This window comes from Necator americanus, chromosome III (genome assembly GCF_031761385.1).
Source record: "Necator americanus strain Aroian chromosome III, whole genome shotgun sequence".
Taxonomy (NCBI): domain Eukaryota; kingdom Metazoa; phylum Nematoda; class Chromadorea; order Rhabditida; family Ancylostomatidae; genus Necator; species Necator americanus.
The window spans coordinates 12,692,782-12,834,257 of NC_087373.1; the positions used below are offsets into that span (position 1 = coordinate 12,692,782).

At 41.0% G+C, this 141,476-nt stretch overlaps 22 protein-coding genes across 30 annotated transcripts; 11 read left to right on the forward strand and 11 right to left on the reverse strand.

The window, feature by feature from the left end:
* Positions 1-5,919: 5,919 nt before the first annotated feature.
* RB195_009390 (uncharacterized protein) lies at positions 5,920-15,412 on the forward strand (the record flags this gene model as incomplete). 2 transcript variants are annotated; one of them, XM_064189929.1, is made up of 14 exons in its annotated part: positions 5,920-5,967; positions 6,072-6,184; positions 6,276-6,372; positions 9,701-9,847; positions 9,942-10,082; positions 12,522-12,671; positions 12,931-13,005; positions 13,088-13,189; positions 13,250-13,348; positions 14,254-14,352; positions 14,708-14,863; positions 14,946-15,122; positions 15,192-15,306; positions 15,408-15,412. In XM_064189929.1, the coding sequence occupies 14 exons, from the start codon at positions 5,920-5,922 to the stop codon at positions 15,410-15,412; spliced, it is 1,524 nt and encodes a 507-aa protein (XP_064047512.1). The 2 variants fall into 2 exon arrangements, with proteins under 2 accessions (XP_064047512.1, XP_064047513.1); XM_064189930.1 differs by lacking the exon at positions 15,408-15,412 and having other exon boundaries at positions 15,192-15,326.
* A 670-nt stretch (positions 15,413-16,082) lies between these two features.
* On the reverse strand, positions 16,083-18,689 carry RB195_009391 (uncharacterized protein; the record flags this gene model as incomplete). Its single annotated transcript, XM_064189931.1, has 1 exon — positions 16,083-18,689. One exon carries the CDS (start codon positions 18,687-18,689, stop codon positions 16,083-16,085), a length of 2,607 nt encoding a protein of 868 aa, XP_064047514.1.
* Positions 18,690-18,955: 266 nt separating this feature from the next.
* On the reverse strand, positions 18,956-20,077 carry RB195_009392 (uncharacterized protein; the record flags this gene model as incomplete). The annotated part of the gene is made up of 1 exon (XM_064189932.1): positions 18,956-20,077. The coding sequence occupies one exon, from the start codon at positions 20,075-20,077 to the stop codon at positions 18,956-18,958; it is 1,122 nt and encodes a 373-aa protein (XP_064047515.1).
* Positions 20,078-21,691: 1,614 nt separating this feature from the next.
* On the forward strand, positions 21,692-24,018 carry RB195_009393 (uncharacterized protein; the record flags this gene model as incomplete). Of its 2 annotated transcripts, XM_064189934.1 has the most annotated exons (5): positions 21,692-21,767; positions 23,211-23,301; positions 23,361-23,448; positions 23,510-23,590; positions 24,016-24,018. In XM_064189934.1, 5 exons carry the CDS (start codon positions 21,692-21,694, stop codon positions 24,016-24,018), a joined length of 339 nt encoding a protein of 112 aa, XP_064047516.1. The 2 variants fall into 2 exon arrangements, with proteins under 2 accessions (XP_064047516.1, XP_064047517.1); XM_064189933.1 differs by lacking the exon at positions 24,016-24,018 and having other exon boundaries at positions 23,510-23,647.
* An 8-nt stretch (positions 24,019-24,026) lies between these two features.
* Positions 24,027-27,882, forward strand: RB195_009394 (uncharacterized protein; the record flags this gene model as incomplete). Of its 2 annotated transcripts, XM_064189936.1 has the most annotated exons (4): positions 24,027-24,087; positions 24,141-24,258; positions 25,861-25,915; positions 27,763-27,882. In XM_064189936.1, 4 exons carry the CDS (start codon positions 24,027-24,029, stop codon positions 27,880-27,882), a joined length of 354 nt encoding a protein of 117 aa, XP_064047518.1. The 2 variants fall into 2 exon arrangements, with proteins under 2 accessions (XP_064047518.1, XP_064047519.1); XM_064189935.1 differs by lacking the exons at positions 25,861-25,915; positions 27,763-27,882 and adding an exon at positions 24,907-25,057.
* Positions 27,883-30,940: 3,058 nt separating this feature from the next.
* On the reverse strand, positions 30,941-31,321 carry RB195_009395 (uncharacterized protein; the record flags this gene model as incomplete). Its single annotated transcript, XM_064189937.1, has 1 exon — positions 30,941-31,321. The coding sequence occupies one exon, from the start codon at positions 31,319-31,321 to the stop codon at positions 30,941-30,943; it is 381 nt and encodes a 126-aa protein (XP_064047520.1).
* Positions 31,322-31,650: 329 nt separating this feature from the next.
* Positions 31,651-31,971, reverse strand: RB195_009396 (uncharacterized protein; the record flags this gene model as incomplete). Its single annotated transcript, XM_064189938.1, has 1 exon — positions 31,651-31,971. One exon carries the CDS (start codon positions 31,969-31,971, stop codon positions 31,651-31,653), a length of 321 nt encoding a protein of 106 aa, XP_064047522.1.
* Positions 31,651-32,219, reverse strand: RB195_009397 (uncharacterized protein; the record flags this gene model as incomplete). Its single annotated transcript, XM_064189939.1, has 2 exons — positions 31,651-32,024; positions 32,120-32,219. The coding sequence occupies 2 exons, from the start codon at positions 32,217-32,219 to the stop codon at positions 31,651-31,653; spliced, it is 474 nt and encodes a 157-aa protein (XP_064047521.1).
* Positions 32,220-42,883: 10,664 nt separating this feature from the next.
* RB195_009398 (uncharacterized protein) lies at positions 42,884-47,943 on the reverse strand (the record flags this gene model as incomplete). Of its 2 annotated transcripts, XM_064189940.1 has the most annotated exons (7): positions 42,884-43,072; positions 46,811-46,990; positions 47,051-47,123; positions 47,153-47,214; positions 47,268-47,295; positions 47,352-47,387; positions 47,939-47,943. In XM_064189940.1, 7 exons carry the CDS (start codon positions 47,941-47,943, stop codon positions 42,884-42,886), a joined length of 573 nt encoding a protein of 190 aa, XP_064047523.1. The 2 variants fall into 2 exon arrangements, with proteins under 2 accessions (XP_064047523.1, XP_013305608.2); XM_013450154.2 differs by lacking the exons at positions 47,352-47,387; positions 47,939-47,943 and having other exon boundaries at positions 47,051-47,269.
* A 91-nt stretch (positions 47,944-48,034) lies between these two features.
* Positions 48,035-48,247, reverse strand: RB195_009399 (uncharacterized protein; the record flags this gene model as incomplete). Its single annotated transcript, XM_064189941.1, has 1 exon — positions 48,035-48,247. One exon carries the CDS (start codon positions 48,245-48,247, stop codon positions 48,035-48,037), a length of 213 nt encoding a protein of 70 aa, XP_064047524.1.
* A 6,115-nt stretch (positions 48,248-54,362) lies between these two features.
* RB195_009400 (uncharacterized protein) lies at positions 54,363-54,641 on the forward strand (the record flags this gene model as incomplete). The annotated part of the gene is made up of 1 exon (XM_064189942.1): positions 54,363-54,641. The coding sequence occupies one exon, from the start codon at positions 54,363-54,365 to the stop codon at positions 54,639-54,641; it is 279 nt and encodes a 92-aa protein (XP_064047525.1).
* A 1,784-nt stretch (positions 54,642-56,425) lies between these two features.
* On the forward strand, positions 56,426-56,992 carry RB195_009401 (uncharacterized protein; the record flags this gene model as incomplete). Its single annotated transcript, XM_064189943.1, has 1 exon — positions 56,426-56,992. One exon carries the CDS (start codon positions 56,426-56,428, stop codon positions 56,990-56,992), a length of 567 nt encoding a protein of 188 aa, XP_064047526.1.
* A 326-nt stretch (positions 56,993-57,318) lies between these two features.
* RB195_009402 (uncharacterized protein) lies at positions 57,319-61,501 on the forward strand (the record flags this gene model as incomplete). Of its 2 annotated transcripts, XM_064189945.1 has the most annotated exons (5): positions 57,319-57,393; positions 57,541-57,678; positions 59,688-60,725; positions 60,819-60,913; positions 61,027-61,501. In XM_064189945.1, the coding sequence occupies 5 exons, from the start codon at positions 57,319-57,321 to the stop codon at positions 61,499-61,501; spliced, it is 1,821 nt and encodes a 606-aa protein (XP_064047527.1). The 2 variants fall into 2 exon arrangements, with proteins under 2 accessions (XP_064047527.1, XP_064047528.1); XM_064189944.1 differs by lacking the exons at positions 57,319-57,393; positions 57,541-57,678 and having other exon boundaries at positions 59,580-61,118.
* RB195_009403 (uncharacterized protein) lies at positions 61,145-61,501 on the forward strand (the record flags this gene model as incomplete). The annotated part of the gene is made up of 1 exon (XM_064189946.1): positions 61,145-61,501. The coding sequence occupies one exon, from the start codon at positions 61,145-61,147 to the stop codon at positions 61,499-61,501; it is 357 nt and encodes a 118-aa protein (XP_064047529.1).
* A 546-nt stretch (positions 61,502-62,047) lies between these two features.
* Positions 62,048-62,425, forward strand: RB195_009404 (uncharacterized protein; the record flags this gene model as incomplete). Its single annotated transcript, XM_064189947.1, has 1 exon — positions 62,048-62,425. The coding sequence occupies one exon, from the start codon at positions 62,048-62,050 to the stop codon at positions 62,423-62,425; it is 378 nt and encodes a 125-aa protein (XP_064047530.1).
* Positions 62,426-63,111: 686 nt separating this feature from the next.
* Positions 63,112-64,791, forward strand: RB195_009405 (uncharacterized protein; the record flags this gene model as incomplete). Its single annotated transcript, XM_064189948.1, has 1 exon — positions 63,112-64,791. The coding sequence occupies one exon, from the start codon at positions 63,112-63,114 to the stop codon at positions 64,789-64,791; it is 1,680 nt and encodes a 559-aa protein (XP_064047531.1).
* Positions 64,792-65,803: 1,012 nt separating this feature from the next.
* On the forward strand, positions 65,804-66,706 carry RB195_009406 (uncharacterized protein; the record flags this gene model as incomplete). The annotated part of the gene is made up of 1 exon (XM_013453569.2): positions 65,804-66,706. The coding sequence occupies one exon, from the start codon at positions 65,804-65,806 to the stop codon at positions 66,704-66,706; it is 903 nt and encodes a 300-aa protein (XP_013309023.2).
* Positions 66,707-73,823: 7,117 nt separating this feature from the next.
* On the reverse strand, positions 73,824-74,168 carry RB195_009407 (uncharacterized protein; the record flags this gene model as incomplete). Its single annotated transcript, XM_064189949.1, has 1 exon — positions 73,824-74,168. The coding sequence occupies one exon, from the start codon at positions 74,166-74,168 to the stop codon at positions 73,824-73,826; it is 345 nt and encodes a 114-aa protein (XP_064047532.1).
* Positions 74,169-74,833: 665 nt separating this feature from the next.
* Positions 74,834-77,140, reverse strand: RB195_009408 (uncharacterized protein; the record flags this gene model as incomplete). 2 transcript variants are annotated; one of them, XM_064189951.1, is made up of 4 exons in its annotated part: positions 74,834-75,019; positions 75,117-75,183; positions 75,475-75,617; positions 76,997-77,140. In XM_064189951.1, 4 exons carry the CDS (start codon positions 77,138-77,140, stop codon positions 74,834-74,836), a joined length of 540 nt encoding a protein of 179 aa, XP_064047533.1. The 2 variants fall into 2 exon arrangements, with proteins under 2 accessions (XP_064047533.1, XP_064047534.1); XM_064189950.1 differs by lacking the exon at positions 76,997-77,140 and adding an exon at positions 75,672-75,719.
* A 1,276-nt stretch (positions 77,141-78,416) lies between these two features.
* Positions 78,417-84,810, reverse strand: RB195_009409 (uncharacterized protein; the record flags this gene model as incomplete). 2 transcript variants are annotated; one of them, XM_064189953.1, is made up of 10 exons in its annotated part: positions 78,417-78,542; positions 78,703-78,851; positions 78,943-79,045; positions 80,728-80,838; positions 80,932-81,054; positions 81,117-81,260; positions 81,324-81,406; positions 84,328-84,434; positions 84,503-84,627; positions 84,706-84,810. In XM_064189953.1, 10 exons carry the CDS (start codon positions 84,808-84,810, stop codon positions 78,417-78,419), a joined length of 1,176 nt encoding a protein of 391 aa, XP_064047535.1. The 2 variants fall into 2 exon arrangements, with proteins under 2 accessions (XP_064047535.1, XP_064047536.1); XM_064189952.1 differs by having other exon boundaries at positions 78,934-79,045.
* Positions 84,811-97,849: 13,039 nt separating this feature from the next.
* On the reverse strand, positions 97,850-99,222 carry RB195_009410 (uncharacterized protein; the record flags this gene model as incomplete). Its single annotated transcript, XM_013451591.2, has 6 exons — positions 97,850-97,936; positions 98,004-98,080; positions 98,587-98,682; positions 98,758-98,883; positions 98,967-99,060; positions 99,202-99,222. The coding sequence occupies 6 exons, from the start codon at positions 99,220-99,222 to the stop codon at positions 97,850-97,852; spliced, it is 501 nt and encodes a 166-aa protein (XP_013307045.2).
* Positions 99,223-103,267: 4,045 nt separating this feature from the next.
* On the forward strand, positions 103,268-138,552 carry RB195_009411 (uncharacterized protein; the record flags this gene model as incomplete). 2 transcript variants are annotated; one of them, XM_064189955.1, is made up of 10 exons in its annotated part: positions 103,268-103,283; positions 126,148-126,377; positions 132,691-132,780; positions 132,865-132,924; positions 132,982-133,167; positions 135,329-135,484; positions 135,542-135,586; positions 135,656-135,676; positions 136,026-136,097; positions 138,421-138,552. In XM_064189955.1, the coding sequence occupies 10 exons, from the start codon at positions 103,268-103,270 to the stop codon at positions 138,550-138,552; spliced, it is 1,008 nt and encodes a 335-aa protein (XP_064047537.1). The 2 variants fall into 2 exon arrangements, with proteins under 2 accessions (XP_064047537.1, XP_064047538.1); XM_064189954.1 differs by lacking the exon at positions 103,268-103,283 and adding an exon at positions 120,706-120,802.
* Between the last annotated feature and the right edge of the window lie 2,924 nt (positions 138,553-141,476).

Genomic DNA, 141,476 nt, shown 5'->3' on the forward strand with positions numbered 1-141,476 from the left:
TGCAGTCGCGTAAGCAGGTGCGCTCAAAGTGGTGCGGTAAAGCGTAGCGATTAGAATCGAGGGAGAACTCTTACTAGCATCTTGATGGCCGCAGTTTGTGATGATCCCACCTCGATTCCAGTCATTATCTGCACCGCCCCGCTTCATGTACAGCTGCTTGTGCAGCGCTATCGAGCTTCATGTCGTTTTGACCCAACCATATCAATTTATTAGCCTCGTAATGAAAAAAGACCCATTTGACTTAGAACTCTGAATGCAGAGTTCAATGGGTATACCGGCGCGACTAAACCGTGTCTGGAAACCACATGGACGAAACATTTCATCGTCTATCTTCTGAAGCCATGGATGGAACCACTGTTGTCATGACGCTATTCAGATTGCATCTTCATGAAAAAGAGCACTGAAAAAGGATAACAAACTTTTTTTGCACTGACTAGATCATTGATGTGTTGTTATTAACGGACAGGAGGAACTGTTTGGCGGAGTTATTTTATTCCACAGTAAAGTAAGCGAGGTGCAAGATAGTCAATACCGCTGCTAACTGGTGCATGCGTTCTTTTTTTGTATGATGATCAATAAGTTGCTGCAACTAATTTGGCTAACCGTAACCGTCACTGTTATGTTCAAACGGTAAATGTCGCGAATCAACGGGTCGAATTTGATAGACAAGATTCGATTACAAGTGCAGAAAGTTTGTGAATAAATGGGATGTATTTCCACCGAGAAGTTAGTGATTAGAGTCTTTAATTAATGAGGCGAGGAGAATATGATGTTCATAGAAGAGCTTGAGATAGAATTATCGAATAAGACTTTTCCATCGAAAAGAGTTTCCCATCTCTTTGTGTCCTTCTGTCGTACGTCCATTATTTCAAAAAGTGGACTTAAGGGCATCACCCCACGCAGGGTGAATCTGGGCTTGAACGGGTTTCAGGCGGGTTATGCCTATACGGGGTCGCAGATTGTGGGGAAAAGGGTGATTCCGTCCATTTCTTTCTAATTGCTGTAAAAAACGGCACGGAAGATGTGCACAAGGCTGGCGCGCTCCAATACAACCCTTTGTAGACAACAGCGCCCCGGAACGCTGAAAGCCTCATCTTCCGGGAGGTTTTTACGACGCTTAGGAAGAAATGAGCGGTATCTCATCCGCTTCTGCAATCTACGACCCGTATAGTCCTTGACCATCGGAAATCCGTATCACGTCAGATTCGTGGGGTGATGCCCTTAATATATTCTTTGCAGCAAGCGATTGATATACTAACTAAGTAAAAAAGTAGCAAAACGTCCCTGGAATCGACCTCTGAGGTCGTAGGTGGACCGTGAGTGACGGAGAATATTTTTAAGTTGGTGTTTTTAAAAAATTTGTGATGATGCGAGTAATAGAATATGTCCATTGGACAGCAGTCACTATTGCCTCTTTTGCCGCTACAATTCGTGCATAACGGATATGTTGTAGAAAACTTAAAGACAGCATACCACGAATCTGAGGTGGTACGGATCTCAGATAGAGTATTCGTATACGGGATCGTAGATTATGGAGAGGGGGGTGATTCCATCCATTCCCTCCTAATTGCCGTAAAAAATGGCCCGGATGATGTGGCGCGTGTACAAGGCTGGCGCGCTCCAATCGAACTCCTTGTAGAAAATAGCGGGCCAGAACGCCCGAAGCCGTGACCACCTCTCTCTCCATAATCTACGATCCCGTATACGAATACTCCACCTGAAATCCGCACCACCTCGATTCGTGGGGTGATGCCTTTGACGCATTTGTGCGGGAAGAGATGGCACACAACGTTTGTATATACATTTTTGCTGAGGCCTAAAAATTCGAACGGAATATACATTGCATTCGGTTGAGTGCGTTTTAATAAGTATCCAGATAAGGTCGAAGTAGGGCATTTCAAAAAAGCTTTTTGTTCGACTTTAGTCCGTTGGTGAAGGGCAGCATATCACGATTTTGACGTGATAGTGAAACACAGCGAAAGTCTGGAGTTCTTGTTGTAGATTACGGAAACTAGCGTGGTTCCGCTCACCTTCCCGTAATCGTCGCTAAAAACCCGCGTGGAACAACGTTCTTTCCTATGAATGTTGCAGCGCGTCACCTTTGTGCAGGCGCCGCATCCAGGAACGAGTAATCGAAGATTAATGAGATCTCCCACCAGACTATCCAAGTAAAACCACTAAATGGGTTGCTAGGGAAGGGAGGGTGGACCTGAACATGTACATAAGAGCGCGTTTTAACGGATTTTCGTAGGAATCAATTAATTATTAGTTCTATTATTTATATTATTAATTATTTATTAATTAATTAGACGCTTTTTTTACGAGGGCTAACGAAAGGTGAGTGGAACCATGCTGGTCTCCGTTATGTACAACCCGAAGTCCAGGTTTCCGATGTGGTGTCCGCACCACCTCAAAATCGTGATATCCTTCATTGATGGTACATGAGGCAAACTGATAATTCTTTTTGGAAAATGAAGACAGAAAATACATATTTTTATGAACGCCCAAAGGAAATTCTGTTTGTTTTTGGTTTTCTGCATTAACCTTGCATGAGAACCAAGCAGTTTTTAGTTGTTTCTTGCGCTGTTCATCTAAGAGGAACATAAAATATGAAGGATTGCAACTTAATTAGTGATTCGATAAATGTATAGGTTTAATGGATAGGTTATATGCTATAGATATGTAGTAGCATTAGTCGCGTTTAATGATCTCGCAGTTTAGGAATAGTCAAATGATTGTGTATATGGCCTTTATTGTGCTCTAACAAATATCTGCACAAAAAACTACAGATTTTTTAGTTGCTTAACGTCCAAAGTTCGAACGAAATATTTACGTATAAGGACAGTGAAATGATAATGTTTTCTCGTGTTTTGTTCTTAAACAACCAGTTTCGGAACACTTCCTGGCTTTTCTTGCAATGTCTGTGAAGTATCGAATCAAAAACATTACTCAAACGAGCTTTGGTGGAACTGACACTGTCCATTTTTGTCGGAGAAATTGTTGCATTCGTTCAACTTCTAATAAAAACACTATGGAGTTAGAACTTAAAAGTGTTTATATGATGTATACATTGATAATGACGGAATATAAAATAACACAATAATACAATCGACTATAATTTAAAATGCTTAAATGGGAAAGTTTATGAGACGAAAAAAAATTGTAGTAGTTAGATGAAATGCTCGCGGAAAGTGTCTATACTGGGGTTTTTCCGTTTTTAGATGGTCCTCGCAATCTTTTTGTTATACTTTCTAAGTTTTCGTTTGGTGAAATTGTTCTCATTTCGCCCCTCACAACCTGAACGGTGGTTCCGATTTAGGAGTAGATCACTCAAATTTACAGATCATTAATTTTTATCTGTTTCCTCAGGAGAGCTTAAAAGACTATCTTTTGAGCAATCCTGTCAGTGTCATGCTCCAAGCAGCGAAACATTTTAGAATAATTAATAATTACACTTATGAATTTCGTTTTCTGAGGTACTGTCAATCAAATAAGGCACAAAGTGTCAACGAATCGTCCATATCGTTCGCAGCCAGTGCTCTTTTCATGCACCCAGAATATTGAATGTGTCTCAATCGTTGTTCATTAGTTCTTTCGTCGCTTTTTTAAGAATCGCTTACGATTTCAAGTCCTTAGCGTTGTACCTTTTTTTGAAAATTCCATCATGATGTTTTTAAGAAATGTGTAGATGCATTATTAAATACTTTTCTTCTTATTTTACGCTCTCTTCGATTGACACATTGTGATCCGTGGCAGTCACTCGTTGCTGATCGCCAACCTCTCGCGTGACATCCAGTCGGCTGTCTTGCTATTGTAGCTTTTCCTGTTTGCTCCTTTTACTGGACAAGGCAATTACACTTAGAGGAGTGGTGCTCTCCAATTTACTGACCCTCATTCCTATACTTGCACCGGTGTAAAAAGTCCCCCCGTTAAATAGAGGTGAAAAAAAAATTTCATGACTCCACGAACATTAGGCCTTGCCCCGGAACGTGAACCGTATCACATTATTTACCAGTTTTCTACCGTTCCATAATCCGATCAATCAGCAGAGGCCTGAAAAGCAAGAGGACAACATACAGGATGTTGAGGCATGGGTAAAACGGGGAGTCTAATTACTTGATTTGTGGGAAGTGTTCGCGTTTTCTCTGCTGTGAATTTACGTGGGAACCTTCCATGGCAGTGAGGTTCGCAACGCAAAATGTTTGAACGACAGCAAAAGAACACCACCATCCAAATTTTTCGTCACGGTTATTCTTAAGCAGTTCACATTACATGACGAACGATCACACAAGTGATTCAATTTACTTGAAAGTCAGCTTCCTCTGATTCGGTCGATTCTTCTATGATGAAGAATCGACCGAATCAGAGGAATGTTTAGTAACGCTGACTAAGCTTTATTTTCTCCTGAGGAATTCAGTAGGAGAGAAATTGTGTTATAAGAAAATTCTGAAAGAAATTTATGTGCACTTGGCTTGTTTGGCCGGTCGCATCGTCCATGACTTCGCAGGATGTAGCTGTCCTCCTTCTTTTCTGGTCTCCTGATTGATGGGATTACACAGAGTAAAAAGAGCACGTAAACGAAATGATACGATTCATGGTTTAGCGCAAACCTCCGCAATAAAATTTTCATAAAATTCTTCCTTAAAATAACTCATTAGGGCGAGTTTTGCGCAGTCAGTAAGAGTTTCGGCTGTGATTGCACGATCGATCGATGGTTCGAATAACCGCCCTAGTACCAACCAAGCCTTCCCTCTCTCAGAGGTCGATAAATTGGTACCAGACTTGTTTGGGAGGATAATAACACTGACTTGACACATAAGCTAACCCCCTTCCTAAATCACTGTATAGCCCAGACATGCGTTCGTAAACTTCAAGCGATTCTAAATTGAAGTGAATGTGGTAGCGCGTCCCAAACGGATTGACTAACGCCAGATGCTTTATCCTTTATCCTTCAGTTGTCCGTAGTGGTTGTTCTTTTTTTTTTGCACAACAGTACAAGGGACTTGTGAAACACTTTAACTAGCCCAAAATTTAGTGGTATTTATTATTATTGTTATTATTATTACATATATTCCCGTAAACTCTTGCTTCGACGTTCTAGTAGAACTTTATGGAGCTTTGTAGGCTTGACCCCCATGTTAAATGTACAGTGCTGAGAGATGGTAGTGATTTAAACGTTTCTCGGGAGGAAACCCAACGAAGGCAGACATTGGAGAAATGGATTTAAGTAATTCATGTGTGAAATTTTACCAATATTGCTAAAAGAAACGAGCTAAAGAAGAGTGATTCACATCTCTTCATACACCATTTTTTAATCGTTGTATGCCATGAAAATCAGTATAAAAAATCCTGGTAATCCGAAGTTTTCTGGGGCGGAATAAATGGAAAGGATGGCTCCGTCTGCCGTCGTATCACAACAGAAGGACAGGATTTTAAGTTTTGAGTGCTTCGCACCACGGGAACAGATTGTTTTTTTTTAATTCGTAAATGGGTAACTAATGAGAACCAGAGTTCTAACAATGTCATATATGTAATTTCTAGTAACGTGTAAGGGATGTCTTTTTCCCGTTCCGTGTTTTATCATAGGCCGCTACTCCTGGCTTCGAATTAGGGACCATTACTTCTTACGCTTATCTCTTAGAATTTCTATTCGTTTTGGCAGAATATTAAAGTGAATTTGTTGTCCGGAGAATCGCATTGTTACCACTTTTTTCTTTGCATTGAATAGCACACCTAATGACGAACGAAATGAATAAGTAAATTTCTTTCAAACGTGTACGAAATACCCATGGATAATCGCTTCATTTTCTCCTTTTTCTTAACGTTTGACCTCGATGTCTATCTCACCTATATCCCTTCTCATGAAAACCCTATTTCTCAGTTTTTCAGGCTCTCGATGGGAGAGCAGTAAGCCGCTGAATGGGTATCCATAATCTACTCCCGTTTGTGAAGAACGCTTGCCGCCAGGTATGCGCGGTGTATGATAAGTGGCTGTGACGCGCTCTGCGGATATCTAGATTATAATGAGTAGCTGTGAACTGATTTCTTGCGATAGTTCGCAGTATTTCCAGGGAAATGTCGGTGAATTCGCTGGATGTTCTGTTGCTGTCGATGTCAGCTGTCTTTTGCATCGAGGATTGTTTGGATGTATGGAAAGTGTAGCACAAGGAAAGAAAACTAATTTGTTGGTTATTTGCGGGTCATCTCTCTTTCACTGTCGTACCTATCCCATTCTCCTGTCGTCCTATTACCGCGAGGTTTTTTTTTTGTTACAGTTACATCCATTATGTGAGCAAACACATAAAAGCCCTGTTGGACGTTGGTTGCCACGTTATCATGGTGTTTGACGGTCGCCCTCTTCCAGCGAAGAAGGTACGGTTTCTTGAACTGTTTGATTTCCCTTCGAGAACTCTCCCAGAAGATTAACGTTTTTTCACATTTGCCATTTGGAAACAGCACCAAATTCCTCACAGTTTCTCCTCTGTCGTTTCACATCTCCAAAAGGCGCTAGGTATGGTTTTCAGTAGGTTATGAAGGTCAGAGATGTGCTAAACAAATTCAGCTAAAACTACATGCGTTGCTTTGCCCTTTACGTAATTTTGATGGCCTCAGCATTTGATGCCTTTTGATAGTCGATTACTTCCTCATTATCATCCTTTCCTGTTTAAATGGAATTATATTTTTGTTGTTTGGAGATCAAATATTGTTTGAGCTGTTTGTAGTGCAAAAACTAATTTTTGACTTGGGAGGCTTCCGTCATTTATTGCGGTATGTCAAGAAGGAAAGGTCAGAAGGAAAGTTGGCGAAAACGTATTGCAACGAAATGAAGTCATGCACTAAATTCCTTAGAATACGCGAAAAGCTCCCTGTACCTATTCTCTTGGCAAAGTCCTCTTCCATTAGTTTTATTGTTGGTTTTGCTCCTAACCTTATCGCACTCCTCTAACACTTTCTTTTTTGTGTAACTCTTCCATTCTCTTAAATGTAATTGTGCATGATTAGCGCTTGTTGTAGTTCGTAGGGGTAGTGAACTCCCAGAATGCATCCTAGAAAAGTGCCAACTATATACAGTTACACAAAAAGAGGGCAGAAATCCTTTTCCTCTAAACTAAAACGTTTGAGGAAATCACTTGGAATCAGAAAGAAAGAACTATTGAACTAGCGAAAAAAAACATTTTTTCAGTCAGGGAGAATGTTAATCATGTAGAATTGCACCAAAAGAAGGACCTAAGTTGAACTCCTAACTCCAAACTAAGATCTTAGAGGCACTTTAGGACCAAAATAAACGTCGATGCTAGTGCAAAGGAGAAAGGGCTATGCTGAGATCGAATAATCCTATTCATGCACATTAATTTAAAAAATAATGAGAAACTGTAAAACCAACAAGAAAAGAGGGTCGGGGCTTTTTTTTAGAGAGAGTTGAGTGCACGTGCTCACCAAGAACACATGGTGTCACCTGATACATCATGTTTCACTCAGACTGTAGTTATTTATTTATATTGGTCTCCATCGTGGAATTATAGAAATATCGGTTCACGAGCGACACACATACAATGTGACGAATGATGAGTTAATGAATGCCAAAATTTTGTATTTAAAATAATGTCTTTGAGGTACCAGTTGACAACAGGACCACCATAGGTGCAATAGGGCGGAGCTAGATCCTCTCCAGGTGAAGGGGTCTGGCTGATGGGGGGCAGCTTAAGGGCATCACCCCACGAATCTGAGGTGGTACGGATTTCAGGTGGAGTATTCGTATACGGGATAGTAGATTATGGAGAGATAGGTGATTCCATCCATTTCTTCCTAATTGCCGTAAAAAACGGCCCGGAGGATGCGGCTTCGAGCGTTCCGGGGCGCTATTTTCCACAACGATTTCGATTGGAGCGGAACGCTCGAAGCCGCATCTTCTGGGCCGTTTTTTACGGCAATTAGGAAGAAATGGACGGAATCACCTATCTCTCCATAATCTACTATCCCGTATACGAATACTCCACCTGAAATCCGTACCACCTCAGATTCGTGGGGTGATGCTTTTAAGTGATGAGGGTCCCTCCGCCAACCGTGCAAAAGTGCAGGGGTCCCTTCTTCAACTGTCCGAAACTGAAGGGGTTAGACCGCCGGCTCCGACTGTTGCATGGATGGGGAGCACATTTTTCACTTGCGTTGTTACAAAATAATGAGTAGATCGCAAGCCCAGGAATCCACCGTATCATCAACTTTGTACGTTGCTTAGAACTCCTCCATAATTGTGGATCCTTAGTCTATGAACATCCTTTGGTGAACTAACATCTCTTCAGTCTTTCTACATTACGAAAACTTCACAACTTTGTTGATGATAATGATCCAACACATTTAAGTCTTTTTGAGGAGTGCTCTTCATGGATATATGGTATTCTAACGCAAAACCAAGACTTTCTTTTGCGAAATTCCGGTACGGACGGTGCAAACAAATATATTTCAGTCTTTAGATGAATTTCAACTAATTTAAAGTTTGATACACTTTATCTTTTTGGTAGACGCTGAATTTTGTAGAAAGCACTAATTCTTGTCACTATATTGAGGACTCCAGCATGTCAGCACAGTTCAGAATAGGATTTGCAAAGGTCATGTCACTTTAGCTTCGAAAAAAAGGCCGAATTTCCCTTTGTGATCACCTTCTCCTCCATATTGCAGCGGACTGAAAAGATTGCGGTACTTAAGGGCAAAGATCGTCTGCAGTGGGAAGCAAGACCTCTCTGATTCTGACAGTTGATGCACAATTCACAGAAGATGGCTTTTATTCCTGAAGGCTATGCTGCTTGCGATCATTAGCGACTACACTTCAATCCCCTTTGGACAAACTTTCCTTTAATTTAATGAGGAATCAATAATGCAAACGCGTCTGTTTTCACCCATTTAGAAAAATTGAGAGAAATAGCGGACGAAATAACAGAAAAAATGTGCTCATAATTAAAGCAGACATTGTAATTTTTTTAGAAAAACAAAAAAGTCACGCTCAGCTAACAAAAATCATCGTCATTTCACTTTTGGGTAAAAACCACAGTAAACAATATGTTTTGCAAAACGTAAGGTCCCGGGGAGATTTGAACTCCCGTCGCAGGATTCAGAGTCCTGAGTGCTAACCGCTACACCACGGGACCATGGTTGCCGTTCTTAACCAATTCTATTTGATTTGCACAACGTTTTCATTTGAGAACTAAAGAAAAGATATGATAACATTGATAACATAGATATTTTGGAATGTTTGCAAAATCCCAAGTCGGAGGGAGAGGAAGAGGTTAATTTCTGAGGGGTTCAGAGTTTCGAGTGTAAGCAACTTTACGAGGTCGTTATGATGATGTAGAGCGAGGTGGGATCTCCTTTATTTCACTGTTTTCAGAATTTCTGTGAATTTTCATCCCATATCTGAACGAGCTAAAAGATTCTTCGAATAGGTAGATTGCAGGGTGCCACACTAGAATTTGAGATACCCATTTACTTTTGATGTTGTGTGGTCTGGTACCCAGGAATTCAGTCCTTAAATTTCTGAGAGTACATCATTGGTGGACTATTTGACCTCACAGCATCTATCGTTACTACTCTGTCAGTTAATAGCTCTCACATAATTTTTTCTTCACATCAGTTTCTCTTTAGAAAATTCATGCTGAGAATGGAAAAGGTGAACAGTGTTGTCAGTTTCTCATAAAAGTCATGTCAGAACACCAACGATGAGCGACGCCAAAGACGAGCTGACAATGTCAAAGCTGCAGAGCTGCTGCTTTCAGAAGGAAAAGTAAGCGAAGCGGCGGACAAGTTCAGAAGAGCGACGTCAATCACGTCAGAAATAGTTGAAAGTACTATAGAAGTTAGTAATTTTTCCACCTAACTCTAAGACTTTTCTTGCTTCTTTGCTTTTTGCTTCTTCTTTTTGTAAGTATCTTGGAAACGTTTATTTACAGCACTTCCGTACCTATAAAAATGTGGACATCTTGGTCTCACCATATGAATCGGATGCGCAACTTGCATTCCTAGTAAACGAGGGCTTCGCAGACGTGGTAATCACTGAAGACTCAGATCTGATTGCATTCGGATGCGAAAAGGTTTGTAGACTTTTCTCTTTGCTACTTTTCGCTTTTTAGCTTATTTTCATATCAGAAACAAGGTGTTGTTTGTATTTCAATGGTATGGCTATATAGTTTCAGTCAAAATCATAGGAACTCTATTTTTTGGTGAAGCGAGCTTTAAATTTATGCAAATTGCAATGCAAATTGTTTTAAGTGACAGTAGTTAAATTTTTTCGATTGGATTCTTTGATGGAACCTTTTTAGTCAGGTTTTTTAAATTTTTTTTTATTTTTTTAGTCAGATTAATCCTAAAAACCCTCAGAATAATTTCTCAGATTAAATATACATTCTACTTTCTTATATAAAAGGTGGAAAACACTTGTATTGAATTGATACGGCCTGCAAGTTTGTGATTATAGTTTCACGTGTCAGCGTCTTTAAAAAAACACCCTTCAAAAACGCTCCGAAAAATTTTCTTTTTTCACAAATCACCAAATAGATTCCACAATGAAGAATTGAACCAATCAATTCAGAAGTCAAACTTGACCGATCAAAATTTGTGTGCAGTGGAACTCTCTCTCTTATTTGTCTGGAAAGCCACTTGCTCGTTTCTCTTCCGATTCTTTTAGAAATGGAGAGTGATAGCTAAAAATTGAATCCATTGAGTGCTAGCTTTTTGTCGTACGCTTAACTGAACTGAATTATGTATCTCTGCAAAGAAAAGCACTGTACTAAAAACTGTACTCGCAAGGCAGGAAAACTGCTAGAAAAAACAGTGCATATTGCACAGTGCGTCTGCTAAATAGAGACTTGATGGCATGTGAACGCAATTGTCCCAATTTAATGACGTAAGATTTATATTTGAAATTCCACAATAATTCTTCGACTGGTAGTATCGCCCGCACGGGACAGACAGGAACCAGTTTTACGTCTGATGTCCTAGGATTCATTTTTACAGTCCGTTCAAAAGGTTTTGATTTATGAGGCAACATCGGGTTAGCGGTCATATTCAAGTCGACGAGAAAACTGTGAGAATATCACTGCAATGCAGATATCGGGGAATCTGCAGTCCGAAGGCGGGGTCAACAGATTGACGCGCAGCGCACGCATCTTTTTTTCAGATCTTTCGTTAGAAAGTAGCACAAAGATGCGAATTTTTGACTGGACTGTGCGTAATATAGGCTTCATAGAGTGTGTTGGAAGAGCGTTATCTCATGACTTCTTTTTGACATCGTTTTTTCCTCGGAACGGAAGTAGATAGATTTTCCAGAACACATTCACTTTGAACTTTATCTACTATTATATATAGGCGACATTTATTTGCCAGATGCGAATTTTGATGTGCGTTCAAGGACTACACTGAAGGATCACTCAGGATCATCAAGGAGTGTGCTACTGTATGTATGCACCTCTCTCACATGGTCTGCTGTGGTTTCGCTCACTCATATTAGTCCTGCTCCGTACATCCTTTAGGCAGAATACCGAAAAAAAGCGTTTAAAGGCATCACTCCTCGAATTTGAGGTGGTACGGATTTCAGGTGGAGTATTCGTATACGGCATAGTAGATTATGGGGAGGAAAGAGATTCCGTCCATTTCTTCCTAATTGCCGTAAAAAACGGCCCGGAAGATACGGCTTCCGGGCGTTCTGGCGCCCTACTTTCTACAGGGAGTTCGACTGGAGCGCGCCAGCCTTGTGCGGCGCCGCATCTTCTGGGCCGTTTTTTTTTACGGCAATTGGGAAGAAATGGACGGAATCACCCTCCTCTCCATAATCTACTATCCCTTATTAGAATACTTCACCTGAAATCTGCACCACCTCAGATTTGTGGGGTGATGCCTTTAAACTGAACTTATTAAACATGGATTAAACGAGGATACCTAACAACATGTTCAACACTGCTGAAATTGTCGATGATGACGAAAAGGCAAGATGAAGAAGACTGAAAATTTCCAGCGGTAGTGGTCGAACTTCTCCTTTCACAAGCTATAGAATTGAAAGGAACTTGTCCTTTAGAGGTAATCGGCGACGCTGGTGACGACCATGCAGAGCTGGCTTCTGGCAGCTATCGATTCTGTTGTCATTTTTGATCTTACCACATAGAGTACATAGAATACGTCAAAATCCTGCCTGTGAGAATATACGAAAGTGCCTATTGCGGAATTTATGTGTTATGTTTTTTATATTACATCGTATTATATTATACTATACTTATTCATATTATATTTATATCCTATAATCTTACTAACGTTGAGAACTTGCCACCTGGGCTTCTCAAACACGTACCATACATCACAATTGCTACACATGCCAAAAAAACTCAAATTTTTTGAATTTTTGAAGACTCTTTGTAAACATCTCTGATTTCGTTGTTAAACATTTTATGGACACGAGTTGCTTTCTAATTCTCAGTGCTTATGCGAAATGATTCAATTTAGAGGATGCAACGAGGCCACACACATCCACTTTTTTTTAGATTGCATTCAAATGGAGTTGGGAGACCGGAGAGTGTACGATATACGAGAAAAAGGAGCTGCCACGTTGTTTTTCTGGAGCTATGAGTTCGCAATTTGATTTCACGAAATTTCGAAGGATTTGTATTCTCTCTGGTTGCGATTATCTTCAGGTCTGTGTTTTTGCATTGCTATTACGGAGTTTTTTTTTCCTCAATAGGAACGAAGATAAAACCGATAAATTACTAGTTTTTGATTTTAAAAAAATCGCTTTTTCGCTTTTTTTGTTCGTTCAGGAACTGCTAAATTGTATAGTACATATAGTGTAGTATACATAGTACATCTGATTATCGCAGACTTCTCTAGAAATCCTGCAAAGCATTCACTACACCAAATATTACGAATAACTTTAACAAGCACCAACAATTTTAGGCGGGTTTACCTGGCATCGGGTTGAACAAAGCACTTTCATTTTTCTCAAAAACCTCACGTACGGATCTCAGAACGGTTAGTGATATGCTATGGGTCGGCGAATACGATGAAAAAACAAATCAGCAAATAATCTGATAGATAATTTTTTTAATTTCAGCTACTACCTCGTATTCCAAACTACCTTAACATGTCTAAACTAACGGTTTCAAAAGAATTTATTGAAGAATTTATTCGAGCAGAGAACACTTTCATGTATCAGGTATGACTTTTGCCCTCTTTGAAAATTACCGTTGAAAATTGATTATCGAACGACTTCAAGGTGATTTTTGATCCAAGACAACGCTGTCAGCGTCCTCTAACACCATATCCATGTCCTCAGAAGGAAAAATCACTTGATGAGAATGATGATGATGATGATGTGAGTCCTCGTTTTATGTATTTTCGGTTAGTTGTGACTGCAGATCTCGAACATATTATTTATATTAGAACCAACGGTTACAGTAGGGTGATATGTTAGTGCGATACGTGTCACCGTGATGCGTTGGGTACTCTGTGGAGGTGCGCTCCGGTCATGTCGTTGGATATGACATCGACGGGCTTCTTCCTTTTCTAGCATTTTGTTAGTTTCTCGTGCAACTGCGTATTACTAACACTTCTTCGCAGCCTCAGCAAATGATATACGCTAGTTTTATCTGTTTTTGTTTTGATTTATCTGTATCTTGTTTTTGTTTCGCTTCTAAAGCTCTGAGTCGACATCGTGTAGATGCTGGACTCTTGCCTTCTTTAGTGCATTTACGTTTACTCCAGTTACAGTGGAAGTAAAATAGGTACTCATGTACAATTCAGCAAGAAGATGTCAGAAACTCAACGCAGTTGAGATGTCCTGACAAAATGATAGGTATGTCTTAGCGGGAACGGATTTCCATACGACTGGGACTACAAAGAACGCTGGGCATGCAAGACTACATGAAGAAACGGGGGAGAAGTAGGGAAAAAATCTAGACGAATAGATGAACTGAAATATTAAGAAATGTGAGAGGAGGGGAGGAGAGAAGAGAGGTGACTTGAGACCTTACGACGCAGTGAAGAAACAATAAAGCTTTGCTTGCTACAGGTACATAATCATAGCTGTGCGTAATTAACCGACAAATAGCGAAAGAACTCACTATGGGAGGAAAAAAAAGACTCCGAAAGCCCTCCAAAAGCTCGTCAAATCGCGCAATTGTTCGGACTGCGCCTCCGATGAGAACGTAGTGCGTCACGCTAGACCAACAAATTCGTTGTCGCTTGTATTCCCTATCCTACAACATTTCAAAATTGCAGTTCGTTCGGCCTAACAAAGGAAAAAATTCATCCGATTACTCGTATGCTGGCGAAGTGCTGTCATCTAACCTAGCAGTGAGATTAGCCCTTGGCAATCAGGTGGGCGAAGTTTACGGGGAAAAATTGTTTCAATTCGAATTTAGAAAACGTGGTCATTATGATATGAATAGATATGTGTTCATCTCTTTCGCTTCTCTTTTTCTGTGATTTCTATTACCACTGAGAAAATCATTAACAAATTGACTTCGAAATGCGTACCGCGCTTTTGAAACGATTACAGTCCGAAGGAGCAATTACTAGAATTTTGGGATTTTGCTTCTTAACTCGAGAACCGCAACAATTTTTTATTCAGTTCACAGTGGTATTATATGTTTTATGTGGATTCATAGTCATTTTGCTGAAAACTATGTGGTGAATGAATAAGTTAACTTTCTTCTCGAATTTCTGCATTCAGATAGAGAATTCTGTGATTGCGGACAAGTTCTTTTTGCCCTCACCAATACCTGAGTGGTCGGTTTGGTGCGACAAGTATGAGAGTTGCGGCAAGCAGAAACGACGTCTGGAGGAGGAACACAAGAGAGAAGAAAAAAAGTGCGGCTCAGCTTTTAGAGTACGTTCTTCTAGGACTTGAATTAGTTTTATCGAACTCTATTTTTTCAATTTTTTTCAAATTTGTTTTTTTTTGTGTTCAGTTTGATTCCCCATCCAAAAAGAGAGCAAAACTGGACGTCACTATTGATTTAATCGACCTAGAGCAGGAAGACGATCTGAAAAGTCTCCAATCCTCGTCACCAGGAGAGATCGTGCAACCGCCGGATTTACGATGTGACGTTTCAAGCAAGGAGAAACAAGGGAACTTGCGAAATCTTGTTGGTTCCATTGGTCGCAAACTCCTATTTATTTATTGTTGAAATCATATTTGTTGTATGTTATTTTAGGCAACTCGTCCAAAGTCGCTCAAGAATGAAGCTGATCCTACCTGGACAGTTGACGCAATGATGAAAATGTATGGTTCGGAAGAGAATTCATCAATTGCGAATGCTGCTGCAGCGAGTGAGTTCAGAGTCTTGTGAAGATGAAAACGACTGGAAATCCTTGTCAAAATTCTTCTAACTCCACCTCTCACTGAAACTTGAGTGGATCAAGTGGTTCAGATTGATTAGTTTACCACACGGAGCAACCATTCACATCCACAAAGCTCGTGATAAGGATCCCACTACTCGTAGGAGTGTAAAGGTTTATTTCGTTCCGATAAACTGATGAGGCAGATGTTTCCGACTTACTTGATTTCTTGATTTGGATAGGTTTCCTGCGTGCTCGGCGTGAGTCTGCGGTGGTTCAGTTGTTCGTTAGATGCCACGTGAATAAGCCTCAAACTTGGGTAATTAAACCTTTATTTATCACGTACAATATACACCAATATCAGAGTAAGGCACGTTACATGACAAATGTAAAATAACAGACGTGATATAATAATGCACAAACAGAAATGCATAAAATACAAGCATCACAAAAAGGGAGGTAAAAATATGTAAGCACACGTGGGAGGGAGGCAAGAGAAAAGGAGATGCTTTAGGCGAATGCTCGACTATGCTCTGAGCAATAAACACAGTTGGACTGTTTATATACGGTCCAACCTCTTTGTCTGCCCTCGGCGCTGTGTTGCTCTCCCAATCTGATTGTGCTCGAATAGTTTTTGCACACCAGATGCGCCTGCTGCGCGAGAGTGCAACTCTCATTCATTGCCTGTTATTCAAATGCTCTTTGTTTGAGCATACCCACCGAGCGTAAACATATTTTTCTTACTTCTTCATTTTTATGATCTATGGTCACGTTTGTGACACTCCCCCCCCCCCCCAGTGTTGTGAATTCGAGGGCCCTGGTTGACGGTTTTGGTGGTTCCTGAGCGTCTGCAGCTCTTCCCTCACCTTTTCCAGCTCTTTACGGCGCTTGTTTATCGTCTCTGGCAGGGCACACAAGGCCTTGTTATGGTGCGTACTGCCGCAATACATGCATGCCTTGCCCTTGCTCCAGCAATGCTCCGTGTCATGACGGCTGTCGAGACATAAGACACACCGTGCTCTTCTCGATCTCGTGTCCACAGTTGCATACTCTGGATAGCTGTCTGAGTAATGTTCTCCCCTGGCCAAACAGAATGAGCATGTTAGGAAGCGTTCTTCTGATCTCATGTAGTTAAGACGTCTAATTTTCCTTTCTGGTACTTCCCTATTGTATCTGAGGAACTCCTCGATCCTGGCTCTTCGTTCATCTAGTTGCTCGCTCCGCTCCTTCTCTGCATGCTCCTTTTTTTGCCGAAAGCTTTTTCTGGTATAGGTTGAAGCCCTTTCGCTTGTATCCTTCGTCAGGTTTAGGTTTTTTGACAACTGTTTTTTGTAGTGAGAATGGAGGTGTACCTGCTGGTGATTTCTTATGAGTATGCTATGCGCTTCGAATATGTCGGTAGCCGTGAGCTCTTGATCCTCTGCTTGTCGAACTAGGAAGGGTAAAGAATCTCGGAGCCTTTCCTGCAACGGGCTTTTTAGACGAGTTGTAATCCTTCTCAGAAATTTTATCACGTAGGCTAAGATCCTCAGCGGCTTGGTTTTAGTATTATACCTTGTCAGATCAAGAATTTCTTCGACTTTGTCAGTATTTGCATGCGTTTTTATAACATTCGCTTCTGCATTCAGTAGAATATCGTCATTTTGTAATTCCGGATCTTTAACAAGGGAAAAGAGGGTGGATGTAAACCCGTCATTGAGAATTTTCTCAAGATAATAACCATCCCACCACATATGAGACACGAATTCATGATTGGAAGCTCCCCGTGTTCCAATGTCGGCAGGATTCCATTTCGTGTCGATGTAGCCAAATTTCACTCCGACTTCCATACGCTTTAGTGACTGTACGATGTCGCGTATCTCGCATGTCTCGCGTATACGATTTTTGACGTAAGGTCCTGTTTTAGGATGATCAAGAGAACCTTTCAGCCAATTTAAGACGATTTCCGAGTCGGTTAGGAAAATGACGTTGTTTATGCTTATTGAGGATTTTAAGCTTAGGAAAGTATTGAGAGTAAGTCGTGCTCCAATGGTTATGGCATTTATTTCGAGTTTCGGTACGGTGGTTGGTCGATTACTGTCCGCAACCTTAGACTTAGCCATAAGAAAGCTGGATTCCCTTTGGCTAGTGAGATAGGTACATGCTGTCATAGCAATTCCACTAGCGTCGGAATAGGTTACCAGTGTATAAAGTGCGGAGTTGTCGACTGTGACCTTTCGTGGCACCTTTTTGTGGAAGTTGGATATTTTCATTGTAATGAGCTTCCACTGACGTCTGTGTTCTTCGTTGAGTGGTTCATCCCAATCATACTGCTCCTTCCAAAGAATTTGTTGGAAACGTTTTGCTTTGACAAGGAGTGGTATGAACCATCCTAGTGGGTCATAGATGGATTGATGTGGAAGATAGTGCTTCATCTTCCCAACTGTGTCCTTGTTCTCGTCCACTTCTTCGAGGATCTTTGCAGCAATTTGATCTTGAAAGATGATGTGATATTGCTGAAGAATATGTGGCTCTTGTTGATATTTGCGAAGCACGCTTCGCAGTCGGTGGAGCGCTAATACTTTGTTGTCTGGAAGATATTCATGATCTTCCTTAAAAGGAAGTCGAACAACATAACCAGCATTTCGCCTGGCTATAGTGTTGTTGAAGTTTTCGAGCACTTGTGCATTTATGTTAGCTTTTTCTTCCTTCTCAGGACCGCAGAACTCCTTTTCTACATCATGAGATTGAATGTTCCAGTGACGCTCCCATGGATCTTCACAGTCGTGAGATTCCATGTAATGTATTGTGAAGTGAAGTTCATTTCCATGCTGCATTTTATCACTCATACGTTGTCCAGAAATCATATATCCTAGACGTGTAGGTACGAGGATGAGCCCAGACGGCAGAGTGGAATGTGCTGCTTGAAAGTTGATAAAGCTCCAGAGTTGATCGCAGCCAATTAGTATTTCTGGAGGTTTGGCGTTTGTCTCGCATGGACTGCTGAGTTTTATTTGTTGTTGATGAATGAATTGTAGGTCTTCTTTCCCTAACTTTCCTTGCGGGAAGCCCTTCGTAAGGTTGTCGTGAGTGTATACGCGAAGTTTGTATTGCTTTCCTTCCGAGTCCCATACACTCAGACATGTTTTGGTGCACTGGATTTCCTTTGTGGTTTTTGCTGCAAAGGTTTGTAGTTTCATAGTAACAGAGCCTTGGCTAGGTAATTCAAGTTCCTTAGCAAGCTTAGCATCAATGAAACTTCGATCTGCCCCCGTATCTAAGAGTATCCGAAGCGTTATGAGCTCTTGTGTCCTTGGATGTAGCGCCTTCAAGGCTCCTGTCAAAAGGAATATCTTCCCTTGTCGGGTTTTGTTGGAGGTATCCTCAACTCTCATTACTGTGAGATTGGGTATTGAGCCCTCCGTAACGCGTGCGCTTTGCTTCTCGCACCTTGTGAAGTTCTGCCGTACATATAACGGCTTCTTCTTTTCTTCCTTTTTTACATTTGAAACAGGACCTTGTTGAGGCGGCTTGACTGGTGCTGTCTTGAAGCACGTAGACGTATGATGCTTTTTTTTCGCAATTTATACAGCCTTTGCTTTTGCAATCGGCATAAATATGGGACTTTGATCCGCACCCAATGCCGCGGTTTGTCTTTTTTTTAATATTCCAGTCGTGCTTTAGGTGCCGCGATTTTCGTGCATCTTGTGGACCAATGTTTTTTGCTATCGCAATAGAAACAAAAGGGAGACCGCTCTTTGATTTGGAACTCCGGTTCCTTTGTAGTTTTGCTTGGAAGTTGTGAACGTTCTATCCTCTTTGGCAATTGCAGTTCAATTTCTTCTTCGCGTTTTATGACAATGTCAATTGTTGTCATCAATTTCTTTAATGTCCAGGTCTCTCCTTGGGGCAGAGAGACCTTTTCTTTAAGTGTGCTGCGTTGAATCCTTTCTGTGAATTTAGAAAGGATTTTTGATAGCAGCCATGGACTATCGAGAGGTTCGCCTTTGCTTTCGAGTTGTGCGGTAATTGCCGACAGTCGTTCATGCAGTTTTCGCTGGTCCCTTAATTGTGGGCTCCTAGCACTCCAATGCTCTAGCTGTCGATGCAGTCCAGTGATTATATTTTGGACGTTGGCGTATCTCTCCTTCAAATGCTGTACTGCTAGCGGGTAGTTTTCTGAAGTGATTTGAAAACGAGCTATTGATTCACGGGCTTCTCCTTTTAATGCTCTCACAAGATAGTTGAATTTTTGCAAATTTGAGAGCGGTAGAGAATGCACCGTAGCGTTGAATAGCTCCCAGAAGCTATCCCATTGCCAGCTTTTGCCGTTGAACTCCGGTATTGGTATCCTCGGCAGCTCTATCTTGGCTGCAGGAACTTCTGGTGGAGGATGAGATCCAGTATATGTTGAAAATGTAAGGTTATGAGAGGCTAGGCTAGCCTTGGTCATTTCCAACTTAAGAAGCATATCAGTAGTACTGGCGATGAGTTCCTCTGCGTTAGTAATATATTCGGACACTTTATCGTCTTCTTCCTTGGTGAGGGGTTCCGATATTTTGTCCACCGTGTCCGTGAATGCGTATAGGGCTCCTTCAAAGGTTGTTTGAAGGGTTTTTATCTCCACTATAGCATTCTGGACTTGCTTTAGTGCTGCATTACATGCTTCCCTATCCTGAAGATTGACGTCGCATCCCAATTCTGCTTGCTTTGCCAAAAGTTGCGTTAGGGAATTGGAATGCCTAGTCAGAACTCTCTTTCTTGTTTTGAGAGATGTCGCCATTTTATCTTGGCTTGGTCAGGTTGGAATATAATTTGTGAACTGATGATGTTCAACAATTTTATTTAAGTGGTTTCGAGGATAAGAGAATGCTTTGTATGCAAGAGGAATAGTTTCCCAAGTTCGAAGAGGCGATAATGATGAATGCAAACGCAACGTTATATGAGCATGCAATAATATTGTGATGCTCACCTCTTTTTCGATGTTTTGTGGTAGATTTGTTGCTGTTGGCGCGGTCGTTCGTATTGCCGATGCACCAGTTGAGTCAGCGGTGGTTCAGTTGTTCGTTAGATGCCACGTGAATAAGCCTTAAACTTGGGTAATTTAACCTTTATTTATCACGTACAATATACACCAATATCAGAGTAAGGCACGTTACATGGCAAATGTAAAATAACAGACGTGATATAATAATGCACAAACAGAAATGCATAAAATACAAGCATCACAAAAAGGAAGGTAGAAATATGTAAGCACACGTGGGAGGAAGAGAAAAGGAGGTGCTTTAGGCGAATGCTCGACTATGCTCTGAGCAATAAACACAGTTGGACTGTTTATATACGGTCCAACCTCTTTGTCTGCCCTCGGCGCTGTGTTGCTCTCCCAATCTGATTGTGCTCGAATAGTTTTTGCACACCAGATGCGCCTGCTGCGCGAGAGTGCAACTCTCATTCATTGCCTGTTATTCAAATGCTCTTTTGTTTGAGCATACCCACCGAGCGTAAACATATTTTTCTTACTTCTTCATTTTCATGATCTATGGTCACGTTTGTGACATGGCGTAAGAACTACTGTTATTGGAAAAACCCAAAATGGTGGTGTTCATGTTGGCGGTTCCAATAGCTATGGTGTTAAACCATAGCTATTGGAATCGCCAACATGGACTTCTATATGAATTGTTACAATTACACACAAATGACTTAATGGCATCACCAAACGAATCTGAGATGGTACGGATTTCACGTGGGCAATGCCTATACGGGGTCGTAGATTATGGAGAGCAGGGTGATTCCGTCCATGTCTTTCTAATTGCCGTAAAAACCGACAAGGAAGATACGGCTTCGAGTGTTTCGGTTTAGAGCGGGCCAGCCTTGTGCACGTGCAGCATCTTCCGGACTGTTTTTTACGGCAATTAGGAAGAGATGGACGGAATCACCCTCCTCCCCATCTACGAGCCCCTGTAGGCATTCTCCACTTGAAATCCGTACCAACTCAGATTCGTGGGTTGATCCCTTTAATTCATTTACAGAGCGGATCCGTCCGTTTCGTCCTAACGCTGTTTATCCGCATCTTCTACGAGATGAGTCGTCCTTGAACATACTTCAGCCACCCTGTTCGATCTTCCGCTAAACCCTGCATAGAATCCACCATGAGAATCCACCATCCATGAGCTGCTTCAAAAACTTGATGTTGACCGTCGCCGAATTTTTTTTCACAACTTCTTTCATTACTTCCGTCTGAAACTTTCTCTTTCATGCACGCAAACACTTCCGGTTTGGGTTTGGGGGCATAGCCCAGATAACAGAGCTGAATCTTTTCTTATCTAATCACCCTCATTCTTGTGGAGCATCTCGAAGAGATCCACATCTGCTTACATTTATCAGGGCGGAGACTGCAATGGACGTCTGCTGGTTGGGTATACATCAGCTTGTTGAGTTCAACGTAAAAGTTCGTTACAAAAGGCGTGTTTGTGGTAGTCTTAAGCAGTTTCTGTGGATGCGTGAACGCTTGCGATCCAGAGATTGAATCCTTTTCGACAACGCAGTCTTCCAAGGGCACTTCTTAACGACGTTGAGCCAAATTCCTCCGTCACATTATCGTAGTCGTTCCTCACCGCTATCACGCGGCCTGCTACTTTCTTTTCATCAGCATCGTCGCAGTAGATGGTGTAGCTTTCGATGCTGGTGAAAAGATGCCGTATGGTGTATGTTTCCTGCATTGCAACAAGCGGTACATGTATGTGGATATCGCATTAGTCTGCACAAGGCGGCTTACTGAATATCACTCGACTGGAACGAGCAATTAATGTTACGAAACGGGTGTGTGTTGCCGAAAATTTCATGTTTGGATTACGATTTTTGTTATAGATTTTGACTTTACCTATTAGAGCACTTAGGTTAAAAACAGCATACCAGGAATCTGACGCGGTGAGGGAATCCGCAAGGAAAGCTAGAGATGGGGTTGTAGATTGCGCGATCTGAGGTGGTTCTGTGGAAAACTCTTCCGGTCGAAGACTAATGACATCTCTTCGGCGGTCCATTCAAGTAAAACGAACGAAGAGGCTGCTGAAGGGATCGGAACGTGTATATAGGGGAGCGTTCTAACTTATCTTGTAGGAATCAAAGCGGTTCTCTCGCCATTTTTACTACGACTATGGACGAAGTGAGCGAAACCAGAACGGATCCCACAATCTATAACAGCATCTATAGCATTTCTCGCATATTTCCTTACACGTCAGATTGCCTTTAAAGGCATCACCCCACGAATCTGAGATGGTACGGATTTCAGATGGGGTATTTGAATACGGGATCGTAGATTAAGGAGAGAGGGGTGATTCCGTCCATTTCTTCCTAATTTGCCGTAAGAAGAAGAAGATACGGCTTCGAGCGTTCCGGCGCGCTATTTTCTACGAGTTCGGTTGCGCCAGCCGTGTGCACACGCCGAATCTTCCGGGTGGTTTTTTACGCCAATAGCAAGAAATGGACGGAATGACCCACCTCTTCATAATCTACGATCCCGCATACGAGTGCTCCACCTGAAATCCGTACCATCTCAGATTCTTGGGGTGATGCCTTTAATTCACAGTTGCTCTATCCTTGACACGTTCCTATTACAATGGCCCATCCCAAAACCAACCAGAATCCCAGATGTCAGGTGTTGTGATGAAAAAAAGACGACATTGTTGTAGCTGATTTGTTCAAACTCTTCATCTCTCCCTTACCTGTCCCTCATTCCACCATGTGCAAATCAATTCAAATCAGCACATATACATAAAATTCAAAAAAAAAAAGAAAAACTCAGAGCGACTTACTATTGAAGTCGAGTAAAATGTTTCAGTAAGTCAGTCTAGGAACACCATCAACCCATTTCACCTTCAACGTACTTTGCCTTTATGGATACATTCCCCATTTTCCAGGCACCACCTCAAGTTCCGTACTTACAGCGACATCTCTTTCAACATCAACATTTTCTACAACCGTTGGGCGGAGCGCATACTTTGTAAGAAGGTATGTGAAGCTGTTGTGAACACTTTCAGTTTATCTATTTCTAATGAAAAAGTATTAAGGAGCGCTAGTTGTGCTAATCCATTCCGAAAGCCAGTAATCAAAGCAACGTCCGAAACATTGAAATCTGATTCTAAAGAAGAGCCGGAGGTTCAGTATTGATATTTCAAGATTCTGAGGTACTTTAACAGCTCAAACAGCTTGTATTCAGGAAACACCAAAGGATGGAAGGAAGACACGCGATGATGAGGATGACATAAAGTCTGTTGGAGTCACATTGATCAAAAAAGCAGTAGGTTGCAGGCCATCCGGTCTACGAACTTCTCGAATCGATTTGACCAATTTTTGAACTAATTAAGAAGGAGGATATAGGCGATAATTCACTTTCTTTGTCTGTATAATAGAACCAAAACGAGATTGAGGTCAAGCATATCTGGAAATAAACTACTTGTAATCACATTCTCATTCTGTGTGGTTTGGGTTGCACGACCAGGTGTCTTACATGAGGAGTTCAGGACCCAGGATTTCATGTCCGATAGCTACCGAGGCTAATTCGAGAACACAAATATGAATCGTCCAGAAAAAAATAGATTAAAATAAATAGCCGGAAGTCACTAGAAATTGTTAAGTGAAGTGAAGAAGAAGCGTTGATGAAGAGGCTTCTTCCAATTCATCCAAAAATCTTCAAGAACAGTACTAATAGGGCTATTATTTCAGTGAACTTAAGGATGGAGTGTCAGGAAATTGATCAAATTGTTTGGATCTTCAAGAGAATAGATGGAAGCAAAGGTGTAGTTTCCAGACACAAACGTAATCATGAACAATTCCTCCACGTGATCTAGAGAAAGACGTGTTCGCCATGTTCGCCACCTACGTTGCACCGGTGACCCAAACGATGCAGCATATCACGCGTAGTCGAATGACAGCAGACCGTAACGCCTCTAGGATTGACCAGTTGGGGTAACTTCTGCTGTTTATTTGAATCATACTAATTGGATCGCGGATCCTGGACGACAGCCAAGTTTTTATCCGCAAACTGAATTTGCGGATAGAAATTTGTCTATCCTATTCTCCTTTAGTTTTTACTATAGTACTGACGAAAATAATCATGGTTCCAAAAAAACTATCATATGCAGAACTTTTCCTCTTCTCCTCTCTGACTAATTATGATATTAGCATTTCCGGGATCTTACCTTTAACAAGAATCATCTTTTGGCGTCAGTAAATCCTTGGTCAAAGAGGTCATCAGGATCGAGCTTTACATAGAAGAATTTTTGTCTTACGCACTAGGATTTCTATCCGCAAACTGAATTTGTGGTCTTACTATCGCTCTCATACCAAAACGTCACCTTCATCACTGCGACTGGTTTGTCACCTCACATAAGACGACCAGTAACGGTAACTGACTGCACTGGCGCACTGCTACGCAGAAGTATACGACGACGGTCAACAGAAGTTAAATAGGATTTTTAATGAAGGAAAAAGAAATAAAAGAAAAGAAATAAAGAAATAAATAATAAAGAAATAGAAGTCGCATTGAATCTAATAAATTAACAACAGCTTACTGATCACTTAATATCCAAGGATCTTTTTTAAATAATAGTTAAGATATGATAAGACACTGCATATGACGGGTGCAGCGCAGTCGGTAGGAGGTTTCGCCGTGGCCGCACAATTAACCGAAGGTTCGAATCCACCAACCAGACCCTTCAGCTCTCTGTGGTTGGAGCCAGACTTGTCTAAGAGAATAATGACTTGATTCATCGGCTTGCCTCCGCAAATCAATAGCAATCGTAGAGTTGCACGCGCGTTTAAATCAATAAATCAATCATCGCGTTCAATTCAAATGAATCTCAATCGGTTCTCAAATAAGTATAGGCGCATCCTCATAGGGATTGATCGACGAGGTCGCGCTAGCTGAGATGAGAATCTAGCACAAGAAATAAGTGCCGTGATCACAACTGTGCTAATTGATTAAGGACCACTCTTTAGTATCCGGAAAGATTTTTCAAAACGTCGCTGATACAAAAATATCTAACGCCTTAGCAGTGTAGAGAAAAACCTAAAGACGACTATCCTACTGCGACATTCAAAATATTCTGAGAGGTTTTTGAACGAGTATTATCTTTTTTCCCCAAGATACATGCGTTCTCGCTTTCTGGCAGCAATATGTGGAATGGAACTCCGATACCTGAAACGTCACACACGCTTGGCATCTTTCTTTACTCATGGATATATTTTGCGGTGAATTATAGAATGACATTTCCATGGACTGTGTTCCATCGGAGTATTCGGAGTATGAGTTGAGATTACTTCTCAGGTACTCTTACTCTCATTGGCACGCTAAATCGTCCGGAAAATTATGCTAAAAAACTTTTTCTTTTCCTCCCGTTGGAGGTGGGCCGATCCCTGCAGCAGTGCAACGCTGGGCCGACCCGTGACGAGGTGCGAGCAAGCCCACGACCTCGTCCGGTTCCAAAAATCAAATAACCTTAACGAGACTCATTCGAATCTCTATCGAAGGTTAATTCGATAAGAACAGAAACTAAACTTTGATCTTAGCCAAAAGGCCGAGAAGCGATACCGCCAGGTGTCGATACCTGCTGCCGCTCGCCTGGTGAGTCGTACCTTCTGCGGGCAACGCAGCGCGATGCGAGATAGATCGCGTAGGAAACGCAGACACACGTAAGAAATCGCAAAATATGCTCTTCAAATCCTCAGGTCAACATATTGGGATAGTATTCTTTACAGATAGAAAAACTAGAAGTTTATATAAGCGGGATAAACGTACAGTAGAATTCCTCTGACTCGTCACTACTCAAGGCATTTTTGAAATGGAAGCGACCTTCGATGAACTGTTGATACATGCGAAATTTTAACTTCCAAGTTTATTGCGCGGATTTCGTACCAATACTTTCCCAACCCTGGGTGTATTTTCAGACCTGCGCGTGCGTTTTTTCAAGATTTCTTACGTCTGTCTGCGTTTCCTACGCGACCTATCTCGCATCGCGCTGCGTTGCCCGCAGAAGGTACGACTCACAAGGCGAGCGGCACCTGGTATCGACACCTGGCGGTATCGCTTCTCGGCCTTTTGGCTAAGATCAAAGTTTAGTTTCTGTTCTTATCGAATTAACCTTCGATAGAGATTCGAATGAGTCTCGTTAAGGTTATTTGATTTTTGGGACCGGATGAGGTCGTGGGCTTGCTCGCACCTCGTCACGGGTCGGCCCAGCGTTGCACTGCTGCTGGGATCGGCCCACCTCCAACGGGAGGAGAAAGAACAAAATCTATTGATTAGATAGAACTAGGAACAGCAATTCCATTTCCTTCAGGGTACAAAGACTCTAAATTGAGATGTTGCATGTCACGGAAGCTTTCTGATTGATTGTGCTAAGGTTTCTGAGAGCTGAATACTATTTTTTTAATCAAGAAAATCCATATGTCCGACTCTTGACACGGAAGCTTTCTGATTGATTGTGCCAATAATTGGCTAATAGTATAGTTTACAGCCTATTTTTGTGGTGATCATCATGGTTCCATACCTTACAAACTTTTTTCAGACGGTAAATGCAAGGGTTTTTATTAACAGAACTGACCGGGTGAAAAATATATAAATATATAATAAAATAGATTGGATAATAGAAAATTCAGAAATAAGTGGATGATAAGCCCTCACTGTAAGCCAGCCATGTGCTGCGGAAGTTCCTATGAGTTCTGAACGTCAGCGAGGAAAAGATGAATGGAAAGAAATCAGGGCGAAAACGAAATGAAGAGTGATCCAGTTGCGTAAGGGGTGCAGCGGTAGCGGATAGAACCTAGGACGGGGGAGGAAGTTGGTCCTGCTAACACCATACCTCGCTGGAGTTCGCGATGACCCGAACTCCAAGCCCTATTTCCCCGTACCGCTTCGAGCGCAGACGCTTACTCATCTGCACCGTGCTTCTCGTTTTGACTCGACAGTAGGTTACCTTTGCTTGCCATTTTCGATTGCACTCTGATCAAATTGTTTTCGGATTCAAACACTTCTTTATAGAAGGAAAACTCAAGGAACTTTCAATCTACTGGAAATCCTCGAAAGGTCTCCATCTGAGATTACTTGCGCAGATTTAGATTTTCACCTCCCCACCAGAATTCACAGAAAGCGTGTTGTCGTCTCAAACCAAAGAAATGAAGAGTGAATGAATAGATTCTTCAAGAATTTGTGTTTTCCAGAGATTAACTGAGATTTGAGTACAAAGTTGAAGCGGAAAATTGTAAGTGAGAAATAACTACAGGTATGAAAATAATAACAACGCAATTAAAAACAAATTAAACATGGTAACGAACTAATTTCGAGGACTCGATCCGCTCGTTATCGGTCGATCTCATGTCGTAAATTTGACATAAGAATTTTCATGATTAAAAAAATTAGTATTCGGCTTTCAGAAACGTAAAAATCAGACAGCTTTCAGAATCTCAATTTAGAGTCTGGGCACCCATTGGATAGCTGTTCCTAGTTCTATCCAAGCATTAGATTTTGTTCTTTCTCCTCCCGTTGGAGGTGGGCCGATCCCAGCAGCAGTGCAACGCTGGGCCGACCCGTGACGAGGTGCGAGCAAGCCCACGACCTCATCCGGTCCCAAAAATCAAATAACCTTAACGAGACTCATTCGAATCTCTATCGAAGGTTAATTCGATAAGAACAGAAACTAAACTTTGATCTTAGCCAAAAGGCCGAGAAGCGATACTGGAAGGTGTCGATACCAGGTGCCGCTCGCCTTGTGAGTCGTACCTTCTGCGGGCAACGCAGCGCGATGCGAGATAGGTCGCGTAGGAAACGCAGACAGACGTAAGAAATCTTGAAAAAAGACGCGTTTCAGATCTGAAAATACAACATAGGGTTGGGAAAGTATTGGTTACAGATATCCGCGCAATAAACTTGGAAGTTAAAATTTCGCATGTATCAACAGTTCATCGAAGGTCGCTTCCATTTCAAAAATGAGAGGCCTTGAGTAGTGAAATGGAAGCGACCTTCGATGAACTGTTGATCCCTTGCCTATAATTTTAACTTCTAGTTTTTCCATCTGTGTACGGATTACGTACCCCAATATGTTGACTTGAGGACCCTGAGGAGCATATTTTTCCAGACCTAGGCGTATTTTCAGACCTCGTGTTTTTTCAAGATTTCTTACGTGTGTCTGCGTTTCCTACGCGACCTATCTCGCATCGCGCTGCGTTGCCCGCAGAAGGTACGACTCACCAGGCGAGCGGCACCTGGTATCGACACCTGCCAGTATCGCTTCTCGGCCTTTTGGCTAAGATCAAAGTTTAGTTTCTGTTCTTATCGAATTAACCTTCGATAGAGATTCGAATGAGTCTCGTTAAGGTTATTTGATTTTTGGGACCGGATGAGGTCGTGGGCTTGCTCGCACCTCGTCACGGGTCGGCCCAGCGTTGCACTGCTGCTGGGATCGGCCCACCTCCAACGGGAGGAGAAAGTACAAAATCTATTGATTGGATAGAACTAGGAACAGCAATTCCATTTCCTTCAGGGTACCCAGACTCTAAATTGAGATGCTGCATGTCACGGAAGCTTTCTGATTGATTGTGCTAAGGTTCCTGAGAGCTGAATACTATTTTTTTTAATCAAGAAAATTCATATGTTCGATTCTTGACATGTGGTTCCCTCAACTGAATTCGTTACCATGTTTTATTTGTTTTCATTAGCGTTGTTATTATTTTTATAGATGTAGTTATTTCTCACTTACAATTTCCCGCTTCATCCTTGTACTCATATCTCACTAAGTCTCTCGAAAACTGAAATTCTTGAAGATTTCTTCTCTGTTTATTCACTCATCATTTCTTAGGTTTGAAACGAAAACACTCTTTCTGTGAAATCTAAATCTGTGCAAGTGATCTTAGACGGAGACCTCTGCAAGATTTTCAATAGATTGAAAGTTCCTTGAGTTTTCCTTCTAAAAAAGAGTGTTTGAGTCCAAAAACATGTCGCAATGCTTGTGAACAGCGATGTTGAGTAAAAAAAGAGGCTTCGGTTTTTTTTTTTGGTAGCAGATTAGTCGTCACTCCTAGAAACATATAACATCGAATACAGCAGCGAATGTAGTAGAAAAAAGGAAAATCTGTCTACAAGTGATGACTAAAGGGTCCGTTTCTTAGCACACCACGGCTGCCACACACGAGACGTGAGCCAAGTGTCATCCGCCCTTTATCATTCGTAACCTGCTGTACCGCAATTCGATGCCCGGCCTTTTCGCAGAAAAATAGAAAATAAGAAATAATAGTATAAAAATACAAAATAAACAAATAAAAGTAGAAGAATAGAAATAGAAATACAAGAAAAACCATATGAAAAAGCTCCCAGAAACCAGTGTTGAAGGTTTTAAATTGAGAATCTGTGGGCGGTGTACCACGAAAGTGACATAATTCGGGAACTTGTTGGAAAATATAAAGTTTGAGGTTTAGATTACAAATGTTATCGTGGCTGCGCTCAATTCTCCTCAACATCCTGAAAAAAAACGGTGTCTGTTCCCACAAGATGCTCCACGCTTGTGCACGCGCCACATCCACGAGCGGGTGGTCGAAAGATAATGAGCTTTCCTCAACAGCCCATTCAAGTGAAATCAATGAAAAGGCTGCTGAGTGGACCGAAACTTGTGCATAGAATAGCGTTCTAACGTAGGGACAAACGTCGGATAAACTGTTGAAAAACCGACGGTGAGTGACTGACGGGCACTGTCGCTCGCTCTTATGTTGTTCTCAAAATGAAATTTTGAGAACAATTTATATATCATGGGATTCTCCTCATTCGGAGCTCTCCAAAAGCTGTCATGTAGTTGAGAAGGCAGCAAAATGCCATAGAAAGTAAAATTCCCCTTGGTCACCTTGATCATCATGACTCCCGTTGATCTTCGAACTGGTCAAGCGGGCGCCAGTAATTCTTCCATTTGTCCCAATCGCGTGCTAGAGTTGCTCAGTGGTTCCTCCTTTCGCGTGGGATACGAAGAGCATCATATTTTTCTTTCAAGGACTTCGTGAAGAAATCTGACCATCGGGTCGGTGGTCTTCCTGTAGTGCGCCTAATATCGCGGGGAACCCAGTCGCTCACAGCTCTGGTCCAACGGTGGTCAAAGTGCACCTTATTTTACTTTCCTTGGCAAACGCGGCGACGTTTCTAATCTTGGATCGCTAACGTAGGAGAGAACTTCCAATTCCGTCCCTCACCTGCGTGAAGCGGGATACTCCTAGCGTCACTCTCTCAACTGCGTGTTCAATGACGCTCACCGCGTTTTCTTCCTGCTTGCGAAATGCCCAGATTACCGAAGCATAAGTCAAAGCAAGAAGTATGGGAGAAGTGAGCACGGAGCCGGGTGTTCCTGGTCTTCTTCACTACATCCTCGATGCTCTTATACGCTCCCCAAATCGCTCGTCTCCTCCTGTCCAGTTCGAGGGCCAGTTCGTTCTTCATGTTCAATTTGCGACCCAGATAAACGTAGCTGGTGCAATCGCATATGTTCGTTCCGTTGAGCGTGAATGGGGCATAAGAGACCCAGCCGTTACGTACTTCGGGCGGGAGAGCCTATGGAATGACATGTCCGTCTTCCCTCAGATGGTGAGAAAAAACGTGGCATGGCTGTGGATGAAATCAGAGTAGAAGTCGTAAATGATTTTTTCCGTTCCCCTTCTCAATGGTTGTTCCCTTCGGGTTCCGGAGAGCAGTCATCCTTGTCTTGCAACTGGCGAAGACTCGACGTGCATAGCGGATGCTTTTACCCGCCTCTGCAACTTCAACCAGCACTTCTGCTCTTCTCTCTTTAAGGTCTTTCTTTATGGCCTCTCTGCAAAGTCTTGCGAGCTTGGACGTGAGTCCTTGGTTCCCTGCGGCTCGTGCTGCTCCACGCTGGCGTATCAGCTCAAGAGTTTCAAGAAACAGGCGTCTCTTGGTGGTCTTAAAACTCTCAGCCTTCTTCGTGCAGTCGTGAAGGTGTTCAACGAGTCGGTCATATTCCTCGTGGATGTTGTCCATTGCGGGATCTTCCCAAAAGCCGGCTAGCGCAGCGAAGAGATCCCAGTTGATGAAAGTTCTGGGATTTCTCTCTCTGAGCTTGGCGGCTTTCTCTGCTCTCCGTGTGAAAGAAATCTTCCTCGAAGAAGGCGATAGTCCGTTCAGATATAAAACTTTGGTACAACAGCAACATCCATCAAGTAAAACCTTTTACTGACGATGATGTGGTCTATTTCATTATGGTGGAGGTTTTTTTTTTTCAAAAACAAAAAACAAACCATCCACCGGGTGACTCCCACGTCCAACGTAGAGAGAAGGGCTTCTGGAATTGCGGGTTCCCATGAATGGTCTTAGCCGTCAGCGGAACTCGGAGAGCCTCTCCCCTGTTCATTCCATTGTAGGCCGTGGATCCCGATGTAAAGTTCCTCAGGAGTTCTTCTTAGGCCAAGTTTAGCGTTGAAATCGCCAATTATGACCTTGTAGAAGGCATGATCTTCTCGGTAGAACTTCTCCAGGTCCATATAGAAAGCTTCGGTTTCTTCTTCATCGTAGCTTGATGTTGGAGCGTAAGCGACGAAGATAGTCAAAGCTGGTGTTGGACCACACCTTCTCATCCGCAGAAGTCCGATTCGGATCGTAAGTTGTTCAAAAGAGTCGATGTTCTTTGCCATATTCGTGTTGACGAGGACGCCAACTCCACCAAAACCTCTACTGTCGCATGTTCCTAAGAACAGTTCTTCTTCAGTTTCATATACGGCGTCGAGAGGATGACGTCGTCTCGTCTCGGTCAGTCCAACGACGTATTCTTAATCTTAATACTTCTAATCTTAATCTTCTTAATCTTCCTGGTTTGCATCATCAGATCTTCGATGGCCGCTTCCGATGCGAGCGTAAGTGCGTTATAAGTACAGATCGTCATCCTGGTAATTTTCTGTTTCCGCAGCCTATATGACTCCTGCAACCCCGTCCTTCCTGGCGCTACCGTACCAGGCTTTCCTCCGGAATCAGAAGATTCTTTTCTCTTTTCTGTTGCTGTGACATGCAAAAAATTTTAAAAACCCATGGGCAGGTTGCAAGCCTCTAGTCCCATGGGTTTTTGAGAGAACATCCGTTCTCCCGGAATGGGCATGAAGAGCTTATTTGTTGGAGGCGACTCCAAACCGCCTCCCTTGCACCTCCCAGTCACTTGATTGCAGGCTTTTGGCCGGACCGACGTGCGGGATACGCTAGTATTATGAGCCGATCCTGGCACAGCAGAAACAGGGAGTCTATCCCCTGAATCCACCCGCGTCTCTGGGCAAGCACAAGGTTGCTTATGGTCTGCGATTAGCCCCCTATACGCCACCTGGAGACTGGCAACGTAGCCTCGCTACTAACCGCTTGTGATCCCTCTAATGAGTTAGTTCCGTGGAAACAAAAATTCCTTAAAAAGCAATAGTTGTAACCTCACATAGCCAAAGGGCATAGTAGAGAAAGTGTCCAAGAACTGAATCTTTCATGTTCCATCAGAGCGTTAGAAAAAAATGTTGAAGGCAATCACCTGAAATTGTTGAATTATTATTTCCTTCCCATTTGTACGATTTTCGATTATGGTTCGGCCTAATTTTGAACGCTTGTTACAAGGACACACGTTATCAAATAGCAGATGAAACTACGATTAAGCAGAACCATATCTGACTTCTGTAAAATTTCTGTTGCTTGTGGACAGACGAGCTCCGTTCGTGCAATAGAGCAGCACAAACTTCGTAAGGTCCATTTTTTACCACCCCTCCCCTCCTCTCCCTCCTCATACCGTTTCTCTACTCGGCATCTCCGTTACTCACCAGAACAGATTTCAAAGTGAAGAAACTCAAGTGAAACCGTTAAAACACATAAACAGTGCACCTCAATTTATAAAGCTCTGTTTTTTTCTGGAAAGGATTTTCGTACTCTCTTATAGCAGCGTCTTTTCATAACTCTCTTTCGCAACGAAGAAGATGGAACTTTCGGGCTAACTTGATGCAGCAATTTCAACACTAGACTAATTAATTTATGAAGAAAAAATAAGTTTGCCATAGCACCTTGAGTTCACCGATGTCGTTTCCAGCGCGATTCGAGGCTCTTTGTTTACTGCGAGAATTCTCACGGCCCGACTATATTAGCACCTGAGCTAGGGCTGTCCTATTGAACCTATTGGCAATTACTGGTGTAGCGTTAGAAGGACAACACGACGTGGACGACGAAGATTTTTGATTAAAATGACCTCTGAACTAGTCTTTTCCGAATAATTCAGAACTAATTAAAGATTAAGAATAATCGAATTTACTTTACGAAGAAGAAGTGATGAATGTTGTTGATTGATATGACCGCTCCAGTTCAGCTCAGTTCCGTCAGGTGATGCAATGAGATTAGAAGTGTCCTGTTCTTTTTTTGTGTTGTAAATGCAACCACTGTCCACTCAGCAGCCTATTCATTGGTTCCACTTGAATGGGCTGTTGAGAAAAGCTCATTATCTTTCGACCGCCTGCTCGTGGATGTGGCGCGTGCACAAGCGTTGAGCATCTTGTGGGAACAGACACCGTTTTTTTCAGGATGTTGAGGGGAATTGAGCGCAGCCACGATAACATTTGTAATCTAAACCCCAAACTTTATATTTTCCAACAAGTTCCCGAATTATGTCACTTTCGTGGTACACCGCCCACAGATTCTCAATTTAAAACCTTCAACACTGGTTTCTGGGAGCTTTTTCATGTGGTTTTTCTTGTATTTCTATTTCCATTCTTCTACTTTTATTTTATTCATATTTTATTTGTTTATTTCGTATTTTTATATTATTATTTTTTATTTTCTATTTTTCTGCGGAAAGGCTGGGCATCGAATTGCGGTACGGCAGGTTACGAATGATAAAGGGCGGATGACACTTGGCTCACGTCTCGTGTGTGGCAGCCGTGGTGTGCTAAGAAACGGACCTTTTAATCATCACTTGTAGACAGATTTTCCTTTTTTCTACTACATTCGCTGCTGTATTCGATGTTATATGTTTCTAGGAGTGACGACTAATCTGCTACCAAAAAAAAAAAAACGAAGCCTCCTTTTTTACTCAACATCGCTGTTCACAAGCATTGCGACATGTTTTTGGACTCAACACTCTTTTTTAGAAGGAAAACTCAAGGAACTTTCAATCTATTGAAAAGCTTGCAGAGGTCTCCGTCTAAGATCACTTGCGCAGATTTAGATTTCACAGAAAGAGTGTTTTCGTTTCAAACCTAAGAAATGATGAGTGAATAAACAGAGAAGAAATCTTCAAGAATTTCAGTTTTCGAGAGACTTAGTGAGATATGAGTACAAGGATGAAGCGGGAAATTGTAAGTGAGAAATAACTACATCTATAAAAATAATAACAACGCTAATGAAAACAAATAAAACATGGTAACGAATTCAGTTGAGGGAACCACATGTCAAGAATCGAACATATGAATTTTCTTGATTAAAAAAAATAGTATTCAGCTCTCAGGAACCTTAGCACAATCAATCAGAAAGCTTCCGTGACATGCAGCATCTCAATTTAGAGTCTGGGTACCCTGAAGGAAATGGAATTGCTGTTCCTAGTTCTATCCAATCAATAGATTTTGTTCTTTCTCCTCCCGTTGGAGGTGGGCCGATCCCAGCAGCAGTGCAACGCTGGGCCGACCCGTGACGAGGTGCGAGCAAGCCCACGACCTCATCCGGTCCCAAAAATCAAATAACCTTAACGAGACTCATTCGAATCTCTATCGAAGGTTAATTCGATAAGAACAGAAACTAAACTTTGATCTTAGCCAAAAGGCCGAGAAGCGATACTGGCAGGTGTCGATACCAGGTGCCGCTCGCCTGGTGAGTCGTACCTTCTGCGGGCAACGCAGCGCGATGCGAGATAGGTCGCGTAGGAAACGCAGACACACGTAAGAAATCTTGAAAAAACACGAGCGCAGGTCTGAAAATACACCTAGAATTGGAAAAGTATATTTTTGTGGCTGGTCCACCAATTTATAGTCGCTGGTAAATTAGAAAATAGATGCTTTTCGGTAGCTTTCAGAAATCAAATTAATTCAAATAGCTAGGCCTCGTCAATACGAATCGATTGATGAACCAAGTTACCAAGAAAAATAAATGAAAACTGTAATAATATGTGAAAAGAACATGTTTTCGATTTCGTTGTCATTTATTTGAAACTTGACGCAAAACTGATGGGTTTAACTAAAGTAAAAAATAGTAACATAATTGCTCGGTGCGAATGAGCCGCTTAGTGCTTCTATGGAAGAAGTAAACTTTTAACGAGAGCCATAATTCCTCTAAAGAACGTAACCAATCCATACAACATGAGCGGTCCTGCTTAGTAGCCTTTTCAGTCTATTTCCAACCATGACATGATCCTATTCTCCCTCGCTGGAGAGCAACATGTGGAGATGGAATTGCGATGCCCCAAACATCACGCGCACGTCTGACATCTTTCGCTGCTCCAGTGGAAAAAGTGAACGTGATAACACGCTTTCATATTGTGGTGAATTATCGTCACAAACAGATGACAATGCAGTGCTTCTGTGAAAATTTTTCTCGGAACTAGAATGCCGAATAATGCTCACATAACAATTCACCCCGAAAAACGTTGAGCTGTTGCTGCGCGAATTCGAGACCACTGCTCAGAGCTTTCTAGAAGATGCCTTGCGTTGAGCGGGTGTCTCTAGAGCTATACAATGTTTTTTATTTTTCCTCCGGCTGGAGGTGGGCCGATCCCAGCAGCAGTGCAACGCTGGGCCGACCCGTGACGAGGTGCGAGCAAGCCCACGACCTCATCCGGTCCCAAAAATCAAATAACCTTAACGAGACTCATTCGAATCTCTATCGAAGGTTAATTCGATAAGAACAGAAACTAAACTTTGATCTTAGCCAAAAGGCCGAGAAGCGATACTGGCAGGTGTCGATACCAGGTCGCTCGGCTCGGGTGAGTCGTACCTTCTGCGGGCAACGCAGCGCGATGCGAGATAGGTCGCGTAGGAAACGCAGACACACGTAAGAAATCTTGAAAAAACACGAGCGCAGGTCTGAAAATACACCTAGAATTGGAAAAATATGCTCCTCAAGTACTCAAGTCAACATATTGGGGTAGTAATCTATACAGATGGAAAAACTAGAAGTATATATGAGAGGGATAGACGATCAATACAACTCTTCTGACTCCTCACTACTCAAGGCATCTCATTTTTGAAATGGAAGCGACCTTCGATGAACTGTTGATACATGCGAAATTTCAACTTCCAAGTTTATTGCGCGGATTTCGTACCAATACTTTCCCATCCCTGGGTGTATTTTCAGACCTGCGCGTGCGTCTTTTCAACATTTCTTACGTCTGTCTGCGTTTCCTACGCGACCTATCTCGCATCAACAAGCGGGCTTTGCCCGCAGAAGGTACGACTCACAAGGCGAGCGGCACCTGGTATCGACACCTTGCGGTATCGCTTCTCGGCCTTTTGGCTAAGATCAAAGTTTAGTTTCTGTTCTTATCGAATTAACCTTCGATAGAGATTCGAATGAGTCTCGTTAAGGTTATTTGATTTTTGGGACCGGATGAGGTCGTGGGCTTGCTCGCACCTCGTCACGGGTCGGCCCAGCGTTGCACTGCTGCTGGGATCGGCCCACCTCCAACGGGAGGAGAAAGAACAAAATCTAATGCTTAAATAGAACTAGGAACAGCTATCCAATGGGTGCCCAGACTCTAAATTGAGATTCTGAAAGCTGTCTGATTTTTAGGTTTCTGAAAGCCGAATACTAATTTTTTTAATCATGAAAGTTCTTATGTCAAATTTACGACATGTGAGATCGACCAATAACGAGCGGATCGAGTCCTCGAAATTAGTTCGTTACCATGTTTAATTTGTTTTTAATTGCGTTGTTATTATTTTCATACCTGTAGTTATTTCTCACTTACAATTTTCCGCTTCAACTTTGTACTCAAATCTCAGTTAATCTCTGGAAAACACAAATTCTTGAAGAATCTATTCATTCACTCTTCATTTCTTTGGTTTGAGACGACAACACGCTTTCTGTGAATTCTGGTGGGGAGGTGAAAATCTAAATCTGCGCAAGTAATCTCAGATGGAGACCTTTCGAGGATTTCCAGTAGATTGAAAGTTCCTTGAGTTTTCCTTCTATAAAGAAGTGTTTGAATCCGAAAACAATTTGATCAGAGTGCAATCGAAAATGGCAAGCAAAGGTAACCTACTGTCGAGTCAAAACGAGAAGCACGGTGCAGATGAGTAAGCGTCTGCGCTCGAAGCGGTACGGGGAAATAGGGCTTGGAGTTCGGGTCATCGCGAACTCCAGCGAGGTATGGTGTTAGCAGGACCAACTTCCTCCCCCCGTCCTAGGTTCTATCCGCTACCGCTGCACCCCTTACGCAACTGGATCACTCTTCATTTCGTTTTCGCCCTGATTTCTTTCCATTCATCTTTTCCTCGCTGACGTTCAGAACTCATAGGAACTTCCGCAGCTGGCTTACCGTGAGAGCCAGCTGCGGAAGTTCGTATGAGTGGCCAGCCTAAACAAAAATATACGATGCTCACGTTGTGTTGTCCTTCCAACGCTACAGCAGCAGTTGCCTATGGCTTCAATAGGCCTGCCCCACCTGAGGTGCGAAAATAGCCGGGCCGTGAGAATTCTCGCAGTAAACGAAGAGCCTCGAATCATTCTTTGAACGATATCGACGAACTCGAGATGCTATTCGAGACAAACCCAATTTTTTCCTCAAATTAATCAGTATTTTGCTCGAACAGTTACATCAAGTTAGACCGAAAGTTCCATCTTCTTCCTTGCGAAAGAAAGTTATGAAAAGATTTTGCTACACGAGGGCAAGGAAATCATTCCGGAGAAAAACAGCCTTATAAATTGAGGTGCACTTAGTGTTTCATAAGTTCCGCCTGAGTTCCCTGAATTTAAACTCTGTTCTTGTAAGTAGCGAAGGTGCAAAGTAGAGAAAAAGTAAGAATAGAGGATTAAAAAATCAGAATTTACAAAGTTTGTGCTGCTCTAGACACGAACGGAGCTTGTTTGTCCATAAACAAAAAAGATTTTACAGAAGTCAGATATGGTTCTGCTTAATCGTAGATTCACCTGCTATTTGATAACGTGTGTCCTTGTAACAAGCGTTCAAAATTAGGCCGAACCATAATCGAAAATCGTACAAATGGGAAGGAAATAATAATTCAACAATTTCAGGTGATTGCCTTCAACATTTTTTTCTAACGCTCTGATGGAACATGAAAGATTCAGTTCTTGGACACTTTCTCTACTATAACCGTAAGTTATGTGAAGTTACAATTTTTGCATTTTGGGAAACTTTGCTTTCGATAGGATTTTGCTGGCTTCTCAATTACATTGTAGTTTTCGGAGAGTTCCCAATGAGGAGAATTCAATGATATATAAATTGTTCTGAAAGTTCCATTTTTCGACGAGATGGCCAAGCGACGATGGCCGTCGGTTTTTCAATGTTCATGCATAGTATTGTAGAGGATCCAATCAGACGTAGCGTGGAAACCTGGTGGAAAACATGGAGTTCAGGGAAAAGACTAGGAAAATGAGTGTGGGCTCGCTCAGTTCCTCCTAACCGTTCTGAAAAACGGGGTGGGAAACGTTTATAGCTAAGTTTCCGAGGTACGTTAGAACGCCTCACTCTTGTACACGTTCCGGTTCCCTTAGCAGCCTATTCATTGGTTTTGCTTGAATGGGCTGTTGAGGAGACCACATTCGACCGACTTTGAGTGCAGCCACGGTCGTACTCGTAATCTTAACACCGAGCTCTATATTTGCCCATAGGTTTTCCAACTACTGGTTCCATGATACGCTGCTTTTAGATATTCATTTAAGACCTTCAACACTGGTTTCTAGAAGCATTTCATATAGTTTTTATTGTATTTCTATTTATTTCATGTATTTAATATTTTCATTTTTTTATTTTTATTTTCTATTTCTCAATTATCTATGTGCCTGGTCCAATAATTTGATGTGATTAAGAGAATAAGTTTCGACTACACGACTACACTACACGACTACATCACCAATCACAGCGAGCGAATAAATCTTCCGGAATTTTCCGGAGGTTTTTAAAGTTCAGATTTATTTCAGTATCTGGATCTCGTCATTACTAATACTAGGAGTATTCAGCGATCACAAAAGCCTTATTGAGTACACACGTAGTTACGTAGTTACGTACTTGGCTCACGTCTCGTTTATGGCAGCCGTGGTGGTGCTAAGAAACGGACCCTTTAATCATCACTTGTAGACAGATTTTTCCTTTCTTTCTCTACTACATTCGCTGTATTGAAAATTATATGTTCTATAGAGTGACCGCGGGCGGGTGAAGCGTTGTTGCTTAGAAGTCCGTTGTAGCCACATGGTCGGTGGCTCCAAACCGCACTAGGGCAAACCAAACTTTGCATTCTTCAGGTATTATGTTATATTATACTTTGCGTTCTTCAAATGTGGATAGATTGGTGCCAGAATTGTCTGGGAGGATAAAAACACTGACCTGACTATCGGCTGGCCCCCACAAGTCATTGTATAGGCCCGTTCCAGAACCTCAACGATTACGAATAACAGTAAAACGCGTTAGCGCATCCCAAATGGATTGATACGTCAGTGACTTCACCATTTTTTTACTGTCATGGAGTGACCACTAGTCTGCTACCCATGAAGGAGGAAGCCTCTTTTTCACTCAACATCGTAGCCCTTGAGTGCGTGCCTCAATGCAAGATCCATTAAGCGCAAAGAAGGTGCGCCTTGAGAAAAAAAAAACTCGGAAATCTCATTAATGTGGTATCCGTTGGATGAAGAGTAACGCTATGTTTGTAAGGGAATCAGGATCATTCTCCTCATGCTTCTTTGACAATCTTCATATTTTATTTTAGTAGGTAATAAAAATTTCAATTGTTTGATAAAAAAAAATCTACAAGTAAGAAAGAGGTCTAAGGAGCAACATTCTGTTGCATGTTTCCGAAACTAAGCTAGACGTTAGAGCAAAATGCTCTGAACTAGTATCGCAGAGGCAAATCTCTGGTTTGTTTTAAAATTATTTTTGGCGTGGAATTCGATGGTAAGCCGATCTTCCGGTCCACTTCCGATCAAATGATAAACAATCCGATAAACATAAACACTCTGATAGATACGCGACCCCCCTTGTACCGTATCTTTGACGGACCTAGAGTAGATCTCTGCGCTACAGGACCTATTCCTAACTTCGACCTCTGGCTGGAAGCCAGCAGCCGACTGTGCTGCAGTGATGCAGTCGAAGCTATCGAAGACTAGTTCTAGTCTGCACGTGACCACTTGCACGACGTTGTAGCATGAATCAAAAGATTTTGACCGGACTGTAGGTGAATGGTGAGTGAAGGGGGGGGGGGGGCACCCTGTGGCCCCCTTATTTCACGAAGTAAATAATAAAATCAGTCGCGGCCCTAAGACCTAGGCATTAGCTTTAGAGGATCTATGAAATGTAAGCTAAACTTACTAAAAGAAAAAAGTAAGTTAGAAAGAAAAGAAAAGAAATAAGTGCGCCACTGAGTGGCTCTCAACTACATTCTTCTCGGGCTTTGTTTTGTCGGAAAACTTGTACAAGGCTTCTTTTCGCAATCCCCAGCAAAGACACTTCTTCAGATTTCGGAAGCCTGGTATATGATGAATGATAATAAACCGGCAAAGGCGAGCTCCTCGCAACAAACAACGCCAGCATGGTGTTTGCAACTTTTCTGCTTTCTGCCTTTCAGAGCTCGTAGAGCATCGAATTTTCATTTTTTCCAGATTCATGTGCAAAGACAGAAACGGAACACTCATTAAAGGCATCACTCCACGAATCTGAGGTGGTACGGATTTCAGGTGGAGAGTTCCTATACGGGGTCGTAGATTATGGAGAGGCGTGTGATTCCGTCCATTTCTTCCTTATTCCCATGAAAAAAAAACGGCCCGGAAGATGCGGCGCATGCACAGGGCTGGCGCGCTCCAATCGAACTCGTTGTAGAAAAAAGCGCGGCGGAACGCTCGAATTCGTATCTTCCAGACCATTTTTTACGGCAATTAGCAAGAAATAGACGGAATCACCCTCCTCTCCGTAATCTACGACTCTGTATAGGCATAAACCACCTGAAACTCGCACCTTCCCAGATTCGTGAGCTGATGCCTTTAAAGAAAGGTAGGAGAACCTTAGATAGACATAAAACATAAAGTATGACTTTGGAAATATTTTGGAGAAAACTGTTACTGGTCCATAACTAATGAATGGTAAGTGATTGTATGGTGGTGGATGCTACTGCCTCCTCTGTACCAACTTTTTACTGCTGCCATTACATCCAGAAGTTTCCGTTCCCCCGTGCCACCCTGTACGTTGAATTTTACTTCCAGTGCCGAGATACACCTTTCAAAATAACGGGAACGTTTTCTGTTTGATTTATGCAGTGCTCTTTTTCTTATGTGTATTTTTCGAATCAGCACTTCTTGATGACTTACGGTAAGAACATGCGAAAACAAACATTCACGAAAACTGGTTAGAAGCCTGTCTTCAAGTATGATGTCCTAGGCGAGACGTTCTGTGCTATTGTTCGTCAGCTTATTGGATGTTTGCTGATCTGATTGATTCTACTGCGGTTGCAATGGAAGATTTAGACGGCAAAGGAATGTCAGCAGTGTTGAAATTTTGATAAAAAGTTGAAGATCCTCAAAAAAATAAGTCTTCTGTTTGTAGTGTAAATACAAGCGATGCGACAACCTGATACAAAAAACAAATACGTAGCCTCAAAGGATGGATCCCTGCTATATGACTGTAGTTACATACAACGAAATAAATTTAGAGCTTACATAGTTCTGCACAGTCGGATTTCTCGATTCTAAAAAAAAAACTAAAATAGAAAAATAAAAGAATTACAGGCTGGTTGATTTTTTATGAAAGTCCGTAACGCTCCAAAAATAGCTTCCCGTAGTTCCGAATAGTTGGGAAGGCTATGTAACGTATGAACATATGGGACTGTTCCATGTAAATGTACAAAATAAATTTATTTCTCCATAAAATTCAAGGTTTGTAAAATTTGTCACAAAAGTTTTTTTCTAAAAAATGAAGAACCATCGACAGAGAAGTTCTCGACTTTTTTTTCCAAATATAGAAGCACAGAGATAAAAAGGATGAAGTCACTGGCGTATCAATCCACTTGGGATGCGCCAACGCGTTTTACTGGAATTCGTGATCGTTGAGGTTTTTGGAACGTGTAACTGGCTATACAATGACTTGTGGGGGCCAACCGATGATCAAGTCAGTGTTTTTATCCTCCCAGACCAGTCTGGTACCAATTTATCGACCCCGGAGGGATGAAATGCTTGGTTTGCACTAGGGCGATTTCGAACCCTCGACCGTGTGGCTGCAGCAAAGAGTCTGATTATTTAATTCAATTTATTAGTTACTGTAGCGTGAACAGAGTTATCGAGAGTATAAAAATAAATACGAAGAGCAATAACCGAGATCGTTCATTATACAGAACGGAAAAGAAGGAAAACGGTAAAGAACAACGGTAAGTTGTGTTGTTGTGCCCATTAGACGAGACGGACAACCCCACAAGCGACACGTGAGCCCGAATTCCCGGTAGTATTACTCGTCGGTGCGCCTCCTCTTCCCAAATCGTCAACATCAGAATGAATGACGAAAGCTCGACCGACAGCACCGTTTGATCCAGTTAATTGAAGCACTCTATCGGTGATGTCAATGTCAGAAACTCCATCTGCCTGAAAGGAAAAAAAAATTGGTCACAACTTGCTGGTCACCAGTTTTTTCTCATTCAATATTCCTGTTTTTTTCAGTGCTTCATGAAAAAAAAACAAGACAATAAGAATTTGTCCCATACAAATCTTCCTTCCTCAAATAACCGGTTATCGTTATAGGTATCGGAGTTGTTATACGAGTTCCGATACCAGTTTCTATCAGATCGTGTTGTGATTAAAGTTGTTCATAGTCGCGGAACTAAATGATAGATCAGTTTCAGCTAGTCAAGATGAACGTAATTATCCCGTATGGGTGTTGCTTCATCGCATTTCTCGTAGGCGCCATGGTTTTGCTACGAAGTAATGGATTTGTGGAAAATATGTAGAGTGCCACTGGTTTTCACATGGATGAAATGGAGCAAGTATTCTGGATTTGTACAAAAAGGCAAAAAAAGACGATTCGGAAAGAAATAGCATCTGTATGCCATGAAAAATCCGAACGCTGCATCATGTCCCGGAGATCAAACCGGAGGATGCCATGACAACGTTCGTTTCTGCATAGCTGCCGCTACCATCCAGTCGTACAAGATCGAAAATGTGGGACGTTTTGGGGACATGTTAAATTGTATAGCATATAACATTTTGCGGCGGAAAAGTGGCATATTTTCTTCTGAAATCCTTCGAAAGCAAGTAGTCCCGCTGTCAAATGCTGTTAACTTTGAGAAGAATTAGAAATAGGTGAACAGTTCAGGACTGACTGATTTCCTGCGATAAACTTAACTAGGTGAGGGATATGGTTTGTCTCGTACACCAGAAATTATGACGATGCAGATGTATTGTCGCATATTTTCGAAGATGGGAATATGGATGTTCTATAGATTGTGAAAAGCGGTTCAGTGATAAATTTACTGGAAACAATTGTGCTAGCATATTAGGTATATCGTCAAAATCTGGGATCTTTAAAGGGTCAGTAGTTTCGAAACCCAATTTTAAGTCTCCAATTCTCATTTGAAAGAAAGACTGGATGCAAAAGAGTACCCAGGTCGCGCTCTACGGAGTTTTCTCAAATATAAGGTGAAATTTCTGTGTCGAATGCGCTGCAAGTAATAGGAACGGCTTTCCGCCCACTTTTTCTTGCGATTTGTTCAGCGTTTCGGAAAGGTTCACCAGCGCGATTCTTCAGGACAAAAAGTAATATTAATAGTAGTATGTCTACGTGTAAAGGACGCCTATTAGGTCCTATCGCAGGTCTGCAGGTTCGTGGTGGCCCTGTTTGTACCAAATGTGGTCAAGCATTCAGGTATACGCTCTGGACTCGTAGGTGTTTTATAACTTGTACAACTATATGAAGGAGTTTACCCTGACATTTCAAAAAAGAAGTGTTGTCCAGTACACAGCCACGGCCCAGCTCAAACGCGTCGAATACCTTGGGAGAGCGTGGAATCTTCGGTGATAACTCCCCGTTTCGTTACGCTGACATTGTCGGCCTGAGCTACTCGGGTCACCTGGCATCGTTAGGCGATTCACGCGACGCCAATACTCGCAGGATATGAAACTGTGATGAATGCATGGATTCTGTGCGAGCTCTTGCTCTGTAGATCGAGAAGGTTGGACAGAGCTGTGTTTAAAGGCATTACCCCACGAATCTGGAGTGGTACGGATTTCCGGTGGAGTATTCGTATACGGGGTCGTAGATTATGGGGAGGAGGCTGATTCCGTTTATTTCTTCCTAATTGCCCTAGAAAAGATACGGCTTCGAGCGTTCCGGCGCACTATTTTCTACAAGGAGTTTGACTGGAGCGCGGCAGCCCTGTGCACGCGCGCATCTTCCGGGCCGCTTTTTTTACGGCAATTAGGAAGAAATGGACGGAATCACACACCTCTTCATAATCTACTATCCCGTATACGAATAATCCACCTGAAATCCGCACCACCTCAGATTCGTGGTATGCTGTCTTTAAGGGCGACACCCTTCGGAGAAGAAGATGCGGGAGCCGTAATTTATACGAGCATACGAGTTATTCACCATATTTGCCCGCCGATGAAGCCAACTGAGTCATGTGTCTACCTTTACCTCACATTTCTCATTTGAATCCGTTTCGAGGAAGGCAATGACACTGATTACTGCACTACTACTCTAATTTCCCTTCGTTTGCTGGACGACCTATTAGGACATCTGCTTTCTGATTTCTCCACTTATATTTGTATGAATTAGGGATTTAAAATTCTTCTGCTAGATTCTTTCTGCAAACCATTCGCAAGCACTCTGTTTAGCAGAAAAAATCTCAAGTTGCACTTGTGAATTAGCTCTTTGTACCTAGTGAGAAACCGGTTCCAGATGTTAGAAATGTTCCTCCTTCACTTCCCTGTCGCGCTTAGTGTGGAGTCATTGCAACAGCATGGAAGTAGAGGTCATTTTCAATTATTGAAAAAAATCTCGCAGGAACATCTATTGTCAAGGATTCCGAACGAAAAACGGAGAGAAAAGTGCATTTCCGACTTTGCTTGACTTTGCTCTCTCTCCGAAGTTTTTTTGCTACGTATTGTAAACGTATGCAGTGGTTCATGTAAATGTAGATGAGACGGCAAGTACCTATAAAGATGTTTTAGAAAGAAGATCCAGAGATGAGTCCGAAATTTGGAGAGATGATGGACAGACTTCGCTGATCCTTCTTGATGTGTGTAGCAATCCGAGGATGGATGATTTTGATTAAACGCCTTCTATGACGTTTTCAGTAGACGCTCCGTTTAAATAGGACTAACTTGGAGTGCCTTATAAATAAAAGATCGCAAACATAGGCGATTAACTGCTGTTATCAGCTGGCATCGATAAAGGAAGTAGATCACACAAACATGTTCACGAAGCATTGAGAAGTCTCAACTAGAACAGTTTGACCTTAAGTTCTAGATATTTTCGAAGTTTCTTTTGTAAGTCAAGTTGATCAGCCCCGGATTAAATATTTCATCCAGGCTCCTTGAGTGGGCACTTAGCTCAATTAATTGATGATGTCGCTTGCTTAACCCTGAGCTGTGCATTCTCGCCCAGCAAAACTTGTTCGACGTAATTTTTTACGAGAAAGGAAGTAGTGGAGTTTTTTTTTAAAAAGGGATTCAATGGAAGGATGTGCAGAAAAAACAAAATAGGATGCAGATGTCATCTGAATGTCATGTTCTACGTTTCGTTAAACTAGAGAAGCATTCTTGAAGAAGTTTGTGACCTTAAATAAGAGAAATTTCGTGATTTCTAACGAAAGAAATAAAAAACCGGACTATTACTCATTTGAAATCATTGCCAACTACATCAGATTTTCTATGTGCAGGGAAAAGTGAGGATGACAAGAACACCTTTGTTCATTTGAATGATATAAGGTGAAAGAAACGTAGAACTAATTGGGGACAGATCGTAAGGATTTCGATCAGCAGAACAAGAACATCTAGCACAGAACTAGAACATCTAACATCAGATAGAAAAAGTATATTATTGCAAAGTTTTCTGAAGTTTACAACGACAAGACAAAGACTTTCGAAATCCCGACATTAACTTGAAAAGATTTATTTCTTGATTTATTTCGTTGAATAATATTCATAAGATTAATCGTATTTTCTACTATATTTCTATTATATTTTCTATTATATTTACTCATTTTCTCAAAGAATTCAAGAATTCAAGAGGATTTTTTTTTTTCGTCTCGAGAAAAGCAAGACCTTAGTAACAAGTAAGTTGTAAGATGAGCACTCTATGCAATACCGTAGCGTACTTACTCCAGCGGCAATATTCCCAAGATCGCCCACATGTCGAATAGCGTCGGTTGGTCCACCGTGCACCATATTGGTGGGATTAAAGTGAGCGCCAGCAGCTAAACATCCGTTACCGAGATCTCCACTCTCGTGAACATGTGTGCCGTGAAGTCCTGGTGACAGACCTCTGACCCTGCCCCTGATCTGAAATGTGCAACCTGTTATTAGACCAACCAATCTCCGATTTCACAAAAAAAAACTGACCATAAGTACACCGTTCCTCTGCGTAAAATGGACGACTCCTATTCTTTCGGTAGGGGTCTGACCCGGCACTGCTCTGAGTATAACAGCACGACCTCTGATTACTCTTTCAGGAGTTCTGGGACAACTAAGTGACGAATGAATAACAGCGTAGAGTAGTAGAGTTGCTGAAATCATCTTGCCGTATGCGCAAGAGTTTGAGGAAGATCTAGCCACCAACATGCTTAGCCTCTAAAGACGGAGGAGGACTGATTGTCAGTCGTTAATTCAGCAGATAGTCTCTCTCCGCAGCTTCTCGTATCACGCCAGCCACGCCCACAATGAGAGAACATAGACAAAGCTGAACATTAGTTCCGAGGAGACGTGGATATAAAAATCAGCACTGATGAAATAATGGTATGGCGGAAAGGGAGTTCTGGGAGAGGGGATGGCCACCCCAAAAGAGCTCTGATCGCTGCCTTAGCAGGTTTCTTGAGGTATGAGCCATTAAGCAAGGTTGGTTTATTTAGTAACTATGTTAAACCAGTTTGAAAGTTGGTTCAGACATTCAGTGGTGTTTGCTTCGCTCGTCTTCACTGATCAATGAAAATTAATAGTAGTGGCATTATCTGCGAAATTAGAATTGCGCCTTTCTAAAAACGCTTTCTTATTTTTTTTTATAAATTTAGGCAAAAGATTTCATAGTTTTTAATTGATTTCCTTGATCTGTAGCCAAGATTGGTATTGATCGCCTTTATTAAACAACGGCTAACGTTTCGGCGTTACCGCCTTCGTCAGAGCCTGAAAAGTTCAAAGCCATTAGCGATTTATCCCCTCAAGCGCCTCATCACCCTACCGAAAGCATCCAAACGGTAGGCAAACTCAAACAGCAACACATTGGCTAGTACTTACCTCATTAGCTAGACTTGTTAACGCAGCAGACCATGACGTACCACAACTACGAGTCACAAGGGTTTTTATATAGGGACCTCACGGCCCGCCCGTAGATCAAAATACGCATAGGTCTTGATATACGGATAACTCGTTTGTGATAGCAATGCACTCATCTTTCTTGTTCATTTTTGGACTTTTGGTGGTTATCCAAAAGGCCTCTAGCGTTCTGCGTGCTGTGATCTCGTACTCGTAGGATAATATACTAACATGCCGAGATTCAAAGACAGTCGAACATGGGCAATACTCAGATTTCATAGTATTTTCCATTCTTTCCAAACGCGTCAGTTCTATATTTGGAAAACATTTGAACATCGGCTTAGGACACTCTTTCGATACCAATATAATATATTGTAGTGGACATAACTTGAATGTATTTTTTGAAATATGGGTTTTTCTCCTATTTTTATCCAACAGTTATCAAAGAACGAGATGTTAACATGAAGGGACCTCAGCAACATCGCACTGATAGAGATAAATCCAACATCAGCACACGAAGTTACTGCGCGATATACCACACCACAGCACACCAGTCACACCAGCCAATGGGCCCACTTCACCCTTTTTTGTGCTTCCTAGCACCGGCGCATCAATTCGACGGGACCGTGGGACCTGTATCCCTCTCTTTTTAGAATTTTGTGACACACAGACAAAGACACACACATGCACACACACCTACTAAGCGCGTTATAATATACCAGTCTGAATGTCCGGCTAAAGCCGGACTTCAGACTTTCGGTGGTTTTAGCTTCGCTCCCCTTCACTGATCAATGAAAGTTAATAGTAGTAGTGTTTTCTGTAAAATTAGATTTTTTTAAACAACGCTTTCCTTCTCTTCTTTATATTGTAAATTAAGGCGAAAGATTACGGAGCTTTCCTTCTAAACGCATCATTTCTACATTTGGAGAATATTCAACCATCAGCGACAAACAGTCCTTCGATTGCCAAATTAATGTAGATACTATTTGAAAGCATTACTCGAAGTATGGGTATTCCTCCTGATTTTCCCCAATAGTTATCATAGAATGATGTTTTAACATAAAATGACGTGAAAGAAATCAACCTACTGATAAAGATAACGTTCCACGTCAGATCACGTAAACATCTTGCTACTATTTAAGCAGCTGTTTGCATGAGTGTTTCCACTTTCTGAGAACGACATGCTACAAAATTGAGGCGAACAAAGAAGGAAATATGCACACGGAGCAGTCATGACGGTGAAGGGCAAAGCGCCCAGTGGTCACGGCTTTGAAACGGCTGCAACTATTTATCTTTTACGTCATGCATCCTGAGTTATTGCGCACCAATGACCGGGTCCACCGACGCCGTTGGACCCGCCGCACCCTCTTCCATAGGTATCTGGCGCCGGTGGACCCGTCGCACCCCCTTCTATTGGTATCTGGCGCCGAAGGACCCGTCGCACCCCCTTATATAGGTATCTGGCACCTGCGGACCCGTCGCACCACCTTCTATAGGTATCTGGCGCCGGTGGACCCGTTGCACCCCCTTCTATAGATGTCTGGAGCCAGTGGACCCGTCACACCCCATTTTATAGCTTTCTAGCGTCGAGGCACCAACTCGACGCCGGTGGACCCGTCCCACCCCCTCCCCCCTTTTTTTTTTGAATTTCGTGACTGACACACACACGTGACAGAATGATCATGAGCATGATAGCATGACTACTCCTACTGAATAGTTGTAATTCTTGTCGAAATCCGTTGTAAATCGTTTTGAAATCGATATGGAAACAACCTTAGTTCCTACGAGGTGCGCCACCGTTCAGATTCTCTCAATAAGCTATTCATTAGCTTTACTTGAATAGGCTGCTGAGTAGATTTCGTTGATTTTCGACCGCTCATATCGTGTGTGCGTCGCGCACACAATTAAAGTGCGTTTACATGTACTTGGAAAGAATAAATACCGTTCCTACACGATGTTTTTCAGAATGATCAGGGAGAACTGAGCAGGATTACGCTCGTATTCTACACAACAATCTCTATGTTTGCCCGTCGAGACTTCAATATCGTCAGTCTCGTGATCCCTTTATGCAAAGAAGGAAAACTAATTTGTTGGTCCCTTTAACCAACAAATTAGTTTTCCTTCTTTGCATTACACTTTCCCTACATCCGAGCAGCGCTCCATGCAAAAGACGCCTAAGATCAACTGCACAAATCCGGACCTTGTAAGCATATCTGCAGAATACGCCGCAGCCATCTATCATAACGTTCATTTCACTATACTATACCATCATATAATAGTTGGGTTCATGCGTTTCTCAAAAACAGGAGTAGAACATGGATGGTCATCCGTATTGTTTTTCCTCCGAGACCAGAAAAAGAGAAGAACAACTTTTTATTTGAAAAAAAGCGAATGTAAGTGAGACAAATATGGAAGCAAAACCTTCAGAAAAATGAGAAAATGAACCGATTGAACACAGTTAATTAGTGGGCATTGAACAGAAACTTTAAACTTCACTTATCTATTTCACACACACACTGAAACATGACATACAATGCAGAAAAAAGGTAATAGCGTTCCTCATCAGATATAAAGTCCTGACGATGTTCTCTTTACGAGGTAGAAATTCTACGAGAAGTGTTAATTCCAATTTTCAAGTTGTAACTAACGACCCATAATGAGGACACGAAGTGAAGAAAAGTTATCTCAAATACGTTACTAAAAATTAAATGGATTTGTTAGAACTTTGATTCTCACTAGTACCCACTGAATAGAAGTGAAGACAATGCTTCATTCCTACTATTCGACTAAATCCCACAAAGAAGGCGTGATCAAACGCGAAGTCCTGAAAAATAACAATCCTCTTCCGTGGAGTGATGTATTCAGGACTCTGAGTTCTGTACTTTGGTTGAGATGCAATGAGAAGCACAGGCATCTCTTCCCTTTATTCCGCTCCGGAAAATCTGTCGGGTTATCATCAATTTTCTGTTAATAATCACATCAATCAAAAACACCAGGAAAACGGGAGGACAGCATGCATGGATGATGCGACCGGCCAAACAAGACCAAGAACACAAGAATTCCGCCGACAATTTTTTATGAGATAATTTTTTCTCTCTCAAATCCCTGAGGAGAAGATAGCCCTTAGCCAATTTCTAGCACCACTAGAGCCTGTCTGGCAAAGCTTTTATCATGCAAGCGATGAATAGTAAATATTTCAGTCCATCGAATGCGAACGAGCGGAATTTCGTATAAGCTGAATCTTTTGTTCGTTATAAAATGTATGCGACTACTTGGGAAAAATCTTAGCCAATACCTTGGATGATTTGAATTTTGCCGGGATTCGTAAGATTCGGGAGTCTCACTAGTAAAAAGCGTTCGGAAGAGTTAATGCACAGTGGCGACAACGCGAAACACATCCCATTACTAAAGAAATTAAACGCTTCATTTCATCAGATGAAGCAACTCTATGCGTACTAGTGATGGGGTGAAAGCCAATACAGAGGATCTCTTTGCTCCGCTAAATGTCAAAACTGCCCCTTCTGCTAAACTGAGGACGTTGGGTTGACTTGCATCCAAGTTTGTACAGAATATTTCAAGGTCTCGCTGTCAGTTTCAAAAGCTACGCGTTGAATCACGCATTTAAAAAAGAATTATGCATACCCCAGAATAAAACGATCATCTGCATCAGCGATGCTCCCGTTGTTCATCAGTTGCTCGAACGAGCACCAGTAATACTTCCATTTGTCTCGATCGTGCACAAACGTTGCCCAATAGCTTCTCTTCTTGCGAAGGATTCGAAGAACATCGTATCTTTTTTCGAAGGACTTCATGAAAAGGGTCGGCGGTAAGGTAAGGAGTGTGTTAACTATTGTTTTAAAAACGAATTGATGAATTGTTTGACAAATTCTGGTTGCACGCATGCTGAAGAGTCTTCCTCGCATCAGAAAACAGTCTCAGCGGCACGAGGTGAGGCAAGTTTACGGAAGCGAAAGTGTCTTCAGTCGAAGAAAGGAAGGGATTTGTAAACTGTCCTACGTTTACTGTTCAAGACACAAAAACTAGTTCCGTGTTTACACTGTTGAAAACTACATATGCAGTTCAGTTAACGATAATTTCCTCTGAAAGGAGATTATTTCTTCTCTACTTCGGTACAAGCACCACCTATAAACAGTGTGACAGGAAACTTCAACAAATAAACATACAGAAGTGTGTAGTTCGGATCTGTGAGCACAAATCGCGTCTGGTAACGCACAAATTCGCTTTCTAATCCAGAAAATCGTGAGGAAATGAGAACAAGAACCAGAAAAATCGCTAGCAGTTTTCCACGCTTAGGCAACCATCTCATAACATTTTGATTTTACGGTACCTTAAATAGAATTGTAAAAGGCTTGCACCACGGTAGCCGAAACCTTTGCTGCCCATAAAATTAGTTATTCATAGGAAAAATGATTTACAAGACATTTCCAAAAGAAGGAGAATATTTAGGTTCTTTATTCCTCTTCGTCGAGTCTACAACAGTATTTCATTTCGAGGAGACTTCCATCGGCGAACCATCTCATTGAAACAAACAAATACAATCTTCCTAAAATGTAGATGTGATGAATTTCTCCTTTCTAACCACTTTGCTGGGCGGGATAGCAAGTACTGACAGTTAAATTGCAGTGGCTATGCTTTAAAATAATTTTGAAACACCTCGGGTTGTGGTGAAGGCAACATTTTAGTTCCTGAGCATAAAATCCATTACATCAATGTCGATCTTTGGTGTTTAGGTGAAATAAATATGACACAAGATAAAAAAGTTGGTCCCAAAGCTAATCCTTATGAACCGAAACGAATCGGGAAGGTTTTTGCTTTTCATATGCTATTGTTGGGAACCCTAGCAAACGAGTAGACTGAATGAATGAGTGATGAACGATTTCTAGCAATTAGAGCAACTCAACTTCATGCGTTTAAAAATAACAATAATTTTATAATGAATAATAAAGAGCTGGGTGGAATAATAAAGTGTTTCTGCGTTAGCACCGCTACATCCTGAAACTAACCGTTTCTTTGCGAACATGATTGCGCTGAACATCGGGACGTTCAGGTGTGATGGACGCTTTCACAAAAACTTTCACAAAGACACAAATTAAACTTTAAATCTAAATTTTTTTTTTGATTTCTGTATTTCGCATGATTTTTTTTTTTTGATTTTCAAAAACAAGAACGAATGGACGTTAATCTAAAAATTCAAAAATCTAAAAATCAAAAGTGGTATCAAAAATCGTAAGCTTAAATTTTCTCATGTTGAAATTGAATGAAAATGTATAAAATATATTGAAAGTCGTGGAGAATAATTTTGTTCCAGGAGGCAAACAACTTCGATTTCACTAATCACCGGCAATGGATTCGAAACGGTCAAACAAACCAGAAAAGTTTCATGCGCAGGTTTCGAATCAATAGCTAACTCAATTTTATGCACCTCAACTTAATATTTCGTTTCTGAAAAAGAAGAAACGAAATTATAGGTGCCATATCTGGTGGTCACCCTTCTGTGTGTTTTATTGTATAATGGGTCTGCTGCTTTATCAGACGATGGTATGTGTCCTTTTCATTCCTTCCTTCATATCTCATTTTGAAAGAAATACAATTAAGAATGCGCTAATTATAACGAACTCCGGAATCCTTTCAATTACGCGACTTTTGTCGAAAACTACGCTGTCAAAGCAATGTTTGGCTTTGAAAATGCAGTGTCCAACAATTTCTTCGCGAGCAAACTAAACAACAAATAAGACTTTAACCTATTACTTACTTTAGTTTATTCAAAAATCTCTTAAGAGCTTTGTTTAAAATTTTGATTGAGAACACCAACTCGCTGAACGGATTGGAACAGATCTGTCCAGCTAGTGAGACCGAAGGTTTCTTTAGTGACGGATCTCCCTCACTAGAGGGATGACAGCCGGTTAGTCGCGAGGCTACGTGGCGAGTCCCTGGGTGGCGGATAGGGGGCTAATCGCGGACCAAAAGCGACCTTGTGCTTGCCCAGAGACGCGGGTGGATTCAGGGGATAGACTCCCTGTTTCTGCTGTGCCAGGATCGGCTCATAATACTAGCGTATCCCGCACGTCGGTTCGGCCAAAAGCCTGCAATCAAGTGACTGGGAGGTGCAAGGGAGGCGGTTTGGAGTCGCCTCCAACAAATAAGCTCCACATGTCCACTCCGGGAGAACGAAAGTTCTCCCAGAAATTCATGGGACTAGAAGCTTGCAACCTGCTCATGGGTTTCAAAATTTTTACGCAAAACACAGTAATAGAAAAGAGTCTCCTGATTCCGGAGGAAAGCCTGGTACGGTAGCGCCAGGTAGGACGGGGTTGCAGGAGCCATGTAGGCTACCAAAACGGAAAAGGACTAGGATGGCGATCTGTACTTATAACGCACAACTTATATGCTTGCATCGGAAGCGGCCATCGAAGATCTGATGATGCAAGCCAAGAAGATCAAGTACGACGTCATCGGACTGACCGAGACGAGACGACGTCACCCTCTCAACGCCGTATATGAAAGTGGAGAAGAACTGTTCTTAGGAACATGCGACATTAGAGGTGTTGGTGAAGTTGGCGTCCTCGTCAACACGAGTATGGCAAAGAACATCGACTCTTTTGAACAACTTACGACCCGAATCGGACGTCTGCGGATGAGAAGATGTGGCCCAACACCAGCTTAGACTATCTTCGTCGCTTACGCTCCAACATCAAGCTACGAAGAAGAAGAAGTCGAAGCTTTCTATATGGACCTAGAAAAGTTCTATCGAGAAGACCATACCTTCTACAAGGTCATAAATGGCGATTTCAACGCCAAGGTTGGCCCAAGAAGAACGCCGGAGGAACTTCACATCGGGACCCACGGCCTACAATGGAATGACTAGGGGGAGAGGCCCTCCGAGTTCATCATGACGACTAAGACCATCCATGGGAACTCGCAATTCCAGAAGCCCTCCTCTCTACGCTGGACGTGGGAGTCACCCGGTGGAGGGTAACGTAATGAAATAGACCACATCATCGTCAATAAAAGGTTCTGCCTGACGGACGTCGGTGTTGTACCAAAGTTCTATACGGGATCGGACCATCGCCTCCTCCGAGGAAGATTTTCCTTCACAAGGAGAGCAGAGAAAGCCGCCAAGTTCAGAGAGAGAAATCCCAGGACTACCATCAACTGGAATCTCTTCGCTACGCTAGCCGGCTTTTGGGAAGATTCCGCAATGGACAACATCGACGAGGAATATGACCGGCTTGTTGAACACCTTCACGATTGCGCGAAGAAGGCTGAGAGTTTTTTCTTTTCAAGTGAGTCACAATATTCGAACTCTGTCCAATGTAGTGGCTGGATTGTTTTAGATGAGAGAATCATTCTATGCTACAAAAACGCATAGCTTTTGTAATTACTATGAAATAGCTTGATTAGAGTAAAAGTGCTATGAAAATTTTAATTAAAGTGCAAGGTGTCCAGACTGCATTGTTGCTGGCGATTATGGCATGTCTTTTTTTTGTAATTCAAAACTTAATAAGAAATTTTTCAATGTCACCGGAGTGGTTTTTAAAAATGACAATTTCGATGAGAATCGTTGGCAAAATTATAGGAAAAAAAGACAGATTCACGTTTAACCTAGAACCAACCATTGCTATCTTAACCTATATTACCTAAACTTTAAGCAACTTCGGCAATTTCTATACCTCTTTAGGCTACAGTGACATTTCCAGCATGTGGTCTGAAGAAACAAAATCCAACCACGAAGTAACTTATGCGAGCATGTGTTGGCAAACGGATTATTGCTCCAATGCCAGGAAATGAGCTCATTTTGCACTCAAAAGATTTCACGGAACAGGAGTTCAATGCGTTTTGTTCAAATGTTGTCCGCATGCAGGCTTGTATTACCATTAAAAGGTCAAATTTCCGGAACATACTATGTCCAAAACTCAGGGAACTGAAGGCTTGCTGACCAGGTATACAAAGGAGCCTATAAATTCTTTTTCATTTTCTTCTGACTTAAAAACTGCATATCCTCATACTACATTAACGAGTTCAACGTTTACAGGCAGGAAGGCTCTTACTATTGTTGAAAATTTCGAACTTGTTAGAATGTTCTTTTCAGCGCTACTGGCGATCCCAGGAGGAGATTTGATCTTCGAAATCAGAGACAACCCATATCTTTCTGCGGAATTATTTAAATTGCTAAGGAAATTGTGTCCGGGCTGCACCATCTCATTGGATGCGGGTTTGTTATCTTATGTTCTTTTTTATCATTTCTGCAAATGGAAATTGTGCAGAAAGATGAAGACTGTAGATGTAGCATTTCTTTAAAAAAATAAAAGATGTGATGTCCCAGGAATACTGCATAGGTTTACATTAGATGCAGTTATGTAAATTTTCTCTGGGAACAAATCATGGATCTGCCAAATCAAGAGAGGATACCGATGAAAATCCACCCACTGCATTTAACTCCTTGACGAAATGCCTGTGGTCGACCCCCATCACCAACGAAGTCAAGCTGCGAGTCTACCTATCCGCAATTCGCCCTATATGATGTACGGATCGGAGACTTGGGCAGCACCATCAACGGCTATGGAGGGGCTTGACTGCAGAACGGAACGAAAGCTGCTTAGACGGTTAATTGGCTACTTTTGGCCTAGGGTATGGCGGACGACACGTGGAAGACATCAACATCTTGCACCGCCATCGAAAGTGGCTGAAGTAAATCGTCTTCGCTTCTTTGGTCATATATTAAGGAGACCGGCAGATCGCCTTGTTCAACGAGTTCTGAGGTGTTTGCCGGGTTCAAGCTGGAGGAAGCCACCTGGCCGAAAACGGAAGTTCTGGACTGACGTGGTGAAAGAGGACTTGAGGACACTAGGCGTGGATAGGCTGTTCAGGCGAGACGTAAGGTCTCGCAGAATATGGAATAGCAACGAATGGATTGATTCTGTGCAAGATCTCGCAGAAGATCGAGAAGGTTGGGCAGAGCTGTGTTCAAGGACGGCACACCTCGGCGAGGATGCGGGTAATCGCGTCAGGCGATGACATCAGCCCGCCGATTAAGTCAAGTAAGTAAGTGATGGCAGAGTTGCAGGGAAACGACAAAAAGTTTGATAACACCTCTAGTAAGGCATAGACAAGAGGCTCACAACAGAAACGATTATGATGTGAAATGCGTTATACTGGCTCACGAAACAGAAATATCGGTAAAGAAGACGTTAAATGCGTTTTGGATTTTTAAAAGAAACCCTTCAATGAATAATAGGAATGGATGTTTGTCGATAACGAATGAGTTCTTGCCGCTCTACCGCTCCGTGACCTATGACTCTCTGATATTCTGTGTGTAGATCAGATCACCTATATCGTCGCTGATGATCTACATGCAGCAGCACTCATTCGCTGGTACACTGAGTGACAAGTGCGTGCTACCAGCTGCATCACATCCGGTGAAACAACACACAAGACTATTTTCAATGTAGATGGGTTCTGTTTTCACTACCTTGAACGATTATTGAAACACTGGCCCAGGGTAGTAGGCACTGGTGGCAGTTGACGGGCAAAACATATCATTGCTCCAATCATTCCCTATTTAGGCCTCCGAAGACGGCGAAAAGCTAAAACGTCAGGCAAATAAAGAGTTCCATCTTAAAGCCTCACAGGCTTACTATTACGAAATATGGACAGAATATGCCAAGGTTTCAACGTTCGAAGTACTACGTGTAGACAAATCAGTATTTTTTTTTCTTTCCAGACAATACCGGTATATGATTAGTATACAGAGAATTTATCCCCGCATTGATGAAGGGCTTAGTTGGCACCAGGGCAGATTCGAATCTCCGAAAAGATATATTAGTGCATAATAGTTAAGTATTTAATAGTAAAAAAAAATAACCGGAATACTGACTTGACTCATAGAAAAGCCACTGTAAGGCTGCATGCGAACTCATAAACCTTAAACAAAACAATACAAATACACTAGCGCACAACAGGTTGCCGGGTATTTAATACGAAGTCAAAGTCAGTTAGCACTCAGGACTCTGAATCCTGCGCGGGAGTTTAAATCTCCCCGGGACCTAGGCTTTTGTGATTGCTCTCAGGAACTAGTAGATGAGTAGAACACTCATTGTGGCCACAAAGGAGGGTTTGGTATTGTTGTATCAATATTCAGAGGCAGACACTACGCACTGGTCCCGTGGTGTAGCGGTTACAGCTCAGGTCTCTGAATCCTGCGACGGGAGTTCAAATCTCCCCGGGACCTAGGTTTCTTGTGCTTGCCCTTAAAGGCATCACCCCACGAATCTGAGGTGGTGCAGATTTCAGGTGGATTATTCGTATACGGGATGGGAGACTACGGAGAGGGAGGTGATTCCGTCCATTTCTTGCTAATTGCCGTGAAAAACGGCATGCAAGATGCGGCGCCGCACAAGACTGGCGCGCTCCAATCGAACCTATTGTACAAAATGGTGCGCCAAAACGAATGAAGCCGTATCACCCGGGCCGTTTTTTGCGGCAATTAGGAAGAAATGGACGGAATCACCCCCTTCTCCGTAGTCTCCCATACTGTATACGAATGCTCCACCTGAAATCTGCACCACGTCAGATTCGTGGTATGCTGCCTTTAAGAACTAGAAGGTCATTGCGGCCACAAGGGATGGTTTGGTATTGTCGGATCAATACTCAGAGGTAGACAACGCGCACTGGTCCCGTGGTGTAGCGGTAAGCACTCAGGACTCTGAATCCTGCGACGGGAGTTCAAATCTCCTAGGCTTTAATAATCTCCTAGGACCTAGGCTTTTGTGATTGATCTCAGGAGCTAGTAGATTGTCACAAACGTGACCATAGATCATAAAAATGAAGAAGTAAAGAAAATATGTTTACTCTTGATGGGAATGCTCAAACAAAGAGTATTTGAAGGCAATCAATGGGAGTTGTACACTCGCGCAGCTAGCGCATCTGGTGGGCAAAAACTACTCGAGCACAGATCAGATTGCGAGAGCAACACTGTGCCGACAGTAGACAAAGAACTTGGACCGTATATAAAAGGTCCAAGAGTGTTTATTGCTCAGAGCATAGTCGAGCATTGCCCCAAAGGCCTCTCCTAATTTCTTGCCTTCTTCCCATTTAAGTGTGTGCATATTTTTACCTCATTTTTCTGTTCTTAATGCATTGTGCACTTCTATTCGCGCATTTCTCGTTTGTCATTAAACGTGCTTTATGTAACGTGCTTTGTTTAATAGTTTGCTGTACATTATATAATTCGCTGTACATTATGTTGATATATGATGTTGATCAATAAGACCAATAAGGTTTAATTACCCAAGTTTGAGGCTTATTCACGTGGCATCTAACGAACACCTGAACCACCGCTGACTCAACTGGTGCATCAGCAATACGAACGACCGCGCCAACAGCAACAAATCTACCGCGAAACATCGAAAAAGAGGTGAGCATCACAATATTATTGCATGCTCATATAACGTTGCGTTTGCATTCATCATTATCGCCTCTTCGAACTTGGGAAACTATTCCTCTTGCATACAAAGCATTCTCTTATCCTCGAAACCACTTAAATATAATTGTTGAACATCATCAGTTCACAAATTATATTCTAACCTGACCAAGCCAAGATAAAATGACGACATCTCTCAAAACAAGAAAGAGAGTTCTGACTAGGCATTCCAATTCCCTAACGCAACTTTTGGCAAAGCATGTAGAATTGGGATGCGACGTCAATCTTCAGGATAGGGAAGCATGCAACGCAGCACTAAAGCAAGTCCAGAATGCTATAGTGGAGATCAAAACCCTTCAAACAACCTTTGAAGGAGCCCTGTACGCATTCACGGACACGGTGGACAAAATATCGGAACCCCTCACCAAGGAAGAAGACGATAAAGTGTCCGAATATATTACTAACGCAGAGGAACTCATCGCCAGTATTACTGATATGCTTCTTAAGTTGGAAATGACCAAGGCTAGCCTAGCCTCTCATAACCTTACATTTTCAACATATACTGGATCTCATCCTCCACCAGAAGTTCCTTCAGCCAAGATAGAGCTGCCGAGGATACCAGTACCGGAGTTCAACGGCAAAAGCTGGCAATGGGATAGCTTCTGGGAGCTATTCAACGCTACGGTGCATTCTCTACCGCTCTCAAATTTGCAAAAATTCAACTATCTTGTGAGAGCATTAAAAGGAGAAGCCCGTGAATCAATAGCTCGTTTTCAAATCACTTCAGAAAACTACCCGCTAGCAGTACAGCATTTGAAGGAGAGATACGCCAACGTCCAAAATATAATCACTGGACTGCATCGACAGCTAGAGCATTGGAATGCTAGGAGCCCACAATTAAGGGACCAGCGAAAACTGCATGAACGACTGTCGGCAATTACCGCACAACTCGAAAACAAAGGCGAACCTCTCGATAGTCCATGGCTGCTATCAAAAATCCTTTCTAAATTCACAGAAAGGATTCAACGCAGCACACTTAAAGAAAAGGTCTCTCTGCCCCAAGGAGAGACCTGGACATTAAAGAAATTCATGACAACAATTGACATTGTCATAAAACGCGAAGAAGAATTTGAACTGCAATTGCCAAAGAGGAAGAACGTTCACAACTTCCAAGCAAAACTACAAAGGAACCGGAGTTCCAAATCAAAGAGTGGTCTCCCTTTTGTTTCTATTGCGATAGCAAAAAACATTGGTCCACAAGATGCACGAAAATCGCGGCACCTAAAGCACGGCTGGAATATTTTAAAAAAAGACAAACCGCGGCATTGGGTGCGGATCAAAGTCCCATATTTATGCCGATTGCAAAAGCAAAGGCTGTATAAATTGCGAAAAAAAAAGCATCATACGTCTACGTGCTTCAAGACAGCACCAGTCAAGCCGCCTCAACAAGGTCCTGTTTCAAATGTAAAAAAGGAAGAAAGGAAGAAGCCGTCATATGTACGGCAGAACTTCACAAGGTGCGAGAAGCAAAGCGCACACGTTACGGAGGGCTCAATACCTAATCTCACAGTAATGAGAGTTGAGGATACCTCCAACAAAACCCGACAAGGGGAGATATTCCTTTTGACAGGAGCCTTGAAGGCGCTACATCCAAGGACACAAGAGCTCATAACGTTTCGGATACTCTTAGATACGGGGCAGATCGAAGTTTCATTGATGTAACCTATTCCGGCGCTAGTGGAATTGCTATGACAGCATGTACCTATCTCACTAGTCAAAAGGAATCCAGCTTTCTTATGGCTAAGTCTAAGGTTGCGGACAGTAATCGACCAACCACTGTACCGAAACTCGAAATAAATGCCATAACCATTGGAGCACGACTTACTCTCAATACTTTCCTAAGCTTAAAATCCTCAATAAGCATAAACAACGTCATTTTTCTAACCGAAATCGTCTTAAATTGGCTGAAAGGTTCTCTTGATCATCCTAGAACAGGACCTTACGTCAAAAATCGTATACGCGAGACATGCGAGATACGCGACATCGTAGAGTCACTAAAGCGTATGGAAGTCGGAGTGAAATTTGGCTACATCGACACGAAATGAAATCCTGCCGACATTGGAACACGGGGAGCTTCCAATCATGAATTCGTGTCTCATGTGTTGGATTGTTATTCTCTTGAGAAAATTCTCAATGACGGGTTCATATCCACCCTCTTTTCCCTTGTTAAAGATCCGGAATTACAAAATGACGATATTCTACTGAATGCAGAAGCGAATGTTATAAAAACGCATGGAACGACTGACAAAGTCGAAGAAATTCTTGATCTGACAAGGTATAATACTAAAACCAAGCCGCTGAGGATCTTAGCCTACGTGATAAAATTTCTGAGAAGCATTACAACTCGTCTAAAAAGCCCGTTGCAGGAAAGGCTCCGAGATTCTTTACCCTACCTAGTTCGACAAGCAGAGGATCAAGAGCTCACGGCTACCGACATATTCGAAGCGCATAGCATACTCATAAGAAATCACCAGCAGATACACCTCAAATCTCACTACAAAAAACAGTTGTCGAAAAACCTAAACCTGAAGGAGGAGGAAAACCACATGTTCAGAGTATACGGACGTCTTAATAAATCCAATTTAAACATTATGGCAAAAAATCCTATTTTTATCGTTCTGAATACGGAGCTGTGTCGTCTTATTATCCTCGAAGCGCATGGACCGTATCACAACAGTACAGGACATACAATAGCAGAAGTTCGACTACAGTACTGGATTCCACGGCTCCGAGAACAAGTGAAGAAATGCATGCGGTCTTGTGTTCCCTGTCAAAAGATGAATAATCTGCCATATAGATATCCAGAAATGGCCGATCTTCCATCAAGGAGAGTAACAAGAACACTCCCGTTTGAAAATATAGGACTCGACTACTTCGGCCCTAAAACCGTCCATGATGATCATAAGGAACGTACAAACGTTTATGGATGTATATTCACATGTTGTGTAACTCGTCTCATCCATCTGTAGATCGTATCTGACGGAACCACTGAGAAGTTCCTCAATGCATTTCGTCGATTCGTAGCTCGTAGAGGAAAACCACACCTGGTTACCTGTGATAACGCACCAACCTTTATATTGGGAAGTCAAATCTTGAACGATTCTCTAACCGAGCCTTCAACCAATGAAGACGTAGCTCGTAATATGAGCAATCAGATGATCGAATGAAAGCATAATACTCCTTATTCACCTTGGAAAGGCGGTTTCTATGAACGTCTTATAAAATCGGTCAAACAAGCCCTATTCAAAGCGATAGGAAGACGCATTTTAACAATAGAGCAACTGCATACGTTCCTGGTGGAAATCGAAGGATGTCTTAACTATAGGCCTCTCACCTACCAAGAAGACGACATCAATGATGCTGTACTAACCCTTCGTCCAATAAATTTCGTGCAACGCAAAATGGGAGTGACTCTTCCGTTTAATTTCTCAGAAGAAGAAAAGGCAGATCCTATCTATCGACCTCCCTCTGAAGAATTACAATTCGAAACCATGCTACAAACCGAAAAAGCATTGCAATCTTCGTACAAATTCACAGAACGTTTCTGGGAAAAGTGGAAAAACTGCTACTTAACAGCTCTTCGAGAACAGCATCGCCGAACTATTGACGGTAAACGAGTAAACGCTAATGAAGTACGGGAAGTAAAATAGTTCCTATGACGGACGCTCTACAAAAAAGAAATCACTGGAAATTAGCGCGCATCTCTAAATTAGTACCGAGAATCGACGGAACAGTGAGAGAAGCAGAAGTATACTGCAACAAAAAGACACTTCTGCGCCCTATCAAGCAGCTCATTCCTCTAGAAATCCAAGGGAATGAAAGAGAGTCCCAACAGAGCGCAACTTCAGAAGCTCAACAGTTACAATCTCCACCTTCTAATAATCGATACAATCTACGCCCAAGAAAGGCGAAACATCGCTATCCGGAAGAACAAAGTCAGAACAACGGTAATATCTACGGATTTACCACTACCACAAAAAGATCACAGACAACGTGGCCTACAACACTATACCTAAAGATGGCCCTCACCTTGGTTGTCATCACGTTTATCAAGGGAAAACACCTGCCCATCGAGAAACCAAAAACGAATCAAAATTACCCACACCCAAACTATGCCAGAGAATGCAAAGAACAAGGGTTATACCTTCATGCCCCACAGGCAGAAGAATATGAATTATGCGTTAACAATTACTGCATAAGGGAGAAGACACCTCCACTACATAAACTCTTACGCTTGCCACCAGAAGAAGTACTTCACGACTTTGAAGTAAACTGGAAAATACGCATAGGAGATGGTTATACTACAGTTGAAACGGCTTGTTCAGCACTACCTTTTTGCTCTGCAATAGACTGTACTATGTGTGCCGCCAATATTTTAAACCCCGAATGTTGGCCTCTGGCGGCAATTGCAGGACTAGGTATAATAATATACCTTCTCACTGCCATCTGCTACACCCTCTGTGACATACCAGTTACAGTTGGCCGACCATTCCGCATCATCATTGCGGGAATAGGCAAAGTGCTTGACTTAGTGGCACTCTTTGTATGGTGTTGCTGCCAGCGGACTACTCTCTGGGTTCTGCATAGAGGAAAACAACAACATCCTAACCGAATTCTGCAAGCATTAGCCATATGCAGCTTATTGCAAGGAGGTGTAGCATGCCAAGAGGTGAACATTTTTCAATATCACCTGAGAAACTGTCGAACCACAACAGGTAAAAGCACCTGTAAAGTAGAAGTGGCCTCAGTGGTAAAGATGAACCCCTTCAAAAAGGACGTGTGCATAAGTTTCCAGAGAAACAACTCCATCGTACTAAGAACGCGTCTTCTGTGGGAAGGACTGAGACTAATCTGCGACCGCATACCGGTAACATACACACGGAATGTGGTGCAAAAAATAATCGACAGTAAGAGATGCCCACACATGGGATCATGTACCGGAAACAAATGTGCTGACATCAACACGACGAGCATACTACCTGAGTTGGCTATCGGCAACTCCTTCCCTGGAATTACTGGATGCATGGAATCATGCGGTGGCCCAGGATGCGACTGTTTCTGTCTCAGTTCCGGGTGTTTGTTCTATAGGATATACGCAGTACCAACAGATGATAACGTCTACGAACTCTTCAAGTGCATACGCTGGAAAGAAGAAGTGAAACTCCGTCTCGAGATCAGCAAAGGCTCTACACTTCGCACATACGTACTCGGGCTCCACCCGAACATTCCTAATCAAATCCAAAGCATGGATGTAACATTAAGCGTACTCGCAACTCCACCATTACCGGCATTGGAACAAGTTTTCATTGCCTCGACAAACCAAACAGCGATATGAGATAAAAAGATATATCCACTATTTAGCTGTCGTACACGCGAACATGCAAAGACATTACAATGTCATTTAAGAGATGATTGTGACTGTGTAGCTGCTGAGTCTCAAGTAAAGTGCATATGTAACGTATGAAGATAGGGTCGGAACAACTTTCTTCGACATCACCAAAGTACTCCCAATTACACATCAACAAGTACGATTTACGCCACATCCACTACATGGAGTCATCGCAAGAGCAGATGAGGATATATCGGCCGAGATCATCTTGAACGTGAAAGAAACCATCGACAATTCCATCACAGAAATCAGAGATGACTTCTGTACCGTTGAAAACACTTACCTCAACGGATGTTATCAGTGCAGTAAAGGAGCAACAGCTACCGTAACATGTAAATCTACATTCAACAACATATCCGCTGAAGTTGAATGTGGACAGGACGGCTTTACAATTCCCTGTTTTCCTTCGGGCACTTCATCTAAAATTGGATTTCTATTCCAGTCCGCTCGAATCCAAATTCAATGTTCCTTGAAATGCGGAACAAAAACATCGACTTTCGAGTTAACAGGAATCTTGAAGTACCCATATAATTTCCAAGGAAGTTTCATGCATTATATCCAATCTGACCACAACCGAACCTGTGACTTCCAGTGGCCTGACCTCAATCACATCTTGGACATTTATCTGCAATGGTACAAGTATCTACTCATTACCATGATTGCAGTTGCAGGAGCTCTTCTTATAAGCTATCTATACCTACCAAAGGTGTGTACAAAAGTGACAATGATATGCATCAAAACCATCTTCAAAATCATTAAATGTGGATGGAACATACTCCTTAGCATATTCTCAGTATTCCTGATGCAACTTATAAATCCATTTCGCAAGGAAAGAAGGATAAGAGCGACGAAAAGCTTCTCTAAACGTCCTTCAGCATGCAAAATACCAATTACAAAGCATTATCGAACAATATCTTATCCTTCTAGTAAAATGGCAATATCTTATCCCTTTAGCAAAATGGCATCAAATAGCACCGACGATATGTTCACGAAGAAAAGAAAGGCTGAGGAACGAAAACTCATAGAAGAAATCCGCTACAAACGCTCATGTATCAGACTAGCCGCAACGTTCCCAGCTGAAGAAGAAATTCAGAAGAAGATTCGTAATTTTTTAAAAGTTATTGTAATGCTAACTCGGTCCAATAACCTCTCCGATATGTTTACTAAAACCCGAGGAAAAAGACCTCAACATTTCGCAAAGGTGGAGGCAACGCTCTACAAGTGTCGCTTAGAGCAGGTTCATCAAGCGGCCAATATTACGATGGAAAGAATCGGCGCCGCTGCCCAAGGACTATCGCTTACGTACGATTTGTACGGACTACTTGTGATGGCAGACAATAACTTGGCAAACGAGTTTTTTAATGACACGGAGGAAGGAGTAGCATTGGAACCTAGCTTTACCGCCGACTTCATATGCAAAGAAGTCGAGTTCATCAAGGAATTTCGAAGTCAAGTGGAAACCGAAATCAGAGAAGCTGAGCTTCAAGAGCAAAGAGAGAACCACATCAACGCCTTCGTCCAGACCAAAGAAGAAATAGAGCATCTCTATTGCGAATTTAAACAGTATTATACGGAAATTAAGGGGCATGCCCGTAGGCTGAGCGAAAACGTTCATAGCATCGAGGAAGAACTTCGTCGAGATTTCAAACAAGGCTTTGCCGAAATCGATAAACGGATTACTAATCAGAACGAAAACACTCATAGCATCAAGGAGGAACTTCGCCGTGACTTCAAACAATACTTCGCCAAACTCAATAAAAGGATTACTAACCAGAGCGAAAATATCAATAGCATGCGGGAAAATCTCCACCGCGAGTTTGGACAATGCCGTAAAGAAATAGAGGAGCAGATTCGTGACTAAAGCGATAGCATAAAAGGAATCATCGAACTGACCAAAAATTCGCTTGAGACACAGCTGGCAACTCTTCCCTCTTATAAACCGAAAACAGATCAAGAGCCAACTATGCCGAAAGAAGTGGCATCGGAAGGGACAAAAACCAAAAACTGGACAGAAGACCCTACTTCGAAACATCAAGAACCTGTAGGACAAAGGAATGTCAGAGAGGAGGAAGTTGAAGAAGACCTCTTAGATCTATGTGACGAATACGAATGTAGAGAGCAGAAGGATGCAAGCTAAAAAGCTTCAACCTATACAAATGAAAACATTCGACAAAAAAGGGAGCATGCAGAGAAGGAACGGGAAGAACAATTAGATGAACGAAGAGACAGAATCGAGGAGTTCCTCAGATACAGTAGGGACGTACCAGAAAGGAAGATTCGACGGCTTAACTTCATGCGATCGGAAGAGCGCTTCCTAACATGCTCATTCTGTTTAGCCAAGGGAGAGCATTACTCATAGCTGTCCAGAGTATGCAACTGTGGACACGAGATCGAGAAGAGCACGGTGTGTCTTATGTCTCGACAGCCGTCATGACACGGAGCATTGCTGGAGCAAGGGCAAGGCATGCATGTATTGCGGCAGTACGCACCATAACAAGGCCTTGTGTGCCCTGCCAGAGACGATAAACAAGCGCCGTAAAGAGCTGGAAAAGGTGAGGGAAGAGCTGCAGACGCTCAAGAACCACCAAAAAGATCAACCAGGGCTCTCGACTTCACAACCCTGGGGGGAGTGTCACAAACGTGACCATAGATCATAAAAATGAAGAAGTAAGAAAAATATGTTTACGCTCGGTGGGTATGCTCAAACAAAGAGCATTTGAATAACAGGCAATGAATGAGAGTTGCACACTCGCGCAGCTAGCGCATCTGGTGGGCAAAAACTACTCGAGCACAGATCAGATTGCGAGAGCAACACTGTGCCGACAGTAGACAAAGAACTTGGACCGTATATAAAAGGTCCAAGAGTGTTTATTGCTCAGAGCATAGTCGAGCATTGCTCCAAAGGCCTCTCCTAATTTCTTGCCTTCTTCCCATTTAAGTGTGTGCATATTTTTACCTCATTTTTTTGTTCTTAATGCATTGTGCACTTCTATTCGCGCATTTCTTGTTTGTCATTAAACGTGCTTTATGTAACGTGCCTTGTTTAATAGTTTGCTGTACATTATATAATTCGCTGTACATTATGTTGATATAGGATGTTGATCAATAAGACCAATAAGGTTTAATTACCCAAGTTTGAGGCTTATTCACGTGGCATCTAACGAACAACTGAACCACCGCTGACTCATAGATGAGTAGAACACTCATTGTGGCCACAAGGGAGGGTTTGGTACTATACTATCAATACTCAGAGGCAGAGACCGCGCACTGGTCCCGTGGTGTAGCGGTTAGCACTCAGGACTCTGAATCCTGCGACGGGAGTTCAAATCTCCCCGGGACCTAGGCTTTTGTGCTTGCCCTTAAGAACTAGAAGGTCATTGCAGCCACAAGGGATGGTTTGGTATTGTCGGATCAATACTCAGAGGTAGATACCGCGCACTGGTCCCGTGGTGTAGCGGTTAGCACTCAGGACTCTGAATCCTGCGACGGGAGTTGAAATCTCCACGGGACCTAGGTTTTTGTGATTGCTCTCAGGAGCTAGTAGATGAGCAGAACACAACCACAAAGGAGGGTCTGGTACTGTTGTATCAATATTCAGAGGCAGACACCGCGCACTGGTCCCGTGGTGTAGCGGTTAGCACTCAGGACTCTGAATCCTGCGACGGGAGTTCAAATCTCCCCGGGACCTAGGCTTTTGTGATTGCTCTCAGGAGCTAGTAGATGGTGCCACAAGGAGGGTTGGTCTGTTGTCAATTATTCAGAGGTAGATACCGCGCACTGGTCCCGTGGTGTAGCGGTTAGCACTCAGGACTCTGAATCCTGCGACGGGAGTTCAAATCTCCCCGGGACCTAGGCTTTTGTGATTGCTCTCAGGAGCTAGTAGATGAGCAGAACACTCATTGTGGCCACAAAGGAGGGTCTGGTGCTGTTGTATCAATATTCAGAGGCATACACCGCGCACTGGTCCCGTGGTGTAGCGGTTAGCACTCAGGACTCTGAATCCTGCGACGGGAGTTCAAATCTCCCCGGGACCTAGGCTTTTGTGATTGCTCTCAGGAGCTAGTAGATGAGCAGAACACCCAATGTGACCACAAAGGAGGGTCTGGTGCTGTTGTATCAATATTCAGAGGTAGATACCGCGCACTGGTCCCGTGGTGTAGCGGTTAGCACTCAGGACTCTGAATCCTGCGACGGGAGTTCAAATCTCCCCGGGACCTAGGCTTTTGTGCTTGCCCTTAAGAACTAGAAGGTCATTGCAGCCACAAGGGATGGTTTGGTATTGTCGGATCAATACTCAGAGGTAGATACCGCGCACTGGTCCCGTGGTGTAGCGGTTAGCACTCAGGACTCTGAATCCTGCGACGGGAGTTCAAATCTCCCCGGGACCTAGGCTTTTGTGATTGCTCTCAGGAGCTAGTAGATGAGCAGAACACAATATTGAGCCACAAAGGAGGGTCTGGTGCTGTTGTATCAATATTCAGAGGTAGATACCGCGCACTGGTCCCGTGGTGTAGCGGTTAGCACTCAGGACTCTGAATCCTGCGACGGGAGTTCAAATCTCCCCGGGACCTAGGCTTTTGTGATTGCTCTCAGGAGCTAGTAGATGAGCAAACACCCAACCAATCTTTTGGGCTTTGCCGACTAGAAGGTCATTGCACCACAAGGGAGGTTTGGTACTGTCGGATCAATACTCAGAGTACACGCGCACTGGTCCCGTGGTGTAGCGGTTAGCACTCAGGACTCTGAATCCTGCGACGGGAGTTCAAATCTCCCCGGGACCTAGGCTTTTGTGATTGCTCTCAGGAGCTAGTAGATGAGCAGAACACCCAATGTGACCACAAAGGAGGGTCTGGTACTGTTGTATCAATATTCAGAGGCAGACACCGCGCACTGGTCCCGTGGTGTAGCGGTTAGCACTCAGGACTCTGAATCCTGCGACGGGAGTTCAAATCTCCCCGGGACCTAGGCTCTTGTATGCACTCAAGAGAAGGAGGTGAGCCAATATAGAGAGGTATTGTCGATCAATACAGAGGTAGATACCCGCACTGGTCCCGTGGTGTAGCGGTTAGCACTCAGGACTCTGAATCCTGCGACGGGAGTTCAAATCTCCCCGGGACCTAGGCTTTTGTGCTTGCCCTTAAGAACTAGAAGGTCATTGCAGCCACAAGGGATGGTTTGGTATTGTCGGATCAATACTCAGAGGTAGATACCGCGCACTGGTCCCGTGGTGTAGCGGTTAGCACTCAGGACTCTGAATCCTGCGACGGGAGTTCAAATCTCCCCGGGACCTAGGCTTTTGTGCTTGCCCTTAAGAACTAGAAGGTCATTGCAGCCACAAGGGATGGTTTGGTATTGTCGGATCAATACTCAGAGGTAGATACCGTCCCGTGGTGTACGGTTAACCAGGACTCTGAATCCTGCGACGGGAGTTCAAATCTCCCGGGACCTAGGCTTTTGTGATTGCTCTCAAGAACTAGTAGATGATGCAGACACCAATGAGGGTCTGGTATTGTCGGATCAATACTCGGAGGTAGATACCGCGCACTGGTCCCGTGGTGTAGCGGTTAGCACTCAGGACTCTGAATCCTGCGACGGGAGTTCAAATCTCCCCGGGACCTAGGCTTTTGTGATTGCTCTCAGACTAGTAGATGAACTAGAAGGTCTTCAGCCCCACAAAGGAGGGTCTGGTACTGTTGTATCAATATTCAGAGGCATACACCGCGCACTGGTCCCGTGGTGTAGCGGTTAGCACTCAGGACTCTGAATCCTGCGACGGGAGTTCAAATCTCCCCGGGACCTAGGCTTTTGTGCTTGCCCTTAAGAACTAGAAGGTCATTGCAGCCACAAGGGATGGTTTGGTATTGTCGGATCAATACTCAGAGGTAGATACCGCGCACTGGTCCCGTGGTGTAGCGGTTAGCACTCAGGACTCTGAATCCTGCGACGGGAGTTCAAATCTCCCCGGGACCTAGGCTTTTGTGATTGCTCTCAGGAGCTAGTAGATGAGCAGAACACCCAATATGACCACAAAGGAGGGTTTGGTACTATACTATCAATACTCAGAGGCAGACACCGCGCTGGTCCCGTGGTGTAGCGGTTAGCACTCAGGACTCTGAATCCTGCGACGGGAGTTCAAATCTCCCCGGGACCTAGGCTTTTGTGATTGCTCTCAGGAGCTAGTAGATGAGCAGAACACCCAATATGACCACAAAGGAGGGTCTGGTACTGTTGTATCAATATTCAGAGGCAGACACCGCGCACTGGTCCCGTGGTGTAGCGGTTAGCACTCAGGACTCTGAATCCTGCGACGGGAGTTCAAATCTCCCCGGGACCTAGGCTTTTGTGATTGCCCTTAAGAACTAGAAGGTCGTTGCAGCCACAAGGGATGGTTTGGTATTGTCGGATCAATACTCAGAGGTAGATACCGCGCACTGGTCCCGTGGTGTAGCGGTTAGCACTCAGGACTCTGAATCCTGCGACGGGAGTTCAAATCTCCCCGGGACCTAGGCTTTTGTGATTGCTCTCAGGAGCTAGTAGATGAGCAGAACACCCAATGTGACCACAAAGGAGGGTCTGGTGCTGTTGTATCAATATTCAGAGGCAGACACCACGCACTGGTCCCGTGGTGTAGCGGTTAGCACTCAGGACTCTGAATCCTGCGACGGGAGTTCAAATCTCCCCGGGACCTAGGCTTTTGTGATTGCCCTTAAGAACTAGTAGAGGTCATTGCAGCCACAAGGGATGGTTTGGTATTGTCGGATCAATACTCAGAGGTAGATACCGCGCACTGGTCCCGTGGTGTAGCGGTTAGCACTCAGGACTCTGAATCCTGCGACGGGAGTTCAAATCTCCCCGGGACCTAGGCTTTTGTGATTGCCCTTAAGAACTAGAAGGTCGTTGCAGCCACAAGGGATGGTTTGGTATTGTCGGATCAATACTCAGAGGTAGATACCGCGCACTGGTCCCGTGGTGTAGCGGTTAGCACTCAGGACTCTGAATCCTGCGACGGGAGTTCAAATCTCCCCGGGACCTAGGCTTTTGTGATTGCCCTTAAGAACTAGAAGGTCGTTGCAGCCACAAAGGAGGGTCTGGTACTGTTGTATCAATATTCAGAGGCAGACACCGCGCACTGGTCCCGTGGTGTAGCGGTTAGCACTCAGGACTCTGAATCCTGCGACGGGAGTTCAAATCTCCCCGGGACCTAGGCTTTTGTGCTTGCCCTTAAGAACTAGAAGGTCATTGCAGCCACAAGGGATGGTTTGGTATTGTCGGATCAATACTCAGAGGTAGATACCGCGCACTGGTCCCGTGGTGTAGCGGTTAGCACTCAGGACTCTGAATCCTGCGACGGGAGTTCAAATCTCCCCGGGACCTAGGCTTTTGTGATTGCTCTCAGGAGCTAGTAGATGAGCAGAACACCCAATATGACCACAAAGGAGGGTCTGGTACTGTTGTATCAATATTCAGAGGCAGACACCGCGCACTGGTCCCGTGGTGTAGCGGTTAGCACTCAGGACTCTGAATCCTGCGACGGGAGTTCAAATCTCCCCGGGACCTAGGCTTTTGTGCTTGCCCTTAAGAACTAGAAGGTCATTGCAGCCACAAGGGATGGTTTGGTATTGTCGGATCAATACTCAGAGGTAGATACCGCGCACTGGTCCCGTGGTGTAGCGGTTAGCACTCAGGACTCTGAATCCTGCGACGGGAGTTCAAATCTCCCCGGGACCTAGGCTTTTGTGATTGCTCTCAGGAGCTAGTAGATGAGCAGAACACCCAATGTGACCACAAAGGAGGGTCTGGTGCTGTTGTATCAATATTCAGAGACAGACACCGCGCACTGGTCCCGTGGTGTAGCGGTTAGCACTCAGGACTCTGAATCCTGCGACGGGAGTTCAAATCTCCCCGGGACCTAGGCTTTTGTGCTTGCCCTTAAGAACTAGAAGGTCATTGCAGCCACAAGGGATGGTCTGGTATTGTCGGATCAATACTCAGAGGTAGATACCGCGCACTGGTCCCGTGGTGTAGCGGTTAGCACTCAGGACTCTGAATCCTGCGACGGGAGTTCAAATCTCCCCGGGACCTAGGCTTTTGTGATTGCTCTCAGGAGCTAGTAGATGAGCAGAACACCCAATGATGACCACAAAGGGAGGTCTGGTACTGTTGTATCAATATTCAGAGGTAGATACCGCGCACTGGTCCCGTGGTGTAGCGGTTAGCACTCAGGACTCTGAATCCTGCGACGGGAGTTCAAATCTCCCCGGGACCTAGGCTTTTGTGATTGCTCTCAGGAGCTAGTAGATGATTGCAGAACACCCAATATGACCACAAAGGAGGGTCTGGTACTGTTGTATCAATATTCAGAGGCAGACACCGCGCACTGGTCCCGTGGTGTAGCGGTTAGCACTCAGGACTCTGAATCCTGCGACGGGAGTTCAAATCTCCCCGGGACCTAGGCTTTTGTGCTTGCTCTCAAGAACTGGTAGATGAGCATAACACTTATTGTGGTCACAAGGGAGTGTTTGGGATTGTCGGATCCATACTGAGAGAGCGTCCTTGATGCACTTTGTGAAGAAATCCGTATCGCTAAGTTTCTTCCTAGTCCGTACTCCAACATGAGTAGACACACGTTTGCGGAATTTTGTTCTACATTCATCGTGTTTCAGACTCGCCATGTCGATTTTCGGTTGAAGAGGAACTACTCGGTTTTTCTTGTGGAACCGTATCTTGAAGCTGAGGAGACGGTGGTCAGAGTCGAAGGGACGTCCCAAACAGCTTTATATTTTCGGATATCTGACTGAAGAATGTTCTTCGCCGGAACGTTGTCGAGCTGAAGCTGAAGAGTCGTCCTCTTCCGCCTGCGCTGCTCTTCAAGCATTAAAAGGGTTGACCTCTGCCACGTGAGCTTATGGCGTCGATGATTCCTTTTTAAACGTGGAAGCGATGATGAGGCCCGTCTGTTCGCACAAGTCGTTCGACGGTCACCGTTGTCCGACTTGCGCTCCGCTGGGTAATACCATTTTCCTAGCACATCGGATCGCTGTTCGAGTCTCATCTTCGCATTTACGTCGATTCCGACAATGACTACCTGCTGGCTTATCCTCAGCGGTTTCCGTAGGTGCGTGAGCACTTATGATCAAGAGTTCACGTCCTCTGCGATCCCGCAGTTGTGGAAAGGCGCATCTAGACGACGTTGAGCCAAATTCCTCAACAAGTTTCTTGTAATCGTTCTTCACATCTATCACGCAGCCACCTACTTTGTTCTCATCATCATCGCCGTAGTATATGGTGTAATTTTCGATTCTGATGACGGTCCGATCTCTCATGTGTGTTTCCTGTAGTGCAGCAAAATGCACACAGATATCGCAGAAGTCTGGATAGAGCGGCTTGTTGGAGTTCACTCGATAGTGTTCGGCAGTTCAGCGTGACGAAACGAATTGTTGTTGCCAGAGATTCCATGCTCCCTGCAGGCAGTTCACCTTTCAGGTTGTGGGCTTTGGCGGTGTGCTGGACGACAGCACCTTTTTGAAATTTATGGGAATCTTTCGCCATATAACAGTGGAGGTTATATAGCTCGTACGTTCCCAACGCGTACACTCGAACGCCTGATTGCGTTTAGTTAAAGCAGGGCCACCACGTGCAGGAAGCAATCAGACTCTGCCCCATTACGATGCATAACATGTGAAAATACTAAACAGCAACGCTAACAAAATGCGCCTGCCTTTCCAGTTCAGTACTTAGTTTTTTTTTTCTAAACGAGGATACTTCGCCACCACTTATAAAGCACATAAGCACAAATTCATTCAGTTAAAAATAATAAATAATTCCTATAATCCTCAATAATTAACGGCAAGACTGACAAAGCATTGCAGTGTTTGTTGCTGAGCATAACGACGTATATGTATATACAATATAACATAATTATCCCTACGAAGAAATTGTAGGGTCAACATCTGATGATATGTGAATAACAAAGCATATTAATTTAATCTTAGCCGAATTCAGCTTGTGCTCGTCGCATTATCAATGGAATACGGACACTGGACGCCTCTTTCGCATCTACAAGCGCTATGTACGCGTTTGAATAGATTGTCTTCAGGAATTTGTCCATGTCACCAGCTCCGGTCAGTCGCTCCTTGTAGTCCACAGCTAATCGTTCAAATGGAGTTTTTGGATGCTAGAGTTCAGAAGATTTTTGTACGATTTTTTACTTTTCGCCAATTGAATACATGACAAATGCAAACAAGTATTAAGCTGAAAAGCGTGGTGCTTACCGAAGTGGTCTTAGGTCTGCCGACTACTGGTTGAAAAGATGGTGGCGATTGTGTGGTGGAAGTAGCTCTAGAAATTAGAAAGCTACTAGGAATGAGAAAAACTTCCTAATTTCATAGCTTGTTCCATGTCGAGGAATTATTTAACCTCTTCTTTTTGTAAATTAACGATCACCAAACGTACAACCGCAGCCGAACACCTTTAGCTGGGCCGACGCATCGCAGCCCAATTCCAAAGCGATTCTACATATGATATGGTGCAGAACTAAGATTTTCCCAACAAAAATAAACCATATGTCTTCAGTAATCTACCTAACAAAGAAGAAGCTCTAAATTCATGTCAAGAAGTTTGAAATTTGACCTGTTTGAATTTCTAGTTCTATAGGAAACCACTCGACTTCCTTCCGAATCGAGATCCAGCGGAGCTCCTGTGGCAATGCCAATATTCAACAAATCGGCGTCAACACCGGCATAAGACTGGAAGTTTGATTTCGGACTGTCCACCTTAGAACAACGTAGTCAGGCAAATAAATAACATCAAACAACAAAGTGACTTACTGTGATATTCAACTCTCTAACATGAATTTTTTGATGTATGGTTGGCATCAACGTCGAAGAGGATTTTTGAACTTGAGTTGTGGTACTTGTCGGGGATGTGGTTGTTGGTGTGGACGATACCGTATCAGCAACCGTAACGAAAACAATGCCGTTTATTGTTCAATCTTGTTACTTCAGAACACTTTTGACATCAAGACCGAATCAAATCAAGGAGCGAAAAAAAGTTGAGAAATGATCACATCTACATTGACCTATAAATAAATAAGTGTTGTAAAAATAGAATGATGAGCGCTGGTACATTTTAACTTGCAGCTGAGCTTCCAGAATTATCCTGATATATCGCTTTCCCGATGCTCTCAGAGGTGTCAACGTGTCCCAATTTTTCCACAAACAATTCGTGAATGTCATCGAGATCTGGTCAAGCGGAGGTGATTCGTTCACTTTGTTAACACATCTGCCCACTACTTCTGGACAATCCAATACAAATAAGTGACATGCGCCCTCATTGATTCGGACAGGGTAGAAGGAAGCGGGAGTGCGCGCGCAGCGAGGAAGCGTGCGTTGCGGCGGACGCGTCGCGCTCACCCTTCTAAACACAGTAGGTGATGGCGAGGTACAGCTAACTCCAGCATGCAAATCCACCGAGCTATAGTTACTTTGGGAAAAAAGCTGTTATTGACAAAATTGCGAAAAAATAACTAGAAGTACAATCATCGCCGATTCATACGTATTGTACAATCGCTGCCGAACGCTTTCAAGGGAACTCGTGCAATTCACCACCAGAGGCGGAGACGAACACTTCTGCTGAGGAACCTATCAAAGAAACAAAAGTGCGCAGTCGATTGCTGATCACGTTAGAGAAGCAGAGCATCTGTGCCACTGGATACTGATTCCAGAGCGGACGCATCACGTCGTTCCGACTGAACGCCATCAGCCCCGACTGTGTTAATATTTAATATATTTGAAATCAATTTTTTTCCGCTTCACAATAACGACTAAATTTCCCGTTAACGTTCTCACAGTGCGCTTTGAAATAGCTGTAATTTTTTTCACGGTGATCACAGGATGTTCGTTGCAAAAACCCTAAATGCATACTGTGCTTTTATTACAGGTCCAGCCGTTCTATTTGGCTAGCACCTAATTTCTGCCACATTTTAGAGATTTCACTCTTGGAATTTATTCAGTTGGCCTGTTAGCTCAATACTATAGATTATTAGTATCTCCTAAGTACTTCATTTTCTATCATTAACGCCTCCCCCTGTTACCTGCCTCTGAAAAAAATAAAACAGCGCCATTGACTGGTGGAAGCAGAGCATCAGTGCTACCTGATTCCACATCGGACTCATCACGTCGTTCCGACTAAAGGCCATCAGCGGTGGTTCTCTCCCTCTATCTAGTGAAGGAAGTCCGCCTCGACCGGAGTCTACGAAGATCATGTTATATTGCTGGTAGAATGTCAACGGAGTCATTCATTGGCAGCTTTTAGGCATGGATTCACTATCAGTGCTGAGAAATACTGCCAACTAGACCGAGAGGGTCCAAATCTTGGACAGATGCAGAAGAGAGTCTTCTACTTGGTAGTCAAGGCGCGCCCATATGTCGAGCAGTTGATCTCAGATGAAGCTACGCAGTCTTGAACTCTGGACCATGCTTCCTCATCAGCGAGATAGACTTGATTTGGGCCCACCGAGCAACCACTTATTACGATCTGCGGCTCATCACCTGGAAGAACGCTGCTTCGTTGATGTTGATGACCTCAAAACGGACCAGTTTCAGTCATTCTCTGATCGCAAGTCCCTAGACTTCTACAACGAGGGAATCTAGAAACTGCCTGGAAACATGTCGTCGATACCGATGGTGAATACATCAGCGGTTGAAAACTAAATGTGTAAGAATAAACAGTTTTGAAATGAAATGTAAGAAAATGTAACAGAAATTAGTTGCCAGCCTAACATCACTTCACTTATTATGCTGGCACTATCGAAGCAGCTGGAGTTGATCAGTGTGATTTTCCCTGATTCCAGAGAAAACGAAAAGGCTATCTTCCTTTTACGATCCTACTGGGATCGTAAAAGACACGTTTAACTATCGTTGGGTCGTTCAAATCTGTCTAATCCACATTACAGTGGTGCTCCTATTGTGTGTTCAGCATTTTGTGGAACCCGCAAAACTAGTTTTGTTCATCTTCCTAACGGTCACCGTAAAAGCACAGTTAATTTCCCTTGGCTTATGTGCACCATTTTCGGTATTCAATTGTAATTTGTAACGTGGGAGAAATATACTTACAATGGAATTAGAGTTAATTGAAAATTAAGGAGTTAAATTTAATACTTTAATTAAATTAATTAAGAAATTAAATTATTTAATTATTGCTTGTTTATTGGTTTTAAGACTCCCAAGAATTACCTACAATCTTACTGTAATAGTAATTGATTATCATCGCAGTCTCTTACACGTTTAATAAGTGCCCTCCAGCCCACCTAGAGGTGAAACGTCCACCGTTGAACATGTAATTTCTGCTCATCTGAATTCTTGAATATGATTTTGTTCACAAAAGATTGGTGCTTGCGTACTGCGCTTAGCGGCGGCAAACTAAGTGAAGAGGTTTTTAAAAGAGGTACCATAATTTCGGGAGAATTCCCTTCCCTTCTTGGCTTACTATATCTTCAAAATTTTTCTGCTGTCTCTGTTGATAACTACATAGCAGAATCCTACAGTATTGGAAACTAATTAAATGGAAAGTACTCAGAAATGAAACTTGCCAGTTGTTTCAACTGCATCCTCATCATTTTTCTCATCCTCAATTTTTTCCTGAATTGGTAGATGCATTTGTGATGTGAGAATTTCAGCCTCGACAAATTCTGGTCTTTCCTAAATGGAAGCGAGAAAACATTAGCGCTGAAAAATAGAAAATCGGTAAAATCGCTTAAATTTCCCTCAAACTCTTTACAGTTCAACTCAGCTAAAAATGTTGAATTGAATGGTAGGAAGGGTTAGGGACCAAAATTCTAGTACATCCATGCCTATGTACCTCTGCGCTAAGACGTTGGGGATGGTGTTTAATCTCAGCTTTCGGCTTTTTCTGTGGAATGTAGAACAAAAGTTCCTTTTCGGGTTTCGTTCTCCGTAACGGGATCTTTATAGGCTCTTCAAATTCCTCCGATTCGGCTGTTGTTGTCACTAAAAGTCGTTTGAGTGATTTTCTTGAAAAGTCGAAAAAAGTGGATAAAAGAGGAAAAATGACTGAAGTAGAATGATCGACCTAACAGACCAGCTTCGGTAGTGGGAACTGTAGTTGCCAACTTTTCGGTAGTTGTGGTTCGATCGATAATTCGTGCTTCAGACAGCTTCCGCACTAATTCCTCTCGCACCACCTGAAATCAGTGTTTAATTACACACCATCCTGGCGAAATTTCCTTATAGAGGGCTATCTGTACAGGAAAGTGGTTTCTGGTTGATTACACTACATTTATGTAGTGCGAGAAACGTACCGTAAATACTATCCAGTAAACAATATGTTTAAAAATAATAGAGCTGGTAAACGGAACGATACATCACAACGAATGAATATTTTAGTGGCCCAATGGGCCTGTGAAATCATCCGGTTGTTGTTTTGCTGGGAAGTGTCGACGAATTCGAAGCAAATGAATTTGGGAAATGGATCCGTGTTGGAATCCGGGGAATGGAATTTGGTTGATGTCTTTTTTTTACAGTGAACAGAACCGGTATAACAAAACAAATATAAGTACTATACTCAAACTTTTATTCTCTTCAATATTACCATAGCAGTTATGTAAAATAAAAGAATATCTAAGGCAGGTTTAGGAGCGCATTCGAATCTTACAATTATTCATATTTGACTTGCAAGCATTAATTAAATTAACTTGTTACTGTAATTACCTTAGTGTTCAGTAGTTCCATGGGCTAGCGTTGAAGATTTCAGACTGTGCAACAACAGGTGTAGTCGGGTCAGAACGACATCAAGCACGGAGCGGTTGCAATCGCGGTGGGACCATCGCAAACTGCAGCGATGAGTGGTGCTAACAGAGGTCCCCCTCGATCACAGCCGCTAGTCTTCACCACATTGTTCCGAGCGCAGCCGCTTAGGCAACCGCACCACGCTTTATGTCGTTTTGACATGCCTGTGCGATATCGGCAGGAGAAAGGTGACCGACTTTAGGAAGACGAATAGACCGTATTACAGCAAACTTCTCAGCTAAAGCTAAAGTTTATGGGCTAATGTGTAACTATAATAACACTATGCTTTAGCTGTTAATGTGTAAAACTCAGAGTCCTGCAAGAGGTCGTAATTCCCGCTGCCTGAGATTAACAAGTGAAGCATTGCGCTGGTCTGGGCTATAGCGACTTTGAATCCTGTGACAGGAATTTTTTTCCCCCCCCAATTTTTTTTTTATTTTTTTTTTTACTCCAAACATTTGTAGGAGCAAATGTTTGCCAGTTAGCAGAAATTTTCTTTGTTAATGAAGAAAATACTACAAAATTCCACCGTGGCGGTCCCGTGGTGTAGCGGTTAGCACTCAGGACTCTGAATCCTGCGACGGGAGTTCAAATCTCCCCGGGACCTGCGGTTTTGTAAAGCTCTGTAGCACTGCTAACTCAATAAAAAGAGTGTTTTGACGCCTTTTCCAACTTGCTAATCTTAAAGTAACCACTTAAACTGGGAGTAATATTCTACATGTTATTGTCATTATTATTATGGGGTATTTTTTCTCCCGTTTTCCTCCTAATGTGGTCTCTGTTTGTTTGTTTGTAGTTGTAGTTGTTGCATAATATGTTTCATTGCGAGATTAAATGCAAACTTTTGAGGAGAGATGTTACATGTGGGCTGCTTTTATAGAATTAACAAAGTTACAGAACGTTCACAAAAATTTAGGTCCCGGGGAGATTTGAACTCCCGTCGCAGGATTCAGAGTCCTGAGTGCTAACCGCTACACCACGGGACCGTATACTTTAAAAAGCACAAAACTTGAGAAAAAAAAGAGGTGTGTCTCACTCGCAGAAGAGAAATGAATCATTTCAAAAATAACGAGCTTACTTTTTCGACGTGGCTCACGAGGTCATTCGTCTCCTCATCGGTCAAATTCAAAGTCTTCAGAATATTGTAAACATCCGGTTTGGGTTTCTTCGTTGAAATCACGTCAATCGCCTAAAGCTACTTGTACAGTACACCATAGTGTTTTAGCGGAAACACAGTAGTGTTTTGATGAAAAATTTAAAGTATGAGACAGTTGTCCCCAACCTTCTCCGTTGTGGTAGTGATCAAGTTCTCCTCGCCAATCTCCTCAATTAATTCCGTGAGTGAAGGAATTTCCGTGGTCCGGGTTGTTGCTTTCTGACGAGATGCAACTGACAAGTCGATCACCTGGATACAGATGCGTAATTAAGTCTGTTTTCATGGTATTCGTTTTTAAATTTTGCCTACACCTTCTTCGTAATATCATCCGGTTCCGATACTCCTATGGGAATCGGATCGGGCTCCTGGATTTCCTCCTTATTGGATCCTTCACTTTCGGGGAGGACTGTTGTTTTCTTAGTAGGCGGAGCTTGTGTAGTGGTGCTAGAAGAAACCTAAAACAACAGAGTTCCCTCAATAATTATATTTTCACAAATAGTGCAGTTGTTACTGATGACCTGCGCGGGAACCAACATGTTCGACATTGGTTCAAATTTCACGGGACGGTTGAGAACGTCGTAGATGCCCAATCGATTCAAACCTGTAAATTTTCCGATTAGAAAGAAATACTACTGCATACTATGATATTGGTAATGTAACAACAAATAGTTGCCGCCAAACGGGTTCAGCCGTGCTGACGCGTCGCGACCGAGATAAACGTGATCTCCCTGATGTGTTCAGCAATCGATGACGTTGGTACGGTCACTCCGACGCGGGCTCGCAACGGTTAGCCGTGTTGAATTCGTCGGCTCTTCCTATTTGCGCAATAAATTCTATCCCCATGTTACGAGACCATTTTATCTAATTATGCGCATGGTGGAGGTACGCACCTTAACTTATTAATTTAGAGTTTTATTTTTTCACATATTTTTCCATAATTTAACGCTGAATACGTATAATCGGGAAAAAAATGAGCAACAATGGAGAGTGGACGAGAAAACGTTGACGTTGGTGGACTTTTCGCGGCTAATCACCGACTAGGACAACTTTGCTTGATAGGTCATGCAGAAATCCATTTTCTCTAGCGTTCCATGACAGATCTCTCAACATTTCATAGCGAGTCCTACAGAATTCAGAAGCATACAATGCCCAGAAGTGAAACACCAGTGAAAATTTCGAGATTTTTTATAATATTTTAGAATGTTGATCACGAGAACGTTCGTGCAGCAGCTACAGGTGTAGAAAGCCGTACTACGCATGTAAAGACTGCATGAGGAGTTATGCGACAACTTCGCTCCTTCGTAGTGAGCTCGAACTTTTTCTTTACTCAGCGGTGTTCTAGATGGTGTTTATCTTAATTGATCTAGTCTTGGTCTAGGTCTCTTAAATGCGTCTATAACTTCTAATTGTCACGAAAAGAAGGATTTTTTCAAAAAGTGACGATCCGATTTAGTGGTGTTGCGCACCGCTGTCGATGGATTGAACCAGATCTGAATTGACAATCTCCGCACTCAGCTGAGAAACTACATCCATCAACATCGTCTCCTGAGAACCTGACACGTCGCGAAGATTTTTGATTTTACTGCGTTATTGTGGTCTGTTATGAATCAATTTGAGTTCTCTCTCTCTTAGATATACTTTAAAAAAACGTACAACCACTAAAAAGTCCCATACACAGCCAGAAGAATAAAATTCTCTAAGAAAGAGATCTGGAAGTTCATGATGTTGGACAATCAGACTGGATCAGTTAAGAGTGGTATTTTATTGGGAAACAACCGGTTCAGTTAGCTTTTTACTTTTTTGCGGATCAGGCAAGAATGAATATAAAAGCACATCAAATTTCTGGCAAAGCATTCACTGTTTTTATAAAAATTCCATAGAGATTTTTGGGTGAATTAAAAAAGGATCTACGGAATTGAATCAATTTCCAACGATAAGTGAGATAAGATTCTCTTTAAGTTTCAGCTCTCGTTTGCGCATTTTGAGTGGATGAGTCGTTCGAAAAAAAAGCCACGGTGCGATACATAGAGGAATTAAAACACTAAGACTGTACGAGTTGTCCGCAATTACGCTCTTTACAGTTTAAAAAAAACCAAACATTCCGTCGTTTAAAACTCTATAACTAAAACAATGCAATTATTTGATGCGTCTGGCCCTCATAAACTTTTGAAGTACCTCTTCCGGAGAACAACTAATCACTTGGATTGTAGCCCCAGAGGTGAACCTCGTACTCTTTAAGAACGGTTTAAATAGCAAAGATTTGCTTTAGCATGTGAAGTTCTTTTTTGAAAGAGAGAAAAACAGAAAAATTCGTTCCTTTTGCTTCTAAAAATGGATAACGTGATAACGTTGGTGTACGTGGAGAAATATGAATGAAAAAGAAGGAATGAGCATTTATTACTAAACAATAAAAACGAACGCCTTAAAAATTTAGAGAAAAAAATGAAAAATGCAAGACTCAAAAGGTTGAGTTTGAATGAGAGTAGATGTTAAAGGAAAAGAGTAACAAATGAAAAACAGACATAAAGAAAAATTAGAAAACGTTATAATAATACCTGAAAATTTCTAACAACTAACCTCAAGCATGTAAGACGGGGCTATGGATCCTCCACTATGAAAAAAAAAGCAAGCACAGCGATTATAAATAATGTAAAGCGTTCATTTATAAAAAAATTTCAAATAAAATTTAACAATCCCGTAGCCGCAGGATTACTCGAAAACCCTGTAACAGTCAACTAACGCATCCTTTCCTAATTAAATGATTACATAAGGTTATTGGTACAAAATAAACTGTTTTGAAAGTAAAAAGCATAGGTTTCAAGAAAATCGCCACTAATATTACATGTTTTATAGATAATATTTTTCTATATATGATACATATAATAATATATAATGTATAGTAATTTATAATACATATATAAATATATAATACCTATTCATCATCCTCCACACTGAAATACAGTTTCAAAGTCCCATCCTGTTCGGCTGATAGCGATGCCGTCCAGCGAAAATGCAAATAATTATGAGATTTACGTACATAAAGATTATATCAAAAGCGCTTCAGTTTATGAAGATGAAGAAAGGTGAAGAATAAAAAGCATAAATGTCCAGATGTTCCAGAAAGCCAAGAAAAGGATGATTGATTAGAAGATAAAAATTTAAAGACAATAAATTTTTGTGGCGCATCTCATCGTTACTCTACAGTAGCAAGAGAAAAAAGAACTTTTTTGTTGCAGAAAAAGTAGCATTTTTAGAGGTTTTTCGCAAAAAAGTTTCGGTGTGACTACATATGATCTGAGAACTAAAGGATTCTGTTAGGTTAATAGCGATGTTTTCGAGTAAAAGCGAAAAATTCAAGAAAAAGCCAGTAAAAGTAAAGATAAGTAGAAGTAGTTGCGAGATTAGTGCTAGACGCTCTCTCCAATGTTCTACAACTTTTTTTTTACAAAAAACATATTCCAATGATTATATCCGCTAAATATTCGAAAAAAATTAAATTTTATTAATTTAATTCAAAAATACCTGCAGTAGGGACTGCGGCAAGCTTAGGTTGAAAATTCGGAAAAAGTGCTGCATGATTTGCCGGCAAAGCAACGGCAGCATTCGGGAATTGTAGCGTGTTCGCGATTCTAAATGAACATTTTCAAGATTGAAGATAATGACGTCAGTGTTACCGTACCCAATAGTGTGTACTTACTGCATTTGATGTTCATTCGGTGGAATTGCAGTTAATGAATTCGCCAGCATAGCATTATTTAATAAGATCGCATTGTTTATTTGATTCTGTCGTTGCAGAAATTGATAGAAGGGAATGTCGACGAACTAAAAATTGCTCTGGATGGATAGTATCCAGAACTTTATATCTAGATTTCTATCACCATACGTAAAAAGTGGACCTACTTGAGCATTTGGAGCTGTTGGAGGCGGTGCAACAGCTGCAGGATTACTTTGAACGTTTTGAGCACGGGCCCAAATCCATGGAATAATAAAAAGTTTTAGAATCATCTGAAAGTGCATTCGAAGAAATTTCACGTAGATTGAACTAAGAAATGAGGAAAATAAATCTAAAATGAATCTGAAATGAAAACGAAGCGTGGCTGAAACAGCACGTTACCCGCTATGCTAGTAGGTGGTGTTGATTTCGGCTTCTCACGCTGATGTAACCGCTGGAACAAGATGTGTGGACAAGCTGGGCTATGATGTCGGCGCGAAGATTGCGGCGACGTACGACTACGGGTATGATGTCAATATGTGACGAGCGATATCCAGAACTGTTTTCCAAGGGGAATTGAACTGAAACGCAATAAACTAATTCTCTTTCAAATAAAAACATTGATAAGTGACAGTGGACGGCTATTTGTATAATGGCGGATGATCGGTACATAGAAGATGAAAGGGTAGACGATTACTGTGTACCACTTTATTTGTTATAGAAAAGAAAAAATCAGACGATCGAACTGAAAAATCAAATAATCGTGCACTTTAAGAGACCACTGCGTTTTCTTGGAATTCCTTTTTCCATTGCTTCCATCAAGCTTAGGATCGGGTAGCTAACCTGTCCGGAGGATGAAAGCACTGACTTGACTACATCAGGCTAGAACCATCAATTCTTTGTGAGGTTGCACACACCTTCATAAACCGCAAACGATTCTGAAGTGAAGCGCATGCAATTGAAGCGTACGCGCATCCTCAAAACGTCAAGAACTCCATCCTTTATCCTTTATCCATCAGATTTCAAACCAAACATAATACAGTACATGCTTTAAATAATTTAGCGCTGATTTTCCACTTTTTGCTTTAGTTTAGTCATTAAAAAAATCAAAAATTATTGATGCAAACGTCGAACACTACTGAAGAAGTGTTCGGGCTCTTCTTTCTTGTGGTGAAGAGATTTTTTTAGAAGAAGAAAATAATTCGTTCTTTTTAAAGCTTTTTATTTCACCACGTTTTAACTTGCCCCACACTTTTAAAGATTTCTCTTCCCATTCTTGATTCTTTCTTTTTTTTTGATTTTGAACGGAAGAGACGTGCCGTTTTCCAAGAAGAAAAGAAAAGCGGAAGAAAAACTCCTCAAGAACTGAATCATTGCCGGATCCGTAGCACATGATCATCAGCGTCGAATGGCAACTGTCGGTTTCAGTGCGCTGCGCCGATCACCAACTTTTGATCGAGTTCTGACGGGTGTTCTAGGGTGTTATTTGGTCGTCCGTACACTTTTCGCTCATCACTCCGAAACAGAAGTCCAACATCTACACCTCATTATTGTTTCCTGGGAAATCGCTAGTAAATATGCGACTGACTGTTAAATTAATGGATTCACCGGAGACAAAATAATTTTTTCTGACGTCCAACGTCTTCAGTTATTGGGTGTCTGTTGCTGAAACACTATTTGAAAGGAAGAGCACTAATTTTGGGATCCCTCCACGAGAAAATAGTGGTAGGAACGTAGTTCATGAGTATGAGAGAGATCAGAGTCCTGTTTCCTACATAAATAAAAAAAAACGCATGTAAATATGTGAATGTGGAGTGGCTACGGGTGTTTTATTCTCTCCAACGACGTAACTTGTAAAACGCGGACACCCCGCAACATTTCGGCGGTTGGCGACAAGGTTTAGCAGCCTATACTGCTTATTTGTGCGAATGTTGTGGGCGACGACGATGTTGCCCGCATTCTAATGCGTAGCGCGTTGCATCGCTGGACAAACGAAGTCATACAGGGCTGCCATACACGTCTTATCCTTGTGAGAAATGAGGGTGGCGACGCTCAATTCTTACAAGAGAAAGGAATTCTCGAGAAATTTGCTCATTCGTGAACCACACCCATAAACCAATCTATTCGTGGGTATAGAGTCCTCAACATCGAAAATTCGTGACACATTTCACTAAGGAACTCTGAACAGTGCCATTATTAATTTCGCTATTCTTTTTCTACTCATCTTTATCTGTTTCTTGTATTCTTTTTGTATCAATACGAAAACCCAATAACTACGTAGTACTCCGATTTTACGTGCACTATCTTCGCCACTTCGGCTTGCTGCTCACCAAACCTTTCATCCCTCCGGGGTCGATAAATTGGTACCAGACTTGTCTGGGAGGATAAAAACACTGACTCGATACATCAGCTAGCCCCGCAAGGCATTGTTTGGGCCAGTTACACGTTCGTTCGTAAACCACAAACGATTCTGAATTGAAGTGAACGTGGGGCGCATCCCAAGCGGATTGATTAACTCTAGACACTTTTATCCTTTTACCTTCGCCACCTAATATTTTTTCAAAAGTGTGTCAGGAAAGAAAATTAAAATAGTTAAACAGTCAAAATCAGAATCAGAATTGAGAAGATAAGATTGATGAAGAAGGGAAAGGTGAAACGCAGCAGGAAGAGGTACCAAATCTGTCCCAAAAAGAACCCGTTTGGTTGAAATATCAGTTGATATCTCGGTGAAAATTGGAAAAAAAAACGTAGAGGAAAGGATAGAATAATTGCCAGCAGAGATTATGTTAGGAAATTTCAAAATGTAGAGCTAGAGCCGCTACATTACTGTGGTGTTCTAAGTGTGTCCTGTTCTAAGCTATACTTTATAGCCCCTGATAATGATGATCAACTATAACGACAGCGGACTAGTTATCAATCGATATTGATCGTGAGGGCGGTGACGTCGGGAAGGAATTGATTAAGAAATATTCGATGAATGCTAAAATAGAACGCGCGACAGACTGCAACTCGGTACAAACGTACATACTTACAAACAAAAACTGGTCATCTTTAAAGATCATCTCAGTTAGCGAAGCAGTGTGTTTATTTCATCGTACACAGAAAGTTTCATCAAAGAAATGATCACAAGCGGACTAGGGAACGAGGAAAAAGTCACTAAATTGTGGTTTGTCTACAGTAATTATAGTCGATTCAAAACGAAATGAAGCACGATGCATTTGCGAACGACACGGTTGAGGCAGCAGTTGGAACCGCTACGCCCCACCGAAGCGCCACGAGAGAAGCCGCGTACGCAATTGCACCGTGCCTTATGCCGTCTTGACCATACTATATTTTAATCGAGAAGTAAAAGAAAACGAAACAATAGAGCTTTTTCCGCTGCTGCTTTTTTCTCATCCGTAGTCCATTCAAGAAACTAAAGTTCCACCTAATTGTATGAAAAAATGATGAATAGGTAAATAAGGTGGATAAGTCCGGTCAAAGCGAACTTGGCAAACATTTATCTGCAGTTCATAGGAGTAGCTTCCGTCCATGATTGTTGAGTTTAGGAAAGCTTTGTGTGGAAGAGATTGCTCTTCAAGAACATCTATTGAAAAGTTTTATGGATTGTGCTAAAAGAGTTGCAGCAAATCCTAAAAGGCAGGACATTTATGTTGTAACACCTTTAGCTTTTTGTGTATAAATCGAAAACAAAATAAAATTATCTTATTGTGATGGGGATGTTACAATATGTTTTCCCCGGCTTCATCGCTTACATAATTTCTTCGCGAAAAAAAGAATCTTTGCCTTCTATAACGAGATTTGAACCACGAAATTTGGAAAAAAAGAGATCCCGATTCTTGCATTTTGCATGAACTAAAGCACTCGTTTTCGGGTGTAAAAAGCCATGAACACGTCACCACCGAAGATCTTCAAGTTCATCAAGAACTTGAAGATGTCCTTCACGTGAGGATTCTCGAGCAACAATGTTTTTTTTTCAGAAAAAAATTAAAGATGAAGTCAAATCATGAGAGAATACGAATTTCGCATAGAGTGGGTGAGAGGAAGTCATCAGTGTTTGATTTTTCTCAGTATCTTAACATATGCAACATTTCCCCAATATTCTTGAGGTTTACTAGGATTTTTTTTTTGAAAGAAAAAGTGGGAGCAAACAAATAAACAAGGTTTTTCCATATTTAAGGAACTGACTTTTTTTACCGGGCAAAAATACCAACTACGTATGCAAGTATTTAGGCGGGTCTATGATAACTTTGTGACCACAGCTAAAGGAACAAAAAGTTGTAATCCCACCATAGGCCATACGAATGAGTCCCTCATCCTGGATTTTATAAATGAATGAATAATACAGGGACTACTACAGTGATTCCAACATTTTCACGTTCCCTCAGGATCTCGACGGCTGATCCACCTATGTACGTTATTCGGCGAGATTATTCATTATTCATTTTCCGAATTTAACATTGTTGAATACGAAGAACCTGAAAAATTATAAGAGAAACTCGTTTCGCTTGTGATCCAGAATCTGTGCCCAAGAGGTAATCTATAACAGCTGATTTTGCGGAGAAAATTATAGCAAAAAAAAAAAACTGGAATATTAGGTGGAGCAAAAAAAATGACAAAGGTAAAACGACATGGATATCTACGTGATGATAACAAGAAGAAAATTATTTATAAAAGTGTGCACAATTGAAACCTTCAAATTGGTAGAATTTCAAGAATTATTGAATGAACGATCTCTAGCTACTTTTTACCTTTACTTTTGTAGAGAAATTATAGAAATAAAAGTAAGAAAAAACGAAAATGAAGCAGTAAAATGAAAATCTCGAGATTTTTTTAAGGTATTCTTTACTCTTACTTTTGTAAAGAAATTATATGAAGAAAAGTAGAAAAAAAAAGAAAATGAAGCACTAGGAAAAGAAAGCCTCGAGATTTTTTAAGCTACTCTTTACTCTTACTTTTGTGGAGAAATTGTAGAAAGAAAAGTAGAAAAAAAAAGAAAAAAAAAGATCTAGAAAAAAAGAAAAAAAAAGATCTCGAGATTTTTTAAGCTACCCTTTACTCTTACTTTTGTAGAAGACTTCTGGAAATGAAAGCATTTGCAATTTTGTAGAGAAACTGTAGAAAGAGAAAAAAAAACAGAAAAAGAAGTAGAAAAAGATAATCTCAAGATTCTGAAAACTAGTCTTTACTCTTTCCTTTGTAGAGAACTTCTGTAAAGAAAGAACTTTTGCACGTTCGTAGAGAAAAAACTTTTGTACTTTCGTAGAGAAAAAACTAAGAATATTTTTGGTGAAAAGTAAAAGGGTACAAAGTAGCCATTAGTTGCTAATCTACGTCGATTCAACCATTCCCACAGCTGTTCAACGTGTGTAAGCAACGCGTGCGTATGTATGTAGACGTAACAACTCGTACGAAATCGTATCGAAGCAATTGCGATGCAATCTCTTGTCTCTTCGCATAAACATCCGCCAACAGATGAAAACGCTGTCATCCGAACTGGATCTGAATGAAACTTACCAATCATCGTTGATTTCGGGCATTGCACTGAGGATTTGAAAGAAATCTTTGAACGTTAATGGAGTAGTTATTTTAGATCCGAGTTATGAACAATGAAGATAATAAATGCTAAATTTTACGTTTTGTCCATTAATAAATATTTCAGATGTGCAGAGATATGCTTCAGAAGAGGATTTGTAAATTATTCTCTTGTTTAAAAATCTAATAAAAAGTTAATTTTGCGAGCTACACTTCAAAAATTTAAATCTAACTGCTAGCGCTAGCCGTTGACCAAGCGCTCATCTCTCTGTAGGGAAACCCGTGCGAGGACCGGTCCATAGCCGGTGGCGCCGGCCATTATTGACAGGTTCCTCACGACTACAAGAAGTTGCTTGAGCGCTTCATTGATCACGTCAATGGGCATCGAAGTCGTAAAACTTTGGACACACGTTCTGTTTCCTTCGAAATACGCGTAGTTTAGTTAGGAAGACGATCCCCTACGACTCAGATAAGATTCATATACCGCTACTCACTTATTCCTTCATACTTTTTTCCTTAAAACTTCATATTTTCAAATCACAAGAAATATTAACGTCTTTACACCTGTAACGTGTTCACTAATTGTGAATGAAAATTTCCGGAAAAAAATTGTTTTAAAACTTTAAAACTGTTTTAAACGGTTTTAAAACTAGTCTGCATTTAAAAGGCCTTATTCTTCCTTTAAAGGCAGCACACCACGAATTTGTAGTGGTGAAGGAATTCGCGGGAAAATCCAGAATTAGGGTTGCAGATTGTGGGAACAAGGGTGGTTCTGCTTATCTCCCCTAGTCGTAGTTACAAAAAACGGCATGAAAGACGACGTTTTCCAAGACGATTTCGATTGCAACGCGTCAGCCTTGTGAACGCGCCGCATCCAAATGCGAGCGGTCGAAGATCAGAGATGTCTTCTCACCAGCCTATTCAATAAAACCAAGGTGTAGGCTGCTAGGTGGACCGGAACGTGTGTATAGAGGAGCGTTCTAATGTACCTTGTAATAATCAAAGCGGTTCTCACGCCGTTTCTTACGACGATCACGGAGAGATGAGCGGAACCACCCCTGATCCCGCAATCTACAACCCCATCTCCGGCTTTTCTCGCGGATTCCCTCACCACCTCGGATTCATGGTATGCTGCCTTTAACGTTCTGTTCATAATTTCATAACTTCACCGAATGACCACGCGTGCAGCTTAGAGAACTTCTGCTAAAAGGAAATCTGGTAGCAATGTACACAATGGCAAAAATCCATATGTGATAATTATAGAAATTAGAAGGCAAGTAGTAAATTCACTGTAAGAGGTGAATATTAAAGCCAATGTAAATAAGTAAATATGTGGGTTTCCCGTCACTTTTAGAAGATTTCTCGTCTAAAAGAAAGTAATGATACTAGCTGTTCTTTTGAAGTTGACTGAAGCATTTTCGATTTTCTTACGAACCCCTCTAGAATCCAGACAGCTAGATTTTGTTGCGCTACTTGCGGAAACTCAAAGTAAAACTGAAAGAAATATGGCGAATTCACAACACATTCATATCAACTTTTAGAAGCCGAATCTAGTTCGAAATGTAATTTTTAGGGATTAAGAAGCTAAGCACGAAGTAATCCATGATGCAGCAAAGTAAGATCCTTCTGTGGTATCCCATAACAACAAAGCCGTCTTTAGGATTTTCAAAATCATAAGAAAAACTTGGAAGGATTTTTTTCTCTGGAGTAGTGAAACAGGTCGAAATGCTGTATTTTCATTCTTGAATAAAATTTTTGATGCTGCATTTTAATTAATATTTTTTACCCATCTTTCATTATTCAGTAAGCGAGAAAGGCAAAAAAAAAGAAATTGATGATACAACTCACAAGGGTTTTTTTTCTTCGTATATACAGTACCCTAATTTTATTAGTTAGATTTTTAAGCACACCGAATACCTCAGCAAAAATCATCCATCAATCATCTAAATATCAGCTATCAAATTCAGACTAGCACGTTCATGTTCGCTACTAGCGCAGCGAAATACTGAAATAATCATGCGAAGATCCCCAAGGTAGTAAGGAAAACAGAGCGAAGTCGATATCGATGAGACGTCTAAGGATAGAGAGGATGTGTTAGCGCGCAGAGAGCATGGATGCTGTTCATCCACACACCCATAACGGGGTCTGAAAGCCAGATCCGAAATGGGCGTGGCCATGCTAGCACGCTCTGGTCATCGTTTTGACAGAAGAGCGATTGCACGTCAAAAAAACACTGTCAAGAAGTTAAGCGGGAATGATTCAATGCGCTCGTGCGACGCTGCAACCAGTTAGTGTGTTACCCGCGAAAACTCGCACACATAATGAGGACGAGTTCCTCTTGTGCCTTGATCTGCTTTGTATCTTATTTATTTGAATTGTAACTATGGATTTTTCAATTCGATCTAATCGTAATGAAAACTTAGTATTACTGGACTATTATTATCTTTATGTATACTTCTCCACTACTATTTTATTTTTAAGGTGTGAGTGTAGCGCAGTCGGTAAGAGGTTCCGCATCGTGCACAATCGATCGATGGTTCGAATCCGTCCTAGTGTACACCAAACCTTTCATCCCTCCGGGTCGATAAATTGGTGCAGGCTTGTCTGGGAGGATAAAACACTGACTTGACACATCGGCTAGCCACCGCAAGTCATTGTATAGGCCATTTACACGTTCGTAAACCTCAAATGATCCTGAATTGAAGTGGACGTGGTGGCGCAGGTCCCAAGCGGATTGATTAACGCCAGACACTTTATCCTTTATCCTTTATTGAATTTTTGTATAAAGATTATTTTTGGTAAGGTGGATGTAGTAGTAGGAGATATCCGTCACGTCTAGACGGTCGATGGCTCGTTTCCAACATATTCTTCTTTGGGAGGATCAATATGAATAAAATATGAATATGAATATGAATAAATGAGTATGAAAACAAAGTTATCGGTGACTTCTTTTTCCCCGTGTGGTATCCAAAATTAATATTTTGTTATTTTGCCGACGCAAACTCGACAGCACTTCGCTGCAGGACCTGGCTGTTGCAGAAATACTTCCAATATTAAAACGAGTGGAAACGTATTCCTCGTTGCGCGGTGTGCTTGCTTGCGGAAAAATTTTTATAGGAAATTTTTTTTTGCAATATCTCTAAACAAAACACATTTGTTTTTTTTCCGCTGGAACCCGTTTATCCAACTGGGAAAATTTTATTGTTGTGGACTCTGGGTGATATTTCGCAATCGCTCCAGACCAACCGCAAATCTTTCATCCTTTCTGGATCGATGAATTAGGCATTAGGAGGATAACGACATTGACTTGACGCAACGATTAGCCGTTCAAAGTCATTCTGTGGGCTGTATAAAACGTAAGCGGTCGTAAACCTCAAAAGATCATGAATCTCAAACGATTCTCTCCGTTGATGTCGACCGACTCATCCGGAATTGATGCAAAAGCCTTATCCTTTACCATTTTTAATCATCTATAATGAGAATCTTATTGTTTGGAATTACAGTAATCTTATTTTAACAGGATACTCTTATTTTTACTCTTATTTATTATTATTTATTATTATTACTTATTGTTATTATTACTTATTTACTTTACTTATTTTTACTCTTATTTTAACAAGATGACATTGTATGTAGACATTGCATATGGCTCCTATCCTTATTCTGATCCACAATGATCACATCAGTGCCGCGTCAACTATTTTCTCATGACAACCTAAAACATACACGCTTTCGGTCCATTTCGGCATAAGTTTTTGTGGATGACGAAGCCGGTTTGAAAGGACGTCCAGTTACCGCATGAAGACATTTATCACCGCACTTTTCATTTCTGTTCGAATATCTCTTAGCTGCTTAGAAATCGTTATTACTAAGAGAAGATTAGAATCTTAGCTTAGTATTGTCAGAAAAAGTAACGATGAAGTCGAAAGCATTTGTAACGGTACTGGTACTGCTATGGTACTGTGTCCCACGAAGTAGCGTGTATTCTACCGTAACCAAACGTCTTCTAATATCCTAGATTCAAATAATATGCAACGTTCACAGCTACAATGCCACGAGGAATTCTGAGGTAAGAAATCTGAGGAGGGAAAATTGTGATGAAATTTATTTTGATAACTCTGCTAAGCACATAAGCACAAGGGATTTGGACCGAGATGCCCATTAACCTTACAAAGTACCACTAATCATCAACAATCCCATGAAAACCTGTTTATCCGCGAGGAGAAAAAATATTTCCCAGAAATTTTAGTCTCTATAGTAATGCGTGCAAAGTGGTTCCGAATAGGCAGGAAAAACTGGTTTCAGTTGTAAAAACGTGACTGTTTTCTGAACGAAGTCACCAAAAATTTGTGTTAAGGATTTCACGTTTATGAATATAACACCTCAAATAAACTTACATACCTGCTCGAACAATTTTTTTTCTTCTGAAATCTCAGTTCAGTGAATATGGAATGTGTAGTACAAATGATCTTTCATAAATATCTTATAGGGAATCTTCTCCAAAACCTTAACTCCAGAGTACTTTTCCAATTTTTTCTTTCTTTTCATTCAATTTCTCCCTTGAAATTTGTGAGCATTATCGGAAATCTTCTTTATTTATTTTTCAGAGAAAGGAAGAAATGCGTACAAATCATTACCTGGACGAGGTTTACAAAACAAAGTCCCAAAGACGCTATCAACTGGAATCTTTTCGCCTCGTTAGCCAACATCTGGAAAGGTGCAGACGGGCCACAACGACATGAAGTTCGGTGGAGTAAGTGGTTACGCTCAAGTGGAGCGCAGCCGTTAGGATCGGGAGCAGGCCCTTGCTAGCACCACTCACCGCTGGTGATCGGAACCATCGCGAACTGCAGCGCTTCGCTTCACCGCACCGCTTCGAGCGCAGCCGCTTACGCAACTGCACTGAGCTTCATGAAACAGGGCGACCCCTTCGTGTTCGCATTAAAGAACATCTAGAGGGGATGAAACAATCGAATGCAGCAACTTCCCTCGAAGCTCACCGCAGAAAATGTCATGAAAATGTTCTTTTCTGCATGGTTGCCAAAAATGAATAGAAAGGAAAAGTCCTTAGCCGTGATCAACGAGCTGGCTCTGTATCAAGACCTTTGCGGGTTTGATCTACGGGGTCATATGCGGGTTGCATCCCAATTAGTAATAGCGGAGCAACCGCACCACGCGGCTATCCGCTAACATCATAGCAACACGGCTACTGAGGTAGGCACAACGATTTGGGCTCTTTTGGTTTTGTTTCCGGGTGTAATATCTTAGGGGATGATGACTTGTTCTGGATGAGGCATTTGAGAGGACATATTGCAAATGTTCTTACTTTTCAGGCCCTGACGAAGGCGACAACGCCGAAATATTAGCCGTAATAAAGTTTGTTAACAATCTTGGCTGTTGCTGAAATTTGACTATCGACAAGTTGCGATCTTCATGTCATTTTGACCCAAGCAAGCCACCCTACGCAACGAACAGACATCGACGAATAATATGCTTGTCTATGTTTTGTAAGCTTGAATAATATGAAAGTAACCAAGAGATGGATGAAACTCCTAAAACTCTCGAGATCATGTGGTCATGTTAATTTGGATGCAGCAATCTCTGTATCGAGAGAGGAGACGGAGACAGTTCACCGTTATTTCTAAACTAATCTATTCGCTGTTTATTTCTGCTTAGCTACTTACTATGTGAGGAAAGATAACTCTGCTATTTCTCTTAATAATGTGATTATTACTAAAGCATTAAGCCTCTGAATATGGCGAAAAAGCCGATACGTCAGGAAAATAAAAGTTCCACCTAAAACCACACTATTAAAAAGCATAGACAGAATATGCCGACATTTCAAGACATGAGAACGTTTGGATAACTTAGCTACTCGTCCTAGTCTATCTTGCTACGTCCGACATACTTTCATGGCGACATTTCATCATTAATGAAAGCTCGTACGTCACCGGTCGCAATGAGATCAATTCCGAATGTCTGGCAGGCAACCTGTGCTGTTGTTCATTACGCGTTTGTTGGAATGCAAGATTTCTTACCAGCAGATTATGAAGGATGTAACAATGAAAAAATGGGCGCTCGTGCACAGTCATTTCTTTAGCACCATCATTTCCTTTGTTTTGGCTAACACTCTAGAAACCTAGATGCTACCCTAGTAAGGAGAAGGTACGGTTAGAGCTATTGAAACCTCCGTCGAAAGAATAATCCTAGAAAAATTCTTTTTTTAAAGGCATCACCCCACGACTCTGATGTGGTACGGACTTCAGGTGGAATATTCGTATATGGGATAGTAGATTTTGGAGAGGGGTGTGATTCCGTCCATTTCTTCCTAATTGCCGTAAAAAACGGTCCGGAAGATGCGACGCGTGCAGAAAGCTGGCGCGCTCCAATTAAACTCCTTGTAGAAAATAGTGCTTCGAAACGCTCGAAGCCGTATCTTCCGGGCTGTTTTCTACGGAATTAGGGAAATTGAAGAAACGCTCGAATAATCTACGATCCCGTATACGACTACTCCACCTGAAGTCCGTACCACATCAGAGTCGTGGGGTGATGCCTTTGAGCACGTGAAAGAGGAACTTCCGAGATCACAAACACTGCTGCAATCGGTGGCAGTGCCTGTGATCTCCTGAAGCTAGGGGAAAATGAGCATGAGCAGGAGAATTGATGCGCTCTAACTGCAATCGTTTATAAGTCGGATAAGAACCGTGAGTGATAGAGGTGCATGACATAGAAAACGCACCACCGACGAAGTGGTGGTCATGGTGGTTATACCAACTTCTCATAACACTTCGACGATAGCGCTGGTCACCGATATACCGCACACTTCTCAACGCTTAATTTTCATGAATTCCTGATTTTTTTTCAATTTTTTCCATGATTGATAGGTCTACTGTCTTCGAATATAATACAAATATAACTCCAAAAAGTCGATTAGCTAGTCCCACGCGCTAGGTGTCGCTGTCGTCAATGTCCGTTTTGCTCTTCGGTTCGATCCCAGCGCTTGGAAAAGAATGTGAAGTTTTTCGTACGCCTCAATCTTGGCGAAACTCTTACAGAACTCTTACACGCAAACGGATGAATGGAAATGTTTTAGCACCACCTTAGGCGAATCGAATTCGAGATCGAAAACTCGAAATCGAACCGAACTGTAGAACGGAGCACAGATTGAACAGGTGATGTTGGATTCCAAGAGACGACAAGACACTATTACGGTTGGCAGCTTATAGGAGGCAACTGTAGTGCGAGAAAAAAGAACACGGTGTAGAAAAAGTAAAATACTCCACAAAGTAAAATTTCGAAAAAAAAGAGGACTTGCCAAAAGAGGAAACAGGTAAATACTCCAAAAAATTCACTACCCTTAGAAAAGCTGGCAACGTTGACCTTTTTTTTTGAAAAATGTGAAAAAAAACCAAAAAAGTGTTGAGGATTGGAATTAGTATTGACGTTTGCTTCGTGAGTAGTTTTACTCTTTGGTTCGGTCGTAGGAGAAATACATGGATTCATCAGTGCAAGCGGATCATATCTCCAAAAACTGTCGATTGTAGAACAAATTTTCTTCGTTAGTTCACAGATCTGTGGTAGATCAACGACAAATCCCTTTAAAAAAGGCGCTTGTGGCCTCTTGAACCTTCAATCATGTGAAGGTGAACTAACAAAATAACAACAAATCTTAAACAGCTGTCATGCAACGTTTTCCTGCCAAAAAATCCATGTCTAAGCTGTAACTCCACCGTGTGACCTTTGAATTTTAGAACGAAAAATAAACTATTTATTGATTGAGAGTAAACAACAATCACTTCATGCTACTATTCGTGCCAAAAATATGATGCATACCGCCTTTCCGTCGTCTTTGTTCACCATCCAATTCACTTGAACCGTTTCGTCCTTTAAAACAACGTAGCGAATATATTTTAAAAGGAGAACTAAAAAAACCCAATAGCTCGTAAATTACCTTCGGATAGTTATTGATTATTTCGATGCCTTTCTCGTAGACGGATTCCTTTCCAGCTTCAACTGGACATTTTACACCTACAAAAATTTGTAAATGATCAGCACGTGCACAAATTTCAATCAAGATATTGGGTCTTTGCATTTCGTTTTCCCAACATTTGATTCTTTTTTGTATTCTGGGATTCGCAAAGTGCTGTATTCTAGGAGCGGCTGAGAGGTAATCAGACAATCAACGCCTATCTCTACGCGAAGCAAAATCCAGGAGCTGGACGATGTAGCGTCTGGACCAAGTTTTATCCGACTACCGTCCGTTTTAGGGCTGTGACGGTCATGGGGCAGCATCTGTAAAAAAAGACCTCTGTGACCTCAAAAATGTACTTGACGACTTTTGATCGTCACAGCCCTTCTCCTTCTGGAAGAAGGGGATTGAGACTTGGCCTGTGAGGTGGCTACATGTTAGTGATAACGATAATAATCACATAGTTGATCCTTCATTTGTAATAATAAAATTAAAAATTAGCTAAGAAATTTTTTTTCCAAAAGTGGGAAGAAACATGTGCAAAGACTACGCAATAATTACATACCGTATTTGCAGGCATCAGCATCGGCCATGGGGAACTCCAAAAAAGTCTGACCAATTTTCGCTTTAATCTGTGTTTTGAGACTGTTAACAGTCTGATCTGAGAGAAAAACCCTTTAATTAACGAAGGCAATGAATTGAAAACATTCGCCGAAGCTCGGAAAACCATGCGAACCCGGCACAAATTTGATCCTAATTCTTGGTGTTGTTCCTTCCTTGAATTCGCAAAGTTTTTTCCCGTTAGGGGTATCTTTCAGATCGCATCCGGACGCTTGTACATCAAGGATTTTGAACTTGGACTCTGTAAAATGAGAGAAACTCGATGACTAATGTACTAGGAATCCGGAGAGTTGTGCAGCTGTCCGCTGCATTAAAATAACCAACTGCAATCTTTGAATCCAATAGTTTGAAAATCCGCAGATGTCGAAGCACCCAGAACCAGAATTGAGAGGGGAACTAATACAGCAAAGAACCTCATCTAAAAAAAAATGTAGTTACTAGTAATTAAAGAAATCGTTGGGACTCTGAAGTGTTCAGGAAGGAACATATATTAAGGATTCATGAAAGAAGAGAAAAGCAAGAACAGTGAAAAGAATTTGCCGGAGGAGAATGAACGCACCCCGATTGCAGTATTGATCATAAAAGACACCACCTATCGGTCAAGATCTCAGCAACAGCTGCTCCGGGAGGGCAGACACTTTCCACTCGGAGCCGGAGACCAATTTCGTGTGAATAATCGCTTAACAGATAAATTTTATGACAGAAAGACCACGGGTTTTTTCAAGGCCTTTTTGCCTAAATTAAAAAAAAAACAGTGAAAGATCGGATCCAAAAGAGGAGCAGGAACACCGCATGGGTTTTATTGCTGAGGTTTGACCTACTGTTGTGATCAATAACTAGTGAATGACAGGAGTGTTTAGATTTAGTTTAAATAGAAACGTGTAAAATATAATCACTAATATTTCCACCCCAAACATAAGCGCGTCTACTCTGTTAATTCCTCCAGCTGGCAGCATTTCCTACTTTTTTTCTTTTTTCTTGCTGGCCGTGCGGCTATTTTATGGAGAGCAGCTGAAAAATGGTTTTGATTGAAATTCTCCGATTGACTAGGGCTTAGATATTTTGTTTTCTAAGTGCTTCCTCTCTTAACCTTTCGACTGGTTTCAAACCTAAATTCAATACATTAATAGTTTGAAATCTCTGAAAAATTGAGGGAGAAAATCTCGTTGAGAAGAAAGTTTGGGATGATTACATAATGTCCCGATAAAACATCTAAAAATATTTTAAAATAATTTTTCTAAACTCAGGAATGTTAGAAATTTCACATATTCTTTCAAAATACAGATTTAAAAGTTCAATAAGAGATTTTATTGGAACATGATACAATCAGACGAAACAAGCTAAGCTTCCTCCAATTTTATTTTAAATCAGAAATTATATTTTCAAAGGAATAGCTTAAATTAAGTTCTAGATTCAAACAAAAAATATAACAAGAGTATATAATATGTAGATGAATGATTAAGTATAGGTGGATTGGCTACGTCTTTTGCCAAATCGGTGGCTTCCTTCCTGAAACCAATAAAAAAGGTTTTGTGACAGTCTTGTACTTGCTGTATTTGAAAAATCGACTGAAACTGCAATGGCAGTTTTATTCTGCAAATAATGGACCCAATTACACCAAAATAAAGAGACAGAGGTACGACAGGTACACAATTTACTCATTAGCTAAATATGTAGGAAAAAGGATGTCGAGGTTCTGACGTCTCTGGTTCTCATGTGAGTCAAATTCTCCAAAGTTTCTTGTTCAAATCTTCAGTGATGTTTTTAGGCCGCTGTGGTTGTGTTGGGTTCTCTCATGAATAATGTGGATTTTTCAGTAGCACAAATCAAATCCTGAAGACAAATCATACAAATACATTACATTACACAAATGAAGCTATCAGAAAGGTGAAAGATGATGGCAGTAAATTGGTAGAAACCCAAATGGGTACTCTCTGTTAGGGGTGTGTCGGTAAGAGTCGGTAAGAGGTTCTGCCGTCTGCGCGATCGATCAGAGGTTCGAAGCCGCCCTGGTGCTCACCAAGCTTTTCATCCCTCCGGTAGTCGATAAATTGGTACCAGACTTGGAAACAAAGGATTTTGACTCGACAAAGGAATTTTGTAAAGGTTCATTGAAAATCCATCAGAAAAAAGTATGAAAACCATAGAAAATAAAGAAAATTTGGAGAATAAAGAGTAGTACAGAAAGTGGCATTAATTTTGAGACGACCAAATAAAAAAATGTGCAGTTGCACACAACGTCGATGAAAAGCTGAGTTCAGTGGCAGCATAAGCAACCAGAACGCTTGCCGTTTAGCGTGTCAACTGGTGCATTGTCATACACTGCGAAAGACGGGAATTCAAAGGAATACCTGGAACATTACGTTAGAGATGTTCTCTGAGAGGTTTTAAGTGTTTTTTTTTTCGTTGCTATTCGGGGATTACCTTTCATACGTTGTCTTTTGAGCCTGAGAAAAAAAAAACTAAGCAACGCTTACTATTTAGCGTTTTGTAATTTGCTTAGATTTCGCTTCTATAAAGCAGTAATCCATTAAAAAAAATCGTGCATGGCACCAGTCCAAGCAAAAATCTTTCACAGAAGTCAGAGCGTTGGAGATCCTGAGAAGTGGTTTATGCATGTTGAAAGTTCTATAGAGGACACGTTTATCGAGTGTTTAAAGAGTGGAGGACGGCAGATTCTAGTCCGAGTTTCCTCAAAACATGGCAGTGGCTTCGGTGACGTGCTTTGCTTCATTAAATATCGGTAAATCCTTCCTCTATTGTCACTTTTATTTGATGGCTTACAGATGCTTCGTAAAAAAAACGTTAAAAATCCGGTTTCATAAAAAAGTTGACTTTTTACGAGTTTGTGGAAATCGAAAAAGTCTCCCTAGTTCACTGTTTTGCATAAAAATTTGATTCCACGCTCCAATTTTTGCATTTTTTGTTCAAGGGGACTCGAAAAACTTAAACTTGTGACTTCTAAAAATCTCTGTCATTCTGCTTTCGTATTGATCGATTCTAGCAACAATTCAACATAATTTTCGGATCAGGTGGATAAAGAACAACGTTCGAGGAATTCTCGGTTTTTTTCTTCGATTTTCTTTTTCTGCCTACTCCACCTCTTCGATAAGAGTAGTTTTCCTCTAGTTTTCATCGACTTTTGAATTTTACCGTTTTTCGGATATTTTTTCGCTCACATTCGAGTTAAAATCTTTTCTGATTCGATCTTTCTTTTAGTTTTGATTGGTTCTAAATACAGATGTCTTTATTTGCAGAGTAATGTAGCGAACAGTTCTTGACACGATGTTGCAGTGAAATTTCCATCGTTCATAATAAAAAAACGGAAACGCACTGCACTTAAGATCTTGATTTCTAAAGAGGTTTGTACGTACGTAATGGCGTTCGAAAGTAGAAAAGTTTGAGGTTTTTCTTGTAAGTTGCAGTTATCTCGTCTAAGAATCGAAGTGCTTAGTTCCGCGTAACTGGTTTTCCACAGCATGTCATTTATTTTCAAGCTACTCGAACCATTAACGGGAGAGATTTTCACGGTCAGTTTCTCAAGCACACCCCTATCGTGAACGTTTCGTGCTGTTCTTCTTTCCGTACGTTCCGCAAACGTAACGTTTCAAATTTGTTTGCCATCCGCGTGTGCTAAAGCTGTGCTTAGCCGTTGTTCTTTTGCTTTTTCGTGTGACTCTGCCGCGCCGTGGTGTCGACGGCGGCAGCCGGCGAGTAGCGAGCGCTTTCGCTACGACCGCGCGCACGCACACACACACAACATTGTATTTGCGTCGCGGATTGTGAGTTTCCGGTTGAGTGCGCACGTGCGGAAATTTCAACATTTCCCGGATTGTTCCGGCTGTTCGTATGTGGTTGCTCATCAACACACACACACAACTACTTGAGTAACTAGAAAATCGGCGATCACATGGGTGAACGAGGGGCGGGGGCGGAGGAATCAATTCACCTCCGCTTGTTTGTATGTGTGAGTGTGTACAGTAGGACCTGCGCAGAGGAGTATTTCACCAACAAGCAGCTTCTTGCTGGGTTCTTCGTGATTTTTCTCGGATTTTTCCGTCGAACAGCAGTCGTGCCCGCCCATCTCGTGTTGAGAACTGTAATTGTCGGAGCGATTTTCCTCGTCACCACCGCCGCAGCCGCGACGGAGTCATCGTCGTTGTCGTTGGCGATAATTATAGTAAGCGCGCATCGATTGAACTCTTCTTCTTCAACATCTGTAGATGATTTTTTGTAGAAATATTCGAGGAATGTAATGCAAGCTCCAGAAGTCTCTTGTCTGTCTTTTCCCACGGATTTTAACTGATTCAACTGACGTATCCTAGAGATCCATAATACGTAAATCAAATACGCACTTTACCATCGATGAGAGGTTGTTTGCTTTCAACAAAAGCACTGAATACATGTATGTTTGATCAGCATGAATCGTCTGTGCCGGCGTTGCATTCGAATACGTAAACTTTTCTCGTTTTTTTCCGCTCTTTTCCTGCATCCGTTCAATGCACTCGTTCTCGTTTTTTCCCGCATTCTATTGACCTTTTGTACGGATATTTCACGAATAGACATTAAATTGACGGATTTTTACAGACTATCTGCTCCATTAGATCAGGAAGAGTAGAAGAGGAATGGACGCCGATAAGGGTAAGTCGGCCTTTTTTTACAGCATTTTTTTTTCTGGAACAGTGCCAATCGGTTAGAAATCATAGTGGTTTTAATTTCTTTTTCCCACGAATTTATCAACTTTAAAAATCGCTGCTAAAGAACAGTGTTCTTTGCATTCATTATCATTTATTGATTTCTTAGAATGCTTTCTTTTGCATTTCTTGAATTCTTAGTGATTGTTCGGCATTGCAGATCGTTATCCACGGTTTTACTACGATTCATATATTAGTGGATTTGCTCTATGACTCATCCATCTATTCATTTTCTGTTCTTTTCCTCCCTATGCATCTGTTTTTTTTTCAAAGTTCGTTTTCCGATCTTTTTTCGGATCTTTAGTTGTGTGACCTTGTCTCGAATGGCTTAAGACCCGTAGAGTTTACGACAAATGTTCGGGAATTGCTGTAAAACTGAAATTTCTTATAAATAACCTCTCTTTTTATTTTAAAATCCTTGATTTCTTCTCCTACTTCCGAAAATCATGTAGGTCGCACGTCGCTCTTCCAACTCACGAAGACATCCTCAGAGTTTAATGAGCTCTCCTGACTACTGATTCGAGAGTTCGAGGGGCGATAGAAAGGAACGGGAAAAATCAGGAAGGAAAAATAGGAAAGGCAATAAATACCGAACCGTTATCTCTCAAATACATCACATTTAAAACAGTGGATCATCGATTAGAGTTACAGTGATCGCGTGCGCCCAACTGCGGTTAGGAAAGTCCCATTCATCAATAGCTATTTTTCTTCTGGCTAGCCAAAGTTTTCTGAGTTCCTTTTGAAATCTTTTCTCCCCTTTTCATCTTTGTTTTCTTTCTATCCTTCTTTATACTTATAAGCGATTTTGAAAGTTAATAGTTGTGGATCGATAAGCGAGACCAGAATCGCTAAATTTCTTGGGACATCTTCACAGTCGAGAAAAAAAGACACTGTTGATGAAAGATATGCTTGGGTTAACCTCCGCCTGTTCATTTTATGTTTATTCAGCTCTTGAGTCTGGATGGTTTTGATATGAAGCGGGCGAGTGCCTCGAATCTTTCCTGTTCCCACTATCGGACTTCGTTGCAAATGCAAAAGAATATTTTAAATATGTTAACAAACGGAGCAAGTCGCATCTGCAGAGGTGTCATCAAAAAAAAAAAAGAAAAAGAAAAAAATTTCGACCCGTTCTGGAATCCATGAACGTGAAGTTCGGATTTTCTCAATCATAATATAGAACCGCTAGACATCTACTATAAGGAAGCATTGCGGTTAAGCTTTTTCGTACAAAAACGAAGAAATAAACAAAAACATCATCTACTGGTTGGGGTAGCTAGAAAAGTACGAATTTAATGCTCAACGGTCATGTTATTAGAGGAAGTGAAAATAAGGGAACAGCTGAGAACCCTAAGCCCTCACCACCTGTGTCAACAAACGTGGAAGGGCGGCGAAAATTCCAAAAGTGCGCGAAAAATCCCTTCCAACACAGCTGAACAGCTGAACATTTTCTCATCAGGGTTGGTTTACCTTGATGCAAAATCATTCTAGATCCTTTGCAAGCTTCTTCTGAGGCCATTTTCATACTCGTATTTTATAGTTCGTAGTTCTTATTACTTTGTTCATATTAAAAGTCGAAATCTACTAGGTGAAGGGAGCTAACCGGGCGTTTTTGCTTAGAACACCACTTGCGAAAACTCGTCCCCAAATTGCTCTTCTTCTCTCCTTTCTGACATCATTTTCTCTTTCACGCTGAAGTCAAACGTCTGTAAAACGAGAAACAAGGTTCTGACGCATTTTCGAGGATCACCTATGTTAACCGCTGAAGAGCCAACTATTAAATAAAAGAAAAGCTCTTTTTGAAGGGTTTCAATTGCATCACGTCCGTAAAAAATATTGAAAACAAATATAAATTAATGTCTATAAATTAACTTTTTTAATTTTTTCCCAGTCTCTCTCGAAACGCAGCGATTAGATGCAAATGTCTTTTTATTTTCCAATGAAAACCGGTTATTTTGCATTCCTCTTATGTTTTTGGAATGTTTCAAGTTTTCACTCGGCACTTGATGTCGGTGAGACCTCAGGAATTATGGTGAGCTTCTGGAAAGCGTTCCCCTTCAAACTTGAAGTGCTTGCAGTTAACTCGTAAGCGCATACGTTAACTATGCATTATAACGGAAATTATAGTTAATCGTGGATCTAAGAGTGTACCAGCGACCTCACAATTTTTTTTACGTAGATTTCAAGAGAACACGTAATTTCTCTTCACAACCATGCAAAGAAAACTATTTAGCAACTCGAGAGACTAGGAAGAAAACCACAAAAATTGGTCAAACCTTTGTAATTCTAAGCAATTTTACAAAATACAGAAGTAGCGATACGGAAATCCTGAAAAAATTCTTGTCGATGATATGCCGTGCAAACCTGTAAACCCGTCTCTTCGGAAGAAATCCGTTATTTCCATTAATGGACGACAGAATTACTAACAGAGTGCACTAAAAATAGCTTGGAAAGAAGAGGGAAAATAATGACAATGGGGAAACATGACAACAAACAATACAAATAAAATAACAACGAAAGGGAAGAAGAAGGGAAAAGATGAAATAACGTTCAGAGACGTTCAAATTCCGGGGATCCTCGGATCTTCGAGTCACATCTCCCATAAATTCCATGTGAGAAAGTCTTTTTTTTCGGTAATTTCGCTAGTATTCAAGCCAGCAACAGTAGTAGCGGTCAGAATATGTACACGACAGTGACGTGAATGTCAGCGACGTAGGCGCTGTAGATAACGGACCTCCTACGTCTGCGAAAGAAAAATTGTATTTTTTTCTTAGCCGATAAGAGTTCTTTGCTTTTTTTTCGTAAAGCTCGCAAGAAACCATAAAATAGCAAGGATATAGGATACTGAGGATTATTTTCTGCTTTTTTGTGCCAAAGATCACCTTAGACACAACTTTTTCACAATTTTAACGCTAAGGTCGATCTTCTACTATAATCTTCTACTATAACAGTCTACGCTCTTTTAATGGCAAATTTTTTGTGTGGCCGTACTTCCATGTCGTTTTCCCGCGCACATCTTCTCTCTGTTGTAGAAAATTATTATAGATCATGCAGGTGTTCTGTGAACCCTGCGAAAACGACCCAGCACTAAATTCCAGCCGTTAGACCTAGATCAGCCCTCCATACTTTCATTTCCTCCTACATTTCATGTAGACTGAATTTGATTTTTTTTTCTTAGCTGTCAGTTCTGATCGAAATTTTGTCATTTCCGCATGCTTTTAAGCTCCGACATGAAATCCCTAGATGTCGTCAACATCTACTGAAGTTACATTGTACTAGACATATCACGTTTTAAGGGTGCGTACTGTAAATCAGGGAATTTCATGACCAAAGAAGTCCAGATAGATACTTCTGAGCGTTACTGTGCCAACATGCTACCTTAAAGGCATCACCTCTCGGATCTGAGGTGGTACGGATTTCAGGAGGAGTATTCGTATAAGGGATCGTAGATTATGGAGAGGGGGTGTGATTCCGTCCATTTCTCGTATAAAACGGGCCGGAAGATGCGGCGGGCACAAGGCTGGCGCGCTCCGATCGAACTCCTTGTAGAAAATAGCGGAACCGAAACGCTCGAAGCCGTATCTTCCTGGCCGTTTTTTACAGGAATTAGGAAGAAATGGACGGACTCACCCCCCCTCCTTAATCAACGATCCCGTATACGAATACTCCACCGGAAATCCGTACCACTCCAGATTTGTGGGGTGATGCTTTTAAACATCACTGAGGCACCTTTTCCGGGTCATTCTCCTTACATAGAGTGTTATTAGTAAGAGAGCAAATTTCGAAAAAGATCAAATCTACAAATTTACAAAACATCTGAGCAACACCACTGGAAAATCGCTAGTATTTCTAGAGGTACAGGGAACAAAGTAAATAGAAACTAAATTAAATTAAGTAAGTAAATATACGTTGTATAAACAAAACACAAAGACAAACAAAAAAGAACAACATAAACATAAATAATAAACAAATATATGTTAAATAAATAAAATGATGAAATACCGGGATGTGGCATAACATTATCTATTATATTAGTAATGTGACAAATAAAATAGTAAATATAATACGCCGTAATAGTAATAGTAATAATACTTGTAGGGTCACACGCGCATTTTCTTTGTATTAAATTTAAAAATTGTGTTCATGCACAGACTTGACTTTTTTCTGCGCATCTTCACATGTAATGAAATGTTTTCAATTATCATGATAATTGACAGAACAACAAACTACTGCCACTGCTACGCCGTCGCAATTCCACAACGACACCTACCTTTTTCCTCTTTTCTCCTGTGATTTTTTGTTACTGTTTTCCGAAGAAGTTTTGTTGCAGTAGTAGTAAATTCGAAAAAATGTCATGTAAAAAGTGATTGTTCCATTTTACCTGCGTTTTATCGCCTTAGACTATATTTTTACCAATAGAAAAGCAGAAAAAAAAAATGGTTTTTTCTGTAAGTAAGAACACAATTGACACAAATCCTACTCCATTCATCAGGCAGATTCAGATTCAAATATTCCTCAGGAACGGCAACATCTAGGTGTTCTCTCTGGCATTAATGGTTTTGAAAAAAAAGTAACTAAGAATAGCTGTTGCTCAACTATTCGTTCCTACTCTTCTTATCCATCAATCGATTTTTCGCAAATTTTAACTATCGGTCCAGTATTTCCATACATTCATGAAGAATGTTGAGGTTTCTCTCTAGAAATCTCAAATGGACGAATAGAGTCGATCTCCTCCCTCTCTTACTGAGTTTTCAAGACGTACAGTGTTATATAATTCTATTCACAAGGTGCCCAATATAGAATTCACAAATTTGCAACCGGTTTCAGCTGAATTGTTACCTTTGTCGAAGTAATGAGTCATTTTGTGTCATTGTGACACGATTTTTTGCTGAACTCATTCCATTTTCCGCTGGAATTTCTTTTTTTCCAAGAGATGACAAAACTCCTTTTTGTTGCATCCCTCAATTGAATGAGTGCGCAATTGTTATAACTGATACTGTATATGTTCATGAATAATTAAAGGTAACAAGGAATTTCTCCATTTTTATTCTATTCTCTCCTTTATATTAGATATTATTTAAAAAGTATATGAAAACTACTAAAATTAATTTCTATTGTAACGTTACCGCTATGCTAAATTGATTTTAGTTGAGCGGTATCTTGTGCATTTCTTGCACAAGGACCTCCACAGCATAATATGCAAAGTAAAATTTCTTTTTTTTTATTTTTTCTTTTATTTTTTTTTGTCGTGTGCATATGATGCAGACATATTTAAATGGCAAAAAATTGTGTTCTGAGGATCCGAAGAGATATTTCTTATTTTGGGATTTAAAAGATTTGATAGTACAATAACAAGTCTGCGTACTTTGATGAGTTCTCCTTCTGTTTTTTTTTCAGTTTCTACTAAAACTTTGCTTGTACATTTTTTGTTCGGATTTTCTCACGGAAATCATTCTTAGCAGAATGTGGAACCAGCACAGATTAGTAAAGATTGTTGTCGTGTGTTAAAATGGATTTTCTGAGATTATCATTTCAAATTAACATTAAAATGATAATGGTTAATTTAAAATGATAATCTCAGAAAATCCATAAAATGGATTTTCTGAGATTATCATTCGTAGTCTAGAATTTGAACCTTGCAGAGAGAAGTGATGAACCTATTTATTTATTTATTTATTTATTTATTTATTTATCCATTCATTCATATACACGAATGATGCACCAAAAAAAAGGAAACACATTTGTCTATGTCAAAACACTCGTGGAAGAATCCGCAAGCTCATTGTCAGTGGGGCCTGGCGCAGTCTTTTTCATGGCGAATACGCGTCAAATGTCCTTTCTAGAAATTTTCTGGAAATTTCGATTTCCTGGTGAGTTCGATATCGAACTCTATCTCTCTACACGAGTCGTTTTACTATTTTTTCGTTAGTATTTTCTTTAAGACACGGAAACAAGTGGATGAGCGCTTCCGAACCATTCAGTTATGCAGTAAAGAGACGATTATTACTATATCCTCTGATTCAAACTCTTTTCTGGAGTTTTCATGAATCCAGAAGCTTTTCCGTGGTCATTCTTCTTATTCCCCTTTGATTCACACATATTTACCGTAATTCTCATAAATCCACAAGCTTCCAGCACGTCATTCGCCTCGACCTCTGTTTTCATTTCAAGCACGACAGTGTTTCGTAAACCTTCGAAAAGTGTTTTTGCCAGCTATAGGCGTAGGTGCGTAGGATACGCACAGTCGGCCGTCACTTGCGCCGCGCACATCAATACCGAACGAGCGACTTTGATTCACTAACGATGAACTTTATCAACGTCTCTTCATCCACATTTCTCGGCCTCCATCCGGCCGCAGCGACAAAACGAATCGAGCAAATGCGTTGTTTTTGCCACTTACGCCACTGTCGAACACATTAAAAATATCGGCGCGAGCGCGTCGGTGAAAAGAAGTCGGCAGACAGAAGGAGAGAAAAGACGATTAGAACGCAATTTTTCATTACATTCATAGAGTAGTCCAAGATATCGTATCCGTCGGTGGATCAGTTTCTTTTTTCGTTGCGGAACAACCTTCATCGTTTCAATTTCATGAATTTCTGGACATAATTAATTCTATTCTACCATTCATTCACCGAATTATCCGTTCATTCGATGCTGTGTTTAATGATGCTTATGGTATGAATGTTTGTTACGGGTTCCAGCCTTCCTCCACTGTACCACTAGGAAAAGAGGGGAATTTTTAAATATTTGTTCATATCCTGCAGAATTTTAACGGATACTAAATTCTTAGTCACTAGTCATTAAACTTGTGCTCAAAAAACTGGTGCATTCTCCTTCGCTCTTTCGTTTTAAGGCTCTCAGAGTTGCATTATTCAATGTTCACTTTAAGTGCAAGAATTATCAAATAAAAAAAAAACAAATGTCAAATCTCCCAACAAATGATTTCTGCATATAAGTAAGGAGACCATGCGCCTATTTTCCTGATCGAGGACAGAGTTAGAAAAGGGTTCTAACACGTAGCTGTGTAGCGTAGAACAAAATTTTAAATTTTTGACTGAGCTGCATAAAGGATTAAGGATAAAGTGTCTGGCGTCAATCAAATCCGCTTGGGATGTGCCACCACGTTCACTTCAATTCAGAATCGTTTGAGACTACGAACTTGTAATGGGCTAGACGTTGTGTCAAGTCAGTGTTTTTATCCTCCCAGACAAGTCTGGTACCAATTTATCGACCGCGTAGGGATGAAAGGCTTGGTGAGCACTAGGGCGGTTTCGAACCTCCGATCGATCGTGCATGAATCGGAACTTCTAACCGCTACACCACACCCGCCCTTTCGTCTCTGATAATTTTTTTTGTAAACTTCTTACGAAACATGCTATTTGGGGTTAGGTAAAGTGGTGAGCATGAGTTCGTCAAGTAAGGGAGGAGTATGCGTCGCGACAGACGTGTTGCGGTCGCTCGGTTGAACACATCCAACATCGACTGCATATGAGCTGAGCATCTCCTGTATAGTAGTTTTTTCCCCAATTTTTACGTCTCATTTAAATATAATTTGTTAAGTGAAAAAAGAAAGTGAAGATGTCCACGTTCGACTGTCTTAGAATCATGATTTAATTAATTATTCGCGATATAATATTTAGCTTTGATGGATTTGCTTGAGTTGTAGCCAGTATTGGTATTGACCCTGCGGAAGGCGATAACGCCGAAACGTTAGCTGTTAGCAAATAAAGAAGATCTGTGCCAACCTCTGCTGTAGCTCAAGCAAATCAATCGAAAGTGAAGATCCTAGCACCTTATCCTTGCCATTTTGATAAAAATTGTATTGCCGACAGGGTTTTGTGCTAACCAAACCACGAACGATTTCTCCAACTGGTACCTTCGATTAACTTCCGAATCAGACAAGTTTAGTAAATGTACGTTTCCCTTCTGATTCATGCGAAGACTTCTGAAATGTTCCACAATCAACCGGATCGGATCAACTGAATTACCCTGGGGAAACTCGAATTTGAACTGGAGCAAGTCTTTGAACTAGGACGAGTTCCCCGAAGATTCTATCTCCCCAAGAAATTACGGAATTTTTGTTCTGAAAAGAAAATTACTGATCTCGCTGAATTGATCAATAATTAATAGAAATCATTCTCTGCCGTGATTTTTTCAAAATAACAACACACGTTCGCAAAGATGTCTACATTAATTAAACTCATAAATACACGATCCTTTACACACAAAAAAAGCTTATGTGGAGCTGATCATTGTGACCTTGCGTGGAGCGCGCAAGCGCTTCACCGTCATCGATCGGAGCAGGTTTTATCAGTAGGGCGTGGTCGTAGCGCTTTGTTTTTCCGAAGACGTTACCAAATCACTACCTGGAGAGCAAGCAGCCGGCAGTTTTGACCTTGTGCTGCTGATCCGACCAAACCACTGCAGCGATGCATAAGTGGTGGTCAAGTGCCGGAGGAAAACTTGTGGAACAAGTCATAAGTGAGCAATTGCACAGTTTTTAGGCTCTATTTAAAGCTTAAGGACAATCTCACAACTCGAAAAATCCGAAGAGAACTTGACATTTGTGGTTTTATCGAGAACTAGGAATGAAATATGAATCATCTCTGAGAGGAAACTCCACGGACGGACAGATTTGAATGAAGACAAGTGCCGAAATATCGAAAAATTCCACGAAAAAGAAGGATGATCATTACTATTTTGATATTTAATTATTATCATATATCAATATTATTACTATTGTAATTATGACTGTTTGAAAACTCCAGTGACTTAAAAGATTTAAAAATCAAGGCGAAAATCTTAGAAAATAGTTTTTTCAAAGAAAAATATCCGGAAGTGCAAAGTTTGGGCAATTCATCATATTGACTAACGGCTCAAATCCCATCGAAAAAAAGGGAACCATTGAAAAACATCCTAGGACTCCATGAATATAATGAAAAATGTTAGATAATGAGTTTCCCATTCCTGGTTGAGGATTCCTGGTTTGGCTGCTTCTGCTTCGCTTCGCTTCTTTTTTTCCAAACCTAACGTTACCGGTTCAAGTCGAAAAGATGGCAGCGTTCATAATTTCTGGGTTGAATATGCGGCTTGCAAGTTTTTCTGCTCTTTCCCCTCTCTCTCTCTCTCCTTCTCTGACGAATGTCATATGTTTCACACCGGAAGTGATCCTACTGTAGCATACTGTGGTGGATTACTGTTGCTGTGCTGCGGCTTTATTCGACTGCATTTTTTCGTGGCGTTGTGAATTTTGATGGCTGATCATTGCTGACAGCGCACCGCAATCCGTCAACATCGATGATACAACCGCCGCTACGGGGACGATGCGTCGACGGGGTTGGCGGTAAGTTGCGCAATGGTAGTATGTGTATGATGCGCACACATTGTCTGATCATCATGTCATCATGCGTGGGCGCTGTGCGCTGTGTTGTTTATTGTGGCGGCGGAATGGAGGGGTGAGATGGTTGTGGCGACCAGCGAGGCCAAGGACTCTCACACACCACGTACTGCGCCGCAATTTTGTCCGCACACTTATTACCTTTTCTGGATATTACCACTCGGCGACTGACTCTACTATGTCAATCAATTCACGCGCGATCAGCTGTTGTTATGATGTGATTTCTTGGAAGCGTTCGGTGAAACTTCGAGAACGCATCTGTCAGTCGAGTTCTCATCGCAATTTGTCACCCGATGCCCCTCTAACTGGATGTAGAATGTGTATACGGGTGGGTAACGGTGAATAAGGCGGGCGGGTAGACGAAATTCCTCTTGCGCGACACATGCACACATGGAGAAGGCGACCACACCCATTACCGGATGGCGGCTGCCGAGCGCTGTCAGCCAGCCGCTCATTGCCGACCACTCCTCTTTTCTTCTCTTTTTTTGTTCTCTTAGAAATTCCATTCTTTTCATATGATCTTTTTTTAATCTCTTCACTGCCTTCCTTGATCTACTAGTAATCCTTCTATTCGGCTCATCTGATCGCGATCACTTGAGCTCATCTAAGCTTGGTCATAGCTCATCTATATATAGAATTGTTGCTTGGAGCTCATTCGAATTTCTCAACTCACGTCTGAACTCACGCTGAATAAGGGCATCCAAGCTCATTTGTGATCCCATCCGAAGTTGACCATCCTCGAGCTCACCTGAACCTTCTGTTGGCTCACCTCAGCCGATCATCCCCATCATTCATCCCTCACCACTGCTATTATTTAACCACCTCCGCTCAATGGCGTAACTCATCGTATTTTCACATTGTTCACACAGTCTTTCAATACGCGTTTACGCGTCCTTTCGTCGTCCTTACATGGTAATCCCATTCGACGTATGTGAGGATTTCCCCATTCACGCTATTCAGCAGAAAAATCACATTCGCTATCGTATAAAAGGAAAGGACAACGATCTGCTGGCCTTTCATACAGCGAGAATTCGGAAAATTCTGTCCGGTTTTTTTTCGATAGATCTCCATTTACGCCGCAGCTCACAGTTTTTCTCATCGTTTCACGGCTTTCGCCAAGAGAAAGAAAAGGATATTCTTTTGCTTTTTTATGACTAAACAAAAGAAATCTTTCTGTTTTCATGGAACTTGTTGTGGAAGAAGACAGCGAATTTCCCCTAACTGTAGGAGTTTCTTTAGAATTTAGCTGTGTCTTTTTGATGTACTAAGAGAAGAACACGACTTTTGAGTAAATTTTGTGGGAAAATTCTTACCGTATACTTTTCCTAGCACTCTCTTATTCATTATTATGTTCTCTGAGTTCGTAATGAACCCAACATCTTTGGGTCAGAGTGAATTTGAGGAAGTTTCTTTGTGAAAACAAAAATATGAAGAAGGAAGAAGAAAGGACGCCATTGGAATTGTTTCTTCATCTCTAACTTGTGAAAATTTCCACTCTTGTTGTCAATTCTTCCACGTCTTTACAGAAAATCGGATTTTTCTGTCACCGAAACTAATTCACAGTTTTTTTTTGCAAAATGGTAGCAGTTCTTGTTCACTCCTATCTTTTTCCCGCTCTCTACTGAAAAATTACAACTTATTTCTACATACTTTTCCTGCGTGACACTACTTGTTACGTAGTGAATTTTTTCTAAAAAATAAATAATCTGAAGATAAAAAACAGTTTCATCAATGTGCTTAGCGCATTCGTTTCAGCGCGATTGTAGTTTATTTTTAATTTACGTCCCTAAATAGCCGCTTACTACCCACTATGTATTTTTGGCTCTACCAGTACTGCATATTCTTAATCTATGTACGAGTACTGTAGATCGTAAAACATCCGGTTCCCTCCTCACCAACTCCTCCACGTGCGATTGTAAATCACTTTCACTGATTCACAGTGGACCAGATTTTCTGAGGAACTAATTTTATGCTGAACTGAGAACTTTTCTGTTTTTAGCTTCTTTCAGAAATCTTACGGACGGTTTGTTAATAGAGATATTTTCGCCAAAATCCAATGCCATACTCATCTCCTTTTTTCGTGAAATTAAAACAAGCTATTTTTAATTCTCTTGAAATGTTTACCATAAGACCATTTATTAATTTTGCTATTTCATATTAACTAACTATCAACTATTATTATTTCATATTTTCATAATGATATATTCGCAGTTTTACACGATTCTCTTTTTTCACATAGAATTCAAATTAACTTAAATTCTTATAAGAAAGTAAAGCATTTCTCAATAGATACAGCCAGAAATGTGTTTGAATGTTTGCATAAGGATTTTGTGAAATAATATGTGCAAAAGTTCGCTTATATTGTTTACTTTTCAAGTATTATTTTCTTCAATAACAACAAAAATAAACCTTATCAAACATCCTGTAAACATTTTGTTAATAGTGGAGATGAACGATGAGTTTGTAGTTCGATTCGTGATTCGTATTGCAGATGCGCAGAAAAGTGCACAATTATCTCTTTCTGTTTTTTACAAACACAATTATCCTGAAAATTTGGTGATTGCCCTGGAAATTTATGACTGCACCTATTGAAATATCAATGACATGTTTTGATGGGGTTTTGAATTCTAGTCTTTTTACCGTAATCTGCTACTATTCCCTATTGCTATTGTTACCTTTATTGCTACTTTTACTATTAGGAGGAACGGTTCTAGCACTACCGGTAAGAGGTTAGGCTTCGATTCCATGATCAATGGATGGTTCGAAACCGCACCAATGCCAACCAAACTTTTCATCCCTTTGTACTCGATAAATTGGTACCAGACTTGTTTGGAAGCATGAAAAACACTAACTTGAGACATCTGTTCAACTCCGCAAGTCACTAAAAGACAGGAAGCACTCATAATCCTCGAACGATTCTGAATTGAAGTCGAACGCGTAGGCGCATCCACATAGGAATTGAAGAGCACTTTTTACTTTAGTTTTTACTATTTTACTAATTTGAATACCCAGTAATAAATGTTTGTTTTACTGAATGTTTTACTAATTTGAATAATAATATAATAAATGTTCTTTCTCCTAAAGGAAGAAGGAAGAAAAGGAAGAACCAACTTTTATTCCTCCATTTATTACTCTTACAAAAAGAATGACGTTACTTTTGCACACCCTTATCCTTTTTGTTGTCACTCGTCAATATTGTCCAATATTCATTAGTCGATATTCTTATCACACCGTATTTCCGTATTATTCTCTGTTTAGCAGCTATTTTCAAAAAGAATTTTAATCCGTGTTAACTTTGGTGAAAAAGTGAGAAAATTTTGAAAAAGTGGAATAAATCCATCTTTTTGGTGTGACCAGTACTATTTAAAACGTTTCAGTTTTGCTTGCCTTACAAAAAAAAAAGAAATTTTAGCAGAATAGGCGGAGATGCAATTGCTTCAATAAGGGTCGAAGTGCAGATTTATTGACTAAAGTCCCTTCTGGCGAACGGACACAGATCCAAGCCCTTTTACAGCTTCCATTTAAAATTTAGCGGATATTTTTCTACGTGTTTATTTATGCAAGTGTTTGATACACATATATTATAACGATACGAATCGATTTTGGAAAATTCGATGATTCAAGTCTGCAAATCCAGAGATAAAATGAATCAGGAGCACCGGATTGATCTATCAATCGGTTCATCAAGCGAACGCAAATCAACCGTTCACATCCGTACGTAATAAATTGAGCCCGCTTCGCTTTATGCGCGTTCATTTTGTCATTCATTTACGTGTAAAGAGTTGTTTCGTTGCGCAAACTGGTTCTTCGGTTGCTCCTGATACCTCTGACTCTCGAACTCTCTGAGGGTTTTGGTCTCCGCTGTGATAGTTTTAAACTATTTTAACGTCTTTCTTTGATGTGAGAAAAGTCAACGTAAGAAATTTTTTCGTTCCCTCAAAATTTCAGCGGTGTGTTGATGGTTCAACGAAATCTCCCTCTCCAATTTCCTCCTATGTCTCCTCTCACCAAAACCAGCTATTGTAAAAATGTACCGTTCGTTCACCAACCACGAGAATGTTTTCAAAAGGAACTCTCGAGTCGAGGCGATTTTTTCTCGCACTTCAGAAGAACATAAACGCTATGTACGGCACTAGTTTTTCATATTGTACAACACTGACGTCTATGGTTCGATGTTTTGTTGCCAAGTGCTTTTTTTTCGTTTCTTTGCACCTTACTTGAACAGGGAAAAAGTTGGACAGGTTTGACTACAGATAACACACTGCAAAAGTTGATTCCTTAGGAGGAAAAAAATGCACGAAAGGACATCAAGCGCACATTGTGGTTGCGAAAAGTTGCATCCATGATTATTCTGGCGGAAATTTCCGGCGAAAAAATTGTCTTTTTTTCCAAAAATTGATGGACTACTACTTCATTTCAATCGAAAAGTCCCGGCTAAAAACTTATTCGCTTGAACTTAAATCCGTCAAAATCTAAGTCTTTCATTTGTAATCACCATTGTTAAAAATGCTATGAGTGAATAGATCGCGACAGATGCTGAGGAGAAAAATTGATTTGCTGAAATCTATGGTGAAAATGGAGGATAAAAGAGTTAAGAAAATTGACGACGGTCTTTTCAAGCACACTTCACAAAACTTAACATCTCGCAAAAAATATCTGAGGTAACTTAATAAATTTAAAAAAAAGTCACTCAAATTTTATTCAGTGAGCAAAAAAAAACTATGAATTCAATGCAAGAAAGTTACTATAAGCTAGTAAATTTAGTGGAAGTTGAGGAAAAGCCAGGAATTTCTCAGAATTGTGAGTTATGAGAGGCTAATAATCTGTTTTCGTCCTCTTTCTACCATAGTCTTTTTCTTGTATTATAATGTTGTAGAAAACAGAACACATTAAGTGTCACTGTCAATTTTTTTACATATATATAATTTTTTACACATGTATATGTATATATACAGTTAAAATAGCGTTGTGTTGCTGCATTTTTTGTTGGAGCAATTTTGAAAAATTTCCTGATATTGACTAGAACGTTCAGAGAATTTTAGAGAATAAATGTAAATTTTTAACTTCTCGAACTATGTGCGTACTTCTTGTTATGTGTAAATTTTTTTCTAATCTTTCATTTTCATTTCATTTCATTTTTTCCTTTGTGCTGAAAAGAAGAAAAGAATCAGCCAACTGTGCGGGAATTTTAAACTTCTCGTTCTGATGAATCCAGCAATTTTTGTGCACTTCTATGATTTTCGTTGTATGGAATTACATAGGTCTCATCTCTCACAGTTGAGCAAAAAATGCGGAAGAAGAAGGATTTTGGGCAACTTTGCGTACTTTTCTGATTTCTTCAAGACGAAGCTCTCTCTCATCCATTCTCCTCCATACCATCTTTTCGTCGAAAAACAAGATAAAAAAGAAGAAATTCTGCTTAAAATGTGTCCATTGTGCCTGAGGAACCTCTTTTCTTGCTCCAGGTGTTGTTTTTTACTTTTAAAAAATGAGAAATATCTTGTAAAACCGATTGCATCCATCTCGAAGATTGGCTCCTCCCTCCTCTCCTCTCCTCCCGCTGTCTTTTTAAATTAATATAAATGGCAGTATCTACAGTAGCAGCGTAGCACATTCCACAATAACCTGTAGACGAACGGATGCAGAACTGAGTAAACAACAACGAGTTTGGAGCGCTTCGTAATTGTAGTAATGCTGCGTATGCAGTTGCGATGCCGTCGTCGATGAACGTACATGAATGTCTCGGCAACCGACCGATACTCGTATATACCGTATGCATTGGAGGGAGAATAACGCATCCTACGCCCTCCATAACTTCCTTAAAGGCATCACCCCACGAATCTGAGGTGGTGCGGATTTCAAGTGGAGTATTCGTATACGGGATCGTAGACTATGGGGATAAGAGTGATTCAGTCCATTTCTTCCTAATTGCCGTGAAAAACTGCCCGGAAAATATGGCTTCGGGGGCGCTATTTTCTACAAGGAGTTCGATTGGAGCGCGCCAGCCTTGTGCACGCACCGCATCCTCCGGACCGTTTTTTACGGCAATTAGGAAGAAATGGACGGAATCACCCTCCTTCCCATAATCTACGACCCCGTGTTCAAATACTCCACCTGAAATCCGTACCACCTCAGATTCGTGGGGTGATGCCTTTAACCCAAAGATGATAAGGACTTAATGCGACTTTTCTATAAAATTCCTATTTTTCAGTTGTAAATTTCCCAAGAAAATTTTCTTAGCTGACTTTAATGTAAGTAGGAACCCTTTCAACAGTAAGGAGAGCAGGAAATGTTAAGTGCCTGCTAGGGGTTACGGTGGTTAAAATGGTCACTGTATGGAAATACCCCGTAAATCATAATAGATTTTGTTCCTATTACCGTATCCCATATCGTATGCAGTAGTGTAGTTTATGATCATGAAGTTCCAAAAGAAAATCCTTTTTTGATGAGTAGGATGTTTCGCACATTTCTTGGTGGAGAAGTCCATTTTTTACAATTTGCTGTCAATGTGACGATAGGTCGACGTATCGGATCTTCGGATACTTAGGGGTGTATCATTTTTTCTGATGACTCAAGAAAAAAAAGTTCAAAAAAAGAGAGACAGAGATTGAAAAAACTCATCAAAAAATTGAAAAAATGCGCTGAAAATGGTACAAAACGTTACATTGTGCCACCTGTACGAGCATAGACTTGGGTGTGCTTCGGAACTACCGCAGTTGCTCTCAAATTCCTTCGTTTGGTTCAAGAAGCACTCTCGAGAAGAACGACTCCCAGTTTTTTCAAAGCAATTTCTGCTTTTACATTAACATCCGACTCTTTACGGAGTCTTCTAGACGCATATGTTGAACGTGGTGGTTTTTTCTGGATAAAATTAGCATAGCAATTAAATGTTTTTTGTTTTTACTGCCTAAATTTGCATGATAATTGCGCAAGAGGAAATGCGTTTGCTTCGACCTATGTTATGTCCCCCAGATTTTGACTACTTTTCCGGCGGCGACGCATCGAACACACCATGCAAAGTATTTCTTCTCGGAGCCGAAAAAAGGTAGTTAATCATTGAGATGACATAGCGGTGATTAAGCTGCTGACGAGAACCAGTCTTCCCGTTGCTATGCTGATGACTTTTCATTGTTTCACATTCCAGTGACGACCCCATAAACAACTGTAACGGTGCCAGTAAGACTGGCTTCACTTCCTTCCCTCCTTCCTTCCTTCCTTCCTTTTCTCATTGCGGCGCCAGATTTTCTTTCCCGAACGGAGCGTGTTAACCCAAACATGCGGCACACGTTTGAGTAGAACACGACGACGATGTTGGAGCAGAACGAGCGCAAATAGGCGCCCGGTACGGCGGCGACCGGCCGGCATCCATTGAACTAGAAGGCAAACAGTCTGCTGCTGCTGCTTAGTGGTTGATGGTTATGCAACAGGTTCGGCTGCGGCACATTCCTTTCTCGGGCGGTCGGTCGGGTGTGTGTGAAGTGCGCGAGCGCCTCTCTCGCCCGTTTCTTTCAATTCACTTCCGGAATATTCTGGATTACGAAGTCATCGATGACGAATCTCCAGTCGAATGAATCAGTCTTCAGGTATATCGGATGACGAATGCGAAAGGTTAAAAGTTTCTCATCGCGCGACCTCCTAACAAATGAGAATTCACATCTCACACCCATTCGCGTACCTGCCCGCTTTTCTGCCAGCCGAACACCGTTTCAAGGTCGACTCCGTCCATACTCATCTCTACACAACGGTCATCGACGAAATTTTTCTTTTGCCCGCGGTTTTTGTCCGGATACAGATGAAAATATGTTCTTTTCGAGTTTTTCGCGCTTACATCAAGCTTCATCATTTGCACTTATCTCTGGAACTGTTAAATTCCTGGATGTTCCTCGGAACAGCACGAAAGTTCTGCTATATCCGGGAAGTGAATGAAAAGGGCTGCGAGAGAGATTTTTGTCATTTTTTCTTGCATTTTTCTCTAATGACCGACCATGTTGTTGCGGATTGGGACAAACGTCATCTTTTGGGGAGAATTCTTTTTCTTTTAATCGTCTGTAAAAACAATGGTTGTGACATAAGTTAGTTAGAGTTAGTCTCGAGAGTGATGTTCTATTTTCGCTTTTATTTTTCGATACTATCCAGTTCAACGATTATTTTTGTGTAAACATCTTTTTTTAAAGTGAGAACGCATTATTCTAAGTAAAAATCAGTTATTTCCAGTCTCTTCTTCATCGTAACGTAATTACGCTAAGCATTTGTAATCTAGATGTCGTACATTTGCTATTAGCCGAACGGGATCCGGAGATCTTTAAATTAGCCCCCAAGTCAGCTTTTTTAATGTTTTAGGGCAACTATGGGTGTCCATTGTTAACGAACTGAACATATAGATAATTTTACCAGTTCGGTCAGGAGATTTTGCTCTTCCGAGAATTCCAGAACTTCGGTACTCTGCGATTTAACAAGACCTTTCGAGTTGCAGTAAATGAGTACCAACCGCTCTTTTTTGGATTTAGTGGGCTGACTTTTCATGCGAAGAAAAAACTTTTCAAATCAAGTTTGTTATCCGGAAAAAAATCTACTTTAATTTACTCAAAGCGAGTAGATTAGAACATAGAATTCTGATTACTGGTAATAATAATCCTAAAGTGGTGGCCTTTTCATTGATTTAGTAGATCTTGAATAGTATTTGTGTAGTTTCTCGGATCCGCGGATATGAAACAAAAATTAGAAAATTGTGAACAGCATATCTTTTTTAAAATCTTTAAGATAAGAATTGCAGCCACACCATCATCGTGGGTCCCACTTCATACGATTATAGGGACATTTCTCTCACAAACAAGAGCATTATGACACTTCCTAGTAACTTTCTCTTTTGGAAACCATAAAAATGGAAACGTAAAGTTTATTGTTCGGCTTATAGCGGATTACGCGAATTTTATGAACGTTTTCGAACTAATCGGTTTCAAATCGGTGCAGTGGAAAAAAAGTTATCATTACGTGTACTCTTTGTTTTCGGTACGGAATTCTTCATTGAACAAACAAATGAGAAACTTTCGCGTGTGTATTGATCCGCCAATCGATATTTCGTCCAGCGATTTGAATGGGAAATTTCTGAAAGTTCGCTTAATGTTTACTCGAAGTATTAGTGTCGTCGTTCAGTGTGATCCTCATCCTCCACATCGATCGATTTCTGCAAATGATTCGCTGCAAACGTTTCACGGGCACCTGTGATGCACCAATGGCATTCGTATCTTTCGCAGCCGTCGACTTCATTAACATTCACTGCGGGACCCCTATCGTATCATCGCGTTGTGTGCATTTAGTGGTAGTGGTAATGAGATCGAGGTTATATGGGCTCGCTGCTGTATTTCTGTGTGATCGATGCCGTCGTGTTTCGCCGCCGCCGCCCGCGTAGCATCGCAGGGCGTGGCGCGATTCCTGAACCGGTATGCGATTGTTTTTCGCTGTAGTTGGGCTGCTGCCGCGTGCACGCATCGCAATCGTTCACGTCGACGTCGACGTCGTCGTTTTCGTTCCGTGAACCGCATTCGACCGTTATTAACCGGGGAAAACACATCGTTTAGAGTGCTTTCGCGTCACTAACGTCACGTGAACGAAACGGTAAACGAAGCGAATTTACCTACGAGAATCAATAATCGTTACGTACATGAGTTCCAGCTGCGTTTTCGGCGGGAATTCTTTTATTTACGACATGAATTCCAAAAAAAGAACCCTATTCATCGTCTCAGCCGCCCTCTCCTCGTATAAGGAGACGTCGAAGCGCTAATGACTCGTCGTCGTCGTCGTCGTCGTCGACGGCCTTAGCACCCGGAATCACCACCGCTATCTTCTCTCTCTCAAACCTGCCTCATCAATCAATCCCATTCAATCATTGAAACGGCGCATTTTCTGGGCGTTTCTAGAGAGTTTACACGCATTTCTCTCTTCTTTTATGGAATGATAGAGATCCAAGAGATGTTGTTTTTCCATATCTTGAAGATTTGGCCACTCCCGTGTTCTTTTCTTAGTTCATCGCCAAGAAAAAAGTTGGTGTATTTTTTCGGGGAATTTCTAGAGGGTGCTGTTTCGAATAGAATTTTCTTTTTTTCATTTTTCTATTCTACGACACCTTCCCGAGTGGTGAACTTTCAAAAGAACGTCTTTCTCTCTCCTCAGACTCAGTTTCTTAGTGTAGAGCCCCGCCCATTTCCTTCCGGAAATTCGCGTGTGATGCTTATTTCTTGGTTGAATTTCATTATCCGGTACTAAAGAGTTTCGAGCGATTTCTCAAAGATTTTGTTCCGATGTGTTAGCCATGAAATGACTTTTTTTCTAAATTTACATTTTTTTTAACTTAATTAGTACTAGTTCATTAACTGTGGTTGCTATTCTTTCAGTTTTCATGAACATGATATATATTTCATTAGAAATCTTATTCTGTAAAATACTATCTGGTTAAAATGTAACTTTAAACGTTGCTAAATGAAAAAAAAAAACCAAAATCTTAGAAATGTTTGCACTTGTTTTTATCATCCTCTCTATTTTCTTTCGTTTTTTTCCACCTGTTTGTTTTTGGAGATGAAATATGACTTGACATTTTCTTACTCTTGAATATATTCTTAAATATTCGTAAAGTAAGAAGACTAATTCTTCATTTAATGTGATTTTTATATAATGGTCAATCAATGCTTGCTTAATTCCTGAAAATGTGCCGCTTTGTGGGCTCACTCCATTGATAGCTTCCCACAATAATCACAGTTCGAAGAATAGTTTTTTTTTTCTCTATAAAAACAAGTTTTTTTTTCTTTTTGCTCTTTTATCTATGCATGGAAGTGTTTACAGAACTTTTCAACAGCATTCTATAGAACTAGTTTTGAAAAGTTTCGGAAAACCTTTTAAAATTCTTCACATCTTTCACATTCTATTTGTTTTTTATTCGTGTTGCCTTCACTAACAGAGTATTTTTTCTCAACGTTGACCTTGGAAGTGTTCATTCCTTTCGAAAATACATTAATGTTTATCGATTAGTGGTGCTTTTAGCCTAATTTCTTCACATTGTGTTCACGTGTGCGGCTGTGTTCAGTAAAATGTGTTCTTTTTGTGAAAAGTACAAAATGTTCCTAATGTCCGTTTGTCCTCATCGTTGTCCGTTCTCGTTCGGACACGACGTTCTCGTCGCTAAATCGTAACTCGGACGGATGCTCATAATTCTCTAAATTCGTTTCTCACACTAAAGGTCAACCTTTTCCCGACTCGACTCGATGTCGGTTGTTCCGCGCCGCGAGCGAAAAAAAACTATGCTAAACTTGGTGTTTTTTTTCGTCGAGTTTATCGAATTTAGCAAAGAATTCAAAGGATTTTTCTTATTTCACCTCCGAATCTCTTGAGGCCGCCTTCTGCTCACTTTTTCAAAAAAAAAAGAAAGATCTTAGCATTTTAGCCTGGTATCTTTGTAAATTTCTAAAATATATAAATAAATGAATAATAAATTTGCTAATATACAAATTTTGTGCGACAAAAGTGGTTATAGAGCATTTCTTCCTTTTACATCCTTTTTTTTCGTCATTTTGTGAAACTTTTTGGATCCACCAATAGATAGGCAAATAAATATATATAGTTGATTTCAGTATTTTTAAAAGTTTTGTTAAAATTCTGTAATTTGTAGGACAATGGAGATTTTTTGAAGAAAAAGCAGAAACATGATATAGTATGAAAAATAATACGATATATAAAAATTATATATAATGTTAGAATAAATGAAAAGTGAATGAAAAAGATTTGATGGCGCAGATTTTTTGTTCGAAAAGCAGAGAATAGGTCTTACAAAAAGTTCATACTAATTAGGAAGAATTGGTTGGAATTCAACGACTTTTCTTTATTTATTTTTTTTTCAAAAAAGCGAAGAGTAAATGTAATTGCTTCTGTAACGGTGTGAATCAGTTTTTGAGTCGATTAGTTTACAATCATCCATAGCTACCACTAATTAAGGAGATCGTTTTTAATCGGTTGCCAATTCCATTAAGTTTCACACGTACTTTAATCTTTACAAAAGTTGCTTCCAACTCAAAACCAGTTGGATGAACAACGAGTTTATCGATGAGAACAAAGAATTTCGTTAATGGTGAACATTTCCGATCTAAACCCTTCTTCAACAACCTCATAAACACATAGAGGTCTTTGGAAATTCTGTCGAAGTTTTGCCGTGAATGCACTCGGGTTAGTTAAGGTCGGTGCTTTAAAGGCATCATCCACCAATCTGAGGTGGTACGGATTTTAGGTGGAGTATTCGTATACGGGATAGTAGATTATAGAGAGGGGGTGATTCCGTTTTCCTAATTGCCGTAGACAACCGGACGTCCGGAAGATGCGGCGCGGTGCACAAGGCTGGCGCGCTCCAATCGAACTCGTGGAAAAAAGCGCATCGAAATCGTATTTTCCGCACCGTTTTTTGCGGCAATTAGGAAGGAATAGACGGAATCACCCCCTCTCCATAATCTACGATCCCGTATACGAATATTCCACCTGAAATCCGTACCACCTCAGATTCGTGGGGTGATGCCTCTAAGGTGCTCGACACTGTGAGCACCACAGATCTTTGATTAGGACGGAGCACAGAGAGGAACTGTATGACAGGCAGAGGAATGAGGTGCAGGCGCGGCGGACGCGTCACGGTTGAACATATTCAGCGCCGTACTATATCGAAAGAAGCGGATCCTGTTGCAATCCTTATTTCTTTTCTTATTTTTCTCGATAACAAGATTCCTCCAAACAATTTTCCCTTTTCCGGCAAACGTTGAATTCCGTCGATTAGATGTGAAATCCTACCTATACATCGTTTATTTTAGTAATCCTTCAATAATTGTTCATAAATCTAATTTTGCAAATATTTGAAAGATTTCTTTACTGCATTTGAGTCTGTGACACCTCTTTTGAAGAGGCTATGATAAGGAGCAAAGTTTTTAAATGCCCAATGTTTCACTTTGCTTATCTTGGTGATTTATTACGTTGAATAGACGTGCTCGGTCATAAATCTCTTTTAATTGAAAAATATTTGGCTTCTCTGTACGAATATCCGCAGAGTTTTCTGTATATACGGATTTTATGATCGTCGGAATAACTTTTGAATGATTTGTATGGTGGAATAACTGTTATCCATAATCATAAACGACCCAATTTTGCAAAATTTTATGGGAATCGACTCATGACATTCCGCTAATATTGAACGAATTTACTGATCCTAGGTCTTTCCGTGTGGTATTGTTTCTGCAAAGTTATATCACCTCCAAACAATTCCTTCCTTTTCTTTCGATCTTTATTCTTCAATTTGCTTCTGTATCACATGTCCATGTCTCTCTTTTTTTGGCTGAAACTCAGTGATTTCTGGAACAATGAGCAAAAATCCTGAATTTTCCCTTCCTTTCAGAACCGACTTCGGTTCACGTGTACGTGCGCCCGTTGGAGATCACCCTACCAGCGGATCTAACTAACGCCGCCCTCAGAACAGAAGCAGCAGCAGCTCCACCTCCACCACTACCCGAACAAGCACCGCCAAAGGTTTGGTCGACGATGTCCGCACGAATCGAGGCCGAAACATCTGTGAAACGATGGTCAACGCCGATCGTGAAGACAGAAGAAGGTCAACCTCCAGGACCGGTAAGCACAGTTCTCTTCGGTTCAGCTGAATTCTATGCCAAGCTTGAGTTTCTTTTTTTTCCTGAAAACATCACGCTGCCTACGCGCTATAAGCCAGCGTTGTATCAGCGCGCGCGAAACGAACCGGTTCGCTAGTCAATGGATTTCCAATGGCTATACGAGAATTGCACGAGCCAGATACGTACAATTTGTCGCCGATAAAAAATCCGACAACCATTGAAGTATCGACTTAAGATTCTTGCTAGGTCCTGTAAAGAAATTCTATGGAATTACATTAAAAACAAATTCACATTAAAAACTGGAAGCTAATCGGTATGACTTTTCTTTGTCTTTTAAATGCGATGTATCACGGAATTGACGATATTAGGATCTCTCCACGAATAGGGACGGGTAGATGTGTAGTTCACGTGGATGAGTGTGTATCACGTTCACTTTTTCCACCAATGCAAATGCATGTTAGTGAAATAAATATTGAAGTAAAGAAAAATAGAAATAAACAGTAAAATATCTGCATAGCAGCTTCGTATGTTTTCCCAACGATACAACTTATTACGAGTGATAGAATGCAGGCAATCGGCAACACATCCACGAGTATCCAAGAGGAGGAGGGGAACCACTGGTGAGCGCTTTTTTGCACTTATTTTTGAGTATTATTAGTTGAATTGTGGATATTGGACGACGACGGTGTTGATTGCGTTCCACTGCGTAATAAGTTGCATCGTCGAGAACACGAGAACACAGAGCACTAGCACATATGCGTTTTTTTCCCTGAATTTTCGAGGTGAGCGTGATCTCTATCATACTTGTAAACACCGCTACTATCTATTTGGTCAAAGAGAGAGAGAAAAATCCCAACATCGTCATCTCTGTGATACCTTTAACCCTTTATAATACCTTTTTGACTTCATTAGATCTTTTTTTTGCCTTGTTAATCCTTTGGACTCAGGAAAAAGCTGACTCCTCTGCTATTCTACTGCGTCCCGGTCCCGTTTCAGATGTTGTGGCCCGTATTCCTTGGGATTTCTTACGTTATTTTAAAGAGTGCATAACACGAATCTGGTGTGTAATCGGATACGCGGCGAAGGAATCCGGGTTAAAAGCTACAGTTGGGGTCACTGGGTAGATCACGGGGTCAAGGGTGGTTCGGCTTGACTTTCCTTGGTCGTCGTAAAAAAACAGCTTGGAAGAAACCATTTTTCACGGCGATTCCGATCGACAACGCGCCACTTTTGCGCACGCGCCGCATCCACGTGCGAGCGGTCGAAGATCAGTGATGTCTTCTCACCAGTCTATTCAAAGAGGCTTAAGACTAATGAAGAAGCTGCTGGGTGGACCGAGACGTCTACGTTGAGGGACGTTCTGACGTACCTCGTAAGAACCTAAATAAGAACTAAAGCGGTTCGCTTGCCTTTTTTTGTGGCATAAGGCGAAAGCGAAACCACCGGTAATCTATGTACAACCCCATCTCTACCTTCTCCTGAGGATTCCCTCACCACGTTCGATCCGCGATATACTGTTTTTGAATGATTTGCGTCCGTTTAGAACTGTCTTTTGATTTTGGGCTGATTTTTCTATGAGAAAGAATGAGGTATATATTTTATGTCTTTTCCTAATACATTCCTCTTGTATTAGTTAGGCCTTAGTTTTTCATTCCCTAATATTCCCATCATCTTCATTTTTGTCGTTAATAGCAACGTCTCCGAACAGCAAGTTTGCTGCAAGATTCATTGGTATTTAGGTCTCATTTTTCGACAATTGATTTTTAATTGAAGATTTCTGACATTGATATGTATACATTTCTGAAACTCTAAGTTTCCCAGCAGAAGCTGGTGAAGATTACGCAAACAAGAAAACCTAATTATTGCTAACAACCAAGAAAACAAGCCGGATTCTCCGAAAAGACGAAGATCATTCGTCCATCAATTTTTTTTTTCAAATCGAGAAATCCAGCGACCAAGTTCTATCTTTTTTTCTGTCGTAATCATCTCATTAGAATCAGGATTTTGTAACTGTTTCATGATTAAATCAACGGCAAATGTTTATTTCTGGGACGTCGTATCAATTTTTTTCCCAGAAATGTTTTTCTTTAATTCATTACACATTCTGATTATACTTAAGATGCTAAGATGCTAAGATTTAAGATAAGAAGAGAACTTTAACGGTCTAAGTAGAAGTAGAAATGAGAACTTCTACGATCTAAGTTACCATTAAGTTGATTTCCAGCAGAACCGAGGATCTTTGCATGGGAGAGTTACGGCAGTTACGTGGAATAATAAGCTTTTAGTACTAATGGTAGGATAATCCTTAGTGTTCGAGCAAAAAGCAGACTTTCTAAAGTATTTTTTCTCACTTCTCTCACATGAAAGAAAAATATTTCTCAAATGTTTTGGTAGCGAAAGCAATCCATGAGTCTTGAAATTGCCCATAGATCACTTACAGTCCTATGAATTCAAGCACAATTTTTTGTTTAGGTAATAAGGTTAGTCGAAGTGTTTAGGCTAGTTTTTTAATTACTCTTTAAGTTGAAAACATCAATATTCAAAGGAATATTGATTTCTATGTTATCCTTGAGCGCATTCGTATGGACATAACAAATAGAAGCACTCAGTGTCCTGATTTGGATTTTCGCAGTAATTTCTTTGCCCTAAGTGGAAAGAAAATATCAAAGAAACGTTCAGAAATTGCAACAAAAAATAAAACATTACTTCTAAGTCGAGCCACACACAACGCTGGATATTTTAATATTATTATTATTGCTACCGTACGCAATTCAAAACGTAGGAAAGAGTTTGGCTAGGAGACTAAGGGATGTAATTCTGAGGGTATGCGGTGAAAAACGAAGAAATCCATCATTCGTTGTTTACTCATATATGTGGATGTGAAATCTGGTTCTATCTACGGGAAAAGTAGAGGGTAGAAGAACATGAAAAAAGGATCGGCACATACCTGCAGTTAGTCATTTGATTATTATTAAAGAGAATGTAATTCACTTCTAAAATCAGTATGTTTTCAGTTTTTGGATTGGAAAAATTTACTCAGTCGTTTAACAGAATTTGTGATTTTTTTTTGGCATATTACCAGAAAAAAAGATAGATCATTGAAAAAAATATCGTCATTACTCAGCAACTGTCAACCATTTCTTCTTTTTGGACTGACCTTCCTTACCAATTCTCCGGCGACTTGTTGCGGCAATTTAACATATGTTATTCGTTCATGATTTTTTTTTGTGAGAACTCCATATGAGGTTTCGAACTCATCACAGGACACGAGAATGATGAGCGTCGATTACGCGCAAAAAAGCTGCCAATAGTTCGATTATGGATTTGGGAAGTTTGTAAAATTGATGACAAATTCGTTCGAGGTAAGCACAAACAAGCAAAAACATACAGTAGCAGATCAGTGGACGGGAACTCATGTTCGAAAATTTTTAACCTTTCAAAACTTTGGGTGAATACTCATAGAAGCTGTTGTTGCTGCTATCGTGCTTGTAGATACCTGCTGTATCATGGCATGAATAACTAGTTTTTTATTTCAATTGTATTAATTGAAATCTGTAGCGGAATTTTCAGGGAAGGGCATTGAAAGATCATTAGGAAGGAGGAAAATAATTTCAGAAAATTAAGGAAAATATATTTTCGACGCTAAAAACGTTTAGTTAATTGTAGATAAATAAAATATAGAACAATGCCGCATTTATTATTTATTTATTTTTGCCGTTTATGGAACGGTCCTATATGATATCGAAAACATCAGTATATGTTTCTCCTCAAGAAAAAAATTGTAGAAAAAAATTTTCTTCAACTCAGATATAGCTGAGACTATATTACTCATCGTTCGTAGATTTATTGGAAATGGAGGCGGCTTTAAAACAACGATGGGATTAGGCAGAGGTTGCTAAGGATATAAATTTTCTAGAAATAGGTGGTCGGGTTTTGGTGGATCTCCTGGCCAGAAATAATTGGAAATTGTGGAAGTCACGTTTTGGTAGACTTCCTGGCTAGAACTAATTGGAAACTGTGGAACAATCTGAGGAAATTATGTTCTTTCCTCTTGTTGTTTTTTACCCAGAAAGTACGATGTTACACTCAACTAACCATTGAAATTACATAGAGTATAAGACAGGGAAGAGAGAGGAACCAAATTACAAGGAAAATTCAAGTGCTTGTCTCGGAGAATTTCTTATCTGACGTAAATTAGGATAGAAAACAAGGTAAATCAACTGTGACAGAACTGTTAGCTCACCTTTCTCAATGTTATTTCTTTTTTTCTCCGAGAATCTTACGATCAATCCCGGCGCTGTCCATTCTCGTCGCACCCTGTGACGACGAGCCTCACGGTCGAAACTTGCGAAGATCTTATCCACCCAGGAATTCGCATTAGCCATGAATCGGCCGGGATTCGCAGCTAACACATGCATGGCTTTCCTTAGCGCTTCAAGGATTTTTCCCACACATCACTCCGCACTTTTCCTTTCCTCCACCATACCTTTACCCTCCGTAACATCACTTTACTATTGTGATTTGCTGCAAACCAGCTCATACAATTCCTACTGTACGTCGGCCGATTCATTGATGTGTAGTACGTAAATGCACACACACATATATATATTAGTGACGAATCGTAATGTCTTCTACAACAAGTTTCGGTCGACCGCCTGGCGGCACATTGCCCACACAACTTTCAACCCCGTTTGCTGCCGTCAATCTTCTTCTTCATCATCTTCTGGTCGCCAGAGACTGGTTCCAGTTGTTGCACGGGCGGCCATCAGCAGCACCAAGTGTGGTCGGATTCTAATTGTCATCACACTGATTGATTGACTATAAGTCATATGTGACAGAAGCGATGAAAATTTCCAAGTGTTTGGGACAGATAGTCGCGTGCTAACCGAGAATCTTCCGAGCGAAATTTTCCTGGGAGATTTTTCCTATCAAAAAGTTCTCTGTAAACCTATTACACCGCTGTAGCATTGATGCCTGAAGCGTTTCTTAGCGAAAAGTGTATTCCGCTATCGTTGTCTGACTAATAACGTTCAGGCATTGCCTGAATCAGGGGAAATTTATGTTGTAGAATATGCTGATTATGAATCAGACAGCGTTCAACACTTCCTATTAGCCAAATTCTGCGCTATGCATTATTTAATCGATTGATATAAAGGTGTAAGGGATTTTAATAGATATTTTTTTTACACAAATCTGATATTTTTGGTGAGTGTACCTGGATAGTCTTTTCTGCCCCACAATCTGGGCGCACAGTTCCACCAAATAATTAATTTAATAATTAATTAAATAAATAATGATTAATTTAAGTTCTCATGATTCGATTAATTTAATGAACCAATGAGTGTCCCAATAGGAATCGTAACGCTAGTAGCGGGACATCTCTCAAATTACTCGATCACTCTATTACTCGGTAATCGCTGAAACGGTAGAAGAACATAGACTTCAGTGACTTCAGCGGCAATCGATATAACATTTCAATACAATAATAGAAAGTAGAATAGAACAAAATAGATTAGAATAAAATGAATATCACGAGAGTAGACTAGAGGTTTTTTTTTGCCTCTGCCCTTAGACGGAATGAAATTCATAGAAATATATCGAATAAATAGAAGAATATTAGTACTGATTTACTCCAGAGGCTCTTCACTTAGGAAAAATGAGGAATTATTGTGATTGTGTTTGTTTCTGAGGACTAAATGCACTTTCTATTATTCTAAATGATGTTATGGGTGTAGCGCAATGATAAAAGGACACTACAATGTCAGGGACAGCCGACAGTTCGATACCATCCAAAAGAAACCAAAAATTTCGTACTTCGTTACTTCCCAACAACAATGTGGAGTGGTTATGATTGAGAAAATTGCTATGCTTAACTTGATCTTATGATGCGCAGGCTTTTGTTGCCAAAGGAATTGTCCGCTAATAGCGACTTTCATTATAACGCTCCGAAAAAAAAACTTTTTATATTCTTTTTTCAGCATTTTTGGAGACCATAAATTCGATTTTTGGGGGGATTTAGTTTGTATTTCTCCTATTCTTCTGTATTTATATAAATCCATCTCTTGCCAACTATTGGCAAATCATGATGATCTTCCGTCAGGAGCAATAACTTTCAAAAAATAACAAGCACAACACCGCATCCACTTAGAAAAATTAAATATGAATAAATAAATTAAATATTAATTAAATATGTAGAAAAATAAAAACAGCTCATTTTAAGTGTTATTTTACTTGATTAGATCAACTCATTAATAAGCAACATACTTCGTATTTTCCTTACTAAAAAAAGCACTGGATTACGATATTTTTTTCAGAACGATCATCCAACGACGAAAGAGGGCCGAGCTCGTGAGGGAAATGTCAAAACAATAACGCCTAGCTATAAACTTGGCACCGAGAAACCTGTAAGTATGAAATGGATTGATTTCTAGGAAAGAAAAACCGCTACTCAAAAATATTTTATGCGATTCTTTCTCTTTCCATTCCAGAGTACCGAGTTGAAACTAGGAACAAGTGGATATCTGCCAAATGAAAGAGGAGACTACAAGGTACTGTATGACATTTGTAATTTACCGTATTTCAATATGTGTATATTCTTACTGTAGGTGAGCATGCGGCACGAAGACTACAAGCTGACTGTGATCGATCCGAAAGTGCGCTCTAACGCTAATATGCCGCATCATTCGACTACTCTTCCGGATGCGAAGAAGCAGATGGCTGGCGATTTCCCAAGTCAACACAGCAAACGAAGCCTAATCAAGCTTGAACCGCTTGAGCAGAGGCGATTTAAGGTTAGCGAACGAAATCCTGGATTGGGCGGGCAGGCGGAGCCGTGACCTCTGTGGCTTACCTTATAAATACTGTAATAGGTGGAATATAATTGCTGGAAATGTGAATTTTTTTTATTATTTGGGTTATTAACAGTTATTAGTTATTAGTTTTAGTTAGTTATTTATTCTGGGGTTAGTTTCACTTTCTTGGCGCAATAAGTGCTGGGATTAGCCTGTTTTCCGTTTTTTAGACTATTCAGAATGTGAATAAGTGATAAATAGTGAACAGTTATGGAAAAACTGTTACTTGAATGGGTAACGACCAATGTATTCACTTTCTAATCGGTTACTCCAGTAGTTTAAAGTACAAAGCTTGACCCAGATTCACCTACAAGAAAACCGACTGACGTATTCAAGCGTAAAATTTGCGCATCACATTACACGACGCATTCTAGCCAGCTAATGACCATGGCGTAATTGGGGCGTAACCGTATAGAAAAACGTTGAAGATGAAGAACAAAAGAGTTCGGGATGTTTTCGAAAACTTTTTATTTGTTTTAGTAAAGCTCGTAAGCTCGTTTCTTGGAATTCGTCCAAACCAGAAACGCCAGCCAAGAAACGTATAATATCGAGAATAGCAGAGGGATTTTCGCTTAATATGCTATTTTCACTCGACTATTTTACAGTCTTAGAAAGGTCGCAGATGGATGGACTAGAATCATGCGACGTGCCAAGAAAATTATAAATAAGTTTAAAGCATAGGATTTTTTGGAGAATCACTTGTGATTGATGCTTCTAACATGCAACAACGATGCACTAAAAAAGTAAAATTTAAAGGCATCACGTCACGAATCTGAGGTGGTACGGTTTTCAGGTGGAGTACTCGTATACGGGATCGTAGATTAAGGAGAGGGCGTGAGTCCGGCGCTGCCCGAGGCTGGCGCGCTCCAATCGGACTCGTCGTAGAAAATAGAGCGCTGGAACGCTCGAAGCCGTATATTCCAGGTTCCGTTTTTACGGCAGTTAGGAAAAAATTGACGGACTCACTCCCTCTCCTTAATCTACGATCCCGTATACGAGTACTCCACCTGAAATCCGTACCACCTCAGATTCGTGGGGTGATGCCTTTAAAGAATACTAAGCAAAAATTTGGGCTCAATAATTTTTATCGCACTATTAAATGTAACACGATTCTTGAAAAAAATTGGAGTGACTAACCATAAATAAATTTCTTAGTTAATTAAGTAAACAGTTGAGTTTGCGCGAATTTACCTAGAAACCCCGGGGAAATGGAAGGGGAAATCTGTGGAAGGTCGCAAACTGACCCCAAGTCCTCGGATCCTGTACGCTCAATGAACCGCGAAGATTGCATTTCTTAGTCATCAAAGCAATTTACAATTGATCGATCGATTGCTGACAAATAATTATTATGTAACAAATTATATGGTGGAATGAATAGATAAATGATAAAATAAATAATAAATTTTAGTGAGTACCAATAAGTAAAGAAATAGAGGAATAAAATGACAAAATAAGAAAATAAATATAATATGGTATAATGTCCTAAACGAAGGACTTCACATTGTGGTAGTTGGTCCTGAACAGAGTTTTGGCTAATTTACCCATAATTTTATGTCCACTCCCATATTTTGACAATTCTTTTTGTGAAAATCGAGGCTTTCACGAACATTTACCACCTCAACCATTTGCTATTTCTAGTTCTAACAAATGGCCTTCATGGATTTCCTCGAACACCTCTGTAACTTGGAAAAAATTCCACGTATTAGGGAAATTACTAAGAACCAGGAAAAAATTTAGCATTTTTAAATTTAAAAATTTAGCTTTGGCGTTTTCAACTAGAAAATTTAGCATTATCATTTTTATTCGCTAATTTAAGTGGAACAATACGATAGGATTTCTGTGCTTAACCTGAATGATTATTTTGGAAAAATTTTCCCATTTTCCCAAAAAATTTTCAATCTTCCAACAGTAATCCCCTATTTCTTCCTATCCGCTCAATACGAAGCGGTTTTCAGCGATTGCTGACGAATCACAGTCAACTGCAATTCTACTAGTCAATCACGAATTGAATGACTTCATGGAAAAAAAGCCATCGCGGCCAGATTCTGAGCGGAACAAGCTCCGCCTCACACGGTTGCCAATTTCCGTGAAAAAATTTCAGAGTGTCGAATCTCGCCCGATTACTACTAGCAACTATCTAACGGAAAGCGTTGAACGACATCGTGAAATGGAGGCTAGTCGTTTGCGGGACTACCTCAAGGCAAAGGAAAGCGATGCTAATAAACCGTGGAATAAGCCAGGATGGCCTGGACCTAAGGTGAGTTCCTGTCTCCTCATATGGTTGTCCTAAACCTCTTTGACTTATCGACTTTAGAAAAGTGACGATGAAAGTCTTCGTGAATTGGAACACATCAAGAAGGTGAGGAAATAACTTTTAACTAGAAATTCTTCTGAAAAAATCTAAATTTACTTCCTTTCGTTTTTTCAGTCCATCGAAACACTACAAAAGGTGAGTCAAATGTGCTTGGTTTTGTCCATGCTTGTGTGTGCGAATGTCCCAGTGCTTTTAAATGACCCTATGTGTCCTGTCCGTCAGTTCTTGCGTCACATATACATATACGTTTCGTAAAAATTGAAACCCCACCCCGAGAAAAAAAACGAATGACCTCTGACCCCCTGGAGATACCCCTTGCCATGCATCCTCTGCTTCTCCAACTTCTCTCCTTCTTCTTCTTCTTCACCACCTCCTTCAATCCAGTGAGCACGAGTGAGTTTTTTGCTATGTTTGGGCTATCTGCCCCCTATGTATGTACGGGGCTTCGCACCGATGAATCAAGGTGATTAATGACAGAATTTAGAAAATTCGTGCACAATCAATGCAAGACCTAAGGACGCTTCGTACACCGGACGAGTTTGCGAAAGAGCCACAGGTTAGTCGGAAAGGGACTTTTGTTTTTTGGAAAAGCGCCAGAAAACCCGTTCATTGCCTGCAGGTTTTATCTAAGGATTTCGATTGCCTTTAAACTCGGATTTATAAGCAAAGTAATTCTCAAATTCATTCTTTATAGAACATTTCGAGAAATTAACATCATTTTGACTTACTTCACTTAAATCGCAAACGGATGCTACAGAATTCCGGCATTTTTGCCGCACTGTGTACTCCTTGAACATATCCGAGCTCTTTCCTGCAAGACCTTCAGCCAGAGCACGCACAGAATCTATCCATCCGTTGCTAATGCATTTATATGACGTATCAGTTAAAATTACTTCCAAAAAATCTTTCAAATCGTTACAAAATCCAGAGTTTCCTCTATGAATTCCCCAGTAATGCGAAAATTCATGTTTAGAACTTCAGAAAATTTTTGACAACATGCATTAATTTCGGCGATTATAATAAAGCCCAAGGCGATATTGTGGTTGCGCGCATCTGAACACTATAGCGTCTCTCGGCAGTCCGGTCAACATAAGTACAGGCGGCCAGCACCCCCTCATTCAACCTCAAATTGTCACTTTATGAAACTACTGGAGAATTACTGTCTGTGAGTGCGCAACTACTTCCCGTACCTGTACTACGGAACTTACGCACGGGAAATTCATTGTCCGAAGAACTAGGTAAAAATTTGAAATCGAAGTGAACTCCTAGGTAATCGAAGGGATTTTTTGAAGAAAAGTTGGGAAGAACTTGGGCTAGGAATAAATTCCAGTGCATAATTCTTAACGTAATAAAGCTTTTCCTTTGTATTTATTTTATTTTATTTTTAGATCAGGATTCGGTGGTTGGTGAACGCCAATAAATTCGCTTTTTATTAAGGTTTAAGGGGTTTATTACAACTTAAAAACTTATTAGGACTTACTTTGTCGTGAAAAGTTGTGGCGGTAGAAAATAAGAGCAGATTGCTATTAACCCTTTGAATGGCGCGCTCCTGTACAAAAAGTGCAGTCCATGACCGATAAATATATGCGATAAATAATTTTGAGAGGGAATTTTTTAAACCCTATTAGTGGTTATAATATATTCATATACTATAAGTACTAGAGGGGTTAAAAAATCCCCATCAGAAATTTCCTTTTCATTACAATCATTCCCTTTGTGTTTCTTCAACATCGGAAATTAGGAACAGAGAGAGAGAGAGAAAGAAAGAAATGTATAGGAGAAAAGTCCCTGTATCTGACCACGACTGTTTATAGTCGGAGGATTGCGACATGTGTAGAAGAATTTTCCAATCACAAAAATCAGAAATTGAATGCATCACGGAATTTTTTCTCATCCGCATTAATGTATAGATGGTTCCATGCAATGTTTTGCCTAGAATGTAAACCGCCCTTGCTTTCTTTTCGTTCAACGAAAATAAAAAGCTCTGACACACTCCAATGGCTAACTAATTTTTCTCCGAATAATTGCTGCGAAAGTTTTTCATACAAATTCGTAACCTTTCATTCATCAATCGTGCAGAGATGAATTCTCCGTTTTGACGGTTTTTTTCCTGCAAAACAAAAACTTCGAATACGCTACCAGCTGGATAAACTATCCATTTTACCCAGCTGACACACAGCTGAGAATTTTTTCTTCTAAATGGAAATGGTAAAAAATGAGAGGAAATCCCGTTGTGTACATACGACCATTAATCGTGCAACTTTGCGCTTCATTCATGTTTGATTTAAAAAAAAAACTCTTTTTTTGCAATTTATCTTTGAGAAATCCCTAAAACTGTGGCGTTATCTGTTATTAGGGAACCAAAAAGTTGGGGAGTTGATTTCGATCAAAGATGTATGGTGTATGGATTCATGGATTAGAATTTTCTGCTCGTGAAAATTTTTTAGCTACGACCTTTTTAAAGACATAAATTATGCGAGTAAATTTGCTGATTTATTTTATTTCCATTCTATTTCTATTTTTGTGTAGTTCTGTAGCTTTCTTGTATTTTCGCCCAGTTCTTCAGGAAGTTATTCAAAAAATTGTATAATTTGACTTTCAAATTATTTTAGGACCATAATAATCGACAAATGCGATTCCATAATAGAAACCAGATTTTTCCCATTTGCAGTAATTTGCAAATGTAATGCCTTGTGCAATGAATTCAGTACTTTCGCTGAAAATAAAACAAAAACAAAACAAAAAACACCATGCTTGTTAAGGAAAAGTATCAAAATTAGAAATATTAAAGTTAAAATTAGTGCAGTTAACAGAATTAAATATCACTAGCTAGTTTGACTGCTAAATAGTAAATGAAATACTAACTATGTAATTTTTAGTCCTCACAGCAACAAAGAAGTCCCGGTTACGCCAAAGGTAGGGGACCTCTCCGCGGACGATCTTCATCGGTTGATCAGCTGCTGACCATAGAAACTCGGGAACGTCGTCAGAGAACCGTCATTAAGGTGTGATTCTTTTTAATGTAAATAAAATGATAATTGATAAAATGATAAAATCTTCGAGCAGAACCCCCTCGCGATCCTCGTCGGCTCTTCAGCGCTTGAGATTTTGTGAGTGTTCGGAGGCGCATTTGTTTGCTGCGCTTGCGTTTTTCAGTTTACCTTGGATAGCCGGGCATTGCCACATCTTCTTCACCTCGTAAAAGCTCGGAAATCAATTATGTTCTTCTTAACACCAACCTCATACTTCACTCTCTCTCTTCGAATAATTTCGAATGAGGTGGCAATTCGAATGGTTATTCGAATTTCTGACGTTATTCTTAAGTAACCTCCTAGTCCCTTGTTGCTATTCGTTTCAATTTTTTCTCTCGAGATTTTTCCGCTATCAAGTGAAGTAAACATTTGTTTCGCTTTGTTATGAGTCTGACGATAATAGGCGCCGCCCTTTTTCTTGGAACTCACGCATTTTTAACTGCCCTACGCTCGTTCTTTTAGAATTCGTCCCCGCCGCACTCAGATGCTCTTCATCGACAATTTCTCAAAGAATTTCATCTAACTCAGTTTACGGTACGTCTTTTAGCAAAGATTTGCTATTTATAATTTCCAGTAGCGAAGCAGCTTTGGCCATCTCGAGATGGTTTATACAATAGATAAATATGATGCATTCAATAAATAATATTTAATAAACAGTAGTACTTTAGTAATATTATGATAATTAAAATAAATCCATAGTCAAGACTGCACTTACTACTAAGAACTGACTTACTGACTACTAACATAAATCTTACAGAAGTTCATGATTATTGGTTAAATATTATATACATTATACATATATATTTAGCTATTTGTATGCGTATAGTAATAATGTTCGAATCCTGTCTAAACGAATGCAACAAAAAGAGATTTTAAAAAATAGTGGATCTTAATAATTGTTTGACTTTTCCTTCACCTGACTAGGTACCTATTTTAAGTGCTGGAGCATCTGATTTTGGTTTCTGAGTGCAGCTCAAATTTACTGTGTTTGAGTCACGTTTAGTGGGATATTTTTGTATTTTTGTGAACATCCAACTTCAGTTTACAACACTTCGTTCACGTTGATCTCGAAAAATTGGCAGAAAAAAATCGTTGTCAAGGAGACTTTCCTCATTCGGCTATCCTTTCACTCCAAAAAAATCATCAACTTTATCCTAGTATCCTAAAAGAGTTATATTCGATTATGTTGGAAATATTGAAAATTACGAAATGTAGATCTTACCGCTTCTTTTTGTAATTTTATGTCTTCGCAGGCATCTTTCGGTGTTTTCTGTGATTTTACGTCCTTAGAAGCAAAGTACTCCTTGCATGAAATAGCCACTAAGTAGTTTTTACTCACAAGATGTCAGTACGGTAGCGAACTTATGTAGTACGGGACGACAAAAACGAAGTCTCCTCTCTTTATTTCTATAAATAAGGGCAATGAAACAACGATTTTCTCCTTAACATTAAACTGTAGGAAAATTCAATATTTTAACCAGACATAAGTATTTGATGTGAATTGTTCAAAATATTGAGAGAATGTTCTGCTCACTATGGTTTTCTCCTTAATTTTGTAGTGATGACTCTATTATTTGGGCGCTACAAACGTTTACGATAGTTTTTTTTTAGGAAATACATATTTTCATGTACATACGCATCGGTTTGTTGTGTTTTTAACGTTTCAAAAATGTTTCTAAAAACTTTTGACGAGGAAATATCCACTAGCCATACTTCCCGTCATGAGATAAGTACAGTAATCGGTTTGTAGCAGAACTGCAACTGGTCATATTTTGAAGAACATTACCATTATCAACTACGGGCATAGTCTCACAATTTTCTGGAGAGTAATTCTCTTTACTCATTTTCTGGAAACTTTAGACTTTAGACTTTCTGGCTAAAAGCTGATTATGATGGCAAATAAACTGAAAGTATATGTACATGAAAAACAACAAAATATCTTTTTTTTCCACTTTCCTTTTCCTCTTTTCTTTTCGTTCATCAAAGGCGTCGGACTGATCTACAGAGTTCCTCTCTTTTCCCTTTTGAAGTCTTTCAATTCAGAAAAGTAACCGAATCTTTTGTCACATACAGAGATATTTCAGGGAAAAAACAGATGTTTCTCTAGTACCATCTTTCTTCTGAACTTTTTTAAAACCACTTTTTCTGCCGTTTTTAATTTCGGATTTGGGTTCGCAGCAAAATTCAGCCACGCTTCGGGTCTTGCTCTATTGACTGATGGTGATTTTCTGAAGGAAAAAAAAATTGACTGTGACAATCAAATTTATAAAAATTTATTGTTGTAGGAGGAGGGATCTAAACGGGTTCACTTCATATACATGTACATTTTTTAAACTGGTTATTCTACTGCCCATACAGATCAGGTCACACGTATTATGCTAAAAAAAAAATAAAAAAAATCCCATGGACACCGATTCCCTAGTGTCTCTTCCAAAAAAAGGTGAAAAAGGTGAAGAAAGCTATTTCTGGATAGGTAGTGATTTTTCTTCAATCTTCCCTGATTTTCGCGCACTTATCGAAATGTACGTGCAATTGCGTATTTGTTTCACGGAACTATATCGATAGAGGGCAATGTCTTCAGTCAAACAACTCCAGCTCGCGTTCCAGTGCGCAACGGTTCGTTCGTTCGTTCGTAGTCGGGGTCACGCATGCAAACACACACATGCGATGTTGCCTGACTGACTAGCCGTGCACTCGAGAACCTAGAATGAGGAAAGAGCGGTGCTTGTATTTCTTCTCGGGTCGATCCGCCCCGTCTTCAAGCGGGTACTTGTCCTTTTCTCGTGACTTTTCCATAGGCCTTTAGGGGATGAAGGTTAGAAGGATCTTATCGATGGTGGTTTTTCTTCCAGCACCGACTACAACCTTCTTGAGAATGTGTTGCACGCGAGAGCTTACTGCGC